The sequence below is a fragment of the Pseudoliparis swirei genome, chromosome 13 (genome assembly GCF_029220125.1).
Source record: "Pseudoliparis swirei isolate HS2019 ecotype Mariana Trench chromosome 13, NWPU_hadal_v1, whole genome shotgun sequence".
In the NCBI taxonomy this organism is placed as follows: domain Eukaryota; kingdom Metazoa; phylum Chordata; class Actinopteri; order Perciformes; family Liparidae; genus Pseudoliparis; species Pseudoliparis swirei.
In genome coordinates, this window is record NC_079400.1 from 5,997,142 (window position 1) to 6,113,503 (window position 116,362).

At 40.6% G+C, this 116,362-nt stretch overlaps 3 protein-coding genes across 3 annotated transcripts; 2 read left to right on the plus strand and 1 right to left on the minus strand.

The window, feature by feature from the left end:
* The first annotated feature begins 19,058 nt into the window (after positions 1 to 19,058).
* On the plus strand, positions 19,059 to 90,474 carry LOC130203938 (uncharacterized). The gene is made up of 5 exons (XM_056430401.1): positions 19,059 to 19,085; positions 19,468 to 19,636; positions 28,705 to 28,844; positions 52,261 to 52,319; positions 90,194 to 90,474. Exons 2-5 carry the CDS (start codon positions 19,472 to 19,474, stop codon positions 90,472 to 90,474), a joined length of 645 nt encoding a protein of 214 aa, XP_056286376.1. The 5' UTR covers positions 19,059 to 19,085; positions 19,468 to 19,471.
* Positions 90,475 to 97,223: 6,749 nt separating this feature from the next.
* LOC130203588 (carbohydrate sulfotransferase 3-like) lies at positions 97,224 to 106,009 on the minus strand. The gene is made up of 3 exons (XM_056429897.1): positions 105,758 to 106,009; positions 101,444 to 101,659; positions 97,224 to 99,418 (listed from the first exon to the last, which is right to left on the minus strand). Exons 2-3 carry the CDS (start codon positions 101,521 to 101,523, stop codon positions 98,191 to 98,193), a joined length of 1,308 nt encoding a protein of 435 aa, XP_056285872.1. The 5' UTR covers positions 101,524 to 101,659; positions 105,758 to 106,009; the 3' UTR covers positions 97,224 to 98,190.
* Positions 106,010 to 108,732: 2,723 nt separating this feature from the next.
* ghitm (growth hormone inducible transmembrane protein) lies at positions 108,733 to 113,812 on the plus strand. Its single transcript, XM_056429586.1, has 9 exons — positions 108,733 to 108,793; positions 109,164 to 109,322; positions 110,687 to 110,789; positions 111,108 to 111,219; positions 111,337 to 111,478; positions 111,634 to 111,742; positions 112,602 to 112,790; positions 112,876 to 113,047; positions 113,161 to 113,812. Exons 2-9 carry the CDS (start codon positions 109,191 to 109,193, stop codon positions 113,246 to 113,248), a joined length of 1,047 nt encoding a protein of 348 aa, XP_056285561.1. The 5' UTR covers positions 108,733 to 108,793; positions 109,164 to 109,190; the 3' UTR covers positions 113,249 to 113,812.
* The last annotated feature ends 2,550 nt before the right edge of the window (positions 113,813 to 116,362 follow it).

Here is a 116,362-nt window from a genome sequence, read left to right on the forward strand (position 1 = left end):
TGTATTTTTAGATTTTGCAGAGTACCGTAAAGGAGTAAGTGCTTATCCATGTGTCCTGTTGACTTTTTTTGTTGCCACTTTATCAGTGTGTCTGGGAGTGAGGCGCAGGGCTGCACACACAGTATAACCAGAGTCTCAAGAGGTCCCTCTGTGGACAATGATGTATTTAAGCCCCTCCAGAGGTCAGATGGACTCTGTCCAGAACATCACCTGCAATCAATAGTGTTGGTAAACCAGGCACAACTGAGCAGACATGGAGGGTCCTCTTCTAAACACACTGTGAGGGAACCGCATGGGCCATTGCACTGCTAAAACTGTGAGAAGAATGGCTTGACGTGCTGCTACTTAAGCACCGGCGACAGAGGGAGGACTTATTTATGTGAGACTCCACCGGCACACTCACATTGTTGTAACATTCCCCCAAAAACCTAGCGGCAGACAATGTGCTGATCTCAGTGAAAATAAGCAGTATTAATGGACGGATGTCAAAGATGTTTTCATTTTTTGTGTGAAGGCTACGTCAAGGTCATGGTCAATGTCCACTTTTATAACTGTTTTTAATATCCAAGATTTGTTTTGCATGCAGGAAAATCTGCATAAACAATTTAACAATACATAGTTTCATCCCACAAAATAAGAAGTACATAAAGTAGACTTTAAGCTTTCCTTTATTATTATTTTTCTGCATCCGGGGGACGAAGCTCACCTTTTTACTTCTTGGACTCGGCGTTCAACAGAAACAACAGTAGCTCCACAAATTAGATTTATTTTCAGGCAGATTTTGACAAAAAGAATATGAAAATATACTAGAGGCAGTTGATCATATTTTCCGAAGTGAAAATTGAGAAAACCAGTTGCGGAAATAAAGACTGAAGAATATAAAGGTGAACCAGAAAACTACTGCAAATCTTTTAAAGATATTTGATTTAAAGACTTAAACCTGAGTTCAAAAGTCAGTTTTTATTTACGTTATTGGAGGATCAAAAGCATTTGCAAGTTTGGGGTTAATTGTATATTTTGTTTAAGTACATGTGTTTTTGGTCAGTTTTATTTGAGATGCTTGAGATTATATAATGTGGAAGCTTTTTTTAAGCTAAAAAAGATATGTAGTATGTAATAAAGTATTTGCTGCTATAGAATGCCCTCTAAAAAAATCATATTCAGGTCAATGTAGTCAATATACTTGTTACATTGTCCATTAAATAGATTTTTTATTCAACTCCAAAGAAGTTCATAATGATGGTGTCTTCTGCAGAATCCCTTCTACTCTTTGTTCAGTGTTTTTCATTGTTTCATTTTTGGAGCAATATTGGGGATTCGGTTGAGTAACAAATAAGACTTCCAAGTGCTCAGATCTTTATCCTGAGAAATCCTTTTCGAAATGGGACGAATTCAATCATGTGTCTGAGAACTTGAGCCCCCCAAAAAACAATGAATGCAGAGGCACCGAGTGTCAACTGCAAGTGGGTTTTGAAGAATTGGCAAAGTCATTTAGGCAGCACCTCACATCCTTCACAAACAAATGAAGCCTCCAGCGCTTCAAAGTGAGATTGATCTCCTTTTGAGACTCGGCACAGAACACTGGTATTCTGAATATTGAGAAAGGTGGCTCTCTCCATGGAAACCCAGTTGAAGCCCGCCCTTCCCCCCATCCCATCCTCCACTGGAGTGATGTAGAAAAAGGGACCCAGCGGAGTTTTCAACTTCATCAATATTCACTCATTCATCGTGAATCCTGGCAGCAAATTCTCGACTGTATTACTGGATGGATGTTCTCCTTTGTCACCGCGAGGAGCGTCTGAAATGGAATTTTAAATTAGAATAGAACAATTCCCAATTTTTATGGACTCTGGTCACAGCCATATATATCACTTAATGATGGAAAACTCTTCAATTTTCCTGTGTAGGTCTTTGGCACAATCCAGCCATTAAATAGGTCAGGGATGAATGTGCATAGTTTACTCTCAATTCAAAAAAAAAAGAGATGGGAAATCCTGTGTTGTGTTGATAAAACAGCTCATTTGAAAAAAAACATAATCAATAAGGAAAACGGATTACCTCATTGAGTTTCACCTTGCCTGCCTGCATCTTTTTTTTAAAAACTTCACTTTACATAAAAAGTCTCATCAGCAATATGGTGAAATAAAAATCAGCTGTTTATGAAGATGTTTCTTGTAGGTTTCAAAGTCAGTGAACCCAGTAAGTGAACGAATCATAGCTGGTCACCCTCGCTCCCACTGACCCATGTCAGCATGGGTCACAACATCTGCAAACGCCTGTGACAGAGAAGCAGCGAAACTCTTTTCATGGCGCGCTGTCAATACGTGTTGCAATTTGGTTATTACATGATTAGCATGACAAACTGCCTTCAGTGTTATATTAGATTATACATATCAGAGAAAAGAGAGGCCTTTCTTTATTTTTAGGGTTGCTTTCTAAAGATGTAGAAAGAGAATATTTTTCTTTGTTGGAAATAAAAATATGCGACGTGGTTCCCTTCATATTGTTATTTTTGGACAAAGTAAAGACACTATCGCAGCCCACATTAGTGTTTTACCTACCAATAGATGAAATTGAGTTTTTTTGTTAATTATTCCCTTGGTGAAATTGAGAACCTCCAAATCCTGATTAAATGTTCTTTTAATCACTCGCCTTGAAACCTGAATTAATTAGGAATCTGCTACAAAAAGTGTGTTTTGTCATAAAAATGTTAATTACCAGGGGGTGCTGACCTCCCTTTTGGCGTTGTGTATCCCCAGCTGAGGACGGGGCGTTCGTCCACTGCTGCCACTTAATGACGGTAATATTAAACACTCACAGAATGTTGTCGCGCTTTTGTCTTCATTCATATCAAAATGAAGTTCTTGGAGGCCCACATTTATCAATCACGGCAGGGCTCCAGCTGTTCGCGAGTCTTTGGCCTGGCTTCAACAGCCGGGCTTACAAATTGTCTCTGAATAGCGTCGAGCAAGGCCCCTTCAACCCCCTTTTGTCACTGTCTCCTGACAAATGCTTCGCGGCTGCCTCTCCCAGACACATGCCTCCTTCCTACCTTCTGCTCGGTGCTATCAGATGGCCTGCTTTGCATTCTCGCATGGCTCACTATGAGCTGCTTTATCTCCTCGGCTGCTGGAAGCCCAGCATCAGACCGGGTTATATCACACTCACAGTTATGGTCTGTAGCCACACTGCCAAATGCCCCCCCACCCCATTTTTGGCTTTCAACTGGGATAATTATGCAAAAGCTTTGTACTGATTTCTCACTTTTTGCCATTTATGCTTCCTATGAGTGAAGAAAAAGTGAAAGAGGGAAATACAATACAATCTTTTGGGTACTTTTTGGACTGGTTTGTTGTCAATTTGAAAATGTTACAAAAGATGTGTAAAAGTAAAACAAAAAAACATATACAAAAGAAAAGAAAAATAAGTCAACTGAGATCATATATTTGTATTTGTTCATGTTTATTTTAGTATCTTAAATCATATTGATGTGTAAGGTAACGTAACGTGTGAACAATTTAACCATTGCTAATAAATAATTATTGAGAATGCATTAGAGAACATTTCTATCAGGGTTTTCACATGACTCAGAAATAATATTTTAATCAATTACACTTTAAATATGAGCTTACATCAGCAACTTGGCTGCAGTCTGTGGAACATCATTTGAGAGACAATAACTAATAATTGTATTAACCAGATCTGCTGAAATGCAGAAGAGAAAATATGTAAAAAGCCAAGTGTTTTGGCCATAGATGGCTACTTCTCAAGTTCCCAAGTGACTGAATAACAACATTGAGAGGGAAACAAACTGAATGAGGCAGCGTGTATATTAGTATCTCAAAACAAGGAGAGAATCATGCATGCCAACAGATGAAGAGGAGGATGTGAAACATTTAAAGGCAAATCAGTCATCTACTAGAGAAGCTGTGTTCTCTCTCCATCCACAGCATCATTTAGAGTTGTCAAACACCGACTGCCCTCAGCTGACCGGCAGCCAGAGCTGAACCTACATGTTGAATCATCTGTCAGACTCTCCAAAAGCTCCCGCTGACGGAGAGCGACTGAGACTGACAAGCTACAAGTGCCTCCAACTGCTGCCCACCAGCACATTGGAGCTGACAGCAGACAGTGGTTAGCCTTGAGTGATTCAGTGGTGAAGGAAAGGCTGAGGCAGTTGTTATAAAAGTTCTTATTAAAGTTAAATGTCTTCACATCAACTCAAAATGTCAAAGAAAATAGATGGAAATAATGGAAAATAGCAGCAATTGTTGTTTAGAATATTTTGTCGCACACAACTTGACTCAAACTTGTAATTTGTGTTTTACATATTTTAATGTGAAGAATAAAAGGGTATTTGGTATACTTGTAGGATTCTTTTTCAAAAAGTACTTGTTTAATAAGATAACAGCAAATATCCCTCATCACTAAATAAGTCGATTCTTGATTGTGATTGGAGCCCAAAATACCTGGATTTGATCAAGAATAGCATGCTGAGAATACAGTTGTACAAATAACTCATAATCAACTCACATCACCCTGAATGTAGTCGTCGATGAACACACATTTTTCTGTAAATTATACCTTTGAGGCAAAATGTGAGATTTTAAATATGTGTGATTTTGACTTCATGAATAAAATGAACTTCAATTGAATTTCTTTTGTTTTCGTCGATCACAATGGGATTCTTTAAATATGTCCTTTTTTTTTTTTTTAGAAGAATGTGTGATCTCACAAATGGAAAATTGATGAAGAGAAGTTACTCAATATTTTTAGTTTGTATAGCTTTACAAATTCATTAAAAACACTTTGTTTCGTCCGACCATGCATATAACCACAAGTTAAATGTTCTACTGTATTCAGGTTCTGGCCTTGAAATGGGGCTGCACTGAACTACTCAGTCTTTATCGAATTCATTGCAAAGAAATGCTGCATCACGTCAAAAATTGAGGCATTTACCAGCAGATAAAAAATGAAATTGTCATCTGAGAACAAATGAAATGTTCAGTTTGTCTTTTGTATCCATTTCAGAGGAAATAATTAAGACAGATGGGCAGATGAATTATCTGTCCTCCAAGGTCAAACGCTGATTGCCTTATTACTCTATTATTTCACTCTGGTGGAACTATTACCACTGACACTTTTTCATGATATTTTGTACATCCAGAGAGTGCGAGAGATACAAATTGATTGTTTGGCGGCCAAATCAGTCATAGTCATCTTCGGTGGATGGATTAATGGCTTTGATGGCGGTTGCAGGTTGAAGCAGAGCGACTGGCTGGAGACAAGAGAGATTGGTTTGAACCCCAGGGAGCTGGATGGATGTGAGTTGCATGTAAGGTTGCTTGGTTTTGTTTAGGGGGGGTGGGGGGGGCTGGTGAAAAATGTGTGTGGTGGAGTTTTGGCGCGTCCTCAGGATGCACTTTTGTTCCTTTGCTATTACAAGTGATTGACTACCATGTTCACGCTTCCCCAATGTGTGTCAACCAGACGGCCTGCTCCCATACTTAAGATGTCATCTTTTATACCCAGCTTTTTATCTCCATGGAGTGTGTTAGATTTCCTTTGAAGCCCACTAAAGTTTTAATGTAAAGATTATGGCGGGATTGGCATGGGATGAATAAAATGATGAGGTAAAACCTGTCTATTTTTTTGTTTTTCTCAGAGTAAGGAGAATAAAGGGACTTCAACTGCATTCACATGCAGCTCTGTGTTGTCTTATGATAATTAATTATCCTTATCTTGTAAAACAACTACATTTGATCCTTAAAAGACCAATGTGAAATCCTGAATGCAGTTTATGTATCTTTGTATGTGCTTGCAATAATTATGAACTGTTTTAATAAAATTAAGAAGGTTCATTCAAAATCCAACCTTAAGTTTATATTTAGTTGAATGTTTAAATGTGGGATGGTTAAAGTTTAATTAATCCTTTATTAGAAATGTTTGTTAGTTTTTGGCGCTCGATTCAGCTAAAAAATACATCTTTATGAACCTTTCTGCAGCACAAATAATTTGTTCATCTTTGGCTGTTTTGTTTTCAAATAATTTGGTTGACAATAATCCAAAACATATATTTTTTAAATCATAAATATTTGTTTTCCTTCCTCTTGTGTGACACAATATTTGACAGAAATGACGAGAGACAAGATCCGCTTCTACTCGAGTAAAGACTGAGATAAACTCAAACCAAAGAGTCACCTGACCGCAGTGAAAGTTATCACTGCTAATAACAGATCTAATATTAGATAGTAACAGATCCGCAATAGTGTTCATGATAACGTTTGAAATAACAGACTATTTTTATGATTCCTTAAAATGTGCATTTTGAAATGGTATATTTTGCATTGATAACATTTCTAATACTTCAGTACAATGCAATAGCTTCAGTCTGTATTCTAGACTTTCTCTTCTTAAAGTCGAAGCAATCATAGTTTATCTCCACATAAAATCTCAATATCTGGGGAAATTATTCATCTCCACCTTGTAATTCCAAATATTTGTTGCAAGCACTTGATTGGGGTCATTGCCTCAGTCCTATATCAGGGGAACAAGCAGTCCCATTATGATTTATTACCAGCCCAGCTGCACATATTATTATGAAATGAGTTTATTAGTTTTAAAGCTAGCAGTAATGTGCTTTTGCTTTAGGGGAGCAGGCATGGATGACAAGAACCTGCATTAACCACTTGACGTGAAGGCTCCATTGTACTACATGTATCCCTAATTTGGTTCAGTACCGTGACATCATGCACACTGCAAAACAACTCAGCTGTGGCACATGATAATATGAGTTAGAATAGGGAATACATCTTGCATTGTTTCCTGTCATGTCAAGTGTTTTTTGTGTCATTCTTTTTTTCTATCTACAAGCATCGAAAAGTTTACAAGATTTTTTTGCACAGCTCTATTAAAAGAAATGCAAGTTGTTGTCAATAGAAAGGTGCAGCATGCTCCTCTCCTCTTGTTTTCATAGTCACAGGAGAATAATAACTAAACAAGTATGTTGTTACTCTGTAATGGGAGGGAGACTAAATGGTTTCTCTCACCATTATCAACTTCATTTCTTCTTCCCATTCCTTCTGATGATCAATTAGATCTTAATGGATAGCCTGCTGTGCTTTGAGATGATGACCAACATGTTTTTGTGTTGAACTAAGTAAATGACAAAACTATACACAGCAGCCAGCGGCACAGAACTGAACGTCCCTTTCAAATCTGTCTCCATATGTCTCGGTCAGTGATTACATCGCTTTAAACACGCCATTATCGGATTTGTTTGTTATTTTGGAATCATTTATAACCACTGTTGGTGTTTAAAACGAATATTAGCTTCTTGAGCCTTAATGAAAGTTTCTATACCAGTAAATCCTTTATGGCCTTGAGTGTTGCTGTCGGCTGAGATTTTTCTTCAAAGTTGACTTGAAATCTAACTTCTACTTACTTTGTTGTGCAAGGGAATGTAATTATATAAATATAAAATAGGAATGTAATTTCTAAAAGATGATAGAATTAAATATTTTTTTAAATATATTTTTGAGGAAATAGTGCAGGCATCTGGATGAGCGATTCCCATGGGAGAAGTTAACATTTGAGGGCCAGTGTTGCAAGGAGACTTGTTGACTTACATGGCTTCTATAATTCTGGATAGTATTTTATTTTTTTAAGTGTTCAACTTGTCTGCAAAAGAGATCTACTCAATTTAAAACCTTCAACAATTGCTGTCAATTAGATATTTCAATCTTTAAGTAGAAGCTGGCAGGCTAGGCTAGCTCTCCTCCACACTTAAAGTAGTCCTCCATACCTCCAAAGTGCCGTGTCAGCGTTGAAGAAAGGTCTGGTCCACACATTATCCTTCTGCTATAGGGGGAAAAAACGCTGCAGCTTGTTTGTGTTTCAAATTACATTCTTCTTGGGCGGCAATGGAGCCTTTGCAAAGTAGATAGTGGACAGGGAGCTGGATGCCGGCGGAAATAGGCCGCCATTGGCTGGTTTATACCAGAAGTCTCCAGCTGTTTCTCTTTCTAATGCTGACTTAGCGTGGGATACAAACCTAACATTTACTATTTTAATAACGTGTCAAGATGCAAAGCAAAAGCCTGCGCCTGTTGGGATCTCATCATGATGAGTCATGGTGAGATCCCGTTCACATGTTGGCTAACTGCCGTTGTCCATTGGATCTGAAGTGAAATTACAAACTGCCCTCGCATATATTGAACCAATCAAATTACAGTACTGATATTGTCACCATCAGAACAATAAATAATGTCTACATTTATTCAAGCGTTAGAATTCTGACAACATTTGGAAAAAAAAGACCAAACTGATTTATTTGATTTCAGTTTACATATTTTTTTCAACTTTAGACCGTTTACTTGTTTTTGGAAGTTTATTAACATTTTATTTCTTCACGGTAAAATATTAAGTTTGATGTTTTTCACTATTAACTCTTTAAAAGTGTGAACAAAATGAGCATATTCGAGCACACTCACGCATCCTCATTACAACATTTGCAAAATGGACTCATAACACTCTTCATTATAGAATACAACAGTACAACACGTTGTTTCAGTCATATTCTCATTTCAACACAAATGGCAAGTCTCTTTTTCAAGTGTCAGCACCATTCGTAGGATAAATATTCTGAGTGAAAGCAGCTAAAACATCAATATTCACCTGATAATCCGAAACACATCAAGAGTCCTGCTCGTCCTCCTCGCTCACTGCCTCTCACACAAACGCCTGATCAACATCCAAGGCTGCCGCTTGTCAGCTGAGGAATATATAAAGATAAATGATATTATGTTAAATTCCACTTAATGACAATTTTGTAATTTTCTGAACATGGTCATTTTCTGGCTAGTGAATCAAGTGTAAGGAGCTAATTACGAGCAGATCTGGGCAAAAATAACTCCTAATTTTCATGGATAATAGAAGAGAAATGTTTTAGATTAATGGCACTATTTATCTTTTTTAAATTTCTATATCTCTCTGGTGATGGCTGTGCTCCCCAAGGAAAATATTCATAAAATGAAATTGAAGTCGTAACTTAATAGGTTATTAAAATATTTGAGTGCATATCACTTCTCTTTTCGCAGTGCTGTAAATTTAAATTGAAGTTTCAGACTTTTTTTTTCTTCTTCTTTTTTTATGATGGCACAATAGAAGAGGAACATGCATCTTTGTCAGGAGATATTTGCGATTCTAATTTTATGGCAGGCCAGATTATCAAAAAGGAATGTCACAGTGTTGGCTGCTGACAACACCTCAGCCTTCAGCCATGTGTTTCCATTAGGGGCCCTGGAGCGTCCACGGGTTTGTTCCCTCTATTATTTTCCATTTCAGTCTTTTATCTTGATTTAAAGTGAGGCTTGCTGAATATTTTCCCCCCTGCCATTCGATTTCCCTTTTTCGGAAGGTAGAATGCTCCGCTGTGTAAGGTTTCACAAGAGGGACTGGTGCTCTCTGGGGAGGTGATGTAGATCGGTTCAAGGTGGAATAACTATCTTTAGCCATGCAGCGTGTTTGGAAAAACAGAGAGGAAGGACTGAGTACCTGGAAGGAACCTGCAGCAAAGTGTTTCTCTCAAGGTCGTAGGGCAAACCTTTTCCTCGAAGCCAACTCTTTATGGTTCATCTTTTACTGAACACAGCCTGGTTATTATGAGGCAAGGCATGGTCTAATGAATTTGTCTCAGTTATTGGTCAACAACAATAAAACTTGTTATGTCGTATATATATATATAAATATGTATATATATATATATATATACATATATGTATATTGTAAAACTCAACACCTCTTATCTAACTGTCATACAACTCCAAAAACAGATTATTATATAGTTAATTAACAACACCAATGCTTGCAAATTCTGTTTGTAAACACATCACATAGTATAAGGAAATGTCATGAAGCAGCAATGTTTTTTGTGGCCGCTAAAGAGTATGAACGGCATTACTGGTTTTTATATGTTAAAGAACAGAAAGGCCTTTTCAGAGGTCACAGCAACATGGTCTTTTTCAGTTCAATTAATCTCTGAAATGATCTCTAATTATACAGCAAAATTAATTTAATACCACTGGATTGAATATATGACAGCTAACCTCTAATCTCATGAATGACACTATAAGTGTTTCCATAATCAAATACAATTTCAATACAAAAGCCTTGGTTTGCCCAATTCTCCTCATGAAACCCTTTATTTCTTTATATAGTCTTCCAGCCTGGATGCAGGCTCTTAATTATGTATCTTCAGCCAGTTATGAAACACTAATAGTTTTAGTAAAGTCACAGTGCCTGCAGAAGACAAGAACTGGGGCTTATTATATCTATCGTTTGACTGCTTCAACACAAACTGGAGCGAAGGGATGCTCCAAAACACTCAGCCCGCACAACAAGCCGAACGGGAGCGCCTGTCAGTCACTCATCCTCTCCAGGAGAGTCATATTACTTACAGTCTGAGAAATTGTGATATGGAGGTCTCCAGCTGGTTGGAAATTAATAAAATTTTGTCCCCCATTTCAAAAACGGACTCAGTGCAGATGTATTATTTCTTGGGCAAGGGGCTCTGTAGCATCCCCTTAAGGACTCTTTCTTTTTTTCCTTTTTTCAATTCCTATTTAGAAATTCTGCGAGCTCAAAAACCTTAAAGGATAACATATAGGAATGCTCATACGATCCTGACCTGTTTATGCGGCATAACGCTGATAGGCTGTCAAGCCCCCAGCGAAAAAGGCCCAGAACGAAGCGAGCTATCCCTTAAATTGCCGGGGTGATATTTGCAGGTAATAAAAGAAATAAATCAGACAATGGGGCTGAATATTTCATTTGTTATCCATATTCCTTATGGGCAAAAAATGATACAGAAATGTAAAAACAGCAATTCCACTTCATCCCCTCTGGTATTGTAACACTTGAGATGGTGTTTTCATGTCTGAAGACAAAGTGCATGCTTTCTCTCAGCCTGCAACATATAAATCTAATAGGCAGCCAGAATTACTGGTTGTAATGTTGTGTAGTCTTAACCCAGTCTGCTCTTTCACTATTTTTATTTCTGTCAATCTCTCAAACTAATGGATGCTCTGCAGGAATAGCTGGGGACTGCTTTCTATTAATAGATTTATAGAATGTAGTACGAGGCCAGGGAGAGGTTAGACGACATGACGACGCTGAATATGACAGTTTACTGTGATTTCTTTTGAATAACATGTCTTTAATGGTACTAAAGTGTATATATTGCACAGATCTTCAAGGATCTATTTTTCCGACAACATATTCTCCTCATATTTCCAATAAAAACAATTATTTCATGTGACGGCCTAATATTTGAAGCAGTTTAAGTATGTGTAAGTACACACAAAATCACTCATATGTGAGTTATTTTCTCACTTAACCCTTTTGGTTCATTTGACGACCCAAAATGTTTCACCCTCCCTTTATTATTATTTATATTATTTTTTTTTTTACTTTAATTTGAATTAAAAAGCTTTGTTTAAATTAAAAATAAGAACAATTATAATATAAGTTTAAGTGAGCAAGAATTGTTTTTGTTGTTGTTTTGTTGTTGACGAAGAACAATTGAATTTAACATTTGATAAATAATAAATAAGGGGGGGTTAAGAGTTTGACTTGTATTAACATCCGTTTGCTGAGTCTGTGTCTCCAATGTTAACCCAATCTAACTGAACCCCATCATCACATTAATAAGATGTTTAAGATATTTTTCGCCCCCGTGCGTCCCTCACTGAGCAACACGGTGTGCTGCTGCTGCGACGCACAAGGCCCACAGCACATCGCTCATCACCAAAGCCGCCGTACATTATGTTTCCGAGATGACACCTCAGACCTCCCACAACCCCTGGGTGAGATTTGCCCCCTCACCCCTTCCCCCCCTGCAGTGGCACTTTAATCTTTATTTCGTCATGTCCGTCCTCCCCGACCTCTAATATACTGTCTCGTTTCTTCTTTGCCCATTTTCTGCTAATTCACCACCATCTGCCGGAGCATCTGTTTGAAGGGAGAAACAGTGGGAAAAAATCTCTGCAGGAAAAGTATTCTTCTTCTTCTTCTTCTTCTTCTTCTTCTTTTCCTCCTTCTTCTAACTTTTCTCTCTTGCTCGTTGTGTCTCCCGCCGTCTTTGTCAGAGCCAAAGCCTCCGCCCCTCTCTGTCTTCCTTTTTTCGCATAAGCCTCCTCAAACCCTTTTTAAGTCTAATGCTACATGTAAACCTCCGACCTGCTTCCTCTCTTGTTCAGGGAGGCCCCCCAAAGACGACGGAGGGCTGGAGGGAGGGAGGGTGAGGGTGGGGGTGGGGGTCATATCCTTTCCATGTCCAACCGCTTAGTCAATAACCACTGTCAACAGGAGTGCACAAAAGATCAGAAAAGTGCAATTGTAATTTTCGGACAATGGGGAGGGAGCTCTCATAAGGCTGAAAAAGGGACACCACCTCCCCTGTGCTCCCTCCGCCTCCCCCCTCTCCTCTCTCTGGCTTCCTCCCTGTCCTCTTTGAGCATTGCTGACAATAGGGAAGCCTGCTGCATTGCCGGGGAGAGCCACGGGATCATCTCAGTCAGCCTGCGGATTACAGACATTCTTTGGCAGGGCCAGTGTTGCTGCGGAGAGCCCGGGTCCTCGTGGGCCCTCAGAGGCAGCAGCGCCGCCTCGGGCCCCCACCTCCCTTCCTTTTTTGTATTGTGTTCACATGTTTGACAGACACAGAGCCCATAATAATCTCTTTCCCGCAGGGACCTGCACCATTTGTTTGGCAGACCCTACAAACAGTTCCAAGCCCTTTTCTCCCGGCCTTGTCTTCACTGCTGTAGCCCTTCGCCATCATCTAATGAATGCAGCCTCCCTTTTCATCTCCACTTCCTGTTCATTGTTTGATCCTTTCCCCCCCTCCTCTCTTAAGTCCCAGATTTATAAATCACTGCCTCCGCTGGTTATCATACCATATTTGAGTGGCTGGGGATTAAAAAGATGTCTTTTCTGTGGATTATGACTTTCTTACATATTCATTGTTTTATCATTACTTCTCTTAATATCCTTAGAAATGTATAGCTAAAGAGGGCCCGGGTTTCTTTTTGAACAGAGTAAAAAGAATTAACCAGTTCATGCTTGCCTATTATTTGAAGCAGTTTCATGTGATTTAATTTGAGGCTAATTGTGTACTTTCATATTGTTCATGGCATTAGCATTTTAATTAGGATATCCCAAGAGACATATTTATATTCTGAGACTATATGCCTGAAACTGAGTAGATAGCTTTTACATAATAATTATTGCTGTGAAAAATAACGCGTTAACTCAGTTAATTCAATTACAGGTTTAACTAGTTTTTTCTTTTTAACGCATTTAACGCATGCGCAGAATGAGCTTCCAATCCGTCTGTTGTTGGTCGTCGGGACGAAAAAAAAGTAACTTGCAAAATGAGCTTCCAAGACACCACTTCAATCTGAACTCTGTCCGCTCTCATGCAGACGGTCTGTTCATCGGTAATGATCCTTCCGCAGGTTCACCTACGGAAACCTTGTTACGACTTTTACTTCCTGTAGATCAGGGTCTCAACACGTCGATCGCGACCTGCCAGTCGATCGCGGCGTAGTGTCGGTAGATCGCATTACATTAAAAAGATTGGCCCGCCCCCTGACATGTTCTCTATAGCACGTCTTTGTTCTTTTATTAAACTAAACGTCTGTTGTTGATCGTATCTCCACAGCAGCATGTCATTTCTGTCTCTTCGCGTTGCGTTAACACTTATCGATCTCCGTCTCGCGCGCCACAGAGCTCCGTGCGCGCGCATCGGGACTGAGCAAAAAAAAGTCACTTGTCAATCTGTCCACCTTTAGATTGTATCATGGTGGAGTTAATGGTTGACAAACAAGAGAAAAATGCTCTGTTTAACCCTCCTGTTACCTTTACAATTACGAACATATTTTACCCTCGGGGTCAATTTGACCCCAGCAATTAAAACCTCCAGAAAATTATTAGAATTAATATTGCTTCCCAAGTTTAAGTGTGAGGTACTTTATGTTTGTTTGTTGACTACCTAAATAGCCCTTTAAATAAATAAAAAAGTTGATATTTCTGATATGTTTGACACAGTGAAAAACAGCCTGGGGTCAAATTGACCCCAAAGAACACCGACATTAAACATTGAATGGGGTCAAATTGACCCGAAAGGTAACAGGAGGGTTAAACATTCTGTTTAGGATGAAGATGTATTAATGTTCCATATGGAAGAAACTGCTAAATAACTGCTGAGTTGTATAGAAGAATGTATAAATGTATATATACGTCTTTTGTCATAAATCTCTATGTTCTCACAAAATATACCGAGAATATCGGTAATATGTGATTAATCATGATTAATCCACAGAAACCTGTGATTAATCCGATTACAAATTTTAATCGTTTCACAGCCCTAATAATAATATATATTCAGAGTGATAACCAAGACAACTACCCACTAAAACAAATTCAAAGAAAGGTATTCAGAAAAAGGGCTGGGTCATGGCATGGATTTAAAAATAGGTAAAATAGGTGTCCACATCCTTTGATTGCAACTCCATGCCCATTGACCTATTTTGTAGATAGCTCTATACATTTTTCTTAACAAATAAAACAAATGAATCAGACATAAAAATAACCATAAAACTCATTAAAAACCCACATTACTAGAATAAATATGAAGAACATGTCTTGTGTGTAAGATATGGTCTTAACAAAATGCGCTACTGCATGCACCTTTGTGTTTCAACCAAAAATGCAAACTCAAGGTCCACCTCCTGGCCATTTCAGATCAAGAGGAGGACTTTGAGATTGTTTATTTGTCCATGTTCATACTGTTTCTATGGTCAAGAACCAAAACAGGCTGATTACACTTGATTATACTGGAAGTATAAGTCCCATACACATGTACCCATCCAGATTAAGTTGAATCTATTTCTCATATCTCATAATGTTTAATTATTAAACCTAAACTTTACAGGCATTAATGTTCATATGAGAAAGTTTCCCACGACGTAATTAGCCTGTTTAGAACTTTGTTGGGGTTTGTTTTCATGCTTTTAGATTTTTACTGTACTCTATGCGTTTCAGGATCGCTGTTACCTTTAATGATAGAGACGCACAAGCCTCTCCATATGGAATGATATACAAGTACAGCTTCTACACAACTATAGCAAACCTATTATGACCTCTCCCTCTGGGAAAGAGAGATTTGAGGAGCTATAATTGGTTCCCCTCACATGTATTCTCCCCAGTGTGCACCCTGCTCTCTCCACAGGGAGCACTTTGATGATAACTTGCTGCATTACACGCTAACTTTTCGACAATGCCTACACGCTCTATCTTTATTGCCCCGACTCCTAATGGCTATCTTGAAGTGCTGCCTCTGGCAATCCGGTTGCAAATAAATAGAAGCTGACACAGTAATTTACTCAAATCTTCTCTACAGTTTTGCCCCATTCTCCCTCAAGAGATTACCCCTGTAACAACAATTATTTCAAATGTCATTGATTCCTGCCTGCAGGGCACAGACAAAATGAACATAAAATCTTTTCACACGGTCAGAATTAAAAATATTTTGTGTTTCCGAGAACAGAAAGGGTCTCAGGAGGTGAACAACAAATGTAACCATTGTTTGGTTGTGTTTGTGTTCAGGATCAGACATAAAATCAGCTGTTTTCTTCACCAAATGACTATTAACCTTTATCTAATAGGGGCAATGGCTCTCATTTAGAGAGAAGACCCAGCGGAGGACATATAATTTCCTTTCATTGGAGTCTTGTCAGCTCAGTGCACTAAAGAAGATGAACACATAGCGCTGCCGTCTAGTTGAACAATCCTGCAAAAGACATGGAATTCATATTTTCATCTGATATCTTTAAAAAAATATATATATATTTAAATTATCCTGAAACATGGCTTGGATCCAAATCTAGCCAAGACTTTAATTGTGATAATAATAAGATCAGTTAATTTTTATCATTTTTCTATGTCCCCCATCCGTGTGTTTGCATGATGCTTGTTCTTGTGTGTTTGAGTCGCTAGAGGGGTCAGGGAAACGTTTGTGGCTCATTTCCTTGTTCCATGTTGTTGTGCAAGGCACAGCTCAGTGGAGGGGATCCTAACATGTCACAGTGTCATGCCAGTGTCCCCGTCTGGTTCTACATGACCTCTTTCACCCTCTGCTCTCCTCTCCATGGACTCTGCTTGGCCAGACACTCCAGATAATGTAATAAAGATATTTCTGCACCAATAGGAAATAAAGAGGGCCGATATTGAACTACGGACCTGAGCAGACAGGGAGGGACATTATGTGCTCGTAGTGAAATACTCTATACACTAGGGCTGCACTAATGTATGATTTCAAGAGTAGAAAAATGTATATAACTTTAATCAATCAGCATCTGGGTACTAAATAAAATTGGTTGAGAGCAACCATAAATATAATGGAAGGAGTCTTTGTCTCTCTGTATGTCCTTCGATTTTCTCGACAAACGTTCATCCGATCGACTTCTCACGCGGCGGTGTGTTGCTGAGGACCCGAGGAAATGCAGTGTCTAGTGTGAAGCTGTTTGGATGAGTAGTTCTTGAGAAAGCTGCAAGCAGCAATACGGGAAGCCAAGCAGTCAGCTCGTTCCAAACAGGCAGGTTTTGAACAGCACTGCACTCGTTTTTATAAGTAAACCATTAGACAATCTAAATTCATGGAGTTGAAGCAGTACCATCTATAGATTTTTTTCTGAATTGTTTGAATGCATTTGTTCATGCACAATAGTTATTATTAAAAGAGGTAGCTTATGTTAAAAAAGGTCACTCTCACAATAAGTTGGCAACGGGTTAGATATAAATGGCATGGCTTTTCAGGGCAGTCGATTAAGGACACTGTGGCCAGGGAATGTTGTGGGGGTTCAGAGGCAGAAATGATTTTGACCTTTACAGAATTTTTGTTGCCTTTTCCATGCACCTTTAAAGTAGGTTCAGTTGTGCCAGAAATCCCTATTTGCCAGTTTTACCAACCCAACATTTAAAAGACTAACACATGGTGAAGCTTTAATTTGCTGACTACTTTTTAACCATACGGCAGATTTCTATATTTCTGTCAGTGTGAAGAATACTTTCTTTATTTTAAACGATGATGACAACGACTTCGACTGACTTCCTAAATTCCTACGATGTAGTAGATGACATTTTGAGATTGGAATAAATTTGAAGGGATAAAAGAACAAATCTGTGTAAACCAAGCTTTTTAGTGAACCCACAGCTCTCTTCCTCGTAGTATTTATAAACATAAAATAAGTAAATACAACTTTTCCACCTATTCCTTTGCCCATAACCTCAACAAATGTCAAAATTAATTCACTGACAATTAAACAAAAATAAGTGCGATAAAAAAACAGACCTGATATCAAAAGCAAAACATAAAATGCCATGAAGTTAAATCAAAGCCCTCAATTTACACCATCATCTACACCATCATGAACCTCTCTGGACGTTCTTTATTCAGCAGTATTCATGTACGTCCTGCAGTATATGATGATCAGTTTTAGATGAAGAAGCCTAACAACCTGTCTATGATTATTGTCCCTTATAGCTTTTGTCCATCAAACACAATACATTCAGCTGTGATGGGCCCTGAAGCTGCACCACAACTGTCCCAGATTGCTCAATAGTCAGCTTCTGGCCCAGTTTGTTGATTAGTTAGCCTCTTTCTCATAAATACTCACTCACACAGACAGACACACAAATGAGAATTGCACCCATGGGACACAATGATTCTATCATACTTTAGCTAAACATAGACTGGGAATTAGTTGACTGGATAATCAATTTGACAGAGTACCTTAGCAATAAGTGAGTGAAATGCACAGACAGTGCATGTCGGATAAGCTTGTGTAAGTCCAACATTTGTCACACAGATCACACATGCCATATGCATGAAGATAGAGCCTGTAAAGTTTTGAATTAACCAACCTTTTTTCTCCCTAGCAACAAAACCTGAACAGATCTAATATGTGTTGTCAGTGAAAGAAGAAGAAGAAGATCTCACTGGATTCCCTAAAGCCCAGCTGGGAGACTTTTGTTCATCACATTTTGTTTTGACGATTGATTTTTTTATTTTTTTATATCCAAATGTAAAATGTATCTCAATAAAAGTTTTCAGAGAAATAAATGTGTGTTAACAGCACTGTGTTGTAGTAGTATTTATGTCAAGCCAAATCATATTTTTTGGGTAAGAAATCTGGAGGCATCATGTCAGCATTTTAACTGCAAAGCAGATAAGCACTAAACACCTCTAAAAGTAAATGACTTCTGAATAATTACTAACTATAACCTCTGCTCACAGGGGAGCAATTTGGTGAGCCCAGATGGCTACCAAAATAGGATTTAGGTGCCAAATTGACAACATTACTCACATAGGGATTATCAATGACCTAAATATCAATTTTAGTGTAATCTCACTGAGATGGAAGGTGTCTTGGAGGAGGTGCTGCTGACCAGGGTGACTGCAGGGCAGGGCACTCTGACATGTTCACAATAATGATCTGTCTACAGCTCAGCCTCATATTTCACAGCAGCATTATGCCAGCTAATCAGTGTGTTTATATAGTGGGGTTTAACATTTTGTAAGCATGCCGACAATCGAATAAATGGCACATGGCGGCATGGCTTGCAAATAACATTGTATTAAGAGCATGTTCAAGCTATATGATGTTATAGTTGTAGTTAGGAACAATTGTATAAAACAGAGGTGGAAGAACTACTTCAATCATTTACTTTCAGTACTTACAATTGTGCAGAATTGACCATTTTAGAGTACTGTGTACATCATATGATGTAAAATAATATATTACATCACAAGTAATTTGTTGATTGTATTGTAACCTCAATGAATATGGCTGCAGTGGAGAAAAATGTCCTGCTTTCTGATTGGACGAGCCCGTCTTCCTGCTAACCAATCAATCAGAAGCACCACGGAAGACGACGTTCCTTACGCACGCAGACACGCGCAACGCAATGTCGGGAGCTTCCGGCTACAACGAATGTGGTGAACAGCTTGTGACAAGGCACGCGTATGTTTTGATAGCAACTTAAAACCGCAGACTAGTTTTAGCTAAACAGTTATACCAAAGCCGCCCACCTGATTATGGAGAGATTATTATTTGAGCTAATCTAAGATAACATAACATAGCTGCAAAACATTAGCTCAACCATTAGCTTGCTAGAAAATGTGCTAGTTAATATACTTCTATGCAAATGTTTGAATCGTCGTGGGCATAATTTGGCTAATATGTCTTGTTGGAGAAATGTCAGCAAGTGGAAAAGGATTTGTATGCAAATAACTGGGAAAATGTAGAGGGACATTGCTACACATTTACAAAAGTGTCACACATGATCAATGCAAGGCTGTAAGTTGAGTAATATTAACCTAAAATGTTTTTAAAAATATTTTAGGGTTATGAAAGACAACCCCATTCGCACCCCAGGGATTCAGAGTGAATTAGCTCTGTCCAGTGAGTTCAAACGCAGAGCAGAAATACAATACAAATGGTCTTCGGAGGATGGAGATGCTCTGAAAACTCCCCATGGAGGACCTGACCCGACAAGATGTTACAGACCGCAGGTGACGTATATTGCATTCATGTTACGTGTTGCATTTCGATTACAGTAAAAAGGCAGTAACACAATATGAGTATTACATTTGCTAAATTCATCATTTTTGGTCAGGATGATCTGTTGCAAAGATGATATGTTAACATACTGGCCGGATCAGAACAAACATACTGAATATTGACTTCCTCTCGCACAAGAACAATCTACATCCGGTGCAATGTAAGGCAATCTGGTTCAGCAGCCCTGCTATAAATCCTACTTTTGTGAAGCTTTAAAATATCAACGAGGTGTTCAACATGGTCATTTTGGAGGCTGTCAGTTTGTGATTATTTACCCTCCACTCATGTTTCTGTAAATGTTTTCATTGCACGATGTGAAGCAATTTCAGAGACCTTCATATTAACATGTCTACACATTGTTTATTCATCTACATAAAGCAGAAGTGTCAATATGTGTGGCTGTACATCCACCTGAGATTGTTTTGAATGAATAATGTCTGAAATAGCTAAGAAGCCAGTAGATGTATTGTTTAGATGTTTCCATTACTCCCAACATCTTGATTATTTGAAGTCAGCAGGTTTTTACGTGAACCTCTCTCACCTTGCACGTTATTAATTCTCCATCAAATCTGTAAAGTTTGGATGCATGTAATTAAGTACTCAAGCAATGTAAATAAAACGTTTCAGTAAGTTTTCACGACAGTGATATATAATGCATAGATCATCTTCACTTATTTTGAATTGCTAATTAATCAACATTATTTATTCAGGGGAAAAAAGCAAACTTTGTAATTAGCAAATGGCTTAATCCGTTGCAGCAGATTCAGCAAGAATTAGGAACTTTGAATTTCATCTGGAAGTCTAAATATCTCATTAGCGTTATGGTTTTTTAAATGTTACATGAAGTCAGGCAAAAACACTTCTGCTAATGCTTGACGTGTGGATGATTATATTAGTCAGTAAATTAACAGACAAATTAGTCTCTGGGCAAAACTTCTATAATGTATGAACACAGGCTTCTCTGTTTTTCCAGGAGAGTAATGTTTACATTCAATAATTACTGACACTTTACGCTACTAGATAGCTTTGTCATGCGTTTTGCTGACGGTACATCTAATGCAAAGATTAACTTGTACTGACAGGCGTGTGCTACTTTCTGTTTGACAAGATCAAACAAACTATCAGTCAGCTTTTCATAAGGCACAATAACAGAAAAGAAAAGCAGAAATGTGTTTCCTTTGTGGCTCACAAGACAGAAATGTGGTCTCGTTTTCAAGCAGAACTGGTGCTTTGTAGCAGGCAGTGAGTGAGCACATTAATCTAATGCATCAGCAGGTCCACATTTGTTTTAATGCAAACTGAAGAGAAGAAATGCACTGCATCTCAAGGGAGAAGAAGCTTAAAATTTCAGTCTAATGATAATAAATGATAATGTTAATGAGTTGTCCAAACATAACAAATGGAATGAATTACTGCTTTAGAACCAAGTCTGTTTCATTAAAATACAATAAAAAGGAAAGATTAGTTTTATATGGGAAACAACTTTCCCCCTTTGTGTTATTGATGAGAGTAAGGGGAACATATCAAGGTTGGCTTGAGCCTCTGGTCAATATTGATATGATACTGCTACCGTACGGTGTAGATATTTGTCTTGGATGCTCATGTGACATGAAGCTAAATCAAATTATTAACATGACTGTTGACCCCTCAATAGGCAACTTGACTCAACGCTGCCCACAGTATTACGTTTCAATGACAGTCGTCTGTTTTCGGGAGGTGGGATTATGTGAAGTGAGCACCCACACCGGTTTGAAAGCATCATTTCTTGACCAAAACCAAACACCTCCATCTGTCTTGATGATCTTATTCCTCAAGCACTGTTCTTCCAGTGTAATAAATTGTGTTGCAAACCTGTGTTCACGGTAGTCAGGGGCACTGGGATTATGTGCTAAGGCTACTCTCTCTGAGACGACCTTGCGTGCGTAACAGTACTGTTAGCCCTCGGCCTCCAGCAGTCAAACACACACTCCATCACCCTCTGTAACCCTTGCAGTCAACAGCAGACTGTCGCAGGCCGTTCGCTGCAATCTCAATTTGTATTTCGTCTCAGACTGTGATGACTTGACAGAGAAAAATAAGAGGATTTGTCTTGATCTTCAACTCTCCCTTGAGGAAGTAAGTCTTCACCTTGAAGTTTAGCCACTGGCATGGCCACCTGCCTTCGAGCAAACACGTCCATTTATCCGTTACAGTTTGTGTTATTTTAGAAAGCGAGTACAATTATCCACAATCATTTGCATTCAATGGAATTCTGTGCATTTAGATTATTGTAATAAGATCAGAAAGGACATTGAATTGCTTGCCATTTTCATTTGACTTGATCACAAGAAAATGCTATTTGTTGTTCGTTGTTATGGTTCAACATCTGTCAGTTAAGTGCTCTGCAGCTAGTCAAAGAGATGAATTGACATGTTAAGGCCCATTCATATTTTCTTTTTTTACCTAGGAAGGTGGGACATGCATACACATACACACACACAAACACACACATTAGCAGGAGTGTGTCTGAGACTAGCCGGTGGCCGGTTTATACAAGTTTTGAAGTTAGATTGTCATGAAATGAGAAAGAATTCGTCTTTAATGTTGATATTTTTACAGAATCAGTGTTTTCAGTTTCGATAAATCCGTGTTGACTTCTGAAGCCGATTGCGCTTCGCCTTACAGTCATAGCGGCAGTCTCAAATGAAAGAGCAGCCGTCTGCCAAGCCTGCATCCGTAAACACTGCACGGCTCTAACGGTGATGCACTGTAATGGCTCCGTCTTGAGCCTGGCCAGAACATCGCATGAGGTGCTAAACAGCAACTGGCTATAAATATAAGTGGTGAACAATGCCAGTTGCACTCTTGCGGCTGAAATGAGCCCGATGATGGGAGCTTGAGAAAGAAGGGATATCAGTGGTCACTAAATCATTCTGTAATCAGCTCTCTATGCAGGATCATCCATGCATGTTCAACGCCCCATTCTGGAAGGCTCCAGCAACAGAATGCTCCGACTGACCCCATCTGTACCCCATCTCGTTTTGTATTATCCCTTGCCCATAAACGTCCCATGCTGCACAAAAGAGTTAATGATTCCCTTTGTTTTGTTGCGGGGAACAGAACCAAAGCAAATGACAACAACAAATCCATCAAACTTAGCAGCAGTGAGCACATCAGCAGTTTTTGCCAGCCCACCAGAGGCCTAAAATGCACATATTGCACGCTGGCCCCCCAAGCAGCAGGCGGCCCTGGGACTCGCCGGCCCCTTGGTGGCCAGAGAGGACTTGATAAATGACTGGAGCAAACTTCTCTGTCACCAGTGAGGGAGGAGTCGCCCGTAATAAGCCACATCATCCGAACGGCATTATTCTTTTCATGCCCGTTGTCGATACAGCGTCCTGTGATTGGCGTCACGCTTTGCACAGGTTAATTGGAATCCTGAACTGGAAAACAGCGGGGAGAAGAGCAAACAACGTTGCGCCATACGAAGACCCTGAATACGTGTCGATTCCGATCCATGACAAAGACATGAAATGTTAACAATGTTGAAGTACAGATGGTTAACAATGATTCCTGATGATAAACATTTTCATCAGAAGCAAGTTCTTAATCTTTTAATTTATATTTTCCTCTGAGCAGTTCAATGACGGTAGATAATAACATCTCCCCCTCGAGTTTTGTAACCACCGTTTATAGAGATAAAAGGTCTCATTTAATATGAAAGCAACATTTATCATCGTACTTGGGGATGCTGTAGAGCTCACTCTCCAAGATGCAGTGTACTATTGAGGTCCATTACTGGATTGGAAAAAGATAACGCAATCACTCCACATAAAAAGCATATACTCAGACCAGAGGGCACCGATATGTTCAATGACCTATGGCATAAACACGACAAGAGCAACACCTTGATGAAGTAGCTTAACATGGTGGAGATCTACGTTTGGGACATCAGAAATAGCTTGAAACTTTCACTAAAATGAGAGTTTAACACTGTGTGTGTGTGTGTGTGTGTGTGTGTGTGTGTTCTCTTAAGCCACATGTCAAGATGTGGGACAAACACAGGGCCATTAAACTGGAATGGACAGCTTTCCTCATCATGGCAAATAGAGGACAATGTCAGATGGCATTATTGATAAGTTAATGAGGCACAAAACACTCCCTAGAAGACCCATCCACCACCCACCCGACAACCATCTCCTCAAATCATTGATTTACACATTATTCACATTGCCGTGTTTACATTGCAGGAATAGTCCAGGTAATTAAACGCCGCCTCCCACGTGAACTAGTAACTTAACCAATTCCTTTACTCTTGATGCACAATTATCCTACATGGTCTTGCTGACATATGTTTGCTGTGTTGTGAAGTAAAGGGGACGAGCAGCAGGGAAATCCCTAATGAGACCCGAAATACTTGTTTCATGTTTGAGCAGTAATGGAAATTACTTTTCCTTTTGGAACAGGCGCTCGAGAATCACAAGAATCAGCGAGACATCAGATCAAGAGTAAAATGAAGTATGCAAATGTAATCATATTTATCAGAGAATGCTTATGGCAGAAAGCTATTAATTTCTCCTGTGCTTCTTGACACTTTAACATATGCATCACCTGCTTCGCGCAAATGATTATTTTTGTGTTTTCCATCTCCGTTGACGGAGCATTATTTTCTTTTCCATTGCGTCTTGTTATTTTTCTAAACTTTCTCTGTCTGAAGAGTGTAATGGCCTCTGATTGAAATTTCATTCAGAAAAACTAAGTGAAATACATGTTGTGTATTTAATGGGAAAAATAATTGCACGTCAGATGAAACAAAGCATGACGCATAGTAACCAGGAAGAGTGACTGAAAACACAAGTCAGCAAAGAGGTCAGGCTGCTCACTCTCTCGTTTGCTGCAATTACTCGCTACATTCCTTCATTTACTCACTCCATCATGCTCTCACCTGACTCATCTATTGCTCGCCTTTTCACTCACTCACTCACTCACTCACTGATTTATCTTTAAAGAACGCAATTTGACAAATCCTTTACAATACAGTAAAACGGTATGTTTCAACCGTTGAATGAGCTTTCATTTATGATATTTTGAGTATTAGTAAATCCCTTTTCAAATATGATTGTAAAATCTATTACAGTAAATGGCAAATCCTATTTGCTATATGTTATTTATTTAGTTGCATTCTAGCAATTCATTACAGTAGCTGAACCAACTATCTGAGGGTTCACGCATGTTTAGATTATCTTAAATATCTACCTTTTTAATGTCTTATAAAACATGTGACAAACTTTGTTTCAAAACTTGTTCTCTTCAAGTACAAACCTTTTCTGTTCAATCGCCACAAAACACACACTCATTTGAAAAACAATAATGTTGCCAACCAAGGAACAGAAACTACTGACTATTTAAAGAGCTTCCAGATGACACAATATGTGTATTTGCATTTTCTAATAGTTTACAGTCCTTACACGAGCAGAAGGAGGCCAGCTTTGTGCTACGTATGAACAGATCTGTGAGCATCAGACCTGCACAAATCAGCATCAGATGGGCAAATTAGGGCCAAATATGCCATACCACCATATTACTACTTGTGTTACCACTACCACTACAAAGTCTGGAAATACATTTACCATACTTTGCACAAGAAATGCATCGTGGCTGTTAACATGCCCTAAAGGATTTAGTTTGTTATACAAGTCATTCTAATAGAAATACTAAGTATATAATAGATATATATATTGTAAATGCCTCTTGATACACCCTAAAATGTGGAATAGTGTATCTGTGTCTCTTGCCAATCCGATATTACATGATATAATTCATCAGCTAATTCATGGGAATGTACACAGGAACAACAACATTACATTACATGTCATTTAGCAGACGCTTTTATCTAAAGCGACTTACAATAAGTGCATCAACCAAGAGTACAAACTAAGAACAACAAGAATACAGAAAGTAACATTTCTTCAAGAAAGTCGAACTACAAAAGTACCATAAGTAAGAGCCATTTAAGTGCCACTGAAGTTCTAATCTGTGTTTTAATCCAGATATAGTCGGAAAAGATGCGTTTTTAGTTTCCGGCGGAAGATGTAAAGACTGCACATGTGCAAACTATTGTTAGCGGCCAATAGGCAGCACATTTCTGCGTGGCTAAGTAGCGGAGGCTCCATTGGGTTCCAATACATTCTGATGCGTTACGGCTCCATTCAGTAAAAATTAGTATTAGACGAAGGTCAATCTCAAATTCAACATGATGCATTGGAATGTAATCTTGTAAATAAATAAATATATATGTTTGAGTTTTCACAGCAATATAAAATAGATATTAGAATGATAACTGTTTAGCTTTTAACACATATTTCAGTATGGGCAAGAAATAACTTATTGAACCTCTCTTTATGGAACTATTCACAGTAATTATGCTGATTTCACATTATCAGCACTGTATCATCGTGAAAGTGAAAAAGTGCCGTAAGTCATTATTTTTTGCAAACTCAGTATACAAAACATACATTATGTAATTGTAGGGGGAAATTCCCTTACTCCAACTAAAATGTTATAAATGTTAAACACCTGATAAGGTGTACAATCGATGATCCTCTGCAGTCATGAAGGTGACCCCCGCAGAATTGTGAAAGCCCACCGACATGCAGCGAACTCTTGTGCTCCTTCTCTTTCTGCATTTGAATGAATAAAAAGCAACATTCCCTGTAAAGACTGTCTGTCAGACTATTGTACAGGAGTGCTATTTCAATTCATCCCTGGAGCAGCCCACAGGAATTGAGCCCATATTGAGCTCACTCCTGGGCTCTGAGAGTGGTCAGGAAGATTGATTTCTGGGCTAGATCAGCGCTCACTGAAGACTGAACTGCATTCTGGTTTGAGCCGTCACATGACCTTGTAGGTTTGAGAAGAAAACAAAAACAGAAAAATGATATGGAACACCGTGTGAGGATAGAATAATGTCAGTGCGCTGCTCAAGGCATTCATTGTCGTGGTCATTCATAATTATCGTCATCGTAATAGAACAGCAGGCGATCATATCTTCCCTATGCGTAGTGTAACGACCTGTGGGTTATTGCAGGGACAGTATGGTGGTGATCACTGCATCTGCCTCTAACCTTTTGAGTATCACTTATAATTAGCGTGGAGAAGACATGCAAAAAATAACAGATGGTGACGTTATTTGATAGTCTCCCAAAATGACGACCGCGGTCCTTTTTAATTCTTGTGCGATAGTTTTAATTAAAATGGCTTGTCAAAAACACAATTTCAGCTAAATTGATTCTATGCATGATGCTATTAATACAGTGTCACTGACATTCCTATTAATTACCCCGACTAGTTGATATAACACACATCTTCATTATTGACATAAAGATTAAGATTGCCTTAACTATGAGAGGACTGGAGAGCCCTAATTGATGTTTTCATCTAATATCTATTTAATATGAATATTAGCGTCTTACCTGTCATATCTGATATTTGTGTTTTCTTGTTTTGCTCTGTGACCCGAGAAATGGCACAAACAATGACGAGCTTGACGGGGAAAATCGTGGACAAAACAAGCGTCTATTTGACTAACCAACCAGCAAATATGTCTGATAGTGCAGTTTACTCACTTCATGTCGTACAACGATCGAGCATGGCATATTATTTGGGTCTTCTATTGAAAATCGACACATCTTGTCAGTATTACAGTCGTTCAGAGTACAGTTTACGATCATCACGCGAACTGAACCGGAGAGAAAATGCAAGAAAGCAAAGTGCTAGCTAGCTTCAAGCTAAAGACAAGATAGGTTTTGTTTTGATTTATATATAATCCTGAATGATAAACAGGATGTATCATCTGTATAATCTATATTTTAACAGTCTATTTGACTTATTTTCACAACGCAATATTAATAACCTGAAAAAAAAACAATAAAATTGCTCAATATATTTTGGTATTCTTTCTAAGCCTATAGAAGGCATGGGTGAACATACTTCAGCAGAATGGCTATTGATCAAAAATATACATAAATAAATGTAAGTTAGGTTGCAGTGTGTTGTGTGAGGCTCAGGTTGCGGTAAGTGAACAGTTCAGTCAGCTCTGTCTGGTTCATCTGTTTTTTCCCTGTGACGGGGTAGTCATCTTCATTCCCTTTGTCCTTACTTTGGAGCAGGAGGTAATATATAAAGGTCTATGCTCACACGAGGTGTCTCCATCACCTCTCCACTTGTCCTCCTGGACTGAATAATGTCTGGAGCTTCAGTCTGCACTTGATATGATGAGTTATATCCTGATTTCAGAGAAGTGGACATTTCATTTTTTTGTTGTAATGTAGACATTTTATGACGTGGTCATGTATGAGTCCATCCCATTGGCTCTGAGGTTTTATTGTCAGATGAAAACTGTGTCCTATTCACATTGTTAGCTTAGGCATCCAAAAACCTCTTCGGTGTATGTTCCGTACTATGTCCAATATTATTAACACATCATAGAAAAACATTTTAGAGTGATTTTTAGAATAATGTCATTTTGTTTTTCTATCAGTTTCTATATTTCCTCAACATCATAAGGCAAACCATATGCTTTATTTGATAGAAGTATAGTGTATATTAATTGTCCATAGTTTACGACTATTTGTCCACACTGTTGTCCTTTGTTTTATGGTGCCAACCACAGTAAGCTCAAAGTCAAACTCAATATGATGAGGTATTAGGCTCCGCCACCATTTCACTCAGACATGTCAAGGTCAGGTCACTGTGGGATTGTCTCCAACCCCCAGTGGCCACAGCCACACATCTTCCTTCTGTTGGGCACGCACATTATTTGTGTTCACCTCATCACTGCTCAGATGAGCTGTGCTGAGATAATAATACCCCCTTTAACCTTCTAAATGATTACCAATGGTATGAAAATGACTGCTTTTTGCGGCCGCCGTCACTGCTTTGGTTTCAGTCAGATGCAGCAGTCTGTGGTACTGTTTACATCACATATGTACGTATGAGCAACATGGGTATTTATCCGGACACATTTTGTTATGTTTTATAGGGGCTCCATCCTCCAATGATGAACCTACCCACCTGCCTGATGAACTTGTACTTCAGAGCAATGAGACCTCCAGTTTTCTGCCATGGTGTTTACTCTGAGGCTGCCAAAGGAGGAAGGAGAGGGGATCTATTTGTCCCAAGGTGAGACACTCTCTCCAACACCACGATGTTAAATAAACACTCCCAGACCTCTGGCCGGCTCACTCCAGCCACTGGAATACCATTGGTGTGTCTAGATGATGGAGGGCTATTGTTATCTATCGCCTCTGCACTCTGCTGAGAGGCCAAGGAGAAGGCTGGCCACAGCGGCGCATTACATATAGTCTCGCCCACTCGCATTAAGTTATATTTCTTGGTCCTAAATAAAAATACAAAAGAAGATTTTCAGACACTTTCTTAGAATAACATCTGATTGACGAGGGAGTGAGGGAAAAAAAATTGGAGCTCAGCTTGTGTTTCATCACCTGCAAAGCCAATGAGGGAGAGCGTCTCCGCGTCAACAACTGTAAAGCGTATCCCAGCTTCTGCTGCGGCTGCCATCTCTGCTGCACGCTACACTAACCAAGAATGTGTATTTCTGCAGATGATTAAATCAATACCATTTTGACAAGACTTGTTGGAACATGCCTCTTTATTTTACGCAATTCCTTCCCTTTCGTCAGGGAGCATTTATCAACCTGCCGGGGCGCTGTCACCTAATGGAGATTGTTCTTTAGTCTGCACTTGATAGAAGGGAACGATTATGATGCATGTCGATAGTTTACAGAGATATTGACACAGGAACAAAGAGCAGACCCTTGCGGCTGATAGCCTTTTCCCTCAAAGCACCTCGGTCATGTATCAAACGTGTCTGTTACTTTCAACACACTGTACCTCTCCCATGATGATTTCCTTTGTATTAGTGGTCAATTAAGGTCTGGAGACCCCATAATGTTGCAGTTGGAGAGGTGACTCTAGTGTTCCCTTGTATTTACTTTTTAACACAAGCCAGACTTTCCTCCTTCTGTCATCTTTACAAACACATCGGTCGCTCGAGAAACACATTGACTCGTCGTCTTTTGTGTGGCACACAAGGAGTTAAGGATACGACCAGGATGTGACAACAAGCCCTGAATATAATAAGCTTGAAGGAGACAGGAATGAGAAAAGGTGGTATGCATATACAAATAGGGAGGAGAGTCGGAAAACAAATGATGAGCTCTTTCTATAAATTCTTCATCTGCATTGGCTGATTGGAATGGTTTGACTGTGCGCACAGCTGTGACTTAACAACTAATCCGGTTTGTAAGTTATTATTTATCTCTGGGAAAGTTTGTCAAACTTGGGCTTTGATTTTCTATCCTGATTTCCCTCTTGTGGCTTGCTCTCGCACATGCTCCCCATGTAATTTATGACTGCCTCTGGTCTTGATGACAGATTATTAAAAGTAGAATTAGTTTTCCGCGCTGGATTTCTCCACTGGGAATTGGGAAGGCAGTGCTCTCCGCGGAAGGTCTCTTACGAGGTCTCCATTACTAATAGAAGTGTTTTCTCTGATGGGGGGGGCAAGGAGACTAATGATTTGAATTTACTGTGGCAGCAGTCACGTGGTCTGGAAGGCATCAGTCGAACAGACAAGAGGTTAACTTCCTCCCTGTGGAGAGGTTTATTGGATTGTTTAGCAGCAGAATGATAATGTTTTTGTCATAGACTGCTGCGGCAAAACAGCGGCGTGGCAGAGAGAAGGAGAGAAGAGAAATGAAGGGAGGAAGGACACAGTGAGAACGGGTCCAGGGATGGATGGAGGGGCAGAGACGAGAAAAGGATGAAATGGAGAAAACAGCATGATGGGAGCACAGTGAGCAAGGCAAAAGCAAGTTATTTCTAATATAGGTTAGATGACGGATGCTATAAAGCACGTTGATAGCATCCCATTCCTCTGCAGCTCTTACATGTGCTCAGGAAGGAACACACTCCCATTCAGCGGCGTGCACAAAACATAAGTACACACCACATTCAGCCTCACTCACAGACAAAAAGAGAGATGTTAGTTCCTTTCACCTGATGGCCGTTTGGAGCTTGTACTCCCAGCATGCCTCGGCAGTATGGGTACCAGAGGGGAGTCACAGCGCAGCTGAGAGCCTCGGCTTAATCTTATGCATCATTAAGCACTCAGCGGCAAGCCAGCGCTGTTCATATACATCATCCACGCTTAATAAACATAATGATGACATAAGATGTAATTCTAGATGAATTTTCATTTTATAGGGAAATGGAGAATTCCTGTAGAAAGGAAAGAAGAAAAAAAAAAAGTAAATGATCTGGGAAGTACAAAATAAATTATGTTTTTTTTCCCCACTTAGATGAATGAAGGTGTTTGGTGCATCTTGTTGGGCATCGTGTGTTAGGCTGCATGGTGTTGACGGCGGCGATGGCTTTTGGTTATGGCGATGGCAGTGGCGATGTGGCAGGTGTGGTTGTGTGAGAGGCAGGGCTGTGGCGGAGCGTGCAGCGGCGGGGAGTTGGAGAGAAATGGGGGGGGGGGGTGGCTATTGTGAAACGTCTGCAATTTTTAATTCCTAATCGCAGGGCATGATGGACAGGCTGAGACACCCCAGAGTGTGCAGCTCATCCATCATGGGAAGAGGAATTCAGAGAGAGTGAGAGATGGGAGATGTAAAATGTCCCCCCCCCCCTCTTACAGGGGTGAGGGTGGGTGGGGGGGGGGGATAGACTCCCGATAAAAGGGAAGGATGTGGGGGAGTGAAAGGGCAGCAGGTACTGTGGGAGGGCATCACAGGCCTGAGATTGCTTCATGTCTCCCTGCTGGGACTCCAGGGTAGCTTGGCCTGGAAATGAGTTCCGCTTTCAGGGACTGTGCCAGACATTGAATCACCCTGAGAATCACCCTCGCTGCACTTGTCTTCGGCAGACGTAAAGTGGTGATGACCTGGCAATGGTAAAGTGAATACCAATGGGATATAATCAACCACGGAAACGGCGGAGCGACTCAAACACAAGGAATATAAATGCGAAACTCTCCAGGATCCTCTGCTTTAAATTGCCTATGCAGCGTTTGGTTTCTGAACTGGGACGCCTCCATTTGTAAACCAACAACAATTTGACCAAAAAGAAATGCTCGAGCAGACGCCGAGGTCCGTTTCGCATTGTTTGACATGACAACTTTATCTCCTAAGTGAGTCTTGTCGTCTCCACCTGGTTGTTTCCTTTTTGTCAAAGCGACTTTTCTCCAACTGTTTGTGTCCTGATAGCAGAGAGCACCCTGAGAGTATGTGAACTGTACATCAAATATGATAATGTCTCATTATGTCTGAGAATTAATTAGCTTTAGTGTGTTGAGGTCTTGGTTGCCTGCCTCTTTTTGAGGCGTAATGCGAGTTTTAGACCTCAGCAAGTTTGGAGCCAGTGGACCATACGAGCCAGTATGCCAGTGGGTGAGCCAAGTCTCTCAATGCAGGGATCATTACCACCTCTCTTTCTCTCTGTCGTCATTATTCTCTCTCTCTCTCCCTCACTTTCTGTTCTACTCTCTTTTTATATTTTCCTCCCCTATGTGAAGCCTCTTTTTTTAACATGTATTATTTAAACACTTTCAGCTTCTTCCTTAGACAAAATACATATCCCCATTAGTCCTGTCCTGTGGAAATAAAAATAAAATATACAATTTATTAGACCTCCAGTATCCACAAGTCACTTATAAGATTGGGCCTATTGTGTCATCTTGTTGGTAATTAGCTGCCCATAATCCCCCTCACTGTCCTTACTAGATTAAAAAAACAGTAACGGGCAGAGCACAGTGACAGGGTCAGAGAAATGGTCTTTTAACTAACATGCAAAGTGATGAATGGATTGACCACAATGTAGACTAATGGAGCCATGGAACTAATTAGGCCGAGCAGAGCTGTTCTTAAATGTAAATGGATTGAGCTGGAAGAAACGAAGGAACAGCTGAGAGAATGATGAGGTCCTTCACTTGGGGTTCAATCAATGGCGAAAACACACGATCGTTGGGCCTCTGTGAGGTCGTAGCCAAGGAGTATTTTATCTGTTGTCTGAAATGTTTGCCTGGATATCTTATACACGGATCCTCCGTGTCGGTTACACACATGGCTGACGGCATGACTTTGCAGAAAATCTGTAATAAATATCTAATCATTCTCCTCCCTGGTGCCCAGCTCTCATCCTGCAGCCTGGCACCTACCACATGTTTGCCGGCGTGCCCTCTGACTTTGCGGTCCGTGAAGACCGCTTCTGTTGGCTGCGTCTCAAATCGGCTGCGTTCACTTCAAGAATTGCCGCAAAGATAATTAATGCGCTCGACGACAACGCTCAACCCCGGGGTTGTGCTCCTCACATCGAGCTGTGTTCCCTGCATGCATTCAGTCTTTATGGCCATGCTGTGACCTTGTAAACATCTGTGGAGCGAAGAAAGTGACAGCAGTTTACAGACTTGGCACGTGCGCATTTCTCCGTGTGTTTGTCTATGCCTGCTATGCTTCCTATTGCGTCTTGTACAGCAATTATTTTTGGGAACGAAAAGAGCAAGGAGACCACAGGGTGAGAGGAGCAATCACATCAGCTCTGATGCCTACCGGTTGCTGGGAGGCAGTTCGTGCCCTCTGTGTGTCTCTGTAGGAGCTGCACATCCCGAATTAATGCATGCAGAAATGCAAATAACCTACCCCAGTAAAAGTTGACATTGCCTCCTCTGATACATTTTCCTGCTGAGGTAAGAGACAATTTAATGCAGAATTAGAAGTCACTCTCCGCCACCATTTACATCCTTAATTAGCTGTAATTTCTCTGCACCCATTAGAGAGAGGAGAGGGAGAGGACACAATAGAAGAGGTTAAGATGAGAGCGAGTTGCTGTCGCTGGTACCAGGCTGGTGTGTGTGTGTGTGTGTGTTTGTGTTTGTTGTGTGTTTGTGTTTCAGTGTGTCCTGTCCGGCTAGGTTGCGTTTGGTGATTGATACACGTCTTGCTCAGTCACCAGCCATTGGCACTGGGGTGGATGTAAACACTGATTAGAGGGAGGAAATGAGGCCCTCACTTTGTCCTCTGTGTCAGGGAGCACTGCGGTGGCTGTCTCTGTTTGTCTAGTTCTTTCCACCTGAGCACGTTTCAGAGGACACCGTTAGCTACGCTTTATAGCCATTATTTAGATAGCGACACAACGGGATGATCCTTTTGCTCTCTGACTGACATGCCCAGCCATGTGCTCAGCAATTCAACTCCCTGCATCGGACAAAGTGCCTACAAGTTTGCGAGTGCATAAAACTGATGTGTCAGTTTGTATGAAGGAGAGGTTGGACAGGTGTTAATTTCATAGGAACAGCGAAGTAGGAAGCAGTAACTTTTTGTAAAAAAAAGAAAAAACGGAAGAAGTTTCCTCATTGTTTTACTGCTGTTTGCACATTGTATTCATTTCACAACTTATTTACTGTTGGATGTATCTGACTAAAATATTCCTGATATTGTTTTTTTCCTAATATCATAAAATGCATACAAGCAATCTGGTGTGCAGTATGCTCACGTTGCTGGTTATATTTCAGGATATTTATCATACTGTTCACCTGTAATGTTAAAATACATGCAAATCATGAAACTGGATACTTTCCCCTTATGAAATTATGACAAACCATTCAATTTGGACGACAAATCAGCCTCAACTGCTTTTGTGGCGCCTTATCAGGAAAAGAACAGCACAGAAAGAGTGCTGCGAGAAAACATTTTTCTTTCTTTGCCATGAGAAATGAACTGTCAACATTTAATGATAGATATTTGCATTGTGATACAAATCGTGTCCTTGGCCCTAAACATAAGATATAGATCCATTTATAATGAATTCAGATAAAGTGTCCTTTTTGCATTCTCGCTCTAATGGATTCGCGGAGCCAGCGTCGGTGACCCTGGTGCAATCGACAAAAACCAGTGCCGGTGGATGATCGAGACAGACATCTATCATTTCCTCACACCTTTTAAGACGACGCCGGTACTTTGGTGCAAATGTATTTTTCCGACTAAATGTGTGTGGAACTTCTGCAAGCTGGCTGACTTTTTTTCATGGTGTTGTGAGAATGTGAGGAAGAAAGGGGGCAAAAAGACATTAGATTTTTTTCCATCATTAAGCTGTGTCTGGGAGATGATGTGCTAGCCGTATGTGGTCCAGGGGAAGTATTTATAGCCCTGCTGGAATCTTGCTGTGCTGCGTTGATAGCAGAGATAATGGGAGAGAATGGGACGCAGCGAACTGTTCTAATGACACCAACAAGACAAGAGAACAGCGAGGATAAATAAATGTTAGCCATTTTCTCTTGCACATCATTTGCATTTTTTCTTGTTAAGGTCACTTATAGACTCAGACAATAACAATGAGGGGGGGGGGGGGGGAGAAGCTCTTGCCGAATATAAAATCAGAAAAAGCAAAAACGGAGCTACTTAGTATGCAAGTAATTGATTGCATTTCCTAATAGTGTGACATTTAGTTAAAGATAGTGCTGTTGTTTTTGGTTTTAATTTTTAGCCACTTTAATTCCTGTGTAGCTGCTTGAGTGGGTTTCCATGTGAAATAGGGGGAATACAAACAAGATTTCACTTCATTACACAGGAACAAACTGTACAGAAATTGCACTTACTTATGGAAATGACTGTTAAACATGCACAGCATTACGTGCTCTGCCTGTGCCGAAAATGCTGGAAACATTAAAGCGTGAGCCAGTAAGGAGGGCCAATTACCGAGGACTGAGTTTGAGGAGCCCTGTTCCCAGGGATGATCAAAAGGGACAACTGATTAAAGAAATACATTGACCTTAAAATGGGCCTGATTTAATCAGCCACAGTTTAAAACCGTGAAAACACACTTTCTTTCTTTACAGAGGCTCGCCGTATCACCGAAACCAAATAGTATTCAAACTGCTGGCCGATCTAGCGGATTGGCCGGGATTGTGTGCAGACAATAACTTTTATTTCATACTCCCATCTGACGGCAACAGTAGTTGAAGTAACTTTGTGAAAGAGTTAGCCATTAGTGTAACCTCTGGGCCCCGTTTTGCAGCCGGTAGGTAATGAGAGACAAACAGCACGGTCAGCAGTAGGCATAAGTGCTGGGGTTTATGGGCAGTGTGTTGTGTCCCAGGTTAACACTGATGCCACCATTTAGAGCTCTGTGTTTTAGCACCCGCCTGCTAATTGAGATGACAAAGGCCATAACAATGACATTGTTGGCCAAACGGCCCTCTCTAGACCTGCGTCTGGCTCCAGTCAAGGACGTCCAGCAGACTGTAAGTGCAACCTTGGAATTTAAGATGGTGCCTGAGACCTTTCGTGTATCTCGAAAACAATTAGCACGGCTCAGGTGGGCCAACACACATTCTCAGACCCTTTTAAGTGCCAGAACTGCACCGCTTGTTCTGTTTGTTTTACTTAGTCACATAAACCACATCCTCCACGCACAACACGAGCACACAAACGGCTCTGGGAAAGAAAAGCAACTGGAATGGATATTGTGTTATTTCAATCAAGTGAGATTACCTTATTTGTCATTCATACTTTTCATTACACAGCGAGGCATCCTTGTAAATAGGATGCTGCTGTAATATGAAACAGCATCAATTGACACCCCATAACACATATATAACGTGCTAACAAGAGATATAAACAAAGCCAGCTGTTGAATTATCTTTGACTATCCTAAAACTGTTGGTGTGATCAATTTTGTCTCAGTCTCACCATTTCACATTGATAACAGGATGTCTTCTGTTAACCAATCTAATAATAGTAATGCATATGGCGTGTGTTTTGATTAACATAATGGAAGAATAGGCCACGTAATTTATCTTCTAAGTCCGAGGGAGAGAAAGCCAGATTGGAGCCCGAGGACTCAATCCACCTCAACATATGCTGCCATTGTAAGTCTCTGAATGTTGAGTATCTCGAGCCTCGTTCCCATGATATTTATCGAAAAACATTTGACTTTATGAGCTGCACACTTAATGAATGCCTATCGATGCTGCGGCTCAGCAGATGAGGCTATAATTCCACATATAAGTATCGCAATCACATGTGGGTCCGTAATGTTTCTAATTGTGATCTATTCTAATTTCTGTTTGTCAGTCCTACACTGAGGCTGGGCTAAAACACCGGTCTGCACCACCATTTACTTTGTTAATGTGCAAGCTATTATAGAAAGATATGAGTGCAGTTTTGTATTTACTTATTCTACCCTAACCAGATTGTTCCATGTACAATAGAAGAGGCAGAAATCCTGATGGTTAACAGCTGGTCAACTTAATAAAGGCCCCTTTTTTAGATGTAGCGTCTCGTCAGCTGTGTGAATCCACCTGCCGTGTGGTACAGAAACTACCTCTGCTGGATAGGAATGCAATTTCTTTTTACCGCCTGATATTATGAAGCAACTAAAATACAGGTGCAATCCTTTGTTGCAAGAACGTCGCTGTAAGGGAGATGTTGACGTCGGGGCCGGCTCCAGCTTTATACCCGGCAAGACAAACATAATTCAAATGCATTGCCCGGCTTATCTTATCTTGTAAGATGGAAAACAAAACCTGGGAAGTAAATCTCATTCATATATTTGTCTGAAACCAGATCTGCAGTTGCTACTTAACGCTAGTCCATTGGTTTTGTCTGAGTGATTCACCTATCGGAGGAAAGTTAGATGTATTCCACTGATTGTCTAGCTGCAAGAGAAAATCCATCTCGGAGCATCCTGCGGCTGCTGGGCCTTTATTGACATATCAGATGGGACATTGGGGGAGAAATTGGCCTCATTTGTTTCTCATGTCACCTTAATGGCAGATCTCTTTCAAGGGGCAAAGAATTGACAGGCCCCCGGTCTCAGTGAGCAAACAGCCAAACCTAGTTTATTGGTTTCCTCTTGCAACCACTCTGCCTAATGTGGCTGGCTAGATCAGCCTCCAAAGTTGAAAAGATCCCCCAGAAATATGAATCAAGTCCTCTGACTGATTGTCTTTGCATGATACATTAGCTGGAAAGGGACAGTGTTGCTATAGCCCCGGGGCATTTATCACATTCGTAGACTTGAGTTGGGATTCCAGGAGAGAAACGACGGTGCTGACAGAGTGGAAGGGTCAATTAGACATTTCCCGTGGGGATGTACCGTATGGAGCATCTCAGAATCAGTGATGTTCCAGACTACACTCTGTTTGAGATAAGTTTTCATATGTTGCCCGGACAGCTTCAGTATCCTCCACAGTTGGTTATCCACCAGCCACCATCACTGTCAGTGGTTTGACCATTCATTTCCCTCCTCAGCAGTGTTGGCATCTTGTTTCCCGGCTTGATTGAAGTTTCTGTGCGTCACTTGGAAGTGAACAGGTGTCAACCTAGCGCAGGCACCTCGCAGATGGCAGCATAATTAGCATTGATTCTGGCAGGCTTTCACAGGCCAGGGTCTAGATGGCCGTGACGACCAACTAACCTCCCCACCTCTTGATGGGCTACCTCTGGGACAGATCGAAGCTCATTTTACTCCTAGAGTGGTGCACACTCTTTAGTAGCACACACCATTCGACGCACACAATTCCTGCTGTAGGCCTATAGTCTTTCGGAGAAACAACTGACAGTTGAGTGAAAGAAGCCACGACTTATCTAAAATGATAATGACTCCAGGTGGAAGTGTTTTTTATTTATTTATTGATTTATGGTTGCAAGTAATACTATTTTTCAGTCTGGAATACACTGTTATCTCAATTGCTTCTACAGTTCAGTCTGTAAATTGTCCAGAAATTGCAAACATTCCATTGCAATTCCACATGGTCTAAGTTAATCCATTCAGAAGACTTGCTTCATCCAACCAGGAGTCCAAAAAAAACACTTTTTATTTCAGAAGTTGGAAGCAGAGATTTAAATTCTATAAATAGTCAATTATCTGAAATGTTGCAGAAACATTTTTTGGTCAATTACATCAATAAATGCCGGACCAATCATTTCAGCTTTATTGGAATATGCCTACTACCAACTATGCCATGGGCCATGGCCCTGTTGATGCTCTGCCCACTCCTCTCTACCTCCATCTGCCTGATGGATCATGGAGGTCTGGATCGTGGTCCATGCCTACGATCAACTATTCATACACTCTGTGATTCATTGAATGTGTTTTAACTCTAATCTGTCCTTCTGTACACATGGCATCTATTGCACCTGTCCATCCTGGAGAGGGATCCTCCTCTGTTGCTCTCCAGAAGGTTTCTTCCCTTTTTTCCCCATAAAGGGTTGTTTGGGAGTTTTTCCTGATTCGATGTGAGGTTCTGGGACAGGGATGTCTATATGTACAGATTGTAAAGCACTCTGAGGCAAATTTGTAATTTGTGAGAATGGGCTATACAAAATAAACTGAAACTGAATTGTTGATCTTAGTCTAGATCCTTAATACAGACTCATCTTAATCTAGATATACAGTATATACATAAATCAATCGATCTATCCACTTATTAGATCAACATTCATTCATAAAAATGTAGCCATATTTTTCAATTTTGTCAAAGATTTCAGGTTCATGAAAACTGAATTTCAGTGGCCCTCTAAACAGAGTTAATAAATTCAAGCATTTCTGTAAAATAACTATGTAGAAATATTGTATTATAAAATCCTGATTTTCAATTGACTGAAGGATAAATATAAAAAAATGTGGCAGCATCCTTCAAAAGCAGATCATTCTGCAAGTGTGTCAACGTTCATGCCTCAGCACGCCTCCTCTTGCGTTGTATTTGTGCGTTGCAGAATGTATGCTGGAATAGGCCAGCCTCGACACTTCCTGCACTTTGAAATGGATCTCATCTAATCTTATTTTACCGTGTCAAATTGCAGCATGACATGCTGTTTTACTCCGGAACATTTGGTTGTAGTGAACCAGCTGACTGCGTCCAATGCGAGGAGTCCCCTTGTTATTATGAACCACTTGTAACGGTGTGTGTCTGTGGGGTTGTTGTCAGAATCGGTGGGTCATGCAGACATGTTGGTCACTAATACAATACACGGAAAATTGCTTCTGCGGCAGACATTTGCCGTTTGTTTTCACTCTCGTATTTCACTGTGTTCAATCCATTACAGAAACATTTCCTAAATCGCCAGACAAATTTACAAAAACAGTTATTAATAACATCCAGTGTAGCTTGAACACGGAATCATAGCACATTTAAATGTCTTCATATTAAAGCAACCAAATGCGTAACACAAAACATAAACACACATCAGTTACTCATTAGAGTCGACAGCAATATTATAATAGATGATCTCTAGTGCATTGTATCCATATCTTTATCTCCAACTCCTTTCAGCAGTCAGTCCTTAACAATGAGAACCACCCATGCTGTATACTGCACTGGTCAGGTGTCAGGATTCATTATATTAGGCTGAGATTTGCATAATGCAAGAGGCATCAAATTAAATTTGCATAATTCCTTTGATTACACTTGTTATTAAATGTGAGTGACATTGATTTACAAAATGGCCTGATATAAGGTTAATGGCTGATATCACCTTCTTGCGCCTCTGTCTTTTCTCAATTATCAGGAAGCTTTGTTCAGCGTGTCATTTATGTTTTCTATGTCCTGCAGTAACATGGCTTCCTGCTGTATGCATCTCTGCCTCATCGCCTCTATACTTTGCACTGCCTCTGTGCTTGAACTACCCTCTTATACCAGGTGTAAGTAATTATGTAAGGCAGAGAGTAATTTAAATAGGATGAACAGCCATAACATTGGTGGGCCCTGGCCCATTTAAGCACATTTACGTGGGCCATTATTGACAGACGACTAAGTGTCATTTGTCAAGGAAGGAAGAATTGACGGGGCTAAGAAACAGATTGAAGTAACGGTCAATCAGACCTACTTTACAGCCATAAGGGAAGGGGGGCGGGAGGAGGTTGGGGGGGGGATACATCTCCTGTTTTTCATTTTCTTCTGGGAGGAAGCGTAAGATCATAATACCTATTTTCATAATAATACAAACAGCCTCTAGGCTACAAAATAAGAAAAAAACCTCTGTGTATCTGTGCACTGCCTGTCAGAGACAGAGGGGTTTCAATCTCTTTTCCATTTCATCTTGATAGCTCTGCCTTTTATTACCGAGGGACAGGAACGTTTCCTGAGGTAAGAAGGAGTGCACATTCCCAAGATAAAGTTGGAGGTTTACAGCTATTTCCAGCCGTAATGTATTATACCGTTAAAGCAATGATCAGGTAGTGTTGGATGAATGGGAGATGTTCAGCACCATTACTGCCTGGCACATCAGTGAGGCATTATTACATTATCGCTGCTCTTTAGTAGGAGATTGGGTGTGTGACCGGGTTCTGAATACACTCATCCCGCTCTCCACGGCGTAAATTGCAGATTGGCTCATTGACTTCAATGATAAAATGTAAAAATTGCCAGTAAAGAGAACATAGACTCAGGTTACTCCTTAGCTGTTTGTCAACGGCAGATGTGACTCAGTTGGTGCAGAGCATGTTAAAGAGTTCCATCTCCCAGAAGTCAATGTCATTTATGCCTGAAACTGCTAAAGCAATAGCTCATCTTGTCTCTGGTGTGTCATACTACACTGCCTTTGTCTGAGATTAAAATGTGCTCCAGTGATGGGCTAAAATCCTAAACTGTTACTTAGAGCGCCATAGAGCAAAAATGTACGAACAGAATGGGTTCGAAGGGCTCATTAAAAATAAAAAGACACATTTGAATTTACATTATTCAATATTTAAAATTAGATTCACTAAAAAGCTGTCCCTGTTACGATTTTTTTTTTTTTTAAGTGATCTCACACAAATAATTAACAATTAGAAGACATGGCACTAACATATTTAGGATAATTTGTGTTTGATAATTGACAGCTAATTAATTAAATAATAATGCATCAGCCATCCATCCCACAGACCATGTGTTCAATGTGCGCTTTAGTGCCACATCAAAGAAAAACCAAGCAAGCATTATTATTCTGCTTATTAGACCTGGGCAGGTTATTCTGGAAATGGATACCGCTAATGTTATTTTGCATGACACTCCAGAAAAACATTAATCCATGATAATTACCTTGGAAGGAAGCAAATAAAGACAAACTAATGGTGGGGTTGATCATCAATTTCAAACATTCGACTCAAATGCCCTACATTTTTATGCAGGAAGCGTCCAGTTGCCTGTGCTTCTGCCTGAAATGCCTTTTTAAGTGTATATTATCCTGTCCTTGACTGGGGAAGTGCTAGGAGAAATCATTAAAGCAAATTAGACTATTAACATCCTAAAGAGCATTTATCTTGTAGATCAATAGGCTCTCATCTTCTTTAGAGGACCCTTTGGTGTCCTAAATTCATTACGAGCCAGATCATGAGGATAGAAAATTAATTACATGCAGAATAATTATTGACACCATCGGTAGCAATAATGATTTCAATAGCGTGTCTTTTGCAACTTTTAGATTATAACAAAAAAGGCATGCACAAGTTCTGTTTTCAATAAATGAAACATCTTAAGCAGAATTCATTAAAGTTACAATCTCAGGAGAATCCAGCCGTTCGCTGAAGAGGATATTTAAAGCATCCTCTCGGAGACAAAAAAAAAGGAAGAAAAAAAAAACGTCTCTTGGCATTGATGCGCTTGTCGTAGATCAAGCAACACTTCACCATATGATTTTTCCTGCTTTGTTGACTGTGTGTGAAGATGCCATACACCGGGAATGGATTGGAACTGCAGTCTACCATCACGAGATCTGCGATGCTCCAATCAACACACAAGATGTTCAGACATTTACAATTGCATCATTCTGTCGCGCCCTGCATGTGACGTCACGGCCGCCTCGTTGGTGTTTGCACACGCTCACATTTGCGTCTCTCGGACTTGTCAACAAGATAAATCGACACATACATGTGTTTTGTTATTATTCTAGCTTTCTATTGTGTGTCAAATATGCATTTAGAGAAGTAGAAAGAAAGGAATAATGAGATTTCACGTGGTTCGGGAGTCAACATACACAAATCAACAGAGCAGCCGCCTTTGACATGATGTTGATTTGATGAACATGATGTGGTACCATTATCTCTGCCCGAGCCATCGTCAGTGTGTTGACCAAGAAGGGTATTGTTCAAAACCCATAAATCTCACCCCCTTGCGTCGTGCCAATAATAGCCCTAAATGGGGATAAAATGACTTTCCCTTTTTCATCAGTTGTTATGCTAAAAACTGTAACCCTAAAGTGACCGCTGCCACGCATAATCTGCTGCGCCGTTTGTTGTGCGCTGAAAAGGCGAGCGGGAGATCCTTCTGTTCCCCATATGGCCCCATTGTCTTGGTAATGCCGTACAATGCGCCCCCTCCGGAGCATGCTCCCGGCCCTGCTGGTAGAGAATAAACTGTTGGTTTCACAGAGGCGAGCAGGAGGCCCGTGGACACAGAAGTGTGCAAGATGTGGGGCCGCCAAGCGCGTGGCCGGTCGATTCCACCCCACGGCCTGCGACAAGCCAGCTGGAGAAATGGGAAAGCGTTCTCCGGGCAGGGGAGGAGGAATTCTGCACCACGGGAGGATGTGTTTGAAAAGTTTGTCTGAGTTTTTTTTTTCTAGGCTTGTAATTAGAAATGGGGGAAAGTGCGCCAGGACTGAATGTGCGGAGTTCCTAGTTACCAGACTGTTGTTGCTGTTTTGGATGGATTATATTAGTCATTTACCATTTGATGACTCATTCCCTGTCACACAAAGTTCTGATCCAATTATAGAATTCAATGTCAATCAATTAAAGCAGCCACGAATTTTGCATTGGTAATTATATAAAACAAATTAAATGGAGCAATGTGTCAACTTTGCATCCATTTGGATTAATTTAAAACATCATTTTTGATTTGTGCTTTTGGACACACTCCATCAACAAATGATTACAACAACCACCATCAACATATAATTGTAAATATTTGTAATTTATTGATTCATTAGCTATTGGCACGGCAGCAGCGCATCACTCCAGCTGCATGCTTTGTGTGGGCTGTGAGAATATTCCCTCCATGGCTTCCATTGTGCGGCCGCTGGTATCACTCAAGCTAAACTAATCAGTCAAAGAGTTGCTGAGTAGACGACAACCATCCTCGTGCTAAAAGCAAAAACACAGCAGTTAAACACTAACTGGCCCCACACGTTAACCTTTACTTGGAAGTACGACACGTTCAGCTGCAACAAACAAGTATTTAAAGAAGTCATCGGACACGTTTTTTCCTCAATAAATAATGTTTAAATGAATAGGGAGGAATGTCACATCAAAGTTTCTCAGAGCCCAATGTTACATCTTTAAATGTTTTTTTTATTTTTTTTACAAACAATCCAAAACTTAATGATAGTAGAGTTTTTTATTTTAGAAGAATACATTCACATTTGGGACCAAAACTAAAGCTGTACACATTAGGTGTTTGGCATTTGTACTTAAATATTACTTTATTAATTAATCAATTTAAAACATAAATCTAGTTGTTATTTGACTTATCATTTGCAAGTGAAAAGCCCTTATTAGTGTGTATACACTAAGCAATACATGCATTTGTGCTTCTGTTATATTTGTGTTTCACCGCAAGCCGACTAATCTTATATTTGCCCTCTTGTTTTTCTTTTGTCCGTCCTTCCTCCTTTGTGTCTTCATAAGGAGTTGGACATTAATGAGGGCACAGTGGAGACATGGACCAGAGAGTTTGTGTGGATACAGCTGGATGCTTCAGGAATGCAAGGGTCACCTGGTCAATGAATATGAAGGCTCCTCTTATTATAAGTTTGTCAATGACAAATAACAAACTGTTGGTATATGAAATGCTTCGTTGTATCATTTTGTGGAGGACAAGGGACATTTTAAGCTTGGCTGCCTGTACACTAGCCTTTGAGCTGGCCCTGGAAAAGCTGTTTGTTTGACCCTAAGGAGTGAGAATTGACAAAGCAAGCCGGGAGCATTTGTTTCATCTGCTAAGCCATAGATTGAAAATGATTTCCCAATGCCCCGTTTGAGATCCCTGTGAAGGGGGTCATCAATTATTTCCTGATACGTGACACAATATTGTACCTATTTTACTGACCACTGCTTTCTGGTTGGTCAGATAGCATCTCTTTTATCAGGCCATTATTGATGGTGGATGGAAGCACAGTAAACAGACCTGTGGGTTTATTTCCACTTTCTCTCTGCCAGGGGGCTGCAGCTCTTCAGGGTTCAGGTGTGAGGTCAGTAACACAGAATGAAAAAGATACAAACCATCACAATACAGCCATGTTACATTAGAGCTGAACTAAAAGTTAAATAATCTATGAGGTGATTTACAAAAAAAGTTCAAGAATTAATTGATTAATTGTTATTTTTCAAGCAACAATTCACTGGTTCCAGTTTGTTAAATGCCAAATATGTTCTGTTCTTTCTCATAAAGGACAGTTAGCTGAATATATTTTGAGGTTTGGCCTTTTTGTCCGACAATAATAATAAAAAAGAAGACTTTTGAGGACGCCCCCTTGGACGCTCTTGATCACAGCTCATTTCACTATTATTATAATTATGAATTGGCAAATTGAGAAAATGGTGCAGATTAATCGATAATGTAAGCAACTGTTTGTTCTTTTGTAAGAAAAATGCCTCCAGCTGCAGTCACAACACACTAATACATGTTTATTCAACCCATTTCTATACACATACATCACACAAAAGAAGAAGAAAAAAGACAACTAGAACAATTGTAAGACATTCATATACAATAAAACTCTTTTAGGCAATGCTGTTTAATCTTCATTTTGCTGGGAGAAGTGTGGGTCTGCTGAAAGCACACTGTTTTTTGAGCAAATGGAGTTCTAAATTGCTTTTTTTAAGTACCATGCGCCAGGGTAATGTCTAGAGGTACCGACACAGCATTCCGGTGGCAATGATTTATGGCGTGGGGCAGCCACAAATTGACTTGTATGCAAGAAATGTAAATGGAAGTGGGACATTTGATGGAGAAGCTCATTTCCAGCCTTAAATGTTTTAAATTAACCACGCACTCACAAGGCAAAATGTTAATGGGCATTTTTCACTTTTTTTTTCTTCACAGTTCTGTTCTCCCCCTTGACTTAATCTACATTACAGGTCAATTTGTTATGCAAACAGTAATATTGCTCTAGATTTGCAAGGATCAATGGATTTGACAAAGGGGATTCATCTCAGGAAATGAACTTTTGAAATTAGCCAGGGAATGAGGTAAATATATGGAATGATATATGTTTAGCTCAGGACAGTGTAAATTACATAAAGGTGCCACCAGAACAAAGGAAGCCGGAAACAGACCAGCAAAGACAGCAGTGCAAATGCTCTCATTGCTCTACCATGCAAACTTTAGACTGCAATCTTCTTCTTTTTCTTAAATAATACAATATATAATCGTATGTCACTGTCTTTGCCATAGTATACAAAAGCAGATTTTTTTTTGGTTCTTGATCTACTTTTTCTTCACCGCTTTGTTAAAACATTTGAAATCTGTATTTAATTTTTCACTGGAACTGATACACAACTTTCAAACTTTTTTTTGGTATCATTTATTCATCTCACATGAGAGTGTAACTGGATAGCAGGATGGAGGAGTGAAACTTGAAGTCGGTGTGCCCTCAGGCTGAAGAAGAAGTGGCCTAGAGGGAGAAATTGTTTTCTAATAAGAGCTTCTGGTCCCCCGAGGGACAATTACAACGTTAGCCCCCTTGTCAAAGTAAAAGCCGCTTTCAAGCTGCTCCTTTCATAATGCTATCATGTTTGCCCCCAAGATATGCCCATGGTCTTCATGTCTCTGTCTCTTTATTTCTCTCTATCACTATTGATTGAGGGGCCATTTATATTCACAGTAGGGGGTCTTAATTATGAGTGTGAGTGAGGCCGGCCAAATAGGGCTAAGTGGTAACAGGGGGCCAATGCCTCTGCCACGGGGCTCTTTACCTATTTAACATTCAGTGCCTCACTGCATGATCATTGGCAGTACACTTATAAAATCAACGTTGCTCAGCGGAATAATAACAGTTTTTGAAGTGGCTTCAGTTCAGCTTGAGGCATGAAAAAAAAATTGTTTTGGTACAATTGGAAAACAATATATATTTTATCACACATGGAACGCTATGTTATATATGCCATTTATGAGCAATTATAAAACAAATTCAAAAAACTGTATTCTTGTTTTTAATTAACAACTGGGCTTTTATGGTTGTCTTCTGTGATACTCACAGATTTCTGGGTTGCATTTTTTTATGATTTGTTTTAGTTTTGAGTCTTGTGGTTTGTTTGAAGTCTTGTGCTGAGAGAATAAATTATAGTCGATGCCTATTCGAGTCATAATGTGCATATTCTAGATTATCTAGTGCTAAGTGAAAGTATTACAGAATTCACATCAAAAATCTCTTTATTTATTTTTTCTCAATATGGCTGTCCTCGTGAAAATAGCAGCATTGAGAGTTTACCTCTTTTTTAATTTAAAATTACCTTTTGCAGTTTGGCAAACTGAGATCATCCAGCCAGTTCTGGGTGACTGTTAAGAGTCTACATTTCAGTAAGCCGGGGAAATGAGCACGTCTCCAAGAGTTGTGGTAGCTTCAATCTGTAGATCACGCATACAAAATAAGCCTTTTATTGATTTTTTTTTTTTGAGGCTTCTCAAAGTAAAAATTCTTCCTTAAATGAAAACTGGTAGACAGAACGGCTCAATAATTCTGATTCCGTAATGTGTGGATGGCATCTATCCATTCAGTTCATTCGCTGGACTCTTAAATATGTGGCAATAGCTTTGATTAAGAAACATCTTTCACTTGTAGTCGTAGTTTGAAATGAACAGACTCCTTCTCTTTGACATCTGACCTTGTAGCAGACTGAGAGCGTTTGGGTTCAAGGCCTCTCTCTGTGTGGCATTGCTCAGCGGTGTGGCCACCAGGGTTGAGCCGGTGGTCCACGGGTCACGTGGTGCCTGGCTCATAGGCCTCTGTATCTGCAGTCGCTGACAGAGCGACATTGTGTTCCTCTTTTTTTTCCTCTCTTTAACCAGTCAACCATGGCTTACATGGTTTGTTGTGGCCCCAAGATCAGAAGGAGGAAGCTGAATAATGTCTTCCTATTCTTTAAGGGGAGAGCCACGGTTGGTTGATTATAGAATAGCTTTGACAGACCAGAGGGAACTATGGCTTTTGTCCAATTCCCCACACAAAGAAAGGTAAGTTCAGAAAGAGCTTGGGTTGGCTTTTTTAAGCAGATGCTGGGCTAGCCCACTCTTCATCATGCCATCATAAACTAATAATGCCTTCAGGGAGTTCCACCTATGTAGGCTGTCAAAGGACAAGAAGCACCTCACACACTCTAAAAAATAAAGCATACGTAATTTTAATTGAAGGCCAGCAGGAAGGGAAAGAATGGATTTAGAGTTCAGATATAAATCTTAATTATTTATCGCATTAGAGGCAGATATCCTCTTAAATTCACCCTGCACATACTTTCCAACATTTAGATTATGTATTCTTCTTGTCACTGTGAAAAGTCTATTCCTGCTCACATGTGCAATGTGTGTGACCACACACGTGCAGACAAAGACCCACGATCCACACGGTCTGTGAGAATTAGCATTTCATTCATTGTTACAAGGGCCAATATGTTTCCAGAAGTGCCGCCACACTGAAACAAGTCCCTTTACAAAACAGAGCCCGAGGGCTCGGGGACCGACTCCTGGGACCCCCGGCAGCCTCCACGGCCTATTTGTTCAGCAGAATCTGTTATACTGTCACAGCAGGCCTGTCACAAGTGAAATCATTTAAATGTCCGATCCTGTATTTAAGCAGACTGTCTCACCACGAGCAGATGAGCGGCACATTGAATTTATAGCCAGACGAATCAAAGGGTAAGCGGAGCAGAGTGCGACCTGGTGAAGCAGTGGTCCTGTGGGAGCTGATTTAGTGGCTCTCTCTCTCTCTCCCTCACCCTTGTGCAACGATAACACACAGCCTCTCATAATGAACGTCTTGGGTATTCCTCATTGTAAATTCAAATTCAGCGCTTTACTTTTTGAATACGTGATGAAGGGCTCTTCATACCACTCATTATAACTCACTGAATAAATCATTCTGAAAAGTTGCTCCTACTTTTTTTAATCCATCTCAGTTGTTATTATTTCTTGTTAAATCGATGTCCAACACAAACAAACTAGGGATCACAAATTCAAACTGCTCTGTTTGCCTCTGACACATTGTTCCTCGGCAATATTTCAAGTTGCTTGTAATACTTCAAGTGGGACGTAGTGGACAAAAAGGGTTCAGACCACCAAAAGCAGTTTGATGTTGGTGTGTAATGGACCTGTCAAATCTGATTGATTTTTCAACTCTGCCGTATTGTTTGTCCCTCTGCAGACAACAGAAAGCTAAGGAGACCGCCATGCAGGTCTGCCTCTGCACACCTTGATCAATAGTACATTTGTATCTGAAATCGCACCAAAATATGTAATTGCATGAAGCAGATAGGGGAAATACGATGCAGACTGCTCTTAGGGTGATTTCTCATAAACATAAAAGCTGTTTGGAGGATTATAATCAATGGTGCAACACGACCCACCACGTTGATGATAGACTATCATTACAGATTTGTTCGCTGTGAGTAATGGGACCGAAGCAAAAACAGATAATGTGATTCAATAATATATTTACCGAAATTGTGAAGAGAAAGAAATGAGAGAATCCCTTGAGTTACCCAGAGGCCTTAATTAGAACTTGCCAGGATATGGAGGATGCCACACGATCACAACAGAGACTCCAGTGGGCCGGTCATTGTCTGCCCACCGTATGTGTCGTTGAGTCAGATTTGAAACACAAGTGGCTCTCGATCCCCTGATGTTTGGTGTGGACTCGCATTAAGATCGATGATTTGTTTATTATATTTCCAATCAGAATATAATGGCCTCGAAGCGTTAGCTGCTGTTGGGTAGATGTGGCTGACTGTGTCTGGTGAAGAGCCCCCCGCCCACCCTCCTGATTTCTTAGCTCTTCCTGTGAGTGTAAACAGACCAGAAAGAGAATTAAAAGAAATTGTATCGCTGTGTGCCACGCCACTGTGCAAATTCCCGAGAGATAAACATTAAGCAAAAGGCAGAATGGCTATGTTTTTTCTTCTTCTTGCAGTCATAAAAGACCCCACCCTCTGAGGCTGTTATTAGCCGGGATCCCGGGGAATGTCATATTAACAATGAATGTCTGGTAGTGAGGGAGATTGTCCTAAGTATGAGCCCAGCAGGGAGCTCTCTTTAACTCTAATTCACATTGAAATCAGATCACCCTGCTAAGATCTCATCAGCGTTATTACTGCGCAGCCCAGCCACCTCCTTCTCCACTGTCCATGTGTGTCCTCCCGAGCAAGGCAGGCCTCTGCCATCACATTCTGTCATTACCACTCCCTCTTCCATTGTACATGGCCTAAACTAATGTTGATCCGTTTATTAAAGGGGGTGGGGGTAATGGGTAGAATAATATCACTCCTCTCTACTTTCTGTTTCTCTTTTTTTGCCACGCAGACAGATGAAACCCAAAAAACTGATTCAAGGTTTGGCTCCCCCAATTGTGTTTGTTTTTATAGTTGTTGAGTACAGCTGGTGAGCAGGATTAACCCTGGATGTGATTTGTTTTATGTTTCCAGTAGTTTGCTTGGGATTAATACCCATCTTGGCAGGCAAATAAAAGACCACCACTTATAGAGAATACAACTTGACATAACAAGAATACAGAAATAGACGTCCTGGTACCGGACAGCAATGACTGCTGAGCACCCAGATAAGCTAGTGACAGTATAAGCACCTCAACAATAGCTATTTAATTATAGAAGATATACACTTGGTTTATTAGGTATTCGTAGTTAAACCATTCCAGGCTATGACAAGAGTGTTGCAACAGATCCTACCAGCTTTGGACAAGAAAATATGTGAAGTCATGCTGTAGCGCCACCTATGGGCACAATGCCATCAAGTTTGCTCGGAGTTGGAAATTGAGCTAATTGCGGAAACGATTATAATAAAGATTTTTACATTCATAAAAAAAAATTTATTTTTGCAAAAAGAAAATGTATTGCTTCTAGATATTTGTAAGTCTTTACTGATTTTTCTTTAAACAATTGGTTGGACAAAATAAGACATTTTAAGATATCACCTGGGACATATTCCATACATTTTCCTCTATTCGCTGACATTTTATAGACAAAATATTCAATCAATTAATTATGAAAACAACAGAATCATCGTACTCATTGCCCTTTGGCGAGTTAATGAAAAGAAAAATGAAATCTCGTAGAATATCGCTTTGATACAATCAGACTGAGGTTGCCTCTGTACAGAACACATTTTTCAAAATGCTTTGAATGTGAGCTTTTATTCCCCCACACTGTCACATGTGTATGGCTCTACAGTAAAGCAGTCTACAACTTAACACTGACAAGTTGTTTACACACAGGACATGTGCTTGCTAAGTAAAAGGCAGATCTTACTAACACTATACATTGGGTTTAAAATGTACCAACAACTTGCTGCAGAGCGGCTGCATTTTGCACATGAGACTCTGTGGAGGGACTTCGAACTGCAGACTCTGGTCGGGGTAATGTGTTTGGTTTTGGCTGAGAGACTGAGGGGGTCGAAGACTTCACTTATAACAGATGAATTGGACAGGCTACTAGACGCGCCGGGGCTTCAGCATCTTGATAGCAAACTTGATAGAGCAATGGGCCGTGGTGGCACTGAACATAGGCTTACATCGATAAAATGCAGCGTACTGTATATACAGTATATATCCAACGAGATGTGTATTCAGTTGAAACCATTAAAATGCTGAGAGAACCCTATAGCATAAATGAAATTGTTGTACATACTCACTGGGCCCTGACCGACAAAATGGAGTGCAAATGTTAAGTACTGTGAGATGTAAAGTACAAACACATTATGGGCAGGTATTAGCTTATAAAACACTGCAAAGCAGAGACGAATGTGAACTGGCCTTTTTCTGCTGTAGCTCCCCCAGCGTAATATCAAGGTCTATTATTGTTTTCTGAAAAAAGTAGAACAATTGGATATCATGTCATGACATTTAAGAGTAAGCAGTGGGATGTGCTTCATGCACTGTGAAGCAGTCGTGTTTTCTTTATTATTTGTATTCATAAATAGTTTTTCGGACCTCTGAGGACTTTGCTTTATATTTTCAGGTTTCAGAAATACATGGCAAAATAAAGAAATAATATACCCACAACATGACCTTTTGTATATCGGTGACCCTTTGTTTCTTTAAATTTGTGAAGAAAACTTTGTTTTTCTTGCATTCCTGAACGAAAAAAAACAAAATGTATAAAACGTCATAGATTAACTACTTCCAAATCATGCAATTTCATGAAAATCTTGCATTTAAAAAAAATTCTTATGTCTGGTGAGCCAAAAGTTCAAATTTGTGAGCGAGCATTCAACTATAAATGAGACTTGGATTGTGAGAGTTAATACACGTGTGTTTTGATTGCTGTTGTATAACGTTGAACATTAAACATCCTCCCTATTTCTTCATTTCAGACATCATCAAGATCATGTGGGTGAACGGAAAAACAGTTTTTTTCCTGTAGCAAAGTGCGGTGAGTAATTGATGTAGAAATGGGCATTTTGCTGGTGAAGTATTTCTTTAAGTATGATGCAAAGATGTTTTAGATACTTTCAATTGCACATTGTTATTTGTAAAGACATTAATATTTATCATCATTGTTCGTCACTTTTATATTTTATTTTGTGATATACAGTATAACATTCAGGCACATTTGTTCATTTTAAGTAGCATGTGAATTGTTTTTTCTGCTTTAACCAGTGCAATTATGGTCCGTTTGACAACCCTCAATGGCATAAAAACAGCCCCATGTCATTTAAAAACCCACCTCAAACTTTGCCACAGTCTTTAGTCTTTAGTCTTGAAGGGGGAATGCTCACTGATTTGTTACCACTCAGCAGTACTTTTCTTCTTAATGAATTTTTAATATCCTTAATGACAGCAGAAGAATGATGTCATTAGGAGGGAATGTTTGGAAAACGCTGACTTGAACTCTTTTGGACGACCATTTCTATAATGATTTAATATAGATTAACGCCCCATAGTAATGACCAGTTTGGCTTTGAGGGGGGCAACCATTTAGAGTTAGACCCTACCATTAATATGAAACTTTTTTTTTTATGGCCTATCACAAGTTTTTGGGAGTGACAGTAAAATGTCCCAACAGTCACATTCAAGAGTAAATAAAAGACAACGTTATAACACTGATTCAACCATGAAGACAAGATGTCAAAGTGTACAATTTTTTAAACATACATTCAGTTTCCATTCCAAAGATGGAGTCTGACACATTTTCAGAGGATCCGTGGGACTTTTATCATCCTACAACTATCTAAACCCACTAATGCCGTGATCATCTCTGGTCAGAGCAGTAATGCCACGCAGGCAGAGAATTAAGATTGTGTCCTCCTGGTAATTTACCTACTGGACCTTGTGCGCTGGTGAAGTGTGAATCAATTTGTAAAGGATAGTTAAATTTCTATAACAACCTCCCCCTTCTTCACACTTGACTATCCCACATCAGCTATTAAAAATGAAAAAGAAAAAAGAAAAAAATCACGTGGCACCTTATGAAGATGATCAAGGGGAAGGCCACTCGCTGTGAATGATAAAACGACTGGCTGCACTTTCACCCCTTTTTTTATTTTGCTGAATGGACGACCTCTTCCTCTGTGTAAGCGTGTATGACAAGCACATGCATTAGGCCGAAAGATAAATAAACAAGCCTGGAATATAAAATGAATAAAACAAGAAGGAGGAAGCATGCTGGCTAGGACACTGATATCCCTTGGCAAAATGTTGTATCATATTCAGCAAAGGAAGAGCCTTTATTTCATTGATTTAAAAAAAATAATCCCAGAGGCACTAAAAGGAACAGGCAATGATTAATGTCCCTCTCAGAAAAAGAAATTATATGGAATAAATTAAACTACTGCGGCAGCAAATTGAAAACTAAGGATGTAAATGAGGTTTGAATACTTAATATCTTATAAAGAAAAATAGTCAATGAGGCCCAAAAATGATGAGGGATTGCCAAAGAAACATAATATTAACGCTAATGACTGAGGGTAGATTTTCTGTACTGTCAGAATTTACCTGTCACAACTGATTTTCTGGCACAGACATGAAAAATGAGGGACAGTGGTTGAAGCGATTGAAATAACTCACCCTGTTCCCACTGGAAGACATAAGAACAGAAACAGATGAAAGGGGTATTACGGGTGTAAAATGTCTTTAATACGGTTAATTCTAAGAATACTTTAAACAAATCCTGAAAGCTATAGGAAATGCTTCATTGTAATCACACATCGGCCTATTACAATAGCATGCAGGTTAGTATGTGCATCAGTGGAGTGCATTATGTTCATATAAGGAGCTCATGTTTATCACAGATTTCATCTCCAGGCTCCATCAAACCCAAGAGCACGTCTTTATGTTCGCGCAAAATGATCTCCGCTTGATTTATCCGGCTTCATGCCGTTTATTTTTCTTTCACTACCGTCGGGAAAAGGTCAAGCTGCTGAGAGACGGCTCCCGCGATATTTGTCGTTGGCAAATCTTCAGATCGTCCTCATCACATTCTCGTGCTCTCAATTAAGTCACAGCGCGATCTGGAATCAGTCGTTCACATCACAGTCCGCGCCGCACAATGCCAGTTAAATGAGAGGAAAGCCAAAAGCGAGAGAGAGAGAGGGGCGAGATCTGCGGTGCGCTATCAGTCGAAGTCGTTGTAGAGTTGGCCCCCGGTCCTCCCCATCCATCAGAGGTGGGGTAAAGATGAGAGAGTGAAACGGGGCCTGGGGAGTGGCAGTCGGGTGCTTGCATTGCACCCCATTACTTCAGATGGATAGCAGAGGGGTGCTCCACATTAAACACTGTTCCCTCAGTCGGAACCTTTAATTATAACTCCTCAGTATCACTTACAGCAGCCCAGCACAGATGTTAAAAACCTTTTGCGGCTTGGTTACCCCACCTTACTTAATCTCAAGAAGGGGGGAAGATACAGATGGCATATCAAGAGTCTGAGGATATGCTTGATCTCTGACAACAGAAGTGATTTTCCTGTTGGGGAGGGCTGACGGTCTGTGTCTGTCTGTGTGTGTGTGTGTGTGTGTGTGTGTGTGTGGTTACAATTTTGGGGGCATATTTTGCTGTGAGTGAGAAGTTGCAAAGTTGCCATAAAAACTGGTGAGGGGTAAAGTGCATCAGAGCTCAGACTGTCACTAAAGCGGCGCAACCAATTCAGAAGGGAGCAAGACTTGTGCTCTTAGGCAGGGAGGGAGCTCTATAAATCAGTGTGCCTATGAGCAGCTTTGTTTACCTATTGCACTCTTTACTCTCGTCTGAAGGGTTCAGCAGCCCTTTCATCACCCTGCCTCGGTGTATGGCTCATAAAACCAAAGAAGGAACATAAAGCTGGCTTGCTGTGTGTCGTGGGCATCATTGTCAGTGTCACATACAGGAGTACACATGGAAACATAACAAAGATTTGTTGATGTATGTATCCCAATGCACCAGCCGATATGTGTGAAGTTAGTTATATTGTAGCTACAAACGGACTCAAAGGGGATCTGTCGACACATTTTCCATTTTCAACTCATCAAATACCACCGCTTGAAGCTCTTCTCTAGTGTCAGTTTATGAAGTGTGTGTTACGTGTCCGCTCCTTATGTCTTTTCCAAATAAATGCGTTCACTTCAAATGTACACTACCATTCAAAAGTTTGGGGTCACTTAGAAATGTCTTTATTTTTCAAAGAAAAGCACTGTTTTTTCAATAAAGATAACATTAATCAAAAATACACACTATACATTGTTAATGTGGTAAATGACTATTCTAGGTGGAAACGTCTGGTTTCTAATTAAATATCTCCAGAGGTGTATAGAGGCCCATTTCCATCAACGATCACTCCAGTGTTCTAATGGTACATTGTGTTTGCTAATCGCCTTAGAAGACTAATGTCTGATTAGAAAACCCTTGTGCAATTATGCTAGCACAGCTGAAAACAGTTATGCTGGTGATATAAGCTATACAACTGGCCTTCCTTTGAGCTTGAAGTTTGAAGAACAAAATTAATACTTCAAATATTAATCATTATTTCTAACCTTGTCAATGTCTTGACTATATTTTCTATTCAATTTTCAATTCATTTGATAAATAAAAGTGAGTTTTCATGGAAGACACAAAATTGTCTCGATGACCCCAAACTTTTGAACGGTAGTGTATATATATATTTTTTTATTTGCCACAGTCCAGAAGTATTTCAAAAGCAAGTGTATTTTTGTTGTTGGGAAGATCTGTTTGAGATGTGTAAAGAGGAATCGGCTCTGGATTAACTGCTTAAGGTGGAATGAGACATATACCTTCATACAGTTAGTGCTATAAGGATGTAAGTTTGAAGATGTTGTGGGATTTTAAGTGAGGATAGAATGGTTGTGTATATACTCTCTTTTTAAAATCTAACTTGCAATGTAGGTTTACTTGTTTTGTTCTCTAAATGGCGATAGAGTAAGGAAAATACATAACAAATGAAAAACGTTGACTTGGTCCGTGGACCTTCTTTCTCTTCATGCCTCATCAGTTACTCTGACCGGTCGACATTGGCGTTAGTCGACAGCCCGGTGCCTCTCACACTGTTTGGGTTTCGCACGAACCGAACAGTGTTATTTTATAAGTTGGGAATGCGAACGGGTTAGGTCTGCAGTGTTCATCAGAAAGTTGTTGCTCCTCTTTAAGAACATATTTTACCCTGGGAGACCTGGAGATAAATAAATCCACTACTTTATTTAGAGAGGTTAATATACAAGATTCCTCTTTTATTGAGCATGGGTGTGTGCTGTTGTCCACCAACACAATCATTAAATAAAGATTCTACAATAATTACTTCTCCCAGTCACCTGCATTAAACCAAGCCAACTCATGGGCAGAGAGCAGCAGTACATCCTACCTTTGCACTCCGATCACTGTGTTTGAATTGCATTGTACCACAAGAGCTCTACTGTATCTCAATGGGTAACCATTTAAAGGCTGTTACCTGGGGTGCAATTTAAAGCAGTGCTGTTTCAAATTTCTACACTCAGCCGAAGATAAGATGCTGCGGAGAAATACAAGTCAGGATTCGTTCGTTACTGTTACCGCTCCTTCCGCTCATCAAGAGGTCGCTGCACACACACCTCTTGCATTTATAAAAGCCTGCACTCATTTCAAAATGCAATAAAGTGCATCTGTGTAATCTTATAAAAAATACTTATTGCTGTCACCTTCAAGTTTGCGTTCACACAAACTTCCACCTCCTTTCACAACACATCCAAAACACTTTTAAAGGTTTTATTTAATCGCGCATCCATATTTAATTGTATTTAGACGACCAATGTGAAGTTATATTGGATCAGTATCAAGGTCATAAAGCTTGGTTGTTAACTGGGACGCGTTGCTCATGATTCTCTCATCCAGCTGATTTTATGACGCAGGATTTAATTAATTGACCCCTCTGATGCTCTTTGGTTGTCACAGGTCGTCTGTAAAACCGTGTCCGTGGAGGTGATTTCATTTGGGCCACAGAGTATTTGTGTCAACGTCAAGTCAGGCCTGGATACAAGGTGCCACTCTAAAGGTTTGGTAGGTGTGATATCCTGACATGGAATCCATTTCCCTGAATCTAGAAGCTTTGCCTGAGTGACGATGTATTGTGTGAACAGATAACTCTCGCTCTCTCTCTCTCTCTCACTCTCTCTCTGTCTCTCTCTCCTCTATACAAACACTCATTGCTGATGGTGCGTGCATGGTACCTGAGCAAACACACCAACAATGAGTAACAACAACCACATTTCAGTTTTGCTGCGGCTGCGATGCAGATGATCCTTCAAAATGTTGCACAATTCATTCTTTTAAGTTAATAAATTGCATCATCACTCATGTAAACCTCATAGGGCCTCTAGTTGTAAGCTGACAGGGATCTCTCTCTCTGTGTATATGTATGTATGTGTGTGTGTGTGTGTATGTATTTATATATGCGTGTATATTCATTTATATGTGTATATATATATATACATTTATATGTGTATATATATATATGTGTGTGTATATATATATATATATATGTGAATGAGGGTTGCGTTGTAGATATAGGAGGGTCACATTACGCCACCTCAACGCTTTGATAAAAAAGTAAAACTGAGCAATGTCTTGTTGGGACAGTCGGCCTAATCGCAAGAAAGCAGTAGGCTTTTAAAAAGCATAATTTAATAAAAAAGAAAGTTGTACATAGTATTGTTTATCCTTTCACTTAGATGTAGTGATACTACAGTGTGAGATCAAAACAAACAAGTTTTATTGTTTGCCTAAAAGATGACATGTCGATTATCAAAGGTGCTGGTGATTATTTTTCTGGTGATCAATCAATTAATGAACAGATTTTTGCAGATTGTGTAGCCTGCAATCCAGGTCACAGTTTACAGGAATGGCTTTGTACTAAATAGGCATTTTTATACAAGTAAATATTGAAATCCAAATAAAATATATGACAATGTAATCCTGTATTCATAGTCTTAAACCAACTGCATCATGTAACTGTGTATCATGTGAATCCTCCATCAGCTCTATAATCTGTCATTTAGTGAATGTTGAGAACATAAAAAATCATAATCTGCTTGATGAAAACAACCGTGCAGATATTGACAGATGTATGCTTGTTGTGGCACGTGTAATATTGTACACTACAGAGGTGACTTCACTGCACAGCACTTGAATAGAAAACTTAACTTAACAGACCTATGCATTAAACATATTGTAGAATACAGTGAAGCATTCATCACTGTCAAGGAGAGAGTTTGTATAAATTTAAATGCACTGAAGCGGTGAGAGCATTTTTTTTCTCCTCCTCTTCCTTTGTCTATGGGTGGGAGTATACGTGTATCACTATCAAGCTGCCTTGTTTTGTTTTTTGTAACTGCAGAATTAAATACGAAGACTTCAGGAACATGGTGTTCTTGTTGTATTTAGCATGGGTGGAATTATTTAAAGTAAGCTTAACCATTAGGGCTGGAATACTTTGTCTCAGTGTGACATGAAGTCAATTCAATAAAAACTCAAGTAAAATGAATTGCATTGAGATTTGTGGGAATAGCTTGTTCAAAGATGTAGCCTAGTTTAAAACCAATCATGGCCCCAAGTGCCGAATGTATTGGGAACCACGACATGGCTGTGTAAGTGCCTGACAGTTTTAACATTAAAATAAATTGCCTAACCTTTCCAACATCCAGTGACAAAAACAGGAAAAATGAAAGATAATGAGTTATTATTCACTGAGGGATCCTATACATAATAATGATATCATCAATAATGATACACTAGGGCTCATATACTCGGGCCTGCTGTGCCTTACTTTTTTTGTTGTTAATGGAATTACTTATTTTTAATCATCAGTCCTAGTCTGTAGCTATTCAAATGAAAAGAGGGAGAAAGTGCTGTGTGAATGGAGAGAGGGAAACATGTGTTGGGATGAAATAAAGAAAAAGGGTGAAACGGAGACGGAGGCTGAAACAGATCAGGGGAATGTAACACGTTATAATTCTTTGAGGACCGTTTCCGACCTTCAGTCACGAGTCAATTTGCCAAGGAACACAAGCAGAACCACACAAAATAGGCACATCAGTACCGGCTTAAAGTACATGGCAGTAAGTGGGCAATAGACTTACAAAGCATTGCAGCGCTCGCCTGACAAATGCAATAAACAGCATTATCCTTCAGAGGCGATGCTGGTGGTGGCGGCTGTTTGCTCCACGGCCCCGTGCCCACCTCCTCCTCACTGTGGAGGCCAGGGACAACACACAACACTTGGAAGAGTCGGGGAGCAGTGGGGGTGGGGGGGGGGGGTGTAAGTGAGGGTGGGCTCTTACTGGTGGGGGGAGAAATAGGAGTTGCTGGTAGAGCGAGACTGGCACCGACATGCGGGGAGGTGTGCGTGAGGCACTCTACAGAACAAATGAGGGCACTATCACCTGTCATATTTCACATTTTCTTCTTTCTAAATAAGACAAAGACCATGTGAACCGGGTGAGCAGAAAGCTCTTAAGAGGCATAAACAGCTGGAGAATGCGGCACCTCCACTGCACTGTGACCCACGCTGCAATAAATCTGTATAAAAGTGATTATGATGAGGCAAAGTGATCAAGCAAATGAAATATCTGGGCTTTAGCATATAACTCAGTGAGGTGAGGTGAGCTTTATTGCCCTTGCTCTAGGGGAGCCATACCTTGCATGTCCTGGGCAATTTGCTTCTCTTATTGCATGTTCCATCTTTACTCTGAGAGGGTTTGGCAATGTGACCGTTGCATGTTTGAGAGCTTGCTAATGTTGTAGTTTAGAAGCTTGAAGACAGTAAAAATAAAGATTGGATGAATTTGAGGATGCATTCCTACCTCCTCCTACCGTAAACTATCTCATATGTTGTAAAACACTTTCTTTCACCTGAGTGGCGAGTTAGTCGAGTAGACAGCTGGAATATAAAGTTTATTTTCCTGAGCTGGCCCGAGCCGTGGGCAGATGCTTAGGATCCCTCAGCCGCCAACGAATGACAATTGGAACTTTCGTTGGGTTTCTTTGTGTATTTTTTTACTGTCATTTAAATATTTAAAGACACAACACTTGATTTTGCAGTGTGACATGTGGACCGCACCCAACTCATATTTAGGGTTACTATAACGCATTTTCCGGGAATTACAGTATGACGACAAAAACTAAATCTTTGAGATGCAATGCTCAATTTGAAGACTTGGAGCCATTTTTACAAATCAATGGACTCTAAGAAATGTAGACAGTCCAAACACATTTGGAGAATGCTAAAATAATTATTACAACGCATTTAGGGAATGCCATACTCAATTTTAATATTGAGTTGGAAAAACAAATGAACAACAAACAAAAAAGATTTTAGAGGTGCTTTTCCAAATTTGGGGCGGTTCTACAACAAAGCCTGCAACTATACCAATGCCAATTCATAATTTAGGGTTTTAGGATATCGACCAAAAAAATGACAAAAACAAATAGTGGAAAAGCTGGGACCGGTGGCGGCCTGAATGCTGCTCTTGTTTGTCCTGACCGGAGCGCAGCATGTTGGCGTTCTCCTCAGGCAGGCAGTCACTGAGTCAGCTCAGTCAGTCGGTGTCCCGGCGCTCTGTGCCGCCGAGTCTATATAGTGATGATCGAGCAATGATAACTGGATCAATACCTCCAGCCATGTGGACAGCCGGCTGGGAGCTGCATCACTACTCTCACAGGCGCCCGAGTTGCAACACCCCCCCCCCCCCTCTCACACACCCCCACACCCCCCTCGTCCCACCATCCTTCCGCCTGCCGCGACTGTTAGCTTCATAACTCCTCTGACACACCTAATCTTATAATTTGATCAAGAAAAGTGTCACATTAAGCAGATCTTATGGCCATGAATGAGAAATATGTGGATTTTATGAACTGTAAATGAGTGCCCCTTCATGGATGGTTATTTTAGTATCAAAATATATTAAATACATAGGAAGGGTAGGTTGAACATGATCACTGATTAGTCAGCATTGCACTGTAGTTAGTTGTTTATCTGGTTCCAGTTTCATTTACTTTAGAAGATCCCTTTCCGATCCATTTCAGAATATTTTAGGATAACCAGCCAAGGAATAAACAATAAAACAAGTGTCTGCAAAATGTATAAAAACGCAATCCTATACATGTGTATGGAATAAATGTGAGCCACTCGCATAGGTAAAGCCAATGAGATGTTCCTAGAAGAGGAATGAAATTGGTTAATACAAAGGCATGTCGGTAATAACAATGTCCTTTCTCTGGTGACAAAGACAAAGTGCCTGCGTTTGGAGCGTACAAGCGCAAGAGACAAGTGATGGCTGAAGGTAGACTTTTGGAGAGCATTTGAATTTCATGTCCAAGAAGAGGCAGCCCATCATTAAAAAACCCTAATTTCTGTGTCAGGTAGAGTTACAGGTAATCGATCATCTTGTCACACCGATTTATTTTTTTCTGCCGGTTCAAAGTGAATTCTACTTCTTTCCAATTAAACTTGTTGCTGAAAAAGAAAACGTCTCTGGCTATTAAAGGCACATCTTGCCACGTTAGGTCTTTTTCCACCAAAGGTAATTTCTGAACATTTGAAAGAAAGGAGCCCAAGGGAGGCTGTGGCTTCCGGGCAATTCCTCATGTAGTGCTGATCTGAACAAAGCAGACCTTTTGGGGTTGGCATTGGATGTCTATTAATGTATGTGTGCATAGTCTTAAATAATTTGTTTGGATCTTCTTAACCAGCACTTGAGCTTATCTTTTACTGCACTAGTTGTGTATGATATGTCCCTTGCATGACATAATAATAATTGTTACTTTTGTAGTTATATGCAGCAAATCAGATGTCAAGTAATCGGATCAAGTAAGTAGTTTACATTTCTCTGTTTCATCTTATGAGATACTGAAAACAATGAACAAGTTGATCATATGGCGAATGGTGTAGCTAGCGTGTATGAATAATAAAGTGTGTAAATAAATGTAACACGAGGCAGCAGTGTGGCTTCACCAAAGGACTGATGGATGCTTTGGGTCTCGAGAGGTTCTTATTTAGGTTGAACTGCTGTGACGGCTTCACCCAACCTGACACTCCTGAGGAGCGGCTCTGGCCTTAACAGGGTGCGCCACCAGGGCATCGGGATACGTCTGCATAAAAGACATTTATTGGTACATTTCTAAATGTTAACGGTTGTCAGCTTCAGTTTCCTTAAAGACCCTTTGCTCACAGGGGTGGGGGGAGATAAAATGCCTGTGCTGTTATGGGGAAATACTCCTCAGCCCCTGACAGACAATGACAAAAAACGCCACTCCCTGTGGCCCCCGCCACTGGCGCTGAGGTTTCACAAGCGAGCGAATCTCCTTTGTCCCTGGGTCTAATTTATTTATGTGGCTAATCTTCAGGGGGTGGAGCGGCCATGCTTAGAGGTGTGTCATTTTACAGGGGGACCCACCGGAAGGATCAGTGACCTTGCAGAGACTTGTCATCATCACGTGATTTGTTTCAATTAGCACACACGAGCTGTCGCCGCTTGCAATCACATAAACAAGGATCATTAAGGGAAATGTCTCCCAAAAAGGTTCCAAACTAAAGTTCTTACCGCTGCACATCACCTGTCACCTCGCTGCACTAAAATCCTCTCCTCGCCATCATTTACAGTTGTAGTCAGCAGAACAATTAATAAAAATACTTAGCAAAGTGAGAGCCGTTATTAAAGAAATTCAAAGTTGACTCTTTCTTTGAAAGTTGAAGTCTGGTTTGACATGAAAGCTGCATTACGGGGCTCCAATAAGACTCAGTGTCAAAGCCAAGACTGCATTCATCCTTGCCCAACAGCATTTATTTGGACAGAGGTGCAATGGCAGCAGAAAAAGAGTGGAGGAGATGGAGCCTTGATTAGCAGCAGCCTTCCCAGCATGCTCTGCTATGACAAATGACTGACTTCGAACAATATCTAAGGCGATCAGGATAAAGTACCAACCATTTCAAGGCTCAGCAAAATTCTAATTCTAATTAGACTTTGCACCACACACCAAATAAAAATTGTTCCCATGGCATTTTGGCCTATCAACTGTTCAAACGAATAAAGAAAATGATTAAAGTGATAACAAAGGCATACAATTTAAATTATTGAGGCACCACATCTGGGATCTGTATGTCACTGCGCTGCCATTTTTACCCTCTCATTCAGCACTCCATTCTTTCTGCATGAGAGAAACTGCAAAACAGAGGGAATCAAGGAAAGGAAGAGAACGAGCAGTAAGAATGTGTAACATTAAAAGGTAGAAAGCGAGAACGCAAATAGGCCTTCAGCCTCAGCGTTATTAATGACTCTTCTAAGATCTCCGACTTTTCCAATCTCTCAGAGAAGCGCATGAAGGAGTCTGCAGATGAAGCTGACCTTCAAAATGTTCTTTAGTCTTTAGTTAAGAAATTCACTCGCCATTATGGCATCATTAAGGAAACAAGGATAAAATTACTCCATGGTTAATGGCCTATAGGATCCCCCACCAAAATTTGTTTCAGATCTAATAAAACTGTGCTTAACACACTCGGATGAATTATGAGGACTGTTATGTGGGGTATTAAAATGTGGAAAATAGATTTTCGAGAGCTAGGAGGACTGGACTTTTGGAATCAGAAAGTAGAATGGGATTTTCTGGGCAATAAATTTCACCATGTCTCAATTTCATTTCTTTCAGCGCTTAAATTTGAAAGTATGATTCATCGTGTGGTTTTGATCATCTTTTAAATACACAGTTCACTGTCGCCAACTTTGCTATTTCCAAGTAGAATAAACATTAGTGTTCATTCACATGGTATACTTTACATACATGTAAAAAAGCTTGTTTTTTATTTTGCTTTTAGAGAAAACCTGTTCAATTAACCAGATGTGTCATTTGAGGTAATAACTTATGATTAAGATCTTAATTAAATTGAGTTTTGCATTTATATTTGCTTAACATGCTGTTGAGAGAAAGGACTTAGAGTTGTTTTTTAGCATATTACGTTGGCTAATATGGAAAAAAATGAAACTGCAGGTTACTGATGCTCTTCATTGTCTCATATACAACCGCATGGCAAACCTGCAGAACTGTGTCATCTGCACCACTTATTACCTGCTATTGTAGTCCAGACCGCGATGCCATCGTGAAATACGGACTTATTATAAAGAGGGGGAAAAGTTAGCCCAAGATGGTGCCACAGAGAGGTGGTTTGTGTGGTAATGGCATTTGCTCTCTTTAAACTTTAATCTTTCCTATTAATTCCCTGCAACTGGAGAATGTACGAGAGTTAATGTTCCATGAACGTGTTTCTCACTCCGCAATCTCTTCAAGCTAATTACCTTCAGGTGCTAAATGGTGGGAAATTGCCATCCATTTGGATGAGAAAAATTTCACCTCCTGCTCCCTAGTGAAACATTTTTTTGCCGGGCACATTAAGGGAAAAAAAAGAGGAAAAGAGGCTGGCCTCCACCAAGGTAAACAGTGGTCATAAAACTACCTCTTCCTGGTCTTTTTTATCCTCCTGTCTGAAACAGGAAGCCGTAGTCCCTCTCTCCCGCCGCATTGCTTATCGGCGGATAGAGGTCAGGTAGAGGTCAACAGGTGCTCCTCTTGACGAGGGGAATGCAGAACAGATGTTTGATTGGCATGAATCATCTATACTGCCCATTAGAAACTTATGATGTGAAAGGATAGGACTCCTGGTACGATGACTCTTTTTAATTTGACATCCAAACAGAAAGGAGATGTTGAAGTTGAGTGAAACTCCAATGGTTGGATGTGCAGTATCAATCAAGTTTATCATTCAAATATGGTGGCAGACGACATGTTTTCATTGTGTTCTTGTTTGAAGAATGGTAGTCAAATCTTTCTTGTGTTGCAAGTCGCCCAGTGGTCCTTGCTTAAACGATTTCCTAACCATAAACTGTATGTATGATGTGGATGTAACCCATTGGTTGTGGACTGCCGTCTCTAGTTTGGCATTGTGGCTGACATCTGGGTTTTTTGGCGCTCGCCATCTTGACATAATTGAGACAAGAGGGTGTAGCTAAGTACAACAGAATGCTAATTAAGACGTGTTGCATTTGTAGGCGACAAAAACATTACAGTCAACGTTCATGAACTTAAAATATACTGGGAAAGGGTTAGAACACAGAAAACTCCCAGACCGCCAGCGCCTTGGTAGTAACCAGTCAATCACAAGGTAGACACACCTTGAAGCATACATTCTCCAATAGACATCCATACAATCAGCAGTTGCACCCTGCTGGACATTAGATATAATGCAGCTTTACAGCACTGGAAGTTACCTTCTGGTTTTTGATTAGCATCTGGGCCTAAATTTACAAAACTTCACTATCCTTCCCATCTGCTATAACAATATATTACAGGTTTCCATCCAAATTGTAACCACATTTCTGACCACATTTATGGAAAATCAAGAGAAGAAAACTGAACTGGGAAGGTGGGAGTATAGACCGCAACATGAAGACGGATCCGCAACACGAGACAGTGGAGGTGTCTGTCACGGTCTCGGTCTCGGTCTCAGACCCGTTAAACACTCGTCTCTCCAGTGGAGCTGAAGCTTCAGTGGACATTTAAGTGACATGCTTCTTGTACGTCATGATTGATTTGCTTAGTCTGTTCATTGCACTTTGTCACATTTTGCTTTCTTGAAAGTGCAAACATTTTGTGGTCGATATTTCAAGAGGTTTTTTTTACATTTCGGCATTTCGATTTTTAAAAACTTTCAAATAAAAAATGCGTTTGAAAATAGAAATAGGAATTTGCATAAAAACAGTGGTGTATGGAAAATGACGTAGAGTTGTGTGTTTTCAATTGTCCATTGCAGTTTAAACACATACATAACTACTGTCACAACATTAGGTGAAAGTCAAACACTGAATTAGCTCTGCAATAATGTTCACATCTACTTTTTCACTTTGAAACAAGTTATGTTGATAGTTTAATTGAATTGAGGACTTGTTGAAAACCCCTTTTTGTTTGCTTGTGTGGTTCTCTCGTACAACTTTTTTGTAAAAGTGAAGTGTTGCTGCAGCGTTCACCAAAAAGGTTAAGTAACAATAAAACAATGGCCAAAACTGTGACCCAGTTTGTTAAATAATAATATAATGTTCTCATATATTCAAACAAACGACATGAAAATAGATATTTTTTAACATAAATATTTGACATTGGATTATTGTTTCCAATTTTGCCGATGAAGAATAAAACCACTTCGCAAGTCCAAAACACTGAGTCCGTGCAACTGTATTCAGCCCCATGTGAACTCCATATGAAAGCTTCTCGGTGCAGTTCAGCGGGTTCTCAGAAAGAGTCAGGAAGATGCATCATATGAGGGGAGTAAAAAGGCCAGCTGGGATGGGTGGGCCACATTGTGATCACTCACCTTCATCCCTGATTTGTAGTCATTATCCCTACCAGCGTTTGAAGATCAAAAACAAGGACAGGGAGAGTGATGGGGGACAGAGAGAGGCAGCCGGAGAAAGAGAATGGGGGGAAATGAGTGAAGGAGGGAGGGACAAAGAGACGGCTGGATGTGTGTGTGAGCGCGTCTGTCCCAGTGACTGCCATTTGCCCCTGTTTGGTGGATATAGGAGTCTAGGTGGCAGCGATGTTGGGGAGTGGGTGGGGTTGTGAGGAGGGTGGATAAGGGTGATAGCACCTTAAAACCAACCAAGCTGCAAAAGCAATGAATATTAAATTCACGCCTAAATAGCTAGGTCTATGTGAAGCATTACTGTATTAGAATTTTAGATTTGTCACCGATGGGATGCAGGTTTGACTTGGAACAACAAGGCACGTCAAAGCCATCTTTACTCCTCTGATAACGGCACAGCTGTAAATTGATAACCGTATCATGAATTATTTTGAATTTGGCTTTTGATGGTCTTGCAAATCGGACAAATGCAAATAAAGTGTGTTTTATTTGTGCTGGGGAGTGTGATAAGGTAAGACAGCGAAAATAGGAACATATAACAATTAGAGGCAAATATAATTTCTCTTTACCCATCCATGTCCCAGGCAGAGTGTAAATGTTGAAGGACTCCCATCAGGCTATTGTATAAATTAGCCCAACCCTTACTGTGCTGAAATCCATCCCCAACTGTTTGAGTGAGAAAGCAGAGATTTTTTCCCTCCTTTTTTAGATTTAATTATCTTTTGTTGTTCTTTTTATCTACCTTCAAGGATTGTCCTCAGTGGGGGGTTAAAAGAATGGGAAGTGGAAAAGACGAGGGGGGTGTCTGATAGCGAGCGCTGGGTATGTAGGGCTAGTTTGTCCTCTGTTAGATCTGATTCCTTACAATGACACAGCGGGAAATTAAATATGAAACCGAATTAAAACCACGACTTAATGAACAATGGGGAAATAAAGCTGGCTCCCCTCCAAATTAAGTGAAAGTCTAACTTCTCCTCAGAGCATTATCTCTTTAGTTCAGCTTAGTCTGAGGTAATTTTCGCTTCATTTAGACACAACATTTAGGGAAGTGTTTGATGATTTGTAATAAAATCCCAATTTCAAACCATTCATCTCCCAAAATATATCTGGAAAGACAGATCATGAAATCTACGCTGAATTTTGATGGTTTGAAGTGTAAAATCCGTCAGTTTAACTACTCACTTCACTTTCTGTGAGTTGTATTGGAGGTGAGTTATCCACAGTGGCAAGCCGTCCCACATATTGATTTAATAGACTGTCTGAAGGAGCTTTGCTTTGCTCCTTCGAGAGAAACAACACATGTAGAACATTAGCTGAATTGGTGTTGTTAAATAATTTAGTATCAACCTATACTGTGTCTGCAATCATTCAACTGAAGGCTACAGTAAAGAAATAAAACATCGTTATTGGCTGTTCCACTTGTTTCTTTTCTCTGGTGTGTTGCTCTTAACTTCTGCCACTCTGAGCTTTAGATAGTTGCCATTTCAAAAATGTTGTCGCCATCAAAAATATCTAACGATACCTGAGTTTTTGTTATGTTTTTACTTCTTTAAACATTTACAGATATGTGCGAGAATGTCAGGATCATGTGAGTTAGAGATAAGAGGCATACACAGAATTGGGCATTTAAACACAATGAAATACAAAAAATTAGGTCGGATATCTAATTGTTCAGTCTCCAACAATATGAGCCGACCTGTAAACATATATGCATATTGTTTCACTCCTGATAGGTGGAAATAAGGAGGACTAATTTCAAGCTGAAAGAATACTGAATGTCACAAACACACTGTCGGATGATGCCTTTGGCAGGTGGAACTGTTCCCTTGCCAAACTGTCACCATTTAGGCCCCGATAACGCAGGTAATTGCATTTCCAGTAGAGCAGGAGCAGATGAAACATGCTGTGGACAGATACTGCTGGCACACTGGCCCCTTCTGTTGGTAAATTTCATTTTTCCACAAGGAAGCCATGAATGCTAAGGATGAATCCAAATCCGTTTTTCCGCACTTTATCAGTGTGTGGCCCACCAAGTGGGGAGATGGAGGTAATTCATTCAGCTGAGACTCACCACCCTAATCCAATTTCCAGCCTCCCCCAGCAAGAGATAATTACAAGTATTAAAGCTGTTAGGACAGGGGGGAAAGGGCCCTCTCTCTGAAACTCTGCTGCAGGCCCTGGAAATATCGACTGAGCGGGGGAATTTCTGCTGGGAGAACTCAAGCTAAGGTATTGTTCAAAACTAAGAAAGTGTGTTAACTAATGAGGCAAAGGGACTCTCAAGGTATAAAGGGACACCCGAAGCCACATGTCTTTACAGACCCCAGGACTCCAGCATATATACATATCTTTTTCCTTAAGCCTGCACAAACAATTGTCATTTAACATGTAAAGGCTCCTGCACAATCAGTATGCATATAATAGTCCTTGGAATGTCTCATCGCTGTTACTTCATATGAACTTCATATTCGGATTTACAGATCTTCACACTGCTCTAAAATAAATACTCTAAACTCAAACTGTGCCTAGTTAGTAAAATGCCATCAATGCTTTTATAATTATTAACTAGTATCCCTGTAGTTTATTACAATGCTCTCTGGGGTGAGAAATCTCCCTTTTTACTGTGTGTCTCAGCCACTCCAATGCAGCCACCTACACCCCAACCGGTGGTAAACTATACCTTTTCATGCCTTTGAAGGCACAATGGAGGACTAAGGTTGGAGCAACACAGAGGGTTTCTTCTTTCTTTCTTTTTTCTCTCCGCTGCTTAAACTTTGACTCCTCGAGGAGCGGAAGCGCAAAAAAAGCTCTAATTAACGGAAGCAGAGACGCTCCTGCGCCCTCCCATTCAGTGCTCCACAATAGACAAACCTATGAAGCAGAACCAGGAATGGAATATTAAAGGAATGAATGAAAACGCACCCAAATAAGAGACCCGACATCACCCCTGTCCACTCTTAGGCCTTGCTCTTTATTGTTTATCTTTGGTGAAGAGGGTCTGCCGCAGGAGTCCTATTCTCTATCAATTACTGGAGATCAAAGAGGCACAGAGAAGAGGCATGCTGACGTAAAGAAAGGTTTTCATTTCATCTGAGACTACTTTTTCTATAAGTATAGGTATGTCACACACAAATAAGAATTATCTAGTTCATTTTTTTTAAAGGCGATCCCCAAGACTGCACAGTCCTCTAACTGTTATTTTATGTTTCTACTCTGCATCTTGTCTGCATGAATAATGCACACAGTGATGACAAAACAAAATAATAGGCTATTTCCAATGTGCAAGATTGTGTTCATTCAATTGTATTTGTTCAATTAATGAGTAGAACATGAGAAAGTAGCCAAATTTATTTTTGGCGTCTGGCAAAATGAAAAATAGAATTAAAAAAATACAAAATGAAACAAATCCCTTGTTCTTCGGCTCATTGTCTAACTTTACAACATTGCAATTTGAAATAGTTTGAGACATCCCAGTCACTAAGAGGAGATGAACAAACAACTAATACAATTATTTTTTTAAACAGAAGATCTGTTCAACACAATGTTGTGTTTACTCTTGAGTGAATATTCTATAATGTATTACCTTATATGCCATATAACTATTATGTTTCCGTTTCACCAGAGACAATACTTTACTTTTTCTCTTTTTCTCTTTAACTTCTCCATATTTAGATGTTTTGAATGTTCGGATTCTAAAAATAGTTTTCTGTAACTCACCATTAGGAGACTTCCCACAGCTCCATGCATATTATTACGGCCATTCTAGAGAAACGTTAATCCAATTAAACAGACTCAAACCGGTCCTTTTACATTGCTATTTAGGTGCTCCATGATGATTCAGTTAGCCGTGTTTGAATGCAGGAGCAGTCACAGTAATTGAAGGAATTAGCACGAAATGCTCTTGCAACAGGTTCCATCTAAATAGACGATAGAAATGCTCTTTCAAATGGTCTATTTCTGCTTTGACCTGGTTTTAATCGATGAAATCATCACCTGCTGCGATCCAAAGTTTTAGGTCATTTCCCCCCCAAAGTGTTCACGATAAATACTCGACAGAATACGTTAATAAGGCGGAGCAAGTTTATTTCTCAAGCACCTTTCAACAGCAGGGCATTTAAAAGTGCTTTACAAAGCAGGCAGATGGCATTCAGACGAAGATATTAAAGAAACACTAAAGTGAAACTTTTAAGGTTTTAAAAAGAGTGGAGAAAAAATAAAAGTTTTAAAAAACAGTGGCAAACAAAAAGAAGAAGACGACGTCTTCATAAGTCAGTGTCACAACACACCGTGTTTGAGATAAATGGTTGACAATGACCTCCGGGCAGTTGAAGAATCACCTGACAATAAACGGTGTTCACCATTCCAATACTTTGAGTTGTTTTAAATATCTCTTTCATTACCAGTAAACACGAAGCTGTTTCATTGTGCTGCATACTGTTGCCAAGACAGCAGAAATGGCCTTTGCTGCTCCTGCTATTGGAAATACTGACACTCCATTCTTCACCAAGAATGTTTACAACTGTTTGCAAACTTTATTTTCTTGAAATAGTACATATCCTCGGTGCAGGGAGGAAACGGGGTCTTGCGTGAAGTTTTCTTTTAATATGTCACAGGCATAGTGCTGTTTGGAAATGCAGTGTGTTTTGCTCAGCCCCCAATAATCTATTCTGTTCAGCCAGGCGCACACATTGACAAATGTTTCCAGCATTAGGTATTTACCTAGTGCAATGTAATGGATGTAAAGAGTTTGAAAACGCCTGGCGCACTAACAGCATGGGCAGTGGCAAGACTATCTAGGCTGAGGAGAAAATACACTATTCAAAACCGAATCAATGGCTCTGAAGGATGGTGTGTGTGCGTCTGTGTGCACGGTCGTGTGCGTGCATGCATATGTTTGTGTTTATCTCGCTACGCGTGTGTATATCTGTTTGTGCTCTTAAGCGCTAACTGTAAACTTACCATAAGTCACTCGAGACACAATAATAGCCTCAGCAGAATCCTTGCAGTGGAAATGTAAATATGTTCCTAATGCAAAAGACAACGTATAGAGGCATTTAGTGTCCCAAAGTTTTTCTGTCTGAGAGAACAAATGGTAACTGCCACAAGAGTTTAGTGGTGAGAAATTATTGCAGGCTGCAGGATCCTCCAGAATACTGAGGTCATCCACCACAACAAGACACCAAAAACTGCATATTTCTCATTTTCTTTTCATATTTAATTGATTGATTCATTTGTATTTCTATTGTTTTCTACGTTAAGTCTGAGCTCTACGACAAAAAAAGTTGTCGTTGTAAAATGTAAACCTCCTGTCATCACTAAATTCCTGGAAGTCGAGGAGAAATACCGAGGACAAAACCTGATCTTGTGTCTTCAGAGCTCATCGTCGCTTCAACATCTCAGCACCATTGTCAAATACAGTGTCTGACATTCTGCAGTGAATATAAGCACTTATATTGTGTGTCTTTACTCTTAACACAAGCTCTCGATACGTTGGTGTTGTAGCAGCTGCGCAAGCATGTTCCCGTATAATTAGATCATTTCATATTCAGCGAGGAAATATATGATCAAAGTACGCAAAACTACGAATCTGACAAAGCATTTAACACAAACTTTCCCGGAGCTATAGATACTACTGTTCTACTTACTGTCGGAAAAAAGCAGAAAAAAAATTAACCTTATAGATCTACGTCCCTGGCAGGCTGGGAGATGAGAGTTTCTGCTGGGACTGAGGTCGCTTTAGGGACAGTTTGAAGGGGCTGATCCCGGTTCAGCTTGGATCCCCTCTGAACATCTGTTGGCTGATCTCTCTCTCTCTCTCTCTCTCTCTCTCTTTAGTTGAAACAACTTTTCAGCCCTGTAGAGGCCTACACCGGCCCACACCAGTTCATGTACCGTGCGTCCAGTAAGACGTACGGGCGAGCAGGACACTTTCAGACCAAAAGGGGTAAGCTAATTTAACGTACAAAGTTTTGTAGTTTTACTAGAAGTATTACTGACGCTGTACTAACCAAATACGTAGCAACATTATTGGATCAAATGTCTAATTACCATACATGCAAAGTAAATTCTCAGTGACTTTAATTCAGGTCGACTTTGAAACAATTTATAGGAGTAACGTGAATGTAAGTAAATGGGGGGGGGGAAACGAACATGTGGTTAGGTTGAACAAAAGGCAGGTGTGACACATCAAACATCCCATATATCTTTCCAAAATAGGATTTATAATCCAGCCTACAACAGGAGGGCTGCTATGATGTGCAGTCAATATATGGGTGGCACTCCCCATAAAGGCCTCGGCCTTCTTCCTCTGTCTGATTTATTGTCACAGCAGCTCGGCTCAGACAGCCTCGTGAAACCTTTGTCAGTCCAGTAATGACACTGTTTTTGTTATTTGAAATCATATTTGCCGTCCTTTAAGGATAAAAGAACAGCTATGTTTTCAAGAAAAGGGCAAACATTGTATCTTTAATTATTCAAATCGCAGTCCTGCTGAAGGAGGTCTTGGCTCTTTGATTAGGAACAAATCACGAGAATTACTGCTTTTGATGCCAATGAGCAATGACGTCTTTAAAGTGTACATTTTGTTCAGTGTACTAGATGAAACCTGTTTTCTGACATACTGATGGGTATCATGTATGACATGATGTTGAAGAGATAAACCGTTATATTTTCATTTTGAACAATTATCCATAGTAGATGGCTCAGGTTCAAGGGTATTGTTTACATAAAATAATCTCATTTTATTTAGGCACATTCACACTTTAACATGTCTTTGTACTTGTAACGTTGGATGTTTCATTACATTAAAATAAGTTGGTCTAGTCAAAATAATTAGTGGTTTGTTTTCCAGAGTTTATAGTTAACAGATTTAAGGTAAACATAGGGTCTACTTATTCCTATTCCAGATCAGTCGAATTATATATTTTTGTCATTGCTGAGGGACTTTTCCTAATATACATTTTAAAGGACAGACATTTCAGCTGCTGTATGAAACCAACCTTTGCCAAAATCCCCTTGTAATTTGAATTTAATGTTGCTCCAGACAAATTAAGTGCAAGTTAATGATTACACCATGAATCTATGAGACACTTGGTATGGGAAAGTTTTAGGGAGGAACAGCTCGGCCCGGCTCAGCAATCATTAAAATGTGCTGACAGCGACGGGAGAGCAAGTTCCCACTTTGATCCGATGACAGACCTGAGCTCAGCCTGACTTCATCATCCTGCTCGGCCTCCTCTCTCTCACATTTATTAACTCTGAGGTTCTGACAAACAACGCCGTCTGGCACTAATAATACTCATATGAAGGGTATTATGGTATATAAGGAGCATAATCCACCAAGAGTGCACTTAAGACGTGTTGCCTTGTTTATCTTTCATAATGAATTTGGTTGGCTCACAGATTACAAAATAGAAAGTAAATATTCATATTTGATTCTTTTTTCTCCATCTCTCTTTATTGTAAAAATGTAATGCATTGAGATGCTGTTATTGAGTAACGGATCATAATCACGCTCATCAGTCTATGCAATGACATATGACATTATTTGCTATCTGCAAGTAATTGTTTTGTTTTGTAGTTATATTTATATGTAATGTCTTTATATATAATATTAAGTTACTGGAGACTCTGCACTGCTTTTATTACTGTTTATTATTTATATCGCTTGTTTTATTTTCATGTCATGTTGTCTCTTGCGTGCAATGTACCCCTTCGCTGCTGTACTCTGGTACATTTCCCCACTGCGGGACTAACAACGGATTATCTTATCTCTTACCAACATTTGCTTGAATAAATAAATCAAATGTATTACAAGGACCTAAATTATTAAGATATAGTTCATAATATTTGCATTTAAAAAATCTGTTGCTATTAGTTATGTTAGTTAAGTCTGACTCTTTGTATGTTTAGCATCTGACAAAGAGAAACAGAGGCAGAGTGAGAAAGAAAGAAGTTTCTCTGAATCGTTGTTTGTAAGAACAAACTTTACTGTTTGTTTTTTAAGGATTTGTCAGCTGCAGGTGACAGTGGTGTAAGTCAGCCATAAGCAGCTGGCCCAGAGTAGAAATGAAGGTCTTCTGCTGCCCCCCAGGGGTTAATAGAGGAGATCACACACAGTCCTGCAGCCAGCAGCTCTCAGTTAAGGTGAGAGAGCTTCAACTTGCGTGTAGTTCATGCCGAGGGAACAGATCTCAGGACAGTTGGGTGGGCAATGAACATCAGGTTCAAAACAACACTGCTTAACAAAACTAACTGCTCTTTCACATTTGTGAATATACACATGTATTTGCACTGATTGTAACAGCTGCACAGTTAATATGCAGATTGACATTTTTTAAGATATTTTCATTTTTTACTTTTGTCATGTAACAATGAAACCAACGCACTTAATGCAATAATTAGACATTAATTTTTTTTTCTTACAGTTGCTCTGAAACACATTTTCAGAAGAGAGTCTGGAAAATGAATCAAATTGGTGTTTAAATGACAATTAGAACATCCGTAAAAAACAATCATGGCCTTTATTACGGAGTACGTATTTTCTCCAGCTGCAGAATAACAAGGCCTTCACAACAAACCATGTGTAAAGACGTCTTATTGAATCGCAGCATGGAGCTTCGCTGTATAAAGACGAAACACTGAAGTGCATTAGGACACATAAATGCTCATAACATCTGTTTCCTTTGTGTTACAGAGGGTATCGCTTTGTAGCGAGCAATACGTGCCATCAGTGGCTGGTGGAATAATATTTGTGTTCCCCCCTCAAACAGACACACTGTCACAAAAGCACTTGTCTACATTTTGTAGTTGCTCGGGGAAAATAATTGCCTTATCTGCAACTGTCAAAATGATGAATGCCCCGGAGAGCTCCGAGAATTGACTGATGGTATTGGGGGGAAATCTAATCCCTGATCTGAACACTTTGTGTAATACATTAACCCCTCTGGTACAATAGGCTGCACAGAAACAGATTTGTATAGACTTGTAGAAATAAATTCAACGAAGGCTGAAGGATCGATAGAAACATCAGGAGTTATGGTGTCGTCTGCAACGAGTCAAACAGAGCGTCAGGAAGCATTACGTGTACTAAGATGCATGGAGCGGTGGAGTCAAGCTGCAGGAAAAGAATATGAGATAATGCAAACATATCTGCCACATATCAAATTATAATTGTAATGGATGAATAGATTGTGGGACATTGAGGTGTTACAGCAGCTGTATGTCACATACGATATAAAAACAAATAAATTAAATCAAATAAATAAAAATACAATGGAAAAGCCAAATGATGTACGATAACATAGACTGAAATTACAAAAATCACTACTCTAGAAAAATATGAACTTCAATCTGCACTTAACTCTGATTGTGATAAGATATTTATCATGTTTCAGTTACTGTTTTTTAATGTTTATTTTTTATTTTTCAATTAAACTGGTGACAGATCAAACAAATCTAAAATAATAATTTAAAAAACAAATAAATCCCTTTTTTCTGGCAGTATATAAATTAAATTGAAATATTAGTCCAGAACATTTACTGTTCAAATTAGTTTTAAAGAGAATCTTCATTAATAAGAAAAAAACTAATACAAAATATAAAAGATCTTTATCCTGCTTGAATGACCACTTATCTTTAGCTACACATTTAAGTCACAATGGCAAATAAATGATGGTTTGGTTAAGAATTTAGTGCTATAAATGAACACTCTGGAATATGCACAAGAGGATGATGAGAAATGATCATGTCCTCTTCCTCTATTCTAACCTAAATAAATCTAATAAATGAAAGTATTCATACATTTTGTGTTACACCCATTAAATATAAATATCTATTTTTGTAATTGATTTATTTAAATGTATCAAACAATATTTAAATGTGCCACCTCTAAGAAGGGCTTGAATCGTTTTTGTGAGTGTAACTTAAATAAATCTAATAAATTAAAGTATTCATACATTTTGTCTTACACCCATTAAATATAAATATCTATTCTTGTAATTGATTTATTTAAATGTATCAAACAATATTTAAATGTGTCACCTCTAAGAAGGGCTTGAATCGTTTTTGTGAGTGTAACCTAAATAAATCTAATAAATGAAAGTATTCCTACATTTTGTGTTACACCCATTCAATATAAATATCTTCGTTTTGTAATTGATTTATTTAAATGTATCAAACAATATTTAAATGTGTCACCTCTAAGAAGGGCGTCAATCGTTTTTTTAGTGTGTCTTGTTGAGCTGATAAACCCATATTCTGAATCATTAGTCCCACATCCAACAATGAGGCACAGCACCATAATCACAAGGCACACCGCTTTGAACTGAAATTGTGTCTCCTTCAGGATATAATGGTCATTTCTAAAGAAGAGCGGCATACAAATAAGCAAAACAATGCCGTGGTGGGACCCCAACATGGCCGCCAGAGTTTGTTGTGGTCACGTGAGTGAATACGCTCTATTCTGTAAATCAAAATAAATGTGTAAAAGTATGATTGTAAGAAGTGTTTCATCATTGCTTCAACAAAAGGCCACTGGGTTCCTAAAGCTGCAACAAGTAATAAGTAACAGGCTTTCCTCCTGGAAGGTATATGTTTTAAAGCTCGCCGTCATGAACACTTTTTAAAAACGCAACTTAGTTTTGCCTCTTTTTGACCTGGATGAATTATTTTTACGGCGGCGGTTTGAGTTTACCAGAAGGAAGGCATGGATTCATACACGACGAGCTATAAACTGGATGGTTCAGGCCAGGGAATGTTGTTTGCGTGTCATCAGACCTCAGCCCATAAAACCGTTCCCTTCTTTTGTATGCTCCTACTAGATAAACAGGGTGAGCTGGTGGCGCTCCCTCATCTGCTCTGATCCTCACCAATGACTGTCTTTTATAATAAAATTAGAAAAGTTAGTGCAAACTTGCAAAAGTGCAAAACAGTTGCATTAATTTCTTAGGCAACATTTCCCTGGGTCCATTCAACTGGAGAAAAATAATAATAATTCCCTTCAAAGAAATATCAAGTCCAAGTCCTTTCTGCTCACTTGTCTGAGGCTGAGCCCGATACTTGGTGTCTCATCTTGAGTACAAGTTCATTAATGTTTGGGGTCAGGCTCTGAGCTGAGGAAATCCTCAGGATTGACTTCAGGTGTTCATCAGTAAGACGACTCCTATGTGATGTTTTGTTTAGTTTCATCAACGAAAACAGTTGTTCACACAGGTATGTGCTGCCAAACATAGACAGCATGCGAGCAACTTGGGTGCGCAGCTCAGGCATTGTGTCGGGGATGAAACGGGCAAACTCAGCAGTGCCCACGGACTCATATTTTGCCTTCAGTGTGTCATTACACTGGAGCTCAATCAGCTCCATTTGGAGATTTGCTGGTGCACTTTCCACGTCAACTGCAAATGGATTGCTGAGTAGTTGAAACCTGCTTTTTGGGCTTCAAAGTCGGAAAATCTCCGCCTGAAGTCGGCAGCAAGTATGCCGAGATTGTCAGCAAACTCTGTACTCACTGGGCTCAGTAGGCTGTTTAGAGACCAGCTCGTGCATGGTCTTGCAACACGAAACATGGTCAAAGTTATTTTTTCGCATCTGCGTTTCCCACAGGCTCAGCTTGGTTTTAAACGCCTCACAGTAGAATACATGTCAGAGATGACATGGCCCCGCCCCTGCAGCAGCAGGTTCAGTTCATTCAGATGGCCAGCGATGTCACACAGAAATGCGACTTCACACAGGAACTTTTATCACGGAGCTCTGTAGTGTCTTTCCTTTGCTTTCCATGAACAGACAGATATCCTCACGCAGCTCGAAGCACCTTTTCAACACCTTTCCCTTGCTTAGCCACCGCACCTCTGTGTGATAGGGCAGGTCACCATAGTCTGAATTTAACTCCTCCAGAAACGTCTTGAACTGGCGGTGATTTAAACCTTTTGCTCTAATGAAGTTAACTGCTCGTGTTATGGTGCTCATAACATGTTCCATTTTCAAAGCTTTGCCACACAACGACTCCTGGTGTATGATGCAGTGACAAGATATCAGCTCACCCGTGCCGTCTTTCTCCTTTTTTCTCTCCCGAATCCTTGCCACCAAGCCACTTTTATGACCGCACATTGCGGGCGCTCCGTCTGTTGTTAGTGCCACAAGTTTGTCCCAAGGCAGCTCCATGTCATTTACACACCCGGATACACCTGTTCATACAGATCCTTTCCTGTAGTTGTGCCATGCATCGGACATAATCCCAAAACTCTTCTGTCACGCACAGGCTTGAGTCCACTCCACGGATGAAAATTGACAGCTGAGCAATGTCCGATATGTCGGTGCTCTCATCCACAGCAAGGGAGTATGCGATGAAATCTTTTCCTTTTCCCACAAGCTGTTGTTTAAGATTAGTGGAAAGCTGGTTTACATGGTCAGCAACTGTGTTTCTGCTCAGACTCACATTTGAAAATAGCTGCCTTTGTTCTGGGCACACAACGTCACAAACTTTGAGCATACAGTTCTTTACAAAGTCTCCCTCGGTAAATGGCCGGGCTGATTTTGCGACCTCTTCAGCCACAATAAAACTGGCCTTGACTGCAGCCTCGCTTTGTGATTTGGCTTTTGTGAACATAGCCTGCTGGGACTTAAGATTTCTTTTTAACTCTGCTACCTTCTGTAGCCTTTGTTCTGTGTTCATATTCTTGTATTTGTCTTTCTGTGCGTCTGTGTGTTTCGTTGATGTTTCATAGTGCCTTCTTAAGTTATATTCTTTCATAACAGACACGCTGTCTCCACACACAAGACACACAGGCTTTCCTTTTACTTCGGTGAACATGTATTCTGCCTCCCACCTGTCTTGAAACCCCCTGTTTTCAGCGTCTACCTTTCTTTTGCCATTTGGGGGAGAGGGAGATGACAATTGAAAGCGATGTTCAGGCCTCCACTGTGACTCTGCTGCTGCTGCTCATGAAGTGAAGAGAAGACGCGGGATCGCGCTCGCTCACGGGCACTCGGTACGCGCCAATGCACTCGCAGTGCATCTTGGGACTTGTAGTATTATGGTGCTGCGGACACATAATACTGCGGGCCGGTTTTAATAGTAATTAGATATCATCCCGCGGGCCAGAGAGAACTAATTCACGGGCCGGATCTGGCCCGCGGGCCTTGACTTTGACACGTGATCTAACCTAAATAAATCTAATAAATGAAAGTATTCATACATTTTGTGTTACACCCATTAAATATAAATATCTATTTTTGTAATTGATTTATTTAAATGTATCAAACAATATTTAAATGTGCCACCTCTAAGAAGGGCTTGAATCGTGTTGTGAGTGTAACTTAAATAAATCTAATAAATGAAAGTATTCATACATTTTGTCTTACACCCATTAAATATAAATATCTATTCTTGTAATTGATTTATTTAAATGTATCAAACAATATTTAAATGTGTCACCTCTAAGAAGGGCTTGAATCGTTTTTGTGAGTGTAACCTAAATAAATCTAATAAATGAAAGTATTCCTACATTTTGTGTTACACCCATTCAATATAAATATCTTCGTTTTGTAATTGATTTATTTAAATGTATCAAACAATATTTAAATGTGTCACCTCTAAGAAGGGCGTCAATCGTTTTTTTAGTGTGTCTTGTTGAGCTGATAAACCCATATTCTGAATCATTAGTCCCACATCCAACAATGAGGCACAGCACCATAATCACAAGGCACACCGCTTTGAACTGAAATTGTGTCTCCTTCAGGATATAATGGTAATTTCTAAGGAAGAGCGGCATACAAATAAGCAAAACAATGCCGTGGTGGGACCCCAACATGGCCGCCAGAGTTTGTTGTGGTCACGTGAGTGAATACGCTCTATTCTGTAAATCAAAATAAATGTGTAAAAGTATGATTGTAAGAAGTGTTTCATCATTGCTTCAACAAAAGGCCACTGGGTTCCTAAAGCTGCAACAAGTAATAAGTAACAGGCTTTCCTCCTGGAAGGTATATGTTTTAAAGCTCGCCGTCATGAACACTTTTTAAAAACGCAACTTAGTTTTGCCTCTTTTTGACCTGGATGAATTATTTTTACGGCGGCGGTTTGAGTTTACCAGAAGGAAGGCATGGATTCATACACGACGAGCTATAAACTGGATGGTTCAGGGAATGTTGTTTGCGTGTCATCAGACCTCAGCCCATAAAACCGTTCCCTTCTTTTGTATGCTCCTACTAGATAAACAGGGTGAGCTGGTGGCGCTCCCTCATCTGCTCTGATCCTCACCAATGACTGTCTTTTATAATAAAATTAGAAAAGTTAGTGCAAACTTGCAAAAGTGCAAAACAGTTGCATTAATTTCTTAGGCAACATTTCCCTGGGTCCATTCAACTGGAGAAAAATAATAATAATTCCCTTCAAAGAAATATCAAGTCCAAGTCCTTTCTGCTCACTTGTCTGAGGCTGAGCCCGATACTTGGTGTCTCATCTTGAGTACAAGTTCATTAATGTTTGGGGTCAGGCTCTGAGCTGAGGAAATCCTCAGGATTGACTTCAGGTGTTCATCAGTAAGACGACTCCTATGTGATGTTTTGTTTAGTTTCATCAACGAAAACAGTTGTTCACACAGGTATGTGCTGCCAAACATAGACAGCATGCGAGCAACTTGGGTGCGCAGCTCAGGCATTGTGTCGGGATGAAACGGGCAAACTCAGCAGTGCCCACGGACTCATATTTTGCCTTCAGTGTGTCATTACACTGGAGCTCAATCAGCTCCATTTGGAGATTTGCTGGTGCACTTTCCACGTCAACTGCAAATGGATTGCTGAGTAGTTGAAACCTGCTTTTTGGGCTTCAAAGTCGGAAAATCTCCGCCTGAAGTCGGCAGCAAGTATGCCGAGATTGTCAGCAAACTCTGTACTCACTGGGCTCAGTAGGCTGTTTAGAGACCAGCTCGTGCATGGTCTTGCAACACGAAACATGGTCAAAGTTATTTTTTCGCATCTGCGTTTCCCACAGGCTCAGCTTGGTTTTAAACGCCCTCACAGTAGAATACATGTCAGAGATGACATGGCCCCGCCCCTGCAGCAGCAGGTTCAGTTCATTCAGATGGCCAGCGATGTCACACAGAAATGCGACTTCACACAGGAACTTTTTATCACGGAGCTCTGTAGTGTCTTTCCTTTGCTTTCCATGAACAGACAGATATCCTCACGCAGCTCAAGCACCTTTTCAACACCTTTCCTTGCTTAGCCACCGCACCTCTGTGTGATAGGGCAGGTCACCATAGTCTGAATTTAACTCCTCCAGAAACGTCTTGAACTGGCGGTGATTTAAACCTTTGCTCTAATGAAGTTAACTGCTCGTGTTATGGTGCTCATAACATGTTCCATTTTCAAAGCTTTGCCACACAACGACTCCTGGTGTATGATGCAGTGACAAGATATCAGCTCACCCGTGCCGTCTTTCTCCTTTTTCTCTCCCGAATCCTTGCCACCAAGCCACTTTTATGACCGCACATTGCGGGCGCTCCGTCTGTTGTTAGTGCCACAAGTTTGTCCCAAGACAGCTCCATGTCATTTACACACCCGGATACACCTGTTCATACAGATCCTTTCCTGTAGTTGTGCCATGCATCGGACATAATCCCAAAAACTCTTCTGTCACGCACAGGCTTGAGTCCACTCCACGGATGAAAATTGACAGCTGAGCAATGTCCGATATGTCGGTGCTCTCATCCACAGCAAGGGAGTATGCGATGAAATCTTTTCCTTTTCCCACAAGCTGTTGTTTAAGATTAGTGGAAAGCTGGTTTACATGGTCAGCAACTGTGTTTCTGCTCAGACTCACATTTGAAAATAGCTGCCTTTGTTCTGGGCACACAACGTCACAAACTTTGAGCATACAGTTCTTTACAAAGTCTCCTCGGTAAATGGCGGGCTGATTTTGCGACCTCTTCAGCCACAATAAAACTGGCCTTGACTGCAGCCTCGCTTTGTGATTTGGCTTTTGTGAACATAGCCTGCTGGGACTTAAGATTTCTTTTTAACTCTGCTACCTTCTGTAGCCTTTGTTCTGTGTTCATATTCTTGTATTTGTCTTTCTGTGCGTCTGTGTGTTTCGTTGATGTTTCATAGTGCCTTCTTAAGTTATATTCTTTCATAACAGACACGCTGTCTCCACACACAAGACACACAGGCTTTCCTTTACTGGTGAACATGTATTCTGCCTCCCACCTGTCTTGAAACCCCTGTTTTCAGCGTCTACCTTTCTTTTGCCATTTTGGGGAGAGGAGATGACAATTGAAGGCGATGTTCAGGCCTCCACTGTGACTCTGCTGCTGCTGCTCATGAAGTGAAGAGAAGACGGGATCGCCCTCGCTCACGGGCACGAGGTACCGGCCAATGGACTCGCAGTGCATCTTGGCACTTCTACTATTATGGTGCTGCGGACACATGATACTGCGGGCGGTTTTAATAGTAATTAGATATCATCCCGCGGGCCAGAGAGAACTAATTCACGGGCCGGATCTGGCCCGCGGGCCTTGACTTTGACACGTGATCTAACCTAAATAAATCTAATAAATGAAAGTATTCATACATTTTGTGTTACACCCATTAAATATAAATATCTATTTTTGTAATTGATTTATTTAAATGTATCAAACAATATTTAAATGTGCCACCTCTAAGAAGGGCTTGAATCGTTTTTGTGAGTGTAACTTAAATAAATCTAATAAATGAAAGTATTCATACATTTTGTCTTACACCCATTAAATATAAATATCTATTCTTGTAATTGATTTATTTAAATGTATCAAACAATATTTAAATGTGTCACCTCTAAGAAGGGCTTGAATCGTTTTTGTGAGTGTAACCTAAATAAATCTAATAAATGAAAGTATTCCTACATTTTGTGTTACACCCATTCAATATAAATATCTTCGTTTTGTAATTGATTTATTTAAATGTATCAAACAATATTTAAATGTGTCACCTCTAAGAAGGGCGTCAATCGTTTTTTTAGTGTGTCTTGTTGAGCTGATAAACCCATATTCTGAATCATTAGTCCCACATCCAACAATGAGGCACAGCACCATAATCACAAGGCACACCGCTTTGAACTGAAATTGTGTCTCCTTCAGGATATAATGGTAATTTCTAAGGGAAGAGCGGCATACAAATAAGCAAAACAATGCCGTGGTGGGACCCCAACATGGCCGCCAGAGTTTGTTGTGGTCACGTGAGTGAATACGCTCTATTCTGTAAATCAAAATAAATGTGTAAAAGTATGATTGTAAGAAGTGTTTCATCATTGCTTCAACAAAAGGCCACTGGGTTCCTAAAGCTGCAACAAGTAATAAGTAACAGGCTTTCCTCCTGGAAGGTATATGTTTTAAAGCTCGCCGTCATGAACACTTTTTAAAAACGCAACTTAGTTTTGCCTCTTTTTGACCTGGATGAATTATTTTTACGGCGGCGGTTTGAGTTTACCAGAAGGAAGGCATGGATTCATACACGACGAGCTATAAACTGGATGGTTCAGGGAATGTTGTTTGCGTGTCATCAGACCTCAGCCCATAAAACCGTTCCCTTCTTTTGTATGCTCCTACTAGATAAACAGGGTGAGCTGGTGGCGCTCCCTCATCTGCTCTGATCCTCACCAATGACTGTCTTTTATAATAAAATTAGAAAAGTTAGTGCAAACTTGCAAAAGTGCAAAACAGTTGCATTAATTTCTTAGGCAACATTTCCCTGGGTCCATTCAACTGGAGAAAAATAATAATAATTCCCTTCAAAGAAATATCAAGTCCAAGTCCTTTCTGCTCACTTGTCTGAGGCTGAGCCCGATACTTGGTGTCTCATCTTGAGTACAAGTTCATTAATGTTTGGGGTCAGGCTCTGAGCTGAGGAAATCCTCAGGATTGACTTCAGGTGTTCATCAGTAAGACGACTCCTATGTGATGTTTTGTTTAGTTTCATCAACGAAAACAGTTGTTCACACAGGTATGTGCTGCCAAACATAGACAGCATGTGAGCAACTTGGGTGCGCAGCTCAGGCATTGTGTCGGGGATGAAACGGGCAAACTCAGCAGTGCCCACGGACTCATATTTTGCCTTCAGTGTGTCATTACACTGGAGCTCAATCAGCTCCATTTGGAGATTTGCTGGTGCACTTTCCACGTCAACTGCAAATGGATTGCTGAGTAGTTGAAACCTGCTTTTTTGGGCTTCAAAGTCGGAAAATCTCCGCCTGAAGTCGGCAGCAAGTATGCCGAGTTTGTCAGCAAACTCTGTACTCGGGAACACGACAGTAGGCTCACTGGGCTCAGTAGGCTGTTTAGAGACCAGCTCGTGCATGGTCTTGCAACACGAAACATGGTCAAAGTTATTTTTTCGCATCTGCGTTTCCCACAGGCTCAGCTTGGTTTTAAACGCCCTCACAGTAGAATACATGTCAGAGATGACATGGCCCCGCCCCTGCAGCAGCAGGTTCAGTTCATTCAGATGGCCAGCGATGTCACACAGAAATGCGACTTCACACAGGAACTTTTTATCACGGAGCTCTGTAGTGTCTTTCCCTTTGCTTTCCATGAACAGACAGATATCCTCACGCAGCTCGAAGCACCTTTTCAACACCTTTCCCTTGCTTAGCCACCGCACCTCTGTGTGATAGGGCAGGTCACCATAGTCTGAATTTAACTCCTCCAGAAACGTCTTGAACTGGCGGTGATTTAAACCTTTTGCTCTAATGAAGTTAACTGCTCGTGTTATGGTGCTCATAACATGTTCCATTTTCAAAGCTTTGCCACACAACGACTCCTGGTGTAGGCTATGATGCAGTGATAAGATATCAGCTCACCCGTGCCGTCTTTCTCCTTTTTTCTCTCCCGAATCCTTGCCACCAAGCCACTTTTATGACCGCACATTGCGGGCGCTCCGTCTGTTGTTAGTGCCACAAGTTTGTCCCAAGGCAGCTCCATGTCATTTACACACCCGGATACACCTGTTCATACAGATCCTTTCCTGTAGTTGTGCCATGCATCGGACATAATCCCAAAAACTCTTCTGTCACGCACAGGCTTGAGTCCACTCCACGGATGAAAATTGACAGCTGAGCAATGTCCGATATGTCGGTGCTCTCATCCACAGCAAGGGAGTATGTGATGAAATCTTTTCCTTTTCCCACAAGCTGTTGTTTAAGATTAGTGGAAAGCTGGTTTACATGGTCAGCAACTGTGTTTCTGCTCAGACTCACATTTGAAAATAGCTGCCTTTGTTCTGGGCACACAACGTCACAAACTTTGAGCATACAGTTCTTTACAAAGTCTCCCTCGGTAAATGGCGGGCTGATTTTGCGACCTCTTCAGCCACAATAAAACTGGCCTTGACTGCAGCCTCGCTTTGTGATTTGGCTTTTGTGAACATAGCCTGCTGGGACTTAAGATTTCTTTTAACTCTGCTACCTTCTGTAGCCTTTGTTCTGTGTTCATATTCTTGTATTTGTCTTTCTGTGCCTGTGTGTTTCGTTGATGTTTCATAGTGCCTTCTTAAGTTATATTCTTTCATAACAGACACGCTGTCTCCACACACAAGACACACAGGCTTTCCTTTTACTTCGGTGAACATGTATTCTGCCTCCCACCTGTCTTGAAACCCCCTGTTTTCAGCATCTACCTTTCTTTTTGCCATTTTGGGGGAGAGGGAGATGACAATTGAAGGCGATGTTCAGGCCTCCACTGTGACTCTGCTGCTGCTGCTCATGAAGTGAAGAGAAGACGCGGGATCGCGCTCGCTCACGGGCACTCGGTACGCGCCAATGCACTCGCAGTGCATCTTGGGACTTGTAGTATTATGGTGCTGCGGACACATAATACTGCGGGCCGGTTTTAATAGTAATTAGATATCATCCCGCGGGCCAGAGAGAACTAATTCACGGGCCGGATCTGGCCCGCGGGCCTTGACTTTGACACATGTGCTCTATTGGTCCACGAGCAGCAGAGTGGAAATCTCATATTAACTTTTCATAAGCTAATGTTCCCAAATGAAGTTTTCTCAAAACGAATACCTGTGAACGACGAGGTCTCCCCCCTTTTTTGTCACACTTGGGTGGAACACATTATCCCCGATATTAGGGCCGAACATACTTGTAACAGGTTAATGACCTCACACTTTCCACACCATTTCACTTAGCGGGCCATAGCCAGGAAAAGCGAAATGTTTCACTCCCAGTTCACTAAATTATGAATTAGCCAAAAGGTGAGGCGATTAAAGGTTCAACATTTTATGGTTCGACCAATAGACGATCTCCTCGTTGACCTCGGGTGGTGATATGTTCAACCATTAGCTGAAAACTGTCTTGATATCCATTACCGAGGGTATAAATATTGGAAGAGGAGCACAAATAATCTAGAAATTACCAATCAAAGTGTTTCCAATCTCAGAGAGAAATTACTATTTGTAGTATAACCAACATAAACACCACAAGCTTCATCTATATACATGTATAAATAAATTACACATTGGAAAGCATTGAATCATGGGGATTTCACATAATTTGTCATAAAATAGTGCACATATTTCAGCAGCTGTACATTTTGTCACATAACCCAAGACTGATTTTGATTAATATGATTGTCAATGACATTAAACACGCTTTTTCTGAACAGATTAGCTGGACTTGGCACAACACATTTTCACACTGGTGTTTTCAAACCATCCGAACGCTTACAGTCGCCCCGGCCTGTCACACTTCTTCAGCCTTAACTGCTCTGTAACGAGCGCTGACAGGTCACGTGGCACAAACTGTGATGTCTGAATAATTTGAATAAATGCTAAATCATTGCAAAGCAGCCGCAGAGATCAGCGAAGTGAAAGTGAAGTGTTTGCGCTTCCCCAAGGCTCAGTGGCATCTGTTCTACATGTGTGCAGCCAAAACATCCATGTTTCTCCAATTAATTGTGCTTGTATTAGAGTAAATATTTGACTTTGAAGCGCTAAAGCGTTAATTGGGGGGGTCCCTTTCTGCAAGGAAACCCATGTGTCGATATTCCACTGCACAATGCGAGTCATTTAACGGGGAATCCTTTCAAAGGGAAATCTTTTTTTAAATGGTCTAAAATTCTCATTCAACATCAATGATTTAGAACCTGTAGCAGTGGCCGAAATTTCCAGAATCTCACTTTTTCCTTTTTGTCTTGGAGTGTTCGTCCTGAGCACAAATCAGCGGAATAAGACAGGCTGATGGCTTTCCTTAATTCTGTAAATTGGGAGGTTGTGAGTCCAATTACGGTCTGTTGGTTCAGCTCGAGGCCACCAGGGAGAGCTGTGCTTGTTTCTCAGAGTCACTGGAACAAACCACTCTAACAGCCTCAGCAAAGGAAAGTTAATCACTAATTACTTCTTCACTTCTTAAGTGGCTTTGTTGAATTACAGCACTCTGAAAAGAGGTATTTTGAAAAAAAAAAAAAATCTGTCTGAGTTTTGAGGTTGCGGCTTTCCCGAAAGAAGAAATATATTCTGGTATTGGTTTTTCCCTCCTGCCATTAGAGTTGCTGAAATAGTTTTTACAATTAGGGACTTTTTTTTTAACCTGGCAAAGGAATTATGTACATGAAACCTCTCCAGGATGTGAGGTTGTTGGGGTCTGTTGCTTCTACTGGCCATTAACTGGGGATTAGTGCTGGTGGGCCACACATCTCTTTGAAGAGGTAATTCCTCACACTTCCTTGCTATAGAAAATCCGAAAGCAATCATAGGAGAAACTATGCAGATGGTGCACGCACGGAACCCTGTGGGCACTTTTCTCTTAAGTCACAATTAAAACGCTGCCGTTGTGAAAAGGAAAATCGAGAATTAGATCCAGGCTTAAAACTGAAGGGGAGAGTTGGGGGGGGGGGGGGGGGGAGTAACGGTGAGATCAAATGCTTCTTTTTTTGTAACTGTGAATTGTGTTTACAAGCTAATACAACCCAGCACATCTCTTCACACTTCCCCATATATCTGTCAACGCAACATGTCAGAGCATGTGCAAAACTGTCGCAGTATAAAAGTCGATCACAGGGATGTCACATAGAGAGACTCGGGGAAGTTTCGAGTATCCGACAGTGAAAGGGGTGAATGTCCCGACACTATTGTGGCTGGAAACAAAGAGAACGTTATAAGAGCTGTAGGCACACTGACCTTTTCGGGGACAAGCGGCTCCTGAATAAATATCTCCATTGGGAGCCCGGCGTTGTGCTGACATTGGCTTTAACAGAGGAAAGTCATCTGTGTATTATATTCAAATGTTATAAAATTCCTCACAGTTGCTTCTCAAGTTAAAACTCATGCGTTTGTGTGTACTGTACGACACTGTACAGCAGGTCTCACACGTTTCTCTCCGGTGGTCTCTGGTAAACTGTTAGCATGTCGTCCAAGCCAGCCGTGCAGCGTTGTGTATAGCACCGGGGGTTTGTTCACTCTTTCAGGGCTGTTTCTGTATTTTAAATCACTGACTGTGTAAAACCAGAGACCTCTTGGTTTTACTTGCAAAACTAAATTGAAGGTTGGAGATAGCGCTTGTATTTAAAGTTTGCACGTGGGTGTTTACTCCGTTGAGTTTGACGTCAAAACACAAACATGGGAATTATCTCTTTTGGAAGGTGCCTTTACAGAAATAACTGCCTTTACAGAGTTTGCTTTGGTTTCTCCCAGTGAGGAGTCTGTCACGGGACATGTGAGGTATGTTTTCTCTTTGTTGTGATCGGGCCATTTTACATTTTTATAGATTTTGTCAAACCAACTGTAAAACCGTAATATCGATCAATATCTCATCAGTCCTTTTATTTACTGGTGGTTTCTCAGCTGTGTGCGTCTCAAATATTAAAACTTCATAATAAAGTAACTCAGAAAGAGGAGACGACGGTTTACAAATCGGAACAGAAGAGATGTTGAACATTGATGACTTGTTTTCATGGAGAAAGCTTTCTGTACCATGGTGTTATGTCATGTTGTATTGAGGTCCTTTAATATAATGGATGAATAATGTGTTTACATTCATAACATTTATATAAAAGTAATTTTTTAATCACTTAATTATTACTTGAATCTGCATGAAAATGAATTAGCATGAAAGTCTAATTTCTAAAGCTTAATGTATATAACACAAGTAAAGGGACATCACATGTAGAAGGATAACCGTGAAAGACAATATGTAAGTTGATTAGAGAGCCAGAGTATATCTGAAGAATCCACAATACAGAAGGGCATTTCTGATTTATTCAACCCAACACAAATCTGTACAATAAGTTAAAGAGGGTAACTCCCTTATTACAGTATTAAAAACGTAACTTCCCAGTAAATAATTAACTTGTGTGTTTTGAAATCAAACATTGCTTCACTACAGAGACATGATCTGTTATCTTTGTTTCTTTCAGCCAAACATCGACGATGTGACCCAGCCTTGAGGGACCCCGGTGTCACAGTCACTGCTCCCTCTGCTTCCAGCTGCTGCCATCGGATTATCGGCGGCTGGGTTACACGTCAGACAGCCAGAGATTTGATAAGCAGCATCTGTGAAAGTGAAAAGTCAAGGGCGAGCATGGGAACTGACTTATCCGCCTGGAGCTACTGGTCATTTACGAGGCAATGGAGAGGCCCACGTGGCCTGTGGGTACTGACTGTCCCTTTATGGGGCGTTTACATCATGCCTTTTTAAACCACAAGTTTCAAATTGCATTATATAAAATGCACCTATTACTGTCACAGCACTGTCAAGTTAAATAGTTCAGATACAGATTTAGTGAGTCTTTGGCTGACCAAACACAAAAAACAACAACATAAAAAGCAGAAACCCTGTTAATACAAAATAAATACATTGACAGACCATGTTACACACCATTTAGTTTCAGTGTCTATGGCTTTAATCTACTCAGTTACCTTTGTTTAGTTCAACATGTCGATGGCACTTGGAATGAATGGAAAGGAATAACTCTGGTTATGTAGAAAACGAGAAGAAGGTGACTTTGAGTCAGTGTTTTTCCCTCCACGGATCAACTGTGCCACATTCACAAATGCTAAATACAAGAAACTAGGTGTTCAACTCCTGCCCTTGGAAAAGTAAAGAGAGGTGTGCCTCCACCCTCAGAGGGCCCCTTTGAGGGGAGGCACACCTCTCCCTCCTGTACAAACTAACAAAGTACCAAGGTGGTTAAAAGAGGGGAAAGGGGAGTCGAGGCAGCTCAGGTGGGAGAGTGAATGAGCCATTGTGCTTGATCTCTTGCTTCCTCTGTCGGCATGTGGATGAGTGTGTAACATGTCGAACACTGGCTCAGGCTGGAATAATTCCATCTGACGCTCACCGATATAATCTGAACAATTTATTTTAGGAACCTCAAACAATAACCTGGCATTTCAATGAATGTATATTTACTTAACAGCTCATAGTACAACATTTGAACACAAAAGCATTCACTGTGATAAGAAAAGAAGCACTTTCAGTCCAATCAACTAGTGTGCTTATCCGTCACCAGGTCTTAATGAAGGGTCTGGGCCTTACCACCTGTTCAGTATATTCTACTGTGCAGATGTTTTTGTAGCTGCAGGGGGCGTCGTCCTGTACGGTATGTGCAGCACCCGACCAGTTTGCCCTTGCTCTGTAATAATAATAATACTAATAATATAAGTCTTCTCTGTTCTTTGTTTTAAAGTATGCACACCTGAATCTGTCCTCACCAGGACACGCACACCCACCAAAAAAACGGCTTTCTACTTTGCCCTTGTAGAGTACTGTGGTGGTGGAGGTAAGGGATTCTCACGATGCAGCTCTCGAAATGTATTTTGTTTATGTTACAAATAATATAAGAAATATTACCAGCTTGATGGACAAAGACAAACTGGGATGGGGATGGGCCATTGGGAGTGAATCTTGCAATAAGAATCATTAGCTTTTTAGTCGCATTGGCTTCTGTATATAACAAGCTTTTTTTCTGAGGCGAATTTGACAGGAACTTTATCTGCCCCAACCAACCATGCGTGTATGAGACCACAGCCTTGTGCGCTAGAAATAGAGAAGCTTTGTGTCCTAGAAATGGCCGAGGCAAAGGTATGAACATGTTCCCTTCCTGCTGCCCCAGTCAAAGAAAGTGAGGGGCCACTGTCGAAGGGCCTGACTTGTTTTCTTCTGCGCTGACTCCTCTAGGTTTTATACACGCTGTATTTTTAGAGGATGTTGAGCTAGAGCAGAAAACAGAAGGAGAAGAAAACCATGAAGAGTTTAATTGTCTGTCTGTTGTACACCTATATGTATGGAGCTATTGTTTTAACACCCTGTTCTGTTTCTCCTGTGTTCCGTGTCTCCTATGCCTCCTGTGTCTTCTCTGTCTTAATTGTTTAATTACCTGCACCTGAACCTCAGCCACTCTTGTCTCGTTACTGTCTGATGTCGTACACCTGTTTCCCCCCCTGTATATTGTGTCAGTCTTTCCCTTGTCTTGGGTCGGATTGTCGTCTTTAGTTCCGTGTCCTTTTCCCGTCGTCCTGTCCATGTTCCTGATTCTGCCTGTTTGACCCTGCCTGCCCTGAACCTGGATTCTCTGCCTGCCCCTTTTTGGACCTTGTTGTTTTTTTTGTAAACTGTTTTGCCTCATTAAAGAGTGCTTTTTTTGTTATTCATATTGCGTCCAGCCTGTCTCTCTGCGCCTGAGCCTCACCCCGTCACAAGAACCTGACAGAGAAGACACAGAGGAGACAGAGACACGGAACACAGGAGAAACAGAACAGGGTGTTACAATTGTAAGGATGTCATTTGATTTAATGTCATGGAAATGCCTGTGCAGATTTTAGGCCACAGTGTCGGTGGATTGATTTCTTGTCATTATCACTTACAGCAAATTAAATAGCTTTAGTGAATGTTTGTAACATTGACCTTGACGAATAACCTTATAATCCTCATTTTGTTCTCTTATGAGTGCTTAGGCGTGGCACACTGGACAGGGGTGCATTCTGACGTAAGGATATAATTAATATAGAGCATCGCTCTATTTTTGTCACTGACACAAAATAAAATCATCTCTGTATAATAAATATAACAAAAATCTGTTTAATGTTTGCCATGACAACTCGTCCCGCAGCATAGCACCACGGTCTGTAATTATTGTTCAACCTATCGTCAAAATAAACTCTCTGTTCCTCGGCCAGTGGTGCACGATGCGCTATGAGTAACACAAATAGTTCTTTGTTTCTGTAACTTCTCCAACTTCAAAGTGGGCAAAGGTGGTAATGGAATCCCACAATTTTGACTTTTCGTACGTCTGTGGTTCAGTTATTACCAGCATCGTTTCCTCCGTGTAAAAATGGATCCTCGCTGTCTGCTTCCGGTGGTCACTCTGGTCTGCTGTGCAAACTTCTTTCTGCACGTGTTTTTGCTCCTTCCATTCGTGGCAGCCATGCAGCAGCCTCGCATGGTCGGTGCTCGCATGGCATCTGTTGCGGTAAAAAGGAAAAGGCCTGTCATTACAGTGTTGAGGCTGTAGATGAATCTATAATTGGTAAATGCATCAGCACCACATCTTGCGGGAAATGAAGACGTTCTCTATTGATGCTTAATTTTTTTCCCATTAACCTCTCTGATCCTTCTGACTTCTTTTGTTGGGCCCAAACTGTAATGCCTGTTTTATTGTGACTAATAGTGGCACTAGAAAAGGCACTTACCCTGTATATGGTGAAAAGCCAACAGAGTGGGACAAATGGAGCGACCTATTCAGTAGTTCTAAAAAATAAAGTGAAGACCTCCTCACTCTGGCTTGGTGCCGACACAAAAGGAGGTATTGATGGGAGGAAAGACTGAAGCTTTGTGTCATGCCCAACCGAACTGGCTGAGGAAACCGCTCTTTCACAAACATTAATTCAAAATGCAAACGGCATATCTTTTACTTGAGAAACCTACAGTAAGCCTATTTTATGTGAGTGCTGCAGGGCTTGAGTAACACAGCACAGACATGTAAGAAATGGCATATTGACATTTAAGAACAGTTTTAAGGATATAATGTATATATATTCTAGTTGTGTTTTTGTTTTTTTATTATGTTTGTTACACACATTCTTATCTCAAATGGGCTCTAGTCCACGTCTCTGAGGCCTAGAAAGAAGAAAAGAAACGGAGAGCACACAAATGCAATGTAAATGCTTTGTGTTTTTCTGGCATGGCAGAAATTAATTTTTGTTGCCTCAAATTTTCTCAAGAATGTCAGTCTGAGTTCAGCAAAAGTGCATAAAGTCTATTTCCTCGTTTTAAAAAAAACACATAGTAAATATGGGAATGAAACCTTTTCACTGAGAATCAAAGCAGCACTTTGTAGTGTTCTCTTTGCTGACCTAAGCATTTACTTAAACTCTCCCCTTACCCACGAAGCCATTGTTTGTACTGCAGGGGGCTGACTGCAACTAAATGGCATGCTAGATTACGAAAACCATGAAACGCCTTTGTTATTTCAAACTAGAATAGATATCTAAATTTAGAGTGTGAGTATGCTTAATGTTTTCTTGTGTGATTGGGTAGAGAGGTTGGCTGTACTTTATGTTTACACTGAGATTTTGAAAAATGATAACGCCTGGGCCAGTGAATACAAATGAAAATCAAGAGAAAAGCATTATAGGAAAATATATGATTACAATGTATTTATGTAGTAAATCCCTGGTGTTCATCCCATCATTCAACAAAATTCAAATATAAACACTTTACACTTTGTGAATTTTAATGCACAGTCCTTCCAATTATTGTTATGTTGTGTCTTTAAACCTTTTAGTGGCTGTAATGGTCGGACAGATTGAGACTCTGACCACATCTTGAGGGCCCTTTTCACATGTTTTGCCAGATCTAAATCCAGAGAAAATGGGCATCCATTTCTGTTTTCCGAATTTGTGGGCATCGTCGGCCACAATGGAGTTTGTGTGTTTCATGTCACAAAGACATCTCTAGTCTTCTGTGACACAGCATGATTAAACCGTCACTGACTTCCGCATGAAAGATGAATTGACACTTAGATAAAAAGATGGGAGGGGATTTTGCAACATCGTTGATAAGTTAGTGCTCAAAGGGTGTGTATGTGCAAAACTGGTGTTCTTACTCATTTCTACACGGCTTTTACATGAATTATGTTGACGTTAAACCCGTCTGTGGCAGGGGAACCTAACCACATTATATCTTTTGATGTCTGTCTACGGGTTGTACTGTATGTGAAGACAAAAATCTAACGGCATCATAAATCCACAGGTTACCGTTTCCTGTTCCAGCTCAAAATTAGAAAAATGCCCGGTTTATTCACAGCGAGACGGTTCCTGTGGCATTTGATCCACTATCAATAAATGCCTTTGAAAAACGGGTTTTATTGCCTACATTTTATTTGAAGCGGCATGATATTAGACAAAAAGTGCTTCCTATGCCAAGTTTGCCACGGAGCTCTGCAACTTTCGCTGACACACTGAAAATCTGCCCATATGGATTCCATGTATCGTTGGGAAATGGTCAAAGATCAGAGGAAACTCAATAGTAGCGACATTTCCAATGCACCAGTTTGACAGAGGAAAACGGCTTAAAGTGTCTCCTCATCTCTCATCAGTTGTATGCAGTCAGTTTTGTGCATACACATTGTGTGCCCATCACTCATTAAACGCATGCAACAACCTGAGTTTTATGAATTGCATTCTTCAGTGTGAGATCATTTACTGTTTATTTAGATTTATGTCTCCTCCTCAACCATCATTATCGAGTTGTATTTGTTGCTCTGAGACACGTCTAAATCAACTCACGTTTGTGTCTGTTATCACAGATCTTACTGCAAGCTATCATTCAGATCCTCTGCTCAGGCGGTTTAGCATATTTCAAACCACTTATGGTTGATGTGGCAGGGCACCGTATAACAGAGCGCGAGGGTGGGGTTCCCTAAATGCCCTCATTTTACTGCAGGGGGCGGGTGAGAAGGCTTTAACTCAGTGGAAAGTGGTTATTCTATATTCGCTTCAACCATACAGTTACTCCACCCTCCACACGTCCCACATAAAACCACTTTAATATAAGAGCTTATGAAGGCGAAACCTTAGGTCTAGGCTCTTTAGAAGCAGCTGCGGATGGGAACACTTTTTTATTGGAATAGAACAACCAGCCCAAACTAACCAGATAATGATCTGTTGATATGAGTCAATGTACTTTAATTTCTCTGATGGGGCTTTGCCTAGAAATGTGTGACAGCTAAGATGAGCGAGTTAATACATGGATAAACAAAAAAAGTAACTTGTTCATTTAACCCTTGTGTTGCCTTCGGGTCATTTTGACCCGAATCAATATTACACCCTCCCCCCGCCTTAGGATTAATTTGACCCCATTCAATGTTTAATGTCGGTGTTCTTTCGGTAGTCAACAAACAAACATAAAGTGCCTCACACTTAAACTTGGAAAACAATATTAATTCTAATAATTTTCTGGAGGTTTTAATTGCTGGCGTCAAATTGAACCCAAAGGGTAAAATATGTTAGTAAATATAAAGGTAACAGGAGGGTGAAACATTGAATCGGGTCAAAATGACCCGAAGGCAACACAAGGGTTAAAAGAGAATGACTGAGGGAGAAAGACTGGAAATGACAGCTTAGCTGCTTTTCTGTAAGCGGGTGGGGTCAGGTGGCCTAAAATGACTTGGACCACATTATATGTAAAGTTGGTAATTACGAGGTTTGGAGATTCAAATACACACTGGAAGTCAAGGCAGCTGATTCCAGTATCCTTCCCTCTTGGCTCCTTAGAGAAAAACTAGTCGGTGTGCAGAAAGCTTTTGGTTTAGAATAGACCCGGAAACAAAGTAAGTGGTTCACAGCTAAAACTATAGAATTAACTGTGAATGTTTCTTTTTATATTTTTGTTTTTTGCACCGAAAAAATCAACAAACTCTTGTACGCGCACAAATTAACTTTTCATGAGAAGTTGTACTGGTAATGGAGTAGATATGAGGAAGTGCTTGATGTGCCAGTATATGTGCAGAGTTGCTCTGAGGATGGCAATGCCGTTCTGTTGGTCCACCAAATTGCCCTCAGTTTGTAGTGTTAAACAAATAATCTATAAAGGGTCTTTCAGTGTTGGTGAGTTACTAGAGCTCGGTGTTTGTCTTTGCTCATGCATTGTTCCTGCGTCTGGTACGAATACATTGGCAAAGACAAGCTGTAGTTTCAAACAGACCCCCTTAAACACTGATACTGAATTAGAAGCTTTACGCAGGTGTTTATTACAGTTAAGCAGTGTACTCTATTGACATATGTTACTTTTATTTTAAACTATCTTTTGCATTGGTCTGCCACATTTGCATCTTGAAAGATGACACAAATGGGAAGTTGTTATGTCAGTTAAATGTGAAACTCAGACAAGTTAACTAAAATAACAGTTTTGCCACAATTCTGAATGCAGTAGTTTCATCCTAAAAGTGAGATGTTTCAAAGAATTTATTGTTACAAACAAGATGCAAAAGTAACAGACTGGAACATCAGCATACAGTCTGGCGGGCCGGAGTATCGGGGCCTGTTTTTATCACCAGCCGAGAGAGTCAACAGACAGACCTGCCGACAAACCTCACACAATACTGCAAACCAGCTGCAGTTGGAATGTCTTTATATGGTGGCAGTGTAAACATCTGCTTTTACAGAATGGGTCCTTCCGATCCGGAGGACAACTTCAAAATAATTTTGGCCAATTAGAAACAAGCATGTACAGCAAACTACAGTATATGTGTGCAAGAAAGGCCCGACAGGGGGCGAAAGCACCTGTGCACATTCAGAGCTAGACTCATTATGACTCTTAGCAAAGAAGGAATAAATAAATTAATATTGGATATTACTTCTAAGTCTCATGCATAGAAATAACTTTGTGAAACCCTTGTTGCTTCTTCCTGTCATAAACATGGCTATACAAAGTTTTAGTTTTTTGGCTATGCATAAACATTTGGTTTTAAGTTTCTTTGGTGTAAAAGCAGCCGATGTTGCTAACTAACTCATGAATGTTCCTGGAAGTGTTTATGAGACTTTGCTGAGATATATCCCGCAGGACTTTCCGATATTTGCTAAAAAGTTAAATTTGGACAGGCTTTGCATATCAAGCCAACGATACAGTTTTAACGGAAAAAAATAGTTCGGAGTGCAAAAACATCGATAGCTTTCTATTTCCCCATATGTAAAGTCTCTATATACACCCTTGCTTCAATATTAAAAATATTGTAAATGAACTTTCTGCCCAACACATATTCTTCATTAAACTATTTTAAATATTGCAAACCTTTAAATAGCACACATTCAGAACATATATGGCTCTCTGTATTAGGATACATTGCCCTAATAAATATGTAATATCAGAGTTTTCCCAAATCTTCCGAAAGGTTGTTTTTATGTCCGTAAAAGTCTATGAAAAGTTGAACACTTTGTCCTCAATCAAACTAATAGACTTATCTATTAGCATTTCTTCACTGCTTACAAATTTGTACCCAAATAGCTTTAGCATTGGTCCACAAACTTTCTGCACAACCTGGGCTATTTTAAATGGTAACGTGAACCTCCACTTCTCTCCTTGTTCTGAGGAGTTTTTCTGTGTGGAGTAAACACCGCTGGTCTCCTTGGAGGCCTGGGTGTTCTTCAGGATCCAGGATTTCACTTGTCGAGTGAACGGGATTCCAGTAAACCTGTACATCTCCGTCGCCTTCCTCATGGGGAACCGAGCGATGTCCTCGTAGCGCACCAGCATGTAACGCCTGCGCAGCCACGGCGGCTGACTGAGGCCGATCTCGGCCGACATCCTGATGTTGTCGCAGTTCCCTTTCAGCTTTCTCACTTCGTTATCATCAATTGGCACTTCGCCATCCATAGCCCACTGCTTCCAGTTCTTGTATTTGGCTGCAAAGGCCACCATGCGCGAGGCAAGTACAGCCCGAGGGTCCCGTACCAGCTGGATGAACTTCACGTCGAGGCGCGGGTCCTCGGCCAGAGGACGGAGGTTCTCCAGCTGACGCACTCTCACCGACTTGATGGCCCTGTGCTCCTTTTGCAGGCATGACTCCGTCGCCATGGTCAAGTTCAGGGGACCGCAGCGTCTGGTCCTGCAGTGATAACGCTCAAAGACCCCCCTGATGAAGGGGCTGCAGACTGACTCCTCACATAGAGAGCTGCTGGACTCCCTGCGGAAGAGAGCGGCGGTGACATGGTCCACGGGGAGGGGGTCGATGAAGCTCTCCAGCTGGGAGAAGTCACACAGGAAGAGCTGCTGAAGCACATTGCGGTACGCCTGAACCGCCGCCGTGGCGTTGGTGCCGCCGGTCTCCAGCGTCAACATCTTCTCCACGTGCCACAGCGGCTCAAACAGGTAAAACATGTTGTCGCCCTGCTGGTTGAAAAACTCGCCCACAAACGAGGAGCCCGTCCTGGTGGTGGCTAACAGGAGGATGTGCTTCCTGCCCCCAGTCACCGCCTCCTGGTGCTGGCTGTAGTCCTCCAGGCGCCGCTTCATCAGCGTGAAGGCAGAGTCCAACTTGCTGAGTGAGGGAGAGGAACCATTGTGCTTCAGCAGTATGTGGGAGAAACCACTGGGCTGTCGAGGGGTCTGGGGGCTCTGCTTTAAGGTGAGCTTAGCTGACACCCTGAAAGAGGGAGAGGAATCACAAAGTGTTATCTTTTACGAAGTCATAGCTGGGGTATTTAACTTGACATTTGAAGCAACTTTTATATACACTACCGTTCAAAAGTTTGGGGTCACTTAGAAATGTCTTTATTTTTCAAAGGAAAGCACTGTTTTTTCAATAAAGATAACATTAAATTAATCAAAAATACACTCTATACATTGTGAATGTGGTAATTAATATTCAAGGTGAAAGTGTCTGGTTTCTAATGAAATATCTCCATAGGTGTAGAGAGGCCCATTTACAGCAACTATCACTCCAGTGTTCTAATGGTACATTGTGTTTGCTAATCGCCTTAGAAGACTAATGTCTGATTAGAAAACCCTTGTGCAATTATGCTAGCACAGCTGAAAACAGTTATGCTGGTGATATAAACTGTACAACTGGCCTTCCTTTGAGCTTGAAGTTTGTAGAACAAAATTAATACTTCAAATATTAATCATTATTTCTCACCTTGTCAATGTCTTGACTATATGTTCTATGAAATGTTCAATTCATTTGATAAATAAAAGTGTGAGTTTTCATGGAAGACACAAAATTGTCTGGGTGAACCCAAACTTTTGAACGGTAGTGTATATATATACTGTATATATATATATATATATATATTAGGGCTCTGAAACGATTAACATTTTTAATCGGATTAATCACAGGTTTTTGTGGATTAATCATGATTAATCACATATTACCGATATTCTCGGTATATTTTGTGAGAACATAGAGATTTATGACAAAAGACAGATATATACATGTATACATTCTTCTATACAATGGTGCTGCAACTCAGCAGTTATTTAGCAGTTTTCTTCCATATGGAACATTAATACATCTTCATCCTAAACAGAATGTTTAACCCTCCTGTTACCTTTCGGGTCAATTTGACCCCATTCAATGTTTAATGTCGGTGTTCTTTGGGGTCAATTTGACCCCAGGCTGTTTTTCACTGTGTCAAACATATCAGAAATATCAACTTTTTTATTTATTTAAAGGGCTATTTAGGTAGTCAACAAACAAACATAAAGTACCTCACACTTAAACTTGGGAATCAATATTAATTCTAATAATTTTCTGGAGGTTTTAATTGCTGGGGTCAAATTGACCCCAAGGGTAAAATATGTTAGTAAATGTAAAGGTAACAGGAGGGTTAAACAGAACATTTTTCTCTTGTTTGTCAACCATTAACTCCACCATGATACAATCTAAAGGCCTCTAGTCTTCCTCTAGCAGCTGCTGAGGCAAACTGACTGTGTGGGTTTTCTTCATGAACTGGGCCGTGATGAAAGGGACGGCGGGGACACCGCTGCAAAGCTGAAACCTCACCGGCCCGGACAGGTGGACAGATTGACAAGTGACTTTTTGTTTGCTCGGTCCCGATGCGCGCGCACGGAGCTCTGTGGCGCGCGAGACGGAGATCGATAAGTGTTAACGCAACGCGAAGAGACAGAAATGACATGCTGCTGTGGAGATACGATCAACAACAGACGTTTAGTTTAATAAAAGAACAAAGACGTGCTATAGAGAACATGTCAGGGGGCGGGCCAATCTTTTTAATGTCATGCGATCTACCAACACTACGCCGCGATCGACTGGCAGGTCGCGATCGACGTGTTGAGACCCTGATCTACAGGAAGTAAAAGTCGTAACAAGGTTTCCGTAGGTGAACCTGCGGAAGGATCATTACCGATGAACAGACCGTCTGCATGAGAGCGGACATAGTTCAGATTGAAGTGGTGAATTGGAAGCTCATTTTGCAAGTGACTTTTTTTTCGTCCCGACGACCAACAACAGACGGATTGGAAGCTCATTCTGCGCATGCGTTAAATGCGTTAAAAAAAAACAACTAGTTAAACCTGTAATTGTATTAACTGAGTTAACGCGTTATTTTTCACAGCACTAATATATATATATATATAGCTAGAGCTGGGAAGAGATGAACACACACCATCCTGCTGGGAATCACTCCATTGATCACTGAAATGGACTTACCTTGAGATAATGTTGTTTTCCTTCTCAATGATAACAAGTGCCACAAAAAAGACGATGGATATTGTGTATTTGATCCTCATTCTTGGATGTAGCTGTGCCAGGATATCCTTTTACCGACTGCTCCTTAATGGGTTCTGCCAATCTTGCAAGTCTCCAGTCGCCTTCTTAAAGAACCTTCCAGTTATTTGTATTCCCCGTTGTAGGCGATGTTTCGTCCTGTAAATGAAATGAACATCAAACTGTCAGTTACACATTTTGCACATTTGAGCACGGCGGTGAGTAAACCTACTTCGACCTCAATTCATTCTGTTGACTCACATCACGGTGTTGGTTTTATATTTACATTCTATTGCTGCATATGTAAAACCGCACTGTGATGCCGAGTCAGAGTTGTGACAGAAAGCACTTCTCCTTGTCATGCCTTTTTTCTTTTTATTCCTACACAGCATCCTTGTAGCTACTGTGTCCTGTAAAGCCAACGATGGAGGCATTTACTCTGAGACAAAAATATAATATCATGAGAGGGTAAGAATAGGAAATAGCTCAGTGTTTTAGGCTGGAATCTAAGCACGTTTTTACAAGGAAGTCCTTGTTGTCTTTAAGTGCACCAGTGCATTTCAGGAACATGCCCACCCACCCTGCAAGACAGGATACGGGTGCATATAAAGAAGCTTATTTATAAGCCAGTCTTTGTAGAAACAATTGCAGGAGCACAAATTCAATATGAGCTAGAGACTGCAATCACAATCAGTACAATTTTGTAATTGAACTAATTCCACAATTGCAAAGCTGCTTGCTTGAAAAAAAAGTTTATTGGTTAAAGTGGTTATCCAACCTCCCACTGGTAGTGTGGCCCAAACCACCAACTGCTTCTCCGCGTCAATACTGGTAGGAGATATTTTCAACAGAGGTCCTCAGTGGCATAGGCTGCTGGTACAGTCGACCATCTGGTGGCAGGTTCATGGCTTGCTGCTTCCCCATAATATGTCTCAGTGCTTCTGATTGAGACTGAAGGGCACACATGTCCCAATGCTGAGAGGTATAACTGCAGAGTGCTGAAATTGAAGGGCAAGGCCTGCTTGTCATTGAGACATAAATTGCCACGCTCTAAGCCTGACGTCCAGTAGCTACTTGTTACTCTGAGTGGGCCGACAGCGGGGAAGTCAAATGAAGATTAGAGTGGATGTAATGGTGCCTATGTGTATTTGAGAAAGTCTTGTACATTCGTGAAAGATAATATTTTAAGAGAATGGCAGCTTGGCTCTGATCCCTGACTAATCTTCGGATTTTAGCATAATCCTGCCTTACCTCGTCTGCCAGAGAAAGGGTCAATAACACGGCGAGACTAAAATGAGATCGTCTCCGCCCTGAGGAAATTGGCAGTGTGTCAGTTTGATGCGTGCCCACAAAAATACCATGTAAGAAATTGGGAAGCATAAGCACACAGAGGGAGTAATGAACAGGCAAGTCCTGAAACATCCTGAATCAGACGTCTGGGTGTGTGAAAACATTTGTTTACTGCATCCGTCAGGTGCGACGCACAGACTCCTGAGTGTGTCTGGGATTTGGTATGGATCAGTGTTAAATGATTGCAGGTCTAGCCTCTGAGCCGACCCATTAGTGAAACGGCTGCTATTAATCAGCTGAGCCAAAAGCCAACAGACCGACCTTTTCACTCCAGCGAGGTAGTCGCATGTTCGACACACAAAACACGCAGCACTCATACACAAGTGTAATTTTCTGAATAATGAGGAGCCCAAATGTCTTAGTTTCAACACATCTGGAGGACCAGTTCTCGCATCCTGTTGCGACCACCGCCTAGAGCACAGAAGCAAGTCCGAATGATTGAAATGCGGCCCTAGCACATTTGGCGCTCTAGGTGAGCTTCACTCGTGCCCCCCCCCAAAAAAAATGTAAAAACGATTTTGCACGAAAACGGAATTGCAACTTTCAAACGCTATTTTGCCCTGCAAGACTGAATTTCTTTCAAATAAACAGAACAACGATCGCAACAATGAACAAACATTAAATAAAGAACAAAATCCCTGAGAAAATGTCACGTCTGTGCTGAACTACGCTCCGGCCACGCCCCCCTGATCAACGGTGCACATTCACTCCCTCGTCGCCTGCAAATAATGTTTTTTTTGTTTTCTGTTTCCTTCCGTTTTCGATTTTTTCCTTCCGAAATCTTTTTTTGCGCCCCCCTCTGAATGGCGCCCTAGGCGGCCGCCTATACCGCCTGTAGGAAAAACCGCCCCTGGGGGGGGATGGTTGGACGCTGCCTGAGAACTGCTCCAATAGAGCACTGTTGACGTGGAGCGGCGTGTCATGAAAAGGTGAACAGCGTGTGCACTGAGACACGTTTTCACCGGGAGGAAAAAGCCGCTTTGTCTTGCACCGCCCTGCCGCATGCCACAGCCACAAAGGTCTCTTTACACGGGAGTGACACTAAACCTCCGTGGGGCTGACATCGCAGAACATAAACTGCCAGGTCACTCGCACGTCACAGGGTCAGTGAGTAACCCCCTGATGTTACAAGTCCCATGGTACATGTCATAGTCTGCTGTACCGCAGGAAACGACTCAGTCCTTTAGTCTTCAGCGGTCATTTAACATTGCACAGTTAGAGTCACAGTTTGTAAGTAGGCTACACCGCCACAACATCTGAGTAAATATACCATCATAATGCAGCATATTTGTTCTGCAGTTTATTTTCTACTGGACTTGAACCAATTAAGACAATCACTAAAAAAAGATTTCCCCTAATGAGTCAGACATTACTGGACAATTGACTGTTCTTTCGGTGGAGAAAGTTCAATTCAAATACCTTTTTATAATACTCCAATATGTGTTAAAGCAGTTTTAGTTTTCTCTATATATGACTTTAAATAAACCAAAAAAAGCCACATCAACAATTCATCAACAAAATAAGTGGTCTTCGGTTTTGTCGTTGATATGGTAAATTAGATGTACACCAATTATCTCAGCGTATTGCATCTGCTGTGTGAAGAGAAAAAAAGAAAACACACATGAGCTGACATTGTTGAATATTCACAAACCACTGAGGCATATGACACTTTTGATCAGCTACTCATAACAAAACCGCCACTGCACCATTTATCATCTTGCTACAAATGCTTTTAATAGCTGCCTCTTATTTTATGTAAATCTATGTGAAGACAAATTAAACACCACCCAGCTGAACCCACTCTGACATTTTGTTAAAGCGTTATCCCATTCCATAAGGTAAAGGGATTAATTTAGATCCTCTCTTAAATACAGTACGTAGGCGTGATAACTACAGGACGTGTGTCTCGATATACAAAAATAACAAGCTAGAAAATACACAACTTTTGAAAGGTAATGGCAGAATATGATTATGCAACATGCTACTATTAACTTTGACATCTAAGAACCTGTAAATTGTTTGTATTCCAGTTATACTGTTGTGTCTATCTTTGTTATTTAATGTTTGGTTTGAAGTCATTATGGGATGTGAAGGAGACACTTTTTTGCACTACATTGAATTTATATAGCTTAAGTTAGGGACTTTTCAAATCAAGATTTTACTACAAAACCATCATCAACATATTAAACAGTGTTACTTAAGGTATGTATTAGCCACACACAGACTCCCATTCTCGATAAAAAACACAATTTACAAACATTATTGATAGATCACAATATCAAAGTGCATACCCCATACTGTGATAATGCATTTCATTATATCCATACATCGAGTATATTATCATATAATTGTCATCATGCACTTTTCAAGTGAGATCAAGGTAGACTGTTTTCATTCAGTATTTTGGTAAGTTTGTTCTTGGTCAGTTACATTGACTGTTTGCTCAGTTTCTTGGAGATGATACCAGTAGCCTATATAATTATGTTGCTTTTAAAAGTCTATAAAAGGTGATCGGTGTATGCAGGGAACATGTTTAATTAAGGTTGTTAAAGAGTGTAGAGTAGGCTTTTGCTTGTTGATATGTGTGTGATCAACATTTCACTACTAATGTAGAAACCTTCTTCAATGGAACAGTGTTCAGGGTCTGTGGAGAGCATGCGCTGCTTTCAAAGGTCAAAAGGACAAACCGGGAAAACTTAAGTCACGCTTTCTGAATAAGAAGACACTAAACGAAAAGACACTTTCCTTCAACTTTTATGTGAGAGATTCACAGCTATTTTGTGGTGATTTTGTTGCACTTTATGTTGTTTTTAGGGTGATATTAGAAGCCAACATAAGTGATTTTATTAGTTCATAGCTTTTAGTTATTTATAAAGTAGCCTCTCTAAGCCCGCTCTCCATACCCACCATCATGATGAGCTGCGATGTCTGAAGGCTTCCCGCTTCGGCTCATGCGTAAAGTTGATCAGCCTTTCCTCAAAAGAGTGACTCCGGATATAAATTAAATCCATTACTTCCCAACAAGACTTCACTCGTGTGACAAAACACTGTCCTGTCCAATAGAAGAAGTAGCTCTACTAGTTTGAGGAAGTGAAACCTGTGGAGCAGATGGACTCATGTTTGAGGAGGCTGCCGGTCAGGCGTGCCTGCTGAACTGAATGATCAGTGTGTGCAACAGTTGCGACTCAGTGAATCTCATGGGAAAGGCTGGTCCAAAGGAGCGGAGCTGCAGGTAGGAGGCGCACCGCCATCACCCCTCACGGAGCCGAGTGGTCTGTGACAATGAATAAAAAACACACTTTATATATAAAACACACGATAGGCAAAGGTAAATAACTAATACTGTTATTTTATGTGGCAGTCATTTAGTATTTATTTAGTTTTGTTGTCATTATTGACCTAGTCAGAACCAAAGAAGAGGCAAGCGCGCCACCTAGTGGACAAAGTGCGTCTACATTTCTACAATGTCTGGAAATCGTCTCAACACTCCGTTACCGTTTCTTTCTATAACGTGAGAGTTATACATAAAAAAAAGACAAGGCATTTACTTAATTAGGCTACTATACAGTGCTTACTACACGTCAAGAGGAAACATGGTCTACTTTTTACTACACTTACATATATTTGACAGCTGTCATTGTTACTTTACATATTAGGTTGTTGCACAACATGTTGAATTATCAGAATCAGAATCAGAATCAGAAACAGTTTTATTGCCAGGAATGTTTACACAAACGAGGAATTTTTTTTGGTGGAAGGTGCAACATTTGGACATGACAAACAAACAACAATCAACACGACAGAAAGACAACAAGTAATGTGAAAGTGTTTGGGTGTGTGCTTCAAGTGGTGTGTTTTAGTTAAAGGTGTATGTTACGCGTGGCGTGTGTTTAAGTTAAAGTGCATGCAAATAAAGTGGCATGTGTGTGGAGGAGGCCTCAAGTTAAAGTGCATGTTAAAGTGACGTGTGTGGAGGAGGGAAGAAGAAGGAGGAGGGAGGAGGAGTGGGAGGAAGAGGAGGAGGAGGAAGAGGAAGGAGCGGGAAGAAGGAGGAGAGAGGAAGGTGGAAGAAGAGGTGGTAGTCCTGGGGGTGACAGTCAGTCAGTCCCGGGGTCCATTGATGAGCCCGACTGCCGACGGAAAAACTTTGGTGTGGCGGGTGGTCTTTGTCATGATGGATCGCAGCCTCCTCCCGAGGGGAGGGACTCGAACAGGAGTGTCCAGGGTGGGAGGGGTCAGCGACAATCTTTCTGGCCCGCTTCAGTGACCTGGAAGTGAACAGGACCTGGAGGGAAGGCAGATTGCAGCCGATAACCCTCTCGACCGAGCGGATGATGCTCTGCAGCCTGCACTTGTCTTTGGCTGTGGCTGCAGGGTGCCAGACGGTGATGGAGGAGCAGATGATGGACTCAACGATGGCCGTAGAATTGTACCATCATTCTCCCTGGCAGGTTGAATTTCCTCAGCTGCCTCAGGAAGAACATCCTCTGCTGGGCCTTCTTGGTGATGGAGCCGATGTTCAGCTCCCACTTGAGGTCCTGGGTGATGATGGAGCCCAGGAAGCGGAAGGACTCCACAGCGTCGACGGGGGAGTCACACAGGATGAGAGGGGCGGTGGGGCTGCATTCCTCCTGAAATCCACAACCATCTCCACTGTCTTCAGAGCGTTGAGCTCCAGGTTGTTCTGGCTGCACCAGGTCACCAGGTGGTCAGTCTCCCACCTGTAGGCGGTCTCGCCCCACCAGAGATGAGCCCAATGAGGGTGGTGTCATCCGCGAACTTTAGGAGCTTGACGGACTGGTGACTGGAGGTGCAGCTGTTGGTGTACAGGGAGAACAGCAGAGGGGAAAGAACACAGCCTTGGGGGGAACCTGTGCTGGTGGTCCGGGAGCCTGAGATGTGTTTCCCCAGCCTCACGTGCTGCTTCCTGTCGGTCAGGAAGTCTGTGATCCACCTGCAGGTGGAGTCGGGCACGTGCAGCTGGGAGAGCTTGTCCTGCAGCAGGGACGGGATGATTGTATTGAAAGCAGAGCTGAAGTCCACAAACAGGATCCTGGCGTAGGTTCCTGGGGAGTCCAGATGCTGGAGGATGTAGTGAAGGGCCATGTTGACTGCATCGTCTACAGACCTGTTGGCTCTGTAGGCGAACTGCAGGGGGTCCAGGAGTGGGTCGGTGATGGTCTTGAGGTGTGACAGGACCAGCGTTCAAAGGACTTCATGACCACAGAGGTCAGGGCGACGGGCCTGGAGTCATTGGGTCCTGTGATCTTGGGTTTTTGGGACGGGATGATGGTGGAGGCCTTGAAGCAGGCTGGAACGTGGCATGTCTCCAGGGAGGTGTTGAAGATGTCGGTGAACACCGGAGACAGCTGGTCAGCACAGTGCTTCAGGGTGGAGGGGGAGACGGAGTCCGGGCCCGCTGCTTTGCGGGGGTTCTGCTTTTTGAACAGCCTGTTGACAGCTCTCTCCAGGATGACGAGGGTCGTCGCTGAGTTGATGGAGGGTGCTGGTGTTGTATGTATTCGTAATTGTATGCAAAGTAGTTTAAATTATCTCTAATTTGAGCAATTTTTTGTATCAGCTATAATGAAAGAATAATAGTGTATCGTGAAATAATGACACTCTCAAAGGGACTTGAATACATATATTACAAAATGTTAGATGATATACGTTAGAATATATATATATATATTTACATATATATTTACATATATGTATATATATGGATATTTTCTTCTTGGATCTGAATACTTATTAAACCATTACTTGCAGTCACCACAGTATTATACGATTATAAAATGCAGCCCGATTTAGAACTACACTTCCCAACAAACCTGTCGCTTGATGATGACGTACTAACGGTGACCCGTCACGACGCTTGCAAAACAAATGCGTCAGTAAGTCGCGCAGCTTGTTTCTAGGAAGGTGAACGTCGCACTCTCGGTATGTAGCTAACGCTAACGTCACTTTACATCTAAATGTCTTGAAGTTAGCCGTCACACGTCAGAAAGTAATGTTTTAGTGATAACAGTTGATCTACTCGCTCAGACTAAACGCCGTAAGAGCGGGAAGCTCATGAAGATTTTAGCGAAAAGAGTCAAACGTTTCGCAGCTGACATTTGTGGTGTGCGCTAACTTTAACGTTAACTGGCTTACTTAACTAACGTGGGATGTTTTATCATCAAACATAATGTCATTTATCGTCATCACCAGAGTGCTTTATTACAGTCATCATAACAATGTGACGTGTACAAACGTGCGGTTAGTTATGTCACGCGACTGTCTGTCACCTGACGCTCTCTTCATATTTCAGCCTGATACTCGATAACATATTGTGACCATGTTGGTGGCGAGGCTGTCGTGCCTGAGGAGTCTTCCTCTCGTCGGGCTGCGTCCTGTGCTGACCCATGGCTCTCCAGCCCTGAGAGCACCGACCCTGAAGGCCTGTCCACCCCTGCTCAGGCCCCAGCAGGTACCGTGAAGTCACTGCCAACAGGGTGGCGTTCAAAGGTTTCCAACACTGATCTCCACTTTCTAATTCCTGCAGCTCCGAACACACAGATTACTATTACGTTGTACTTCTCCTACTAATATCAGACTACTTAAGAAGAAACTATTAACTAGAATGGGCACTCGGTAGAGCGCATACCTTCGCATATCACAAGACTGGGCATTGAATTATGAACATTTTGGCATTAGTTGCATGCCAATTGGATATAAATTGACCGCGCTATGGTAAAAAGAAGATTTTGACCTTTTCATGACCTTAACCTTTGACCCGATCGATCCCAAAATCTAATCAAATGGTCCCCGGATAATAACCAATCATCCCACCAAATTTCATGCGATTCAAGAAGATTTTGACCTGTTCATGACCTTTGACCCGATCGATCCCAAAATCTAATCAAATGGTCCCCGGATAATTACCAATCATCCCACCAAATTTCATGCGATTCGGTTTAATACTTTTTTACTTATGCGAATAACACGCACGCATACAAATACACGGCGATCAAAACATTACCTTCCGCATTTTCAATGCAAAGGTAATAATCTTGAATCGCAGTATATATTTATTTACTCCAAGTTTAAATCAAATACTGGGCACTGAATGCAAATAAAAACCTGCACATCAAACCTCAATTTACTGGAATGTGTTTCTTTAACCCTTGTGTTGCCTTAGGGTCATTTTGACCCGAATCAATATTACACTCTCCCCCTGGATTATTTTAATTCAACAATTAATGTCGGTGTTCTGTCGTATCAAAAACAACAAAACAATGCCTCACTAAACACCTTGAACTTAAACAATAAAATTCTAATAATTTGGAGGTTTTAATTGTTGGGTGGTCAAATTGAACCCAAAAGGTAAAATATAGTAGTAAAAGAAAAGGTAAGGAGGAGGTGAACATTGAATCGAATCAAAAAACCCAAAAGAGGGGGGTGGGGTGTAAGATTGATTCAAATTCAAATGAAGGGTTAAACATCCAATATCTGCCTTTTCCTTTACCTTTTTTTCAATTTAACCCGCATATTTTTCGTGACGGTTGTGTAAAGATGGCAAACAATGTCTATATAGGAGAGAAATAGATTAATGTGTATATTTGAAGCATGTCTGATGTCTCAGATTTTACCAATTGACCTGCATGGTAAGAAACTGCATCCTGGTATTCAGAATGAATGGCACAGTCATTCTCGGGGGAATTTGGACTGTGAAATGAGTTGAAATTGAGTATAATAAATCGTGTACCCATGATATGACTCCCTAGTTGTTTACAGGTTTGATTGACCAGACTGTGTAAAAATAAACAATTTCATGTGTTTTTCTTTCACCAGGGTTATTCATCTAAGGCCAGATTTGGTTTCCGCCGTGGGAAAATGACCAGGGACCAGCTCAAAGAGGCAGCTTTTGAGCCTGCAATGGATACCGCTCTTCGATGTAATCACTATTACATCTACTAGTTAAATATACTATGACATGATGTTACTACTGTACTGTTGCATAACTGGAGTTCTATGATATCCACTCTTTTGAGAAGGCCACAGTTTTGCCGACATACAATAACATATTCCCAAGCTTTTTTTTAACGGCTGTCTAAATAGTAAATATGCAACATTTACTTTTTAGGTTCAAATCTTTATCCTTTTACAGATCCTTTAAAAAAAATCTGTAACACATCAACGATTTAGTTTTATTACATACAACTATGGAATGTATTTTAAGGTGTGTCTAAAACAACTGTTGTTGTGTCCACAGTTGACGGCATGGGAAGAATTATTCTGGCTGGAGGTGCAGCAGTTGGCCTTGGAGCTCTGTGCTACTACGGACTCGGCATGTCCAATGAAATCGGTGCCATTGAGAAATCAGTGTGAGTAACTACTATTTGTTCTGGCATCTTCATTTTGTGTTGAAACACAGGTCAGTAGGAAGTGTTTTTGCCCTTCCAAGAGCTCCATATTCACCTGGCTCTCTGCTCTCTGTGCAGGATCTGGCCTCAGTATGTGAAGGACAGGATCCACTCCACCTACATGTACTTTGCAGGCAGTATTGGACTGACGGCTTTGTCAGCTGTAGCAGTGAGCAGAACCCCGGCACTTATGGGTCTGATGATGAGAGGGTCCTGGCTGGTAAGCTACTGAAGTAGACCTTTCATAGATCCTCACTGATTCGCAACATTTATTGTAAAAGAAAATTGAAGGCTAATTCACCATAGAGCTGGTTTATTAATATCCATATTCATCAATATTCAACATGTTTAGCTGACCTGTTTGTTTTATCCCAGGCTATTGGAGCAACATTTGCGGCTATGATTGGTGCCGGCATGCTGGTTCGGTCCATTTCGTATGAGCACAGCCCAATGCCCAAACACCTCGCTTGGATGGTCCATGCAGGTTTGTAAGGCGATGTCCAGTCGAACAATATTTAATGCGTTATGTTGTATCACTTTGCCCTTCTATTTTGCTGATGTAGTTACCTCAATTGGACACTAGAGGGAAATCATGTACCGGCTCAGAGAAACACCTCATGTTGTATTTTAAACCACGACATGTAGACGTATGGCACAGATCTGCTTTGTGTTGTATGTTTCCCTTCGCATTGAAAATGCGGAAGGTTATGTTTTGATCGCCGTGTATCGCCGGACAAATTGAAAAAAAAGGTAAAGGAAAAGGCAGATATTGGATGTTTAAAGAAACACCTTCCAGTAAATTGAGGTTTGATGTGCAGGTTTTTATTTGCATTCAGTGCCCAGTACTTGATTTAAACTTGGAGTAAATAAATATATTCTGTGATTCAAGATTATTACCGTCGCATTGACAATGCGGAAGGTAATGTTTTGATCGCCGTGTATTTGTATGCGTGCGTGTTATTCGTATAAGTCAAAAAATATTAAACCGAATCGCATGAAATTTGGTGGGATGATTGGTTATTATCCGGGGACCATTTGATTAGATTCTGGGATCGATCGGGTCAAAGGTCATGAAAAGGTCAACATCTTCTTTGAATCGCATGACATTTGGTGGGATGATTGGTTATTATCCTGGGACCATTTGATTAGATTTTGGGATTGATTGGGGTCAAGGTCAACATCTTCTTTTTACCATAGCGCGGTCAATTTTTATCCAATTGGCATGCAACTAATGCCAAAATGTTCATAATTTAATGCCCAATCTTGTGGTATGCGCTCTACCGAGTGCCCGTTCTAGTTTCAATGTGTTATTGAGATGTCTTCCTGCTTTATTTATTGATTAGGTGTGATGGGAGCCGTCATCGCTCCCCTCACTCTCCTCGGAGGACCTTTGATGATTCGGGCCGCCTGGTACACAGCAGGAATTGTGGGAGGTCTGTCCACTGTGGCCATGTGTGCCCCGAGTGAGAAGTTCCTCAATATGGGCGGGCCATTGGCCGTCGGCTTCGGAGTGATCTTCGCCTCCTCTATTGGTCAGTATAATGCCGTTCCACCTCACCTGTATCACCTTGACTCTGTACTTGTTGGGCTCACAGCAAATCTTTCCGTCTTCTTCAGGATCAATGTTCCTGCCGCCCACGTCGGTGTTCGGAGCGGGCCTGTACTCAGTGGCCATCTATGGAGGCCTGGTCCTGTTCAGCATGTTCCTCCTCTATGACACACAGAAGATCATCAAGAGGGCAGAGACGCATCCACCCTACGGCGTACAGAAATATGACCCCATTAACTCGTAAGTCACTCCAAAGAATATTCAGCGTCACTTTAAATGCAGTTTTCAGCAGAATAATGTTGGTTATGTACTTGCATGAAGAGACCGGTCTCACGTTCTTCTCCATCACACAGGTGTATGGGGATTTACATGGACACAATGAACATCTTCATGAGACTGGTGATGATTCTGTCTGGTGGTGGCGGCGGCAAAAGGAAGTAAACAGCAGCATTTTGACTTTAGCCTCAATACTACCCTCCACAGAGCTGAACAAAATCATATGTTATTACGAGCAGCATACGCCAGGTGCTAATTCTTAGTGACGAGGCTTATCCGACTGGTAAAAATTCATGATTGCTTTGCAAGAGTGTGAAGAAGAGTATTGCACTTTCTGGTGCAAACGAGGAGAAATCGTGTATATTAATAACACACTGGGGGCTCTTATGTTGAGTGTGGAATATCTGGTTTATCATGGGGTTAGAAATGGGTCAAATCTGTCAGCATCATTCTACCTGCCTCATATATCATTTGTATTCCTGTTTTGTATTTATTTCAACTTGATGGTTTCTGTTTCTTATGTGAATAAAAGTTAAAGAATATGTGGAACACGCAGCAGACATGCTACACACGTCAGCCCAGAGACTCAGAACTGACTGCTCTTGCTCTAGTAGACACTCATGTTGCCCTTTTTTAAAAGTGTTAAATCAGTTGGCACTAGTTTGTAAATTTCTGAGAAAATATACAGTCATTTGAAAAATGTTATCACTCAATAAAAAATAAAGGCTTGTTTGGTCAGATGTTACTGTCACTATTTTGAAAAGTGATCAGGCCTGTCAGATTAAGCTGACGTGGTTCCTGTTCTAGGTCTTCACCGAAGACATTGTGACATGTCACAATGGGAAAACTACTTCACCTCCATTAATGATGGATATTTAGCTGCTTTGGTTTCAGGGTCCTGTTGTTGTGCCATCTGGCTCATCGTCACTGTCCAATCTTGCTGGGTCACCTGAATAGAACACAGGTCGCTAAAAACACCTGTTATAGAGCTATAAATAGTAAAAACATTCATTAACACTAATGATAGGATGCATATCTGTCGTCACCTTTAGCTGAAATACATGTGTGCACACTTGGACTCTATAGTAAGAGTTTTGGTTCTTATACTTTCTTCTTAAATTGATTATTAAACGTCAATCCTGGTCTTGGAATGTCAAATATTCATAAAATTTCATTGATTCTGGTTCAACATGTAAACTTGATTACTGGCATTCGTAATATGTTAATATTGTAAAGGATAGACTTATCCAACAATAGTAGAATCCAGTCGCTTTTACGACAAAGGTCTAATTATAGCAATCATCAGGTGCCGTTCCATTACCATGACATAGTTCAGAAACCTGCGATGCCACTCGAACACAAACAATTGTGACTGAAGTCAGAGCTAGGAAACGTCGGTGTAAAGCTCTGTCCAGAACCTCTCAGCTGTTACCGCATGAGCCAAAACGTCCATGTTTCACCACGTGTCGTCCACGCACTCGGCAGCTCTGACCAGACCATGAGGGGCGGGCGAGGTCCACCTTGTATTTGCTTATAAACAGGCAGTGTGTAGCAGCGGATGACAAAGGCTTAGGGCAGTAATCCTCTTGTCCACCATCTGGCTGCTCCTCTCAAATTAAACCTCCAAACCAGGGCAGTTGCAACAGATGCTAACATCTGTAAATATGCAGGTGCTTCATTACAGCACATTCACATGGAGCAAACAGCTGCCGGGGAGTGTTTCATTCTCTCAGATCATGTTCACGTTTAGCACACGTATGATTCATACATGCTGTGTATCGAGGGACAACCTGCAGATGGGAGGGATAAATAGAGCCATAATGGATGAGATGTATTCAGCATGTGGAGATGTGGCATTACTGGAGATAAAAGCTGCTCTCTGGCAGTCCTTTTTAGATTGATGACCAATATTTGGTTAGGGACCAAGGATTTGCTTAATGTAGACGTTATTATTATGTGTGTGTGTGTGTAAGAGGAGAGATGGCCTATAAGAGAGTCATCTAGACATTGACAAATGGGTAGAGTTATAGTTCCCCACCTTAAGATCTCTGGCCTCTTAAGCACGTTGTCTTGCATCACCACGCAGAGAACAATGTGTAATCAGTCAATACCAAATAAAAAAAAGATTTAATTATCTCAATAAGATTAGATGCTGTGCAACATTCATGATCCGCAGAGGATGAATCTCACAGACTTTGGTGAGTCCAGAATCAGTTTTTCTGTGGAAAGATCTGATTATATAATACGTATTACATGTATTATTATAGATTAAATCACCCAGAAGAAAATAAACAGGTAAATGAAATACAATTAGATAACTATAACATGTATTGTGTTCTCATGAATCAGTTTTACTATTCTAATCAACACTAACACTCTTAAAGGAGACATCCTGCATAATGTTTACTCGTACTATTAATTCATAAGAACATTTAGCTTATAATACTGGACTTTTTCCTAAAGTCATACTTTAAATGCAGGATCTCTTTTTGAAATTAAGCATTTTTATATTTACATAATACATATATGCTTATGTAAAGATCGTTCAAACATTTTCTGCCTTAAATCTTTGTTCAGGTTATTATGTCTGTACTTTCTTTCGGGCTTTACACACTAAGCAGTCCATGAATTCTGTTGTTTATTTTAGTCAACAGAGCAGGCTTCTCATTGGCTGCCAACCGGTGAGAGCAGGAGTGTGTCATTGAGCGTCAGATGCTATTTTCATACCTGTGAAAGTAGAAATTGCACAAGTCTGCACCTCTACGTCAATTCTACACACTTAAAACATCTCGCAGAAACACCAGGAAAATGTGCACTCGCATGACACCTGCTTAGGATTTTTTAATAGGTGCAAAACTCATTCAAAATGTGTTCAACAAAAAAACGCATGAAGCTTCGAGCTCTCGGCCGTCATCAGATATGATTGCGAGACCAAAACGCCATCATCAGTTTTTTTAAATATCAGATAAGGTGTGCATTTTGTGTCCGCTGGTTCGGGTAGACCTATTTTGCATTCAAATTACATGAATATCTTGAAATAAAAAATCCATATTTTAAATGAAATAATTTATTTATACCCAAATCCTACCAAACTGACTCCAGATCAGCAGGTACACACATGGACATGGACGTTAAAAGCAGTGTAGGGCCTATATGGTTTGGCACGGGCATATTTTGAGTTCTGATATTGGGCTGGTTTTATTGGCCATTGGGCTTGTTTTGGGCTGGTTTTGATTGGCCATTGGGCTGGTTTTGTCACACAGACCTGGCAACCCTGGT

Coding starts and splice junctions, on each gene's coding strand:
- LOC130203938 (XM_056430401.1), top strand. CDS start 19,472: ATGAAAGACAACCCCATTCGCACCCCAGGGATTCAGAGTGAATTAGCT. Junction 19,637..28,704: donor CAAGATGTTACAGACCGCAG/GTGACGTATATT, acceptor TATGTTTTATAG/GGGCTCCATCCTCCAATGAT. Junction 52,320..90,193: donor TTTTCCTGTAGCAAAGTGCG/GTGAGTAATTGA, acceptor TGTTTCTTTCAG/CCAAACATCGACGATGTGAC.
- LOC130203588 (XM_056429897.1), bottom strand. CDS start 101,523: ATGAGGATCAAATACACAATATCCATCGTCTTTTTTGTGGCACTTGTT. Junction 99,419..101,443: donor GAAAACAACATTATCTCAAG/GTAAGTCCATTT, acceptor TCCCTCTTTCAG/GGTGTCAGCTAAGCTCACCT.
- ghitm (XM_056429586.1), top strand. CDS start 109,191: ATGTTGGTGGCGAGGCTGTCGTGCCTGAGGAGTCTTCCTCTCGTCGGG. Junction 109,323..110,686: donor CCCTGCTCAGGCCCCAGCAG/GTACCGTGAAGT, acceptor TTCTTTCACCAG/GGTTATTCATCTAAGGCCAG. Junction 111,220..111,336: donor GGTGCCATTGAGAAATCAGT/GTGAGTAACTAC, acceptor CTCTCTGTGCAG/GATCTGGCCTCAGTATGTGA.